Source organism: Felis catus, chromosome F1, assembly GCF_018350175.1.
Source record: "Felis catus isolate Fca126 chromosome F1, F.catus_Fca126_mat1.0, whole genome shotgun sequence".
Taxonomy (NCBI): Eukaryota; Metazoa; Chordata; class Mammalia; order Carnivora; family Felidae; genus Felis; species Felis catus.
Genome location: NC_058384.1, coordinates 66,803,705 through 66,936,382, shown reverse-complemented (window position 1 = coordinate 66,936,382; position 132,678 = coordinate 66,803,705). Strand labels below are relative to the sequence as shown.

Here is a 132,678-nt window from a genome sequence, read left to right as displayed (position 1 = left end):
CGAGCCAAGACCCGTGCTTTAACCGGGGCTCAGGGAGCAGTAACACCCGGGGCGCAGGCTCTGAGACGAGACGAGGAGGAGGGGCCCAGGGGAGAGCGTGAGTGTGTGTGTCTTTCCCAGGCTCGAGCTCTGCACCTGGCGAAGGCCCCAGGACATCAGGGGAGGCTACTGGGACGCTGGAAGGACCTTTTGGCCCCTCCTTCCGGTCCCTCTCCAGGCCCCTAGGGAGCAAGGCCTTACCCGGCACTGCCCTCTCCCCATCACCGGTTGACCACTCGGGAGGGTGCAGCTGCCCTCCAGGCGGCAGTGCCTCAAGGGGTTTGTGGGAAGCACCTGGGCGGCTCCAGCCTAGACTAGACCCTCTCCCCCCTGCCTTGGCTCAGGTTCTCCCCTCAGGGCCTCGGGGAAGGCCCCTAAGTGCCTCAGCTGCCCTCTCCTTGCCATCCCCTGGGGGGGGGGGGCACGTTGCCCACCGTCGGGCTTCCCAGGGGACTGGGCTTGCAGGATGGGGTACCTGCCAAACCAGCAGGAAATAAAGCTGCATTTCAGCACAAGCAAGGTTGATGTTTCTGTGTGAGAGAGAGAAAAAGGAAAGTGGGGTGGGGCTGGGCCTCCCAGGATAAACAGCCCTTCTGTGTTTATTAACTTCCGGAGGTCAGAGCGGTCCCCAAGATGCCAGTGGATAGAACAGTGCCTGGCACAGAATAGCTGGGAGCTCACGGGGATCGGGGGAGTGGGAGCGTGTCTGGAAGGAGCTGGAGTGCTCAGAGTGCGGGTCCGGCCGCCCTAGACGAGCTCAGTCTGGGGAGGGAGAGAGACCGAGGGCCATGGAGAAAGCAGAGACCCGGCTGCCTTGGTGTCCCAGTTCTGAGGCTCCCACGGTGGGGGGGGGGTTCTTCACTCGAGGGAGTGCAGGTTTGGGGGTTAGACTGCAGGAGGGCTTGCTTCCAGCAGAGGAAGAAGAGAGGAGGGAAGGGAGAAGCAGAGGAGGGGTCCCCAGCCCTGCGGTGGCCTTGGGCTCAAGGAGTGACCTGGTAGGTCTCCCAGACCGTGCCCGGCAGAGGGCGCTGTGGACTCAGGCACGTCGGCCTGAGGGTGCCGTGTGCGCGTGCGTGCGCCGGGCCCGGCGCCGGGAGTCGCAAGAGTCCCGGGGGACCGCCAGGGGGCGCCGCGACCTCTGGTTCGGAGCCGTCGGGCCGGGAAGCCGGTAGCGGGCTGCCGGGCGGAGGGTGACTTCCGGCCGTGCCGCGCTGGCCCCGGGGGCTGTGAGTCATCGGAGGTTGAGATGGTGAGGTCACTCAGAACCGGAGAGAATGAGCGGCCGCGAGTGTGCGTGTACAGGACTGGGCCTTACTGGGCCTCGTGGTCGTGTGCCTTCCGGACGGGGTAACTCCTGCCGCGGGTCCCGGCCCTCGCCCTGGCGCAGTCGCGCACATGCACACGCTGCCAGGTGTTCACACTTCTGCTTGTGCCGGCTCTTAACCGCCTTCGCCCACATGGGCGATTCGTCCTTCCCTGCAAGTCGGGAAAACCTGATAAAAGTCAGAGACAGGGGGCAAATCACAGAGGCTGCGAGCCGCATAGAAAGACCCAGAGATAGCGAGGCCCGCAGGACAGGTGCTTGTTGGGAGGAGCTGGGGGCTTCTCCCCGCCATGCTGCCCACCGTGCACGGAGACCCCCAGACCAGCTGTGTCTGGGAATCCAGCACGACCTCCCAGACCCACCGACCACCACGACCCCTCTCCTCCCGCAGGGCTCACCTGCCCCTCCCTCTGCCCTCCCCCTGCCCTCCCCACACAACCCAGCCTCCCAAGGCTCGCGAATGGGGCTGTTTCTCCGCGAGCCACAGGGAGGAAAATGATCCTGAGGCCAGAGCAGACCCCCCTTTTATTCTGTACTTGGATTGCCCGTGATTGCCTAGTCCGTGCGCTGTTCGGATGTCAGGCGTTAGGTGGATTTGTGAGTTGAGGGAGACAAGCTGGGTCTTTGGAGGTAGGGCCTGAAGAGGAAAAAGGAGGCTGAAGGGGGGGCGCCTGTCCTTGGGCTCCTAAGGGGGGCTCTCTGGGAAACATCCTCGCGGTGACGGATGGCCAGCTGGCTTTCCCAGAGGGTTCCTGGGGGCGAGCCGGAGGGGGCTTGGGTTTCCCAGCCCTGCGGCTAACACTTCCTCACTGGATCTCCCCCACGGCGGCAGGCTGGGGGCCGCCGTCCGACCTGTGCGGGAGGGCAGTTCCAGAGGTTGACACAGAGCTGGAACTCTGATCCTTTCCCCCTCCCGGACACCTGCTGGCCGCTTCGGCAAGGCGGCCGGAAACGGAAGCCTTGTCCTGCTTTGTTGGGCTTCCTGGAGAAGGGGGAGCCGGTCCAGGGATGACTCAGCACCCTGAATAGAATCCAGTGCTGACCCGTGTGTGTGTGTGTGTGTGTGTGTGTGTGTGAGAGAGAGAGAGAGAGAGAGAGAGAGAGAGAGAGAGAGATGGCTGGGGAGGGGGTTTTGGCACCTCATCTGGGAAGAGCCCGGAGCAGGGGACACCTTCCAGGGCATAGCACAGACCATGTGCCCACCCTGTCAAACCTCTGGATGTGTGGCTCAACTCGGCCTCTTTCCCGCATGTCTAATGTGAGTTCCGCCTCAGGGTCTCCTGTTCTCTTGGGATGAGGTCAGAGCGTATGGATACGAGTAGAGAAGGGAGGTCCAGCCTTAGGTGCTTGGCCATTGGTCGCAGAGGGGCCTGAAGGCCGCTGAGATGGCCCTTCCAGAGGCCCTCCAATGACCATGGTCCCCAGCAACCCCCCAGACTGCTCTGACCCTCACCCCACCTCCCCATTCCTCCCCCGGTCCCCACCTCCCCACCCCCCAACTCCTACACAGTGCCCTGACCTCACTGGGGCCTTTGTCCCAGCCCTGAGGCCCTGTCTGTAGGCCTGTCTCCTGCACAGGGAGAGAAAGGGCCCCATTGTCCCGGCCCCTGCAAAGACTTCCAAAAATGCTCAGCCTGTCAGACCCCTGGGGGTGGGAGGCGCCCCCTGGGGGCTGCGGTCAGATCCCTGCCTGAAGTGAGGACCCAGGTTCCTTCATTACTCCTTCCTGAGATCTAGTAGCTTCCTGCCCCACCTGCTGCAAAGCAGCCCGCTTCCTCCCAGAAAGGAAGAACCAAAAGATTCAGGGCAGAGCAGGAGGAAGGGGCTGGAAAGGGAGGAAAACCGAGAAAGAGGGAGAAGGAGGAAGAATGTGAGGCAACTCGCCCACCGAAGGACTCTGGACTCTATTTAATGGTCTGAGTGGGTGGATCTTGCGACCTCTGTGTTTATTTCCTGATGTTTTCTCTCCTTAGTCTTTGGATAGCTTGTTAGCTGAGGGAGGGCTGCTGACCCCTTGGGACTGGGACATTTAAGGGGAGCATCCCACAGCCCCTTGACCCGTGTTTATGGCCCCCAAGAGGCATCTAGGGACTCTTAGTAGCTTTGGCAGGGGACATTTCTCCGTGCCTCAGTTTCCCCATCAAGGTGAGCTGACGTTCTCTGTGACATGTGGGGTGACTAGAAAAGGAAGGATCCCAGGAGAAACCAAGGGATTCAGGAGTTGTGGAGGGGCCGGGGAGAAGGGGGAAGGGCAGGTAGAGGATAAGACAGAAGAAGGGAGAGCAGGGGGAAGGGTGGGCTTGTGAGTGGTGTGGGAGGCTGACCGAGGGCCAGAGCGGGTGGGGCACCTCCCCCCCCACCCCCGAAGCCCTCCGGCCACCTTTCCCCGGACCCTGGGGCACTGGCTTGTCAGCAGCTGAGCCCACAGCTGCTGGGAGGTGGTTCCTCGACGGTGGCCCCCTGGCATCTGCCTCCGTTTATTTCTGGAGCCACAGCTGAGTCATGGGGGTGGGCAGGGTGAATGGGGCTGGAGGAGGGGAGCTTGTGACACTGGGAGAGAAGACTGCAGGGGACAAGAGGGTTCCAGGACCTGGGTCCCTGATAGGCTGCTCCCGGAATGTGGGAGAAGACGCGAGTCTGATCTGATCGGGGTGTGGGGTGCTAGGTTGGGGAGGGGAGGGAAAGGGCCCCCGTGCAGACAGAGGAAACAGTTCCGTGTTTCCCCCTGCTTCCCACCGCAGACTCCGTGGGCCCTGGCCTCAGGCCCTCACTTCGGTCCCTCTTCCGTCCCTGAGCCAGGGGCATCAGCCCCCTGAGGCTCCCTCTTTGTCTTTCCTCGAACACCTGCGGACTCAGGGGTGGCACCTGGGTCCTGTGTGTCAGCACTCGCCGCGTTCACAAAGAGCATCTCCTGCCCCAGCTTCGAAAAACACTCAGCCTGCTGTAGGATGCGTCCTGGACCGGAGCCTCCCTTGCAGGGTGGGGGTGGGCCCGGTGGGGACCCAGGAGCCTGTCCCCCCAGTCCAGAATCCTCTTGGGTTTCTTGGGCTTGGGTGGGCCCGGTCCCCGTCCCCTCCCCCGCCGGCGGGCGGCCCAGAGGGCACATTCCAGCTGAAATTAAACCACATTCCTCCTTCCCTGGCTGCCAAGGACAGCAGAGCAGACGGCAGCTGAGACACCACAGGGTCAAGTGGCAGCAGCTGGTCCCCAAAGAGGGGCTGAGAGGGGGACTGAGGGGGGCTTCAGGGCCAGGGCCTTTGGAAGCAGTGAGTGAATCTGTGTGATTGTAAGAGGCCTGAGGAAGAGGGGCAGCCTGCAGCGGGAGGAATACGGGTGAGACTCTGGGAGCCACAGCAAGTGCTGCACTGAGGGGAAACCCAGGACCACCTTCTCAGGGGACCCTGGACGGCCACCCTCCTCACCCCTGCACTGGGCTCGCACAGCAGGCAGGAAGGCCGCGGGGCCCTTTGAGAGGCCCCGTCTGAGCTCCCTGGGCCGGAGCCCAGAGCCCAGGCCTTTGATTTCCTCTGAGACCCCGGCGGGTGGCGGGCAGTGGGGCCCGTGGCAGCGACAGGGACAGCATCAGCCTGGCTGAATGGAGAGCTCAGCCCCTGACCTCACCCTCTGGCGCCTCAGCCGGCACAGCCTTATAAGGAAGTGCCCCAAACAAACCGAGGAAGCCACCTCCGGCCCCCCACCCCACCCCCACCCAGTTCAGAGGCTATATTTACTCAGTGGAGGCCCCAGAATAACCTCCCACTTGTCCTCGTGTTGGGAAGGGGGGTGGCGGGGGGGGGGTGCTGCCTGATCATTCCCTTCTCTGGGGACTCCACCCTCCGAAGTGCTTCCGAGGCCTGACTCCATCACAGCCCTTAGCCTGTTCCTTCCCTCATCCATCCATCTGTCCGTCCATCCGTCCATCCATCCATCCCTCCATCTCAAGGGCCCCCAGAGGCACTGTGTTGGCCAAAGTGGTGCTTTCTTGGAGCTGAGATGACGGGGTCCTCCTACTGCCTGGCCTCTCCAGCAGGCCCTGCACAAGTATGTGCTCTCTGCGGGGAGGTACCTGGGGACTCCGTCCCGGGCTCTCTCCAGGTGACCTCTAGGCCAACCACCCTCTAGCTCTTGTCTCCACCCTGGCCCTCTCTGCTGGAGGTCGCAACTTCCTGCCGGATGCTCCAGCTCAGAAGATGGGACGGCCCTCTCCTGCTGCCCAAGCCAAAACCCTGGGAGCCTCTGCGGCCACATCAGCCCCCATCCCCCACATCAGGTCACCTGCTTCCCTTTGTACACCCTCGTCGTGCCCACCGCCACCAGTGCCCCTCCCAGACCACTGCAGCAGTCTCCCTGGAGCACTCCTGCACCCTCCTATCCACCCATCAGCAGCATTTGAAAATGCAAACCTGGTCATGCCCAACCTGATGACCCCAAGCCCTTCAGAGTCTCCTCGTTCCCCCAGGAAGAAGCGTGTACTTTCTGGCCGCCTGGTGAGGCCTGGGCCCAGTGACTCAGACTCTTTAGTCTCACTGTGAGCCTTCTTCCCCCTCATTCTCCACCTCCAGCCACACACACCTTCCTTCTGCTCCTCATGCCCAGACTCTGTCATCTTGCCCCAGGATTTTGCACATGCTGTTCCCTCTAAGATCCTTTCCATCCTCCTCCTCCTCCTCCTCCACGTCCTCCCCCCACTGGCCAGCTCCAGGTTCTTGGGGCAGGCTTCCCCCTCCACCTGTCCCCATACTCCCTCAGCCCAGATCAGGTGAGGTCCCCTGCTCTGTGCTCCCACAGCCTCCTAATCGTGTTTTCAAACATGACTTCCACTCAGAAGCCCTCGTCCAATTAGAAGGGAGCGAGGAACCCTGGGTTCCCAGGATCTGCGTGGGGCACAGCACGTAGATGCTCCGCAAATATTTATTGAAAAGTGACACTCACAGCTGTTATCCCCACCAGGAGTGTCCCTCCTACTGTCTAACCCTCGTTTGTCTGCTGCATAGACACAAGTGCCATTTCCAAAGAGAACACGCCTCCCGCTACGTACCCCCGTACCCCCTTTAGGAAGGTCCTCACTTCTAACTCGCATCCTTCCCCACTCCCACCCCCATTTAGGACCGTGTGGGTAGCTCTGTTGGGGACCAGGGATCTCAGTGTCAGCGGGCAGGATGGGCACCGGGGACAGGGAAGGACTGTTTGGCGTGGCCTCTGTCCTTGGCCCCTCGCCCAGGCGGTGGTGCCCGAGGGCCTGGGGAAATCAAGCACAGGGCTCCTCTGTCCCCTTCGGAGGGGCAGGGAGTCGGCCTTACTGGCCTGGATGCCCGGCAGGGTCAGACAAGGCCTTGTCAGCAGTGGGTACAGGAAGGAGAGAGGGGGCTTGGCCAGAAGGGTGGGGACACCCAAGATCCTGAACCCACGGGCAGGGGTGTGTGTGACACGGGGGCCTGGGGCCCCGAGACAGAGACTCCCAAGCGGAGAAGGAGGCGTGTGCAGAGAAGCAGACAGTACGATTCTATCAGGGCGCCTCCTGTCTACCCCTCCTTGGCCAGAGGTCCTGGGTGGGGGCCAGCGGGGCTGGGACTTCCCCTCTCATTGTGCCCCTGCCCTTGGCCTTGGACCTGGGGAGGGGAAGACCCCGCTCCGGGACCTGGGCTTGCCTCCAAATGTGGAACACTAGTTGGGCAGCCCCACCCCCGCCCCCACCGGGGACGCTTAGAGGGACGGCCTGGGCCGGGCCTGCTCTCTATCTGGGCATCCAGGCTCCAGGGCCCCATCTCATCCAGGAACCCCTCGTCTCCCTCCGCCTCACACAGGGACCCAGAGGACTCCTGGGAAGAGAGATGGGGGCAGGGAGAAGCCATGGGTGGGGGTGGGGAGGACCCCAGGCCAAACCCCAGCTGACAGCATTGCCCCCTGGGTCCTTCGCACCTGCTGGCCCACCCCTCCCTCACATCAGCATCGCTCTTCAAGAGGCAAGTCCCGGGGAAGATCTAAACTGCGGCTCCCGCTCCCCCCAGCCTCCTCCTGCCCCCCAGCCCGGCGCCCCTCACCGTGTGGCTGAATCTGAGGCTCAGAGAGGTCAAACACTGGCCAGAGGCCATGCAGCCAGACTGAGGCAGAGCGGGACTCCTGTTCCCCCATCCTGCTCTGACCCGGCCACTCGGAGGAGACATCACAGGCCAGACAACTGTTTGGGTTTGGACGCAAGGGGCTCATTATACTGGCGGCACCGAGGGGCCGGGGTGGGGGTGGGGGGTGCACAAGGTGGGGCGGCCCTGGGCCTAATCCCCTGTCATCAGTGCTGTGGGTAGAGATGATGATGGGCCTGGCTTCTGCCAGCCCTGGGGTCACCCGGACTGCCGCCCGGCAGTCCCCTGGTCCCACGAGGTCATCCAGCTCCTCCTGTCCTCAGAGGGTGGCCGGGCCCGGCACTAGCACTCCCTGCTTCCTCCCCCAGTCACTCGGGCCTCCTCTGCCCGCCCTGCGGACCCCCCAAATTAGGGAAGGAGGCGTCCAGACTTGGTAGGTGGAAGCATGACTTTATTCAGGCGGGGATGAGCCAGACACGAGGGGGCAGGAACACAGGGGGTCAGGACATGGGAACACACCCTCACGGGTGGCCAGACACCCCAAGAAGGTGCGATGAGGGGGCACATCACGGTGAAGGGTGCCACAGCCCCCTCTCCTGGGAGGAGCCCTCCCCCACCGGCAGGAGGGGGAGAAAGGGGGCGTCAGGAAAGGGCCTAGTCCTACAGTGGTTCAGCTGGCTTAAGCCTCGAGGGACAGTGCCGGCGGGGTGGCCCCTTCGCAGGGTCTGGGGGCCTCTGTTCTTGGAGCGTCTCACTGTGCCACCCCTTGTTTCGTCCTGGCCAGTCAGGCCTCCGGGACAGAAACCACAGGTCAAGAGATCATAACTTAAGGGTGCTGCCTCTGAGCAGGGAGGGGGCTCGGGGCCCCCACCCCCACCCCACCAAGTCCTCAGTGAGGGGAGAGGGGTCTCACTCTAGTCCTCGCCCGAGGACCAAGACTCCACGTCTCCTTCCCTCTGACCGAACTTCAGGAACTGGCCTGGGCCCAGGTGAAGAGAAGGTCCTGCCCAAGGAGTCTTCAGGGCACCCCCCTCCTCCTCGTCCTCCAAGGGGCTCCTCTGGTCCCCCTCGGGGCCCCCTGGTTCTCCCTGCCCTCCTCCCTCTGACTGCTCCAGCCCATTTACCACCCCCCCATTCACATGCTCTAACTCCTCCTTCAAGCTGGGGACCTGGCCATTGACCCCAAGAGTGTCCCCTACCCCCAGGCCCGTGTCTCCCATCCCACAGTGGCTCTCCAGAGGGCCAGGGACTGGGTCCTCCCTCTCCAAGGGAGCAGGGTCAGACTCTTCCTCTGAGCCCGAGGGCTCGGGCTCGGTGCTGTCCTGGGACTCCTCACCGGCATCGGCTGTTATGCCTCGCGAGCGGTCGTCCCAGGGAACGCTGACATCCACGGTCTCAGAGCCCGGGAGGGTCCCTCTCTGAGGGCCACTCAGAGCGCGGAGGGTGCTGACAGAGGGCCCTGGGCCCCACAGGCCAGCCCCTGGCTCCCTCCCCTCTCCTTCCTCTGTGTCTTCCTCGCCCTCCTCCCCACTCTCTTCCTCATCTGCAAACCCATCAGACTCCCCATCCCCTTCCCAGGCTGCAGGCTCCAGCAGCATCTGAGGCCTCTGGCCTGGAGGCTCCACAGCCTCCCCGGGGACCCCAGGGAGGAGAGAACCCTCAGCCTCCAGATCCTCAAATTCCTCCGACAAGTCAGAGTCCTGACCGCATTCCTCCTCCCTCCTCCCCTCCTCCCCCTCCTCCTCCCCCTCCTCCTCTTCCCCTGGCTGGGCCCCACACTCTTCAGAGGCCAGCACAGAAGGATCCCAGCCTTCCTTTCTGGTCTCCCCTTGAGGGGGGGGCCTCTGCTCCCCAAGCAGGTCCCACTTGGGGGAGGCGGGGGACCTGAGATAGAGGCCCAGGGGAGTGGAGTCAGGAAGAGTCTCCCCAAGCTCATCAGCCTCGCTGTCCTCTCGGTTCTCCTCCCCCTCCTCCTGGAGATCCTCGGGGCTCCCCTCAGAACCCAGCTCCTCTGGCTCCCCCTCCACCCCTCCCAGAGCCTCCGCTCGGCCCTCCAGCCCCCAGCCAGCCTCCTGGCTCCCCACGGCCAGGGGCTGGGGCCCAGGGGCATCTCCAGGGATTGGGGTGGGCGACCGGGGCTCCGACGGCTTGGGCAGCGACGCGGGCTCTAACACTGCCTCTTCCCCTGCGTCCTCGGGCCCCTGGGGCCCGGGCTGAGGGGTACCACTTCCGCCGAGAGCGCGGCACAGGGTCTCGGCAGGGAACGCCCCCTCTGCCCCCCAGGGGGCCTCGGGCTCCGACTCCTCCCAGCCCCTGGGAGGCTCCAGGAGGTCTATGCTCCTCCCTGCTGGGCTGGAAAGCTCTGGTTTCAGAGCAGCTGCCTCGTCTGGGTCCTTTTGGGGTTCTTCCAAGCCCTGCCTCTTCTCTGCCTCCAAACCTTCCTCACCCACGGGTGGCACCACCATCTCCCGCTCTGGTCCCTGCTGGCTGCCCGCAGCAGCCTCACCCACAGCCGTCGAGGCGACCTCTGAGACCTGGCCACCCCTGGGGGCCTCCTCTCCACCTTCCAACACCAGGTCTCTCCCCTCCGACATTCCCTGGGGAGCTCGGAGGCCCGGGCCCCCCGCTTGCTCTGGCTGCCCTGCAGGGTCCTGGAAGCCCTCGGGGCCTCCCTCCCCCCTGGCTCCCTCAACCGGGACCCTCTGCTCCTCGGGCTCAGGGCCCCCTGGGCGCCCCTCCCCTGCGCTCCAGACCTCCCTTGCGGCTGCCAGCTGCAGTTCTCCGTGCCCTGCGGACTTGCCGGGGAGGCCACCCCACTCCCTCACGTCCAGCTCTGCCTCGGCCTCCTTGCCCCCTGCGGCCCGGCTGGGGGGCGTTTCCTGATCCAGTTCCTGGTCCGCCACTCTCTCTCCCCTCCCCTGGCGTCGGGCAGACAGCGGGGACTCCTGCCTTTCCTCTTTCAAAGACCCCGGGGACTCCTGATTCCTCGTCTGCTCCGGGTCTCTTCCTCCATCAGGCACCTTTGACTCTCCTGACCTCTCCCTTCTGGAGGTCTCGAATTTTCTAGGCCCCACTCTCCTGGAGATCTCCGGGACTCCTGGTTCTCCTGTTCTAGGAGCCTCAATGTCTCCTGGTTCTCTTCTACCGACTCCAGTGGTTCTTGACTTCCCCTTTCTAGAGGTTTCATTGTCTCCTGATTCACTTCTCCTGGAGACCACAGGGGCTCTCGAGTTCCTAGAGACTGCAATATTCCCAAGTCTTCTCTTGCTGACTGGAGTGATTCTAAATTCTCTGTTTCCGGAGATCTCATCACCTCTGCACTCTCTTCTCCTAGGAATCTTAATAACTGTTGATTCTCTTTTTCAAGAGGTCGAAATATCTCCTGGTCTTTTCCAAGAGACTTTAGTGGTTCTAGTTTCACCTTTTCTAGAAGTCTCGGTGTTGCCTGGTCTTCTTCTGAAGACTCCACTGGCTCCTGGTTCTCTGTTTCTAGAGGCTTCATTGTCTCCTGGTCCTCTTCTTCTAAAGACCTCAAGGACCTCTGGTTCTCTGTTTCTAGAAGTCTCAATGTTGCCTGGTCTTCTTCTAGAGACCACACTGGCTCTTGGTTCTCTGTTTCTAGAGGCTTCATTGTCTCCTGGTCCTCTTCTTCTAAAGACCTCAAGGACCTCTGGTTCTCTGTTTCTAGAAGTCTCAATGTTGCCTGGTCTTCTTCTAGAGACCACACTGGCTCTTGGTTCTCTGTTTCTAGAGGCTTCATTGTCTCCTGGTCCTCTTCTTCTAAAGACCTCAAGGACCTCTGGTTCTCTGTTTCTAGAAGTCTCAATGTTGCCTGGTCTTCTTCTAGAGACCACACTGGCTCTTGGTTCTCTGTTTCTAGAGGCTTCATTGTCTCCTGGTCCTCTTCTTCTAAAGACCTCAAGGACCTCTGGTTCTCTGTTTCTAGTGGTCTCATTGTCTCCTGGTTCTCATCTTCTGGAGACTTCACTGGTTCTTGGTTCTCTTTTTCTAGAGGTCTCCCTGTGTCCTGGTCTTCTTCTTCCAGAGACCTCAGTGGTTCCTGGTTCTCTTTTTCTAGAGTTCTCAAGGTCTTGTGCTTCTCATCTTCTGGAGAGTTCAGAAACTCCTGGTTCTCTCTTTCTTGTCGTCTCAAGTTCTCTCGATCCCCATCTTCTAGAGTTCTCAGTGGCTCTTGGCTCTCCTTTTCTAGATCTCTCGTTGACTCAAAGTTCTCTTCTCGAGACCTCACTAATTCTTGACTTTCCTTCTCTGGATATAAAAACGTCTCTAGAGTACCTTCAAGAGACCTCATTGGTTCTTGATCCTCCTTTTCTAGAGATTGCAATGTCTGTGAGTCCTCGCTTCCTACAGGCTTAAGTAGCTCTAGAGTCTCTTTTTCTTGAGGTCTCGCTACATCTGCATCCTTTTCTTCTAAAGACATCAATAGCTCTTGATTCTCCTCTTCTAGACCTTTTGATGTGTCTAGACTCTCTTCTTCCGAAGACCGCAGAGACTCTGGATTCTCCTTCTCTAGAGATCTCAGTGTCTCGTGGGTCTGTTCTTCCGGAGACATCAGTGGCCCTTGAATTTCCTCTTCCAGAGACTTCAGAGTTTCTTTCTCCAAAGGACCCTGGGAGTCCTGGATTTTCTTCGTGTTCAGACCCCCATCTTCTTGCCATGTTTCCTGCTGCAGACCGTTCACCATTTTGACCTCTATGGCTGTTTCTTTCTCTGCCAGCCCCCCAATTTGCCCTTCACCTTCCCCCTGGAATCTGCTGGACATCCCAGACCCATTGGGTTCTCCGCCTTTGGCCTCTAAACTAGGGCGGTCAGGGTTGAGGGGTGGGGCTGAGGAGGTATGATCCTCAGGGGACTGGCCTGTACTGGCCTCTTGTTGCTCACCCCCGGGTTCCTCTGGTCCTGGCAGGACGCTGGTAGGGATGGCCTCCTTGGCTTTAGCCCATATGGCCTCTGGAGCCCACTGCCTCCCAAGCTGCGGCCGGAGCAGGGAGAGGGGGGCATCCTGGGTTTTGATCTCTGCATCTGTAACAGCGCAGGGAGCCAGAAGTGTGGGCGGGATGGGGGTGCTGGCCAAGGTTGGGGTACGGGCCTGGAGGAATTCTTGGCTCTTCAGAAAGCCTGGCACAGGTGTCTCCAGGGTGTCAGGCAAGGGCGAGGAGAGGGGAGTAGGGCTCAGGGCAGAGAGCAAAGGTCCCAGATGCCGGCCCTCTGGCGTCCCAGAGAAATGCAGCTCCAGCTTAGGGTCTGGAAAGGCAGAGGGCAAGAAACAGGGTCAGTAGGTACGGGCAGGGGCCCCCACTTCCAGCAAGAGTGCCGTGAGCCCTGCCCCCACCTTCCACTGGCTAGTGGAGCTGAGAGTACACACCCGGCTGATGAGGCCAAGGAGTCAAGACCTAGACCTGCCTCCCAGGAGAGGAATGGCTCCGGGGTTTAAAGAGCAAAGAAGGGGAGAGTCTGGGGGAATCTGGCCCCCCCCTCTTACCCTGGAAGCTGAGGGAAGCCTTGGAACCACTGCCGGGGGTCTGCAGCCGGGAGTTCTCAGCCTCTAGGAGGGTCCTGGGGATGAGGGAGGAAAAGTCAGTCAGTCCTCCTCTGCCCAAAGGCCTGCAGGCAAGCCAGCCCCAGAGAACTCGGCTAAGCTTGCGGTCCCTGGCCCCGCAGGCTTCCTCTCCATTGTCACCGCTGTCACACAAAAGCCACACGCGGGGCTATACTTGGCTGTACACGTGAAAGCACACGGACACAGACCCGCAGATATCACACACTTGGTTCACACGGCACCACACGCTTATTTGGGACACAGGGCTAGACTCACAGACACAAGCAGATTCCCACAGTATGTACACACACACACACACACACACACACACACACACCCAGGCCAGTGATCTCATCCTCCCTGTGGGGCCGATTCTCATGCTAATTGCTGCCTTTGTCCGCAGTGCCTTCTGGAGGGTCTGAGTAGGGGGCTTCCTGGGGGAAATGGGAATTCTCAGGCCGTTCCCATGGGATATAGGCTCCCTCCTTCTCCCCCAGGGCCCCCAAAGCTGCTCACAGACAAAAGCAAATGAATTCTGCGCTCTCTCTCTAAATCCTTTTCATGCTTCAAAAACCAGTGGCTAAGCCTGCCCAGACCTTCCCCTCAGTGGTTTGATTGGGGGTCAAGGCCCTCATCCTGGGATCTCTAAGCGCTCTGGATCCCAAGCCTTTCAGGGCAACAGAGGTCTTTGTGTCCATGACCCTGCCTCAGTGCCCCACGGGGAATGAGGAGGAGGGGGCTGATAGGGGAGGGGGAAGCTATGCTGAACATCTACTCTCTCTCTACTCTTCTTCAAGGGCTCTGAGTCTGATGAGTGACTGCCATGGTCACACCTCTGTCCTGCTCTCTGGGCTCTGGGCTCCGTGGCCATACAACACTCTCTTCCCCGTCCCAAGACCCTCACTGGCCTTCCCTCTCTGGGCCCTGCCTCCCCTGCCCTCCTGAACCTGTCCCAGGCCCCCTGATTTTGTTGGCCTGTGAATTCTGGGGGCATTGTCCTCATAGCGTGTCTAGCCCTGGCCCCCCCCCCCCTCCGTGGCAAAGCCCCTTCCTCGGGCTCATCACTGGGTCCTCGGCCCAGCAGACCAGTTTCCCAGAAGAGACTGTGGCTTTGCCCAAGGCCACAGAGCCAGGACCAGCCCTTCCTCGGTGTCAGCCTTTCTGGAGCCAACAGGAAATGTGATCAGCAGAAGGGCTAGGCAGGGCCAGGGCCCTGGGGCTTGAGGGGGAGTCAGTGTGGAAGGGGCCTTGGATGTCACCCGGCCCATGTCCCATCTCCAGACAGGGAGACAGAGGCCCAGGTCAGGTGGCGAGTCAGTGCCACCCCGCCCCCCCACACCTGCAATTCCTCCTTTCTGGGGCTGCCCGGGGACATCACCCCCTCTGCATGAGCACACACACAGGGACTGGGCTTTTCAGCCCCTTGGGGGAGGGTCTGGATGGAGATGCCCCACACATGTCCAGCTGTCTCTCCTGAGGCCATCCCCCTCGGCAACATCACCTCTCCTTGAGGGGTTTCCTGGCACTGGATGCTTCTATGGTCTGGACCACGGGGGAGCAGGTAGGCTCAGGGGGGACACAGCCTGGTACGGCAGGGATCAGTCTAGAATCAGAATCTAGTGGTAGCACAGTTACCAGCACCCATGGCCCTGAGCCCCTTGGTGGGGGGGGAGTCTCTGCCTCGGGCGCGGGTGTGTTGTGTGTGTGTGTGTGTGTGTGTGTGCGCGCGCGCGCGTGCGCCTGGGCGGGCGGGTCCACCCATACCTGTATGTGGCCACCTCCAGGCTGAGGGACATCTTGAGGTGTGCCAGCTGCTGCCGACCTTCGAGGACCTGGGCAATCTGGCTCTGCAGGCTCTCCTTCTCCTGCTCCAGGGCCTCCACAGCCAGCTGCAGGACAAGCCAGAGGCAGCCGGTGAAGGGGCGGTTGCCGTCCAACCTGCAGCCCCCTGGGCGGCCGGGCCTCCGGCCCCCTGCCTGACTTCTCTGGAGAGCGGATTCCGCCCGGGCCGCCCGAATCCCTCCCAAGAGGAGGACGGTGGCCCCTCTTGCCCCTCTCCCGCGGTAAAGGGGAGGGGAAGGAGGAGAGGAGATGGGTTACAGAGGGGAGGGGGGGGAGTGGAAGCGGAAGCAGAAGGAAAAACCATTCATCAAGAGGCTTGGGGCCCCGCAGGGCTGGAGGCCAACCGCCGTTCCCAATCACGGTCTCCTGGTCCTCACACCAGCCCCCCCACCTCCGCTTCCCACAAGTTCTGGAATCTTTCTTCTCAGAGAGACGGGGCGGGGGAGGGGGGGACCTCTGTCTGGCCCAGGCAGGAGGCTGTTTTCTCAGCTGCTGGTCCCATCGCACCGTGCGAGGGGGCGCAGCTGTCCCAGGCCTCTGGAATGTGCGAGGGGAGCTGAGAAGCCTAGACACGGGAGAAGGGCTGGTGGCCGCACACCCAGGGCCCCTGACCCGCCCGCCCCCCGTGTCGGAGGGAGGAGGGCAGTGGCCAGACCCGCTGACTCCGCGCTGCGGGGGCGCGGGCGGGGGCGGGTAGCGGTGTCGTGCGCATCTTCCGAGGGAGAGGCCCGGGGACCGTCCGGACGGTGAGGAGGAGGCCACCGCGAGCTTCCTGCGCCCCGCTGCCCTCCCGGGAGGCGGGGGGGGGGGGGTGGTGGCGCTGTGACAGGGCCCCGAACCCCCGCCGTTCCCGCCCTCCTCTAGACAAAGTTGGGAAAGTCAAGGGCCTCCGGCACCAGGTCGGCCTCCCTGAGAAGCGGCCCCCGCAGCACCTCCGCCCCCGCTCCCCGCTGCCGTCCCCGGGCCACCCCCCCCACGGCCCCCCTGCCGGCCCCCCCGGGGGCCCGCCCCGCTCGCCCGCACCCCGCGGTCACCTGGAACTGCTCGGTGGCCCGCAGCCGCTCCTGCCAGCGGCCCTCCAACCTGTGCTCCAGCGCGGCCCGGCGCTCCCGGAGGCCGCCGCGCTCCGCCCGCAGCTGCCGCAGCTCCAGGCGGCCCTCGCGGGCGCCCTGCACGGCGCGGCCCAGGCGCTCGCGGGCCTGGCCCAGCGACGCCTCCATGAGCGCCACGCGCTCCTGGTAGCCGCGCACCGCCCCGCGCCACGCCTCGCCCAGCCGCCGCGCCAGCTCGTGCAGCTCGGGGGCCGGCGCGGGGGGCCCGCGGGGCGCGGCGGGGCGGCGGGGGGCGCGGGGCCGGGCGCTCAGGGCGGCGCGCTCCTGCTCGTGCGCCGCGCACACGGCCTCCAGCTCCCGCTCCAGCTCCGCCGCCCGCGAGCTCAGCCGCGCCCGGGCGCCCTTCTCGGCCTCGGCCTCGCGCCGGCTGCGGGCCGCCTCGGCCGCCGCCCGCTCCCGCGCCCGCCGCTGCTGCTGGCACCGGGCCGCCACGCCCTCCGCCTCCTCCGCCAGGTTGTCGCGCGCCACCTCGGCCGCGTGCTTCTCGCGCCAGCGCCGGTCGACGAGCGCCCGCAGGGCCGCCAGCTCGTCGTCGGCGCGGGCCCTCCACGAGGCGTCCCCGGTCTGCGCCCGGAGGCCCCCGAGCTCCGCGCCGAGCAGCTCGTTCTGCTCCTCCAGCGCCTTGACCCGCGCCACGTAGGCCTCCAGGCGCCGGTTGAGCTCCCACATCTGGAAAGATTCCTCCCCCAGGCAGCCCTCCATCTTGCTCGCAAGGCTGGCCCGCCGACGGTGGAGAGACGCGGGGCGGCGGGGGAAGCCAGCGACTCTCAGAGCTCCGAGGACGGACGGGGGACGGACGGGAAAGGGAGTCCGGCGGGGACAATGACGGGGCGGGGCGAGGAGCAGCCCGGCGACTGGACGTCCGCGGAGGGAACGGGGCTATTCATACTCCCGCCGGGCTGGCGGGAAAGGGGGCGGGACCCGGGCCTTAACCCCTGGAGTTCGGGAAGCGGGGCGGCCCGCGTCCCTGCGCCCCGCCCCGCCGTGCTGGAGTCGCGGGGAGAGACGCCACGCGGTGGCCTTCTGAGGGAGGAGGCCGCGAGGAAGGGTCATAGCCCCATAAAAGCGGACTGTGCGCAGAACGGGGCCCGTGGAAGGGGGGCCCGGGGCCCGGGGCGGCGGCGGGGCGCGTCTCAGGAGGGGCACCGCTTCTTGCGCTCCTCGGAGGCTCGGTTTCTTCAGCCATACGATGGGGGCAGTGGTGGGAGTCCACGGGGCTGCCGGACGTGTCCCTGCCCTTCAGGTAGCAAGTGCTCACCCTGCTGAGACGCAGACAGACGACAGAGGGACACTGCACGGCACGTGCTCACACCCCGGGAAACCGAGAGGTCCGGAGAAAGGTGCGCGCCCCGTGACTCACCTCCGGCCTTCCTACCGCTCTTCCGGGTGACCTGAGGTTCGCAGACCCACTTTTCGGGGGGGGCGGAGCCCCCCCATCCCCGTGCTCCGGACGGGGCGCCCCATCCTGCTCCCCCCCCCCCCCCCCCCCCGGCGCCGTGTCAGGGGGTTTTTGGGCAGACGGTGCCCCCTGGTGGCGAACAGATCAGGCCCGGAAGGGGCCGCTCTTTTTCACAAGCAGCCCCAATTCACTCAGCCTTTGTAATGTGCTAGATCCCGTTCCAACATGTTACTGACCGTCTCTGCATCCTCAAAACGTTCCCTTGAGGGTTCTGCAGTTCTGGAAGCGGAGAGCTCACTGGGGTGGGAGCACTTGGGCGGGCCTTCTGGAGGGGGGGGTCCTGGGGCTGGGTAGTGAGGGGCAAGTAAGATGTGCAGTATGTAAAGGGAGGCAGGGTCAACAGGGGAGACTTGGGGATCTTCCGCTCACGGAAATCCAACTTAGGCTACGAAGTATGCACCGAGTACCTGCTATGTGTCAGCACCCCGCCCCAGCCCTGGAGGAGCCAGAGAGCGGGGGGAGCACCGAGAATGGAGAGGGCTTCTGGGTGGGCGGAGGAACAGGGTCAGTGACCAGAAGGCCATGCCACCAATACCCCACCCCTGTCCCCAGGCCGACTGCGCTTTGGAATTGGCCCGGGAGGGATGGGGAACAGAGGAACTGAGTCAGTGCAGACCGAGGCTGAGGCTTCTCCATTCTCACATGACCTCACAAAGCCCGCTGTCTGGCTTGGGATGGCGGCTCCCAAGGGCTGTGTCCAGCAGAGCTAACTTCCGGTCTGTCCCCTTTCAGACCCTGGCTGCCGGGAGAGATGCCGCCTACTCGTGATCCCCTGGGGTCCTTGATGATCCCCCTGGAGGGATGGGGTGGGTGGCAGTGGGGTGGACAGGCCCTGGCACTCTCACCCAGGTGGGAGACATTTGACACTGTGCCATGCAGAGAGCGCAGGGTCTGACTTTTGTTACTTTCTGGCTAAAGGACCTTGGGCAAGCCACATAACTTCTCTAAGCACCCTCAGTTTACCTGCTTGGTAAAGGAGGTTACTATGTATCCATTCCCCTAAGTTTGTTCTGAAGCTCAAACAAGACCACGTGTGGGGAGGTCTGGGAGGGCCGTCACCATGAGCGCCGTTACACTGGAGCAAACTCTCCCATGAACACTCTTGGTGAGTTTGGGGGTCGTGGGGAGCAGCGATGCTCTAGAATGCTGGCGAAGAGTGTGGTACTGATTTTCCTGAGGCAGGAGGAGGTAGGGGCAAGCACAGCCTAGCAGAGCTACAGCAATGCTCAGCAGAATCTAAACAGATAACCGATCCCTGAAGCAATGACAAGTTGGGGAAAAGAAGGCCCTTCGTGGAGGCCAGCAGGTGCTTAATGGGCACAAGCAGAGCCACGTGGCCGCCTCTCCTCCCCCTGGGGTTGCGTTGGATTAACCGGATTTTTGGGAGGCCTTCGGCTGCACTCGCTCTATGCCCGGGCCCAGGACACGTGGGCCACATGATACCACAGTGGGCAGACACACAGTTCAGTGGCCATCCCCAGAGATGTCAGAAAAGTGGGGAAGGCTCCATGGGCCGCCGCTCAGAGCTCTGTCCTTGGTCTTGACTGTCACACGTTTTTGTGAAAGACCAGGATGAAAGCATGGAAGCTGCGTTTGTTGAATCTACAGATTATGCAAGAACTGAAAGATGTTGACAGGAGAGAGAAAAAAATGGACCAGGTGACATTTAATAGGGATAAATGTAAAATTCTGTTTTTTTATTTCTTTTTTTTTAATTTTTAAAATGTTTATTTATTTTATTTTTTTGAGAGAGAGAGGCAGACAGAGAGTGAGTGGGGAAGGGGCAGAGAGAGAGGGAGACGTAGAATCCAAAGCAGGCTCCAGGCTCCGAGCTGTCAGCACAGAGCCCGACGTGGGGCTCGAACTCTCGAACCATGAGATCATGGCCTGGCCGAAGTTGGATGCCCAACGGACTGAGCCACCCAGGTGCCCCTGTTTTTTGATTTCTAAGTCAACAGCATAAGAAAGGAACAGTAAGCGGGAGGGGGCGGTGAGGAGATGGGGGGTGGGGGGGTGAGAGGCACCTGGGTGGCTCGGTTGGTTAAGCCTCCGACTTCAGCTCAGGGCAGGATCTCACAGGTCTGTGAGTTCGAGCCCCTCTGGAGCCCCTGGTCGGGCTCTGTGCTAACAGCTTGAAGCCTGGAGCCTGCTTCGGGTTCTGTCTCTGACTCTCTGCCCCTCCCCCTGCTCAAGTGCATGCGCTCTCAAATATAAAATAAAACACAATTAAAAAAAAAAAAGGAACAAAAAGGAGTAGAGTGTGCAGTGAAGACAGCCCGAGGGTCTTAGCAGACCACGGCTTGTCGTGAACCAACACTGTAAAGCGGGTGTCCACACAGGCAAGTAGTTAATGGATGAGGTGTCCACATCAGAGGTGCTGACATCCTCATTGCCCTCCACACCCGGAGTATAGTTCTAGATACTGTATTTTATTTTATTTTTAAATATTTATTTATTTTGGGGAGAGAGAGAGAGAGAGAGCGCAAGCGGGGGGGGGTGCAGAGAGAGGGGGGTACAGAGGATCCAAGCGGGCTCCAGCAGAAAGCCTGACGCGGGGCTCGAACTCGCAAACTCGCCCCTCTGGATACTGTATTTTAAGAGGGGCCTTGATAGGTTGGAATTGATCCCAGAGAAAGAAGACTGAACGGCAAGAAAAGTTGGAGTCATGTTTGATGAAGACTTTCTGAATCTACCCATGTCCCAGCTGAGCTCCAGAACTAAAAGCGACAGCCTCTCAGCCTCTGAGCACCGCACACACCCTGAGGAGCTCCCCCAGAGCCACCCGGAAGGACTCTGTGCCTTGTCTACATGCATGGAGGCAGATGGAGCTGGAGGAGCCTGTGTGCAGGTGCCCTGGGGGTGCAGCCAGCCCTGGAGGGCGGCCCGCGGCCTCTCCGTCCTCTGCTCAGAGAAGAGTGCTGTCCCCCAAGGTGAGTGGGTGTGGGCCCCCAAAGGGACAGCTCCTCGGGGTGGGGGTCTCCTGGGCAGGGGGCTTGCTCATCTGCCCTCTGGGCCTCACTGAATAAGGGACACAGACTCTGGAGAGGGATGGCAGGGAACAGAGGGGGCCACAGGGAGGGGCAGGGGAGGTTTTGTGTGCCTGAGGGAGGCTGACTGCCTGCGGCACGGCTCCCACCCCTGTTTCCCCCCTCCTACAGAGGAGAGAGAAGCTCAGACGGGGTCTGCTAGAATGCTCTTAAGGGACAGGAGAGGGAGATAGGCCAGGATGTTATGGAGGTGGTCACGGAGATCTCAGATGACCTCATTTTTCTTCCCTCCCACCTTCTTCGCCTCATAATGCAGAGGCTGGGGCATCTATCCCGAAGTCAGCCCCTCCTTTTCTCTCCCTGTCCCCGCTCCTTACCCAACCAGAGGACGGTGGGGCTGGCCTGGCTGCCTCCTCCGCAGCAGGGCACACAGCCTTCCCAGCCTCCATCCTGGCGAGGCGGCTGAGGGACAGCAGATGGGGTGGAAAAGTCACTGTACGAAGAGCCCTGTCCCTGTAGACAACTTGGACGAGTCAGTGTACCTCTCTGGGTCCCGGTTTTCCCATTTATTTATTAAGATACTACTTATGAGGCAATATTGAATGCCAGGTGCACCATATGCGCTAAATAAATAGTGCAAAGGAATCACCAAGGACGAGTATGGAGGCCCCCCCGCCAGATCCTGTGGACCTATTGGAGGACACGCATGGGGGCCACAGAGCGTGATCGGTAGACAGACGGGCAAAGGACGAGGCAGTATAGTTAAATCTGGGCCTTTGTCGGGGCGCCCGGGTGGCTCAGTCGATTAAGCATCCAACTTCGGCTCAGGTCATGATCTCACGGTTCGTGGGTTCTAGCCCCACGTGGGGCTCTGTGCTGACAGCTCAGAGCCTGGAGCCTGCTTCAGAGTCTGTGTCTCCCTCTCTCTCTGACCCTCCCCCATTCATGCTCTGTCTCTCTCTCTCTCAAAACATAAATAAACATCAAAAAAAAATTTTTTTAAATCTGGGGCCTTTGCCCTCAAGGCAGCAAGAGGGTTTCAAGCCAGTCGAAGGGTAAATCTGGTCAGACCTTCGTTTTAGGAAGATCACTGTGGAGGGTGGAGGTGGGGTGCGGTGCGGTGGGAGAGAATGGTCGGTCAGGAGGCTGTGGCCACCACCAAGGTGGGGTGTGATGAGTGGGGAGGCTGGGAGTGCAGAGGACGGAAGAGACGTGGGAATTCTTGGAATGTCAGTTCCAGGGAGAGTGACAGGTGGGGATAGGGGGTGTGGTGCTGTGGCTTAGGGAGACATGCAGGGCGGGCCTGCCATTTAGAAGGATGATGCACCAGCGGGGCGGATAAGGGGGCCCGTGGGCGTGGACGAGGCCGTTGGGGAGAGGACGTGGGGGTCCAGCTGTTCCCTGCGGTCTCTGGCCGCCCTCGTTAGAAGAGCAGCTTGCAAAGAGGCAGGGCGCCCCCCGGCGGGCTCCGGGCTCCGCGCAGACCTGTGCCCTGCGGCGCGGCCACCAGGGGCCGCTGCTGCCTCAAGCGCGGCGTCCCCGGGGACCGATCTCTAAACCCTAGAGCCGGCGATCCTGTCGTCATCGTCCGTGGTTTTTGCTGGAGGAAACCACTCCGAGAGGTCAAGTGACCTATCCAAGAGCACACAGTCAGAACCTGAGCGCAGAGCCCAGCCTCAGCCTGCACAACCATCCTCTCCCCCGGAACAAAGGTGGTGGGGGCGGGGGGGGGGGGGAGGATGAGTCAGAGGGGACCTCATAGGGAGGTCTCATCCCCTCATCTTCCTCCAGGACCACCATGGGCCCCACGGAGCCAGGGGGTGACCGACTTGGGACTCAAGCCCCTGTCCCTTGGTTAAAGTCGAGTCTTCCTCTCCCACCACCACCACCGGCGCCCCCAGCTTGGGGAGAAGCAGTCCAGAGAAGAGCTGGACTGGACTGGAGCAGGGGCTGGGGGCGGGCTGGGGGTGCAGGCTGGGGGCTGGGGGCGGGCTGGGACTGGCTGTCCTGCCCACACGGAGCTCCCGGCAGGTGTTTGCTGACTCACTGACGGCACCCCAGGACTGAGTTTGGGCCAGAGCAGAGCACTGAAGGAGGGCACCGACACCATAGCATGCCTGTCCGATGAGCAGGCCCCTGGAAATAGTGGGGCAAGGCTGTGGAGAGCACTGGCCCTAGAGGCAGACCTGAGTTTGGGTCCTGGAGAGACACCTGACCTCTCTGAGTCTCAGCTCCTAAGGTGGGGACAGTAATACATACCCGACCTGATCCCAGACCGTTCACCTCTGTACCTCTGTCCGTCCTGTCCAGATTCCCAGCGCCTGGCCCTTAACGGGAGCTCAGCGTGCATCTGTGAAGTGGGTACATGAATGGAGAAGGTGGTGCATCTGGGCCCTTGCCACCTGCCACCTCTGGGCGCCCTCACCCAGGCCTCCTGGAGAACAGGTGCACGCCTCGCTCTCAGGCACCCTCTGGGAAGGGTCGCTGGTTCCAGGGAGCACACCGTCTTCAGCTCCACTGGACAAATAAGGCCACGCTGTTTTTTATTAAAAAAAAAAATTTTTTTTTAATGTTTATTTATTTTTGAGAGAGACAGAGACAGAATGTGAGTGGGTTAGGGGCAGAGAGAGAGGGAGACACAGAAGCAGAAGCAGGCTCCAGGCTCTGGGCTGTCAGCACAGAGCCCGACGCGGGGCTCGAACTCACAAGCTGTGAGATCATGACCTGAGCCGAAGTCGGACGCTCAACCGACTGAGCCACCCAGGCGCCCCAATTGTTTTATGTTTATGTATCTTGAGAGACAGAGAGGGTGAGCAGGGGAGGGGCAGAGAGAGAGAGAGAGAGAGAGAATCCCAAGCAGGCTCATTACTGTCAGCACAGAGCCTGATGTGGGGCTTGATCTCATGAACTGTGAGATCATGACCTGGGCCGAAATCAAAAGTCAGACGCTCAATCGACCGAGCCGCCCAGACGCCCTCGACACCATTCTTCCCAAATGTGCCTAGCGGTTTACTCCCCTCCAGCGGCGCACAAACAGGTCCGGTTTGCAACACGTAGTCTTGGTCCGTCAGGTCATTAATCTTTTCCCGCCGTGACGTGTATTCATTTGATACGACTGTGGGATCACATCGCACGCATGACCCTCGCGAGCTTCATGCTGAGAAGGGAAAGTGAGGGGCAGAGCGTAAGTGTTCAAACCCTGCCTAACAGTGTGTCCTTTGGACATTGTGCTCATGGAGTAAAATGTGGGGCTCGATCTCACCACCCTGAGATCAAGACCTGAGCTGATGGGGCACCTGGGGGGCTTAGTCAGCTGAGGGTCCGACTTTGGCTCAGGTCGTGATCTCAGGGTTCGTGGGTTGAGTCCCATGTCTAACTCTGTGCTGACAGCTCGGAGCCTGGGGCCTGCTTTGGATTCTGTGTCTCCCTCTCTCTCTGCCCCTTCCCTGCTCACACTCTGTCTCTCTCTCACACTCTCAAAAATAAATAAACATTTAAAAAAAAGAAAAAAAATTTAATAAGTAAAGAGTTGGACACTAAACCCGCTGAGCCACCCAGGCGCCCCTATTGTGAAAGTATGTTTGAAAGGCAAACTAACGATAAAGCTAACCATGAGGCCAGCAGTGCCCTCTGGGGAGAAGGAGGGAGATGCTGGGGGGTGGACGGGTGTGCCCTTGTGTGTGCTATCATTCTTTACGGCTGGAGTGCGTGAAGTCTTTGGAAATACAGGCAGAGGACAGGGTATCTTAAGCATCTGAAGGCTCTTGGTTACAAGGGCCCAGACTTCTCCCGTGTGGACCCAAGACCCAGTTAGGCCTGCGAGGCGGAAACTGTGGGGCCGGGTACCAGGCCGGACAGATGCGAGGTCCGAAGCCTTGCTTCTGTGCCATAGCAGGTGCCGCCGAGAGAGCGCGTGCCCGGCGCCGGTGCACAGACGGCTGCCTTCTGCAGGCTGGGCCGCCTGGGATCTGTCCCAGGGCCTGGGCGGAGACAGACACCCCAACAATCTAGGAACGAGCAACAATCCGTCCTGATCCCAGGCCTGCTCTTCGGCCCTCCCCGGAGCTGCAGTGCCTGCCCTGAACCAGTGTTCCCTGACCCAAAGCAAGAGGCCCAGACGTTAATTCCAGAAAGAACTTGCTTGCGTTGTGGGACCAAACAGGAGTGGAGTGGGGTCAGAGAGGAGGCCCACCAAGCTGCAGGAGCGACCCCCATCCAGCACCTCCTCCCCAGGGCTCGGGAGGCCTGCGCCAGCCTCCCCCTGCCTCCCGCTGCAGGGGGAGGCTCCCCTGGGAGCCCTTTGCCGATGCCATGTCTCTAGGCACCTCCCACTGGGAGTCCAGGGCCGAGGGAGACCCACCGGGAGGGCATGTGAGGAGAAGGCGTTAGCTGTGAGTCCCTGTGTGAGGAGACTGGGTGAATGGTGGGGGAAGGAGGGACTCTGGGCAGCTGGGGGGTGGGGAGGTATATTTATCTTGTGAGCTGGTGGCATTAAAAATAACCGGGGGCCCTGAGTAACCCAAGCTCCCCAGCCTTCTCTGTCGGTGGACGCAACGTGATGAGGAAGCAGAGCCTGTGATGAAGTCCTGCTCCCCCCCCCCCCCGCCCCGGAAGGGACCGGGCAGGCGGGTGCCCAGGGAGGGAAGGAGGAGGGGAGCAGGGAGCCTGGCAGGAACAATGCTGGCTCCCAGCCAGGAGCTGGAGTGGGGGGCTAAGGCGAGGGGAGGGCTGGGAGAGTGGGGTGGAGAGAGAGCGAAGAAAGGTGAGGTGACGGCGGTGTCCCCGCCCCGGGTGCGCCCACACGCTCCTCTGGCCGGTCCCTGAAGCCGCCTGAGAATGGAGCCTGTCCTCTGGGTTCCGTCCGATGAGGCGCTAAAGCCGCAGCAGGTGGCACTTAAGTTAGCCTTTGGGAAGGACTTCCCGGGAGGGCTGGGTGCGAAGGGAAGGGGTGAGCCAGAGAGGGCTGCGGGAGGGCGGACGTCTCCTTCTCCAGTAAGCGCCAGACTCCGCTGGCTCGTGGCCTGCGTTCTTGCCCCGAGACAGGCTGCTGGAAGGGTGACCTCACCTTTCTGCCTCTGCATTTCCACAGTCCCTTGGCTGGTTTCTGCGTCGGAGCCGTGATGACAGGACAATTACAGGAAAGCTTGTCTGAAAGGTCTAGCCTCTGCGCGGCTGGGAGGGGAGGCTGGAGCTGAGCCCCAGGCAGCCTGAGGGTGGGGAGGCTACGGTGGGGAGGGGGCCCTCCTCCTCGGCGCCCTGTCCCACGCGGCGGGCTCCCAGGTCCCAACCTGGCTCCGGAGCTGGGGGGGGGGGGCGTGGGATGACGTGCTTGGCACCTGGTCAGGGGTCAGGGGATATTTCCTCAGTGGCCCTGAGGTTGATGACAGGTGCCAGGGAATGCACTGGCTCTGCCCCCCACGGCGTCTGCACCGAGCTCACGCTCTGAAAATGGTTGTCAGTAAATGCTGCCCATCCGAGGCCTGGCCTGGCCTGGATCCTCCCTTTGTAGGGCCTTGGAAACAGCGACAACACCTGTGGCCGTGTGCCACGCAGGGGGGCGGTCACCGCCCCCCCCATCTCCTTATGCTCAGACACATGCCTGGGTGGGCTGAGATGGGTGGGGGGCTGGGTGTCCCTCCCGCAGCACGCTGGGCCAGGGGAAGGTGGCTCCCCCCTCCCCGGGCGGCTCTGGGCAGAATACCTCTGGGCTGGATACCCTTGCCTCCAGGCTCCTGCTGAAACCTTAGCTTATAATCCCTCACCTGAGGCTGAATGGCCCCCCGCACCTGTCCTGGCCTCATAATCTGCGGCCCAGGAGGAGAGGGAGGCCCGGTGAGGGCACAGGCTTGCTCCACTCAGGGTAAGGGATGGAAAATACGAGCACAGGGAACAGAGTTCTCTGCACCCGGAAGAACCCAGTCCACCCAGAGAGCGAGAGAGTGTGGAGGGGCCCAGCTGACACCTGCTTTGTGCTAAAGCCAAGCAGCCCCCTTTTGTGTGACCAGTGATTTCCCTGACGTCCTAGCGACCCCCCAAGCAGGCCACACCCCTTTCTGGTCCCCAGTTTCCTCTCAAACAAAGGAGAGGCATGATCCCCGAGGGCCCTTCCTTCTGGGACTCTGTTCCCTGGTTCTAGAATTCCCAGCTTCTAAGATTCCACCTCGGGGCGGCGGAAGGGAGGGCTGGCTGCGGCCGTGGACCGTGCAGCTGTCGGCTGCTCGGGCTTGAGTCACCGGCTTGAATCCCAGCCTGGCTTGTCACACCTGCTCACCTCCAGGGGTGGGGGTGGGGGCTGGGACCTGAGTCAAGTCTCCTCCAGATGCCCCAGGTCTCCCCGGTGGCTGCCGGAGCTGCCCTCCTCTCTGCCTTCTGATCTCCCACGGCCCCTGCAAGCGGTTGAATCCCCGCAGGCATTTGGGAGAGGCTGGCCAAGCCAGCGCAGTGCTGGTGAAGGAGCTGAGGTTTCTGGGGCGCCGGGCAGGGGCAGAGGTCAGGCAGACATTTGACGAGGAGGCAGAAGAATGCAGGAGATGACCTTTTACAACCCTTCCAGTTGGCAGAGTTGGGGGGTGGGGGGAAAGCTCCGAGGGCCGAGAAAGGGACCAGAATGTCGTGGGAATGATGGTTCGGGAGGAGACCATGGGCTGGGGTTAAGTGGGGTCAAGCCCGTGTCACCCTGCCCCCTTCCGTGCCGCGACTGGGGCGAGGGGCTGACCCCGCCATAGGGAGCAATTGTCAGGGCCCCGTGGGGAGCCTGGGAGCCTGGGGGGCGCCGAGGGGGCAAGGGGAGAGGGACCGGCCTCTGGGGCACCCAAGGGAGAAGGCAAGGGAGGCCCCCTGCCCCTTACAGGGCTGCTGGGAGGTCTTCCTCGAGGGGAAGGAGGCCAGGGCAGGACTGGTGAGGAAGGGGCAGGCCACCCCCCCACCCCCCGCCGACGTGGGGAGACCCCGGCGGCCCTGGCTGGTGGCAGGGGTGCTGCAGGCTGCCAGGTTCCTGCCGTTGCCTGGGAAGAGCCCAGCCCAGAGATCCTTATCCAGGACGAGAACAGAACTGGTTTCTCGACTGGCAGCGCCTGGGGGGGGGGCCGGGGACAGGAAGAAGCCGAGAGGTCAGGAGGGCAGCAGGCCTGCAGGAGACGCGCGGGAGGGCCTGCCCAGGGGACCCCTGGCCGGCCCCGGAACGGCCTCCCCCAGCTCTGCCGGGGCCCTGCTGGTGGTGGCACACAGTCTGCATCTGAGTTCGCTTTCTCTACAGACCAAAGGGCCCCCCAGACCCCCACAGTCCTTCTACCTGCCCCCCATCTTTCCTAGGTAGGGCTGGCCCAGCCAGGGGAAATACCTGGTTGGACTCAGCTCCCGCCCCCCCCCATCTCCTACCCCCCTCCACAACACTCCAAGGCTCCCGAGGTCACTGGGGGAGGGGCAGGGGAGCCAACAGTCATGGGGGACCCGGGGAGGGGGACGCTCCTCAGAGCCTGCTCCCTTTCATCCCCCGCCACAAAGGGCCTGGCCGCCCCAGTGCCATCCATCTTGTGCCTGTGGCCGTCCTTAGGCGGCCCTTTGTCGGGACCTGGGGTCAGAGGGCCTGACCGGCGGGCCTCTCTCCTGACTCCCACCCCTGGGGCCCTCAATACCCTCTCCTCCCCCCTGGAGCTCAGCTCTCCTCCTGCATTCCCTCCTTCTCCGGGACCCTGTCGCCTCCCCCTCTCCTCACCTCCCTCAGGGTCCCCAGTCTCCAGCCCCACTTCTGGCCGCCCTCTCCTGTGGGTTCCTTCTTGTCACACGCAGGCATGGAGGTGCCTTTGGGCTCTGGGGGGCCCCGCAGGCTGTAGGCTTTCCCGTCTTGGGTCTGGCTGTGCCCCGAATCTCTTCTAGGCCTGTCCCAGCAACGTGCTCCTGTCTCTCGCACAGCGTGCGAGTGTGCGTGCGTGCATGAGTGTGTGTGCGCACCTCAGTTCCCCTAAGATGTTGGTGCAGGTCTCCCCCCGTGCCCGGCCAACCCCGGGGGAGAATCATGTGCCCCCTCCCTGGGCTCTGCCCTCCTACCTTCTCTGGCCCTCTTCGCTCCGGCATTCGCCCTCCGGTGGCAGGACCAGAGGAGGTTCGGTGGCCCAGGTCCCCGTGCTGCCCCCTCTGTGCTTGAACTCTGAGAAGCCTGGACGGCAGAGAAGGTTCTGCCCACGGCGGCGTGCAGGCAGGGGATGGGGGCCCCTGTGCATTTTCTTCCAGAGGCACTGCTGAGTAATGAAGGCCCAGGTAACGGGAGACGAGGCAGAGGAGGCAGAGGAGGAAGAGGAGGAAGAGGGCCTTCAGGGTGGGAGGGAAGCTGGAGGGACTTTCTCACGGGCTGGGCCAGATGGGTGAGGCGGCCCCTCCCTGATCCCATCTCCTGGTCCAGGACTGTAACTTCCCTGTCACCTCAGGCTGGAGGGCGGGGAAGTGCTGGGGAAACAGAGCCAGGGGACGGGCCTCACCCTCCGGGAGCCCAGTCTCAGGGGGGACACACAGCCATTGTCCTCTGGGAGCCCCCAGTCTGATGGGGGAGACCCAGTCTCTGCCCTCCAGGAGTTCCCAGTCTGGTGGGAGAGGCCCAGTCCCTTCCCTCAAGGAGCCCCTAGTCTGAGGGGGAAGACCTAGTCCCTGCCCTCCGGGAGCCCCTAGTCTGAGGGAAGGGACCCAATCCCTGTCCTCTGAGAGCCCCCAGTCTGATGGGGGAGGTTCAGTCCCTTCCCTCAAGGAGTCCCTAGTCTGAGGGGAGAGACCCAAACCCTGTCCTCTGAGAGCCCCCAGTCTGAGGGTGGAGACCCAGTCCCTGCCTTCTGGCGTCTTGGGAAACAGAAACATGCCTCTAGTCTCTGCTCTTCTCAGCAGCGTGATTCCAGAAAGAGACAAACTGGGCGGCGAGGCAAGAACCTATGCTCCAGCCACAAAGGCCTGCGGAGGGGAAGCAGAAAGGAGATGAAGCCGGGCCTCGGGTTGAGGAGTTACGGTGCTTCTGGATTAAAACAAAGCAAATGGCATCCAGAAAGCCTAGGTTCATCTCCCCATTTCTGAAAACAGAACCACCAGCCCCCAGGACCGAAGCCAGAGAGCCGTTCTGGGCACTCTGCCTTTTCTAACCCCTGGTCCCCTGACTCGTGCATCACGGGGTCTCTACCCTCTGCCCCGGCGTCTCCCCAGCCTCCTGCCCTCCCCACCTCCACCCCCGCGTGTCTCTGCTCCGTCTTTGCGTGGCAGCCAGAGGGATGCCACCCCCTTCAATGGCTCATCAGTGGCTCATCACTGCTCTTGGAATCAAATAAGAAATATTTACTGTGGCCTCGGGCCCCTCAGGTTCTGCCCGGCCCGGCCCCCGAAGGCCCCAGCTGGCCTGCACTCCAGTCCCCAGGCCCAGGGCAGCCCCAGACTGTCCCCAGGGCCTTCCCCTGCGATTCTCCCTGCCTAGAGTACCCTCCCGTCTGCTTCACCCCACTGCGTCCTTCAGGCCCCCCGAAGTTCTCCGTCCTCCAGAGCACCTGCGCCCGCAGCACCTCTGCCCACCCCCAGGGTAAATGAGGCCTCCTCTGGTGCTCTCCCCCCCTCCCCCCCTTTCCTTCAAGCACCTTCGTGGTTACGTGGTCTGTGCTTATGAGTTGACCGGTGCGTTTATGTCTTTAATCTTCTGGTTCCCCGCTACAGGTCCGTTCCCTCCCGCAGGCCCCACGAGGGCAGCCATCTTGTCCATTGGATTCATTTCCAAGTTCCCAGCACCCAGCAGGGTGCCCGGCTCCCGGGAGGCCCTCAGGAAACAGTAGGCGGATGTGGACACGAAAAAGGGCCCACCATTGCCCCCGCTCCCCACTCAGGGGACTGGGCTGCCCCAGGACTCTGGACATCGTGTCCCCACTCCGGGGCCCTGACCTTCTGCTCTCAGCTGCAGCACGTGGCCTCTCGTGGGGCAGGAGCTGGAGGCCCTGGCCCCAAGGCACCCCAGTCTTTCAGGGAGTGGAGGCTCACCTGCCACACACAGGCTGTGAAGCGTGACCGCTGGCTGTCAGCACTGCTGGGGGAGGGGCCGCTGCCACCGAGAAGCCAAGCTCTGGAGAAGCGCTGGGCGCCCGTGGGCCAGAGGGCGCCTTGCGGTGCAGGTGCAGGGGGGGCGCACACGCAGGAGGGGGTAGGGGCCACGTCTTAAATGGCCTCTGATGCCAGTCTGGGCTGTACTCTGGACAAAAAGAGGGGCTGCAGCTGATGGGAGTTTTATTTTGTTTTATGGATTTTTGAACAAGGCACTGACATAATACAGCTCGTTTATTGAAGAGCCCCCTCTCTCGCCCCCGGCAGCATTTTGGAGGCTGGGTCAGAGAGGTGGGACCCTCGTTTCCTGAGGGCTTACTATTGCTAGGTGCTACGTACATGCCTTTGCGGTACATGCCTTTGCGAGGTGGACGTTGTACATAGTTGCTATGTTATAGATTAGAAATCTGCAACCCTCCTCATAGGAAAGCGCTCCTTCCCATCCCAGGGGCTCTGGGGGGCTTGTCACACCGGCCCACCTGTCCCGTGGCCATGGCAGGGCACGAGGTCCAGGCCCCTTGCCCTGCCAATAGCCAGTGGGCCGAGGGACGGTCATGCGATGCAGCAGAATCGAACCCTTTCTGGGATGAAGATACGGACCCTGGGAGACAGTCCTTCTTTTGGGGGACCCCAAGCTGTGACCATGTAAGCATGGGGCATCTGAAGACCATTTTCCATGATGGAGGGGAAACTTCTACGTGACAGGATTGAGCGTGGCCAGAGCACAAAGGAAACGGAGAGGACAGGATGGGGGCAGTGGGGAGAGGCTGGTGACCTTGCCCGGATTTGGCTGGACCCCACTGAAACTTCCCCGCACGTAAGTCATTGGATTACAGACCTAAGGCTCAAAGAAACAAAGCAACTCGCTTGAGGTCACATAAGCATAAGCAGCCGGTGACAGAGCAGACCCCACGACGCCCTGACGGTGAAGGGCGGGGCAGGCCGGGTTGAAGGTGCTGTTGCCTCAACAGCTGAGCCCTGAGCCGGTCTGGTGGGGGGCCTTGGCCTGCGGGAGGGGGGCGGGCACTTGAGAGGTCACCATGGAACTTAGGAGGACGCGGTAGACCCTGGACCCGAGAGTGGAGGTGTGGGAAGGGGCGTGGGGGCCGGCAGGGGGGGTGTGCAGGTCTCAGGGCTGAGACAGTGGAGTCCCATCAGGGGGAGCCCCGGGCAGGAGCGAGGTCGGCCTGTGGGCATCTGTGAGCTCATCTGGAACCATGTGGGAGGCCAAGGCCAGGCCTGGGGTGGCCCAGATTGGAGCTGGAGGAGAGGAGGAACAATTGGAGGAGGAAGCTGTGTCACCATCATGGAAAAGTGGGAGTCAGCTCCTGCGGGGGCGGGGGGGTGGGGGGGGGTGGTGGGAGTGCCCCTGCTGAGAGGACTGGAGAAGGAGGCTGGAAGAGGGGAGGGGTGGAGGGGGCGGTGGGCGGAGGGAGGGAGGGACGAGGGGAAGGCCCATCCCTCCTCTCATCCTGCTACTTGAACACCTGCCTCCCACACTGCATTTCAGAGGCAAAGTGGAACTCGGGCGACGCATCTGTCCCCTTCCCAAGGAGCCAGAGACGGGTTGTATTTTTCAAAACATTTTAATAAAATTAACCAATAAATATTCTACACTGTGTAGGCTACCGGGACAAAGGGTGGAAACCAGAGGGCCGTCTTTCTCACTGGGGCCCTCAGGTCCCCTCACAGAGAGAGGGGCTGTGCTCTGGGCTGGTTTGGGGCTGGGACTGCTGGCTGGGGAAGGGGAGTGATTCTGGACCGGGTGATCAGGGTTCTTACCATCCATCCCTCTTTGTTGGGGGAGGGGAGGAAGGGGAGGCCCCAAAAAGCAGAGCCCCGCTGGAGGCATCCCAGCATCCCCGGGAGTGAGCGCGGTGAGGGGAGAGCTAGCCTAGAAGGAAGGGGGAAGGGCAGTGGGGCAGGGAGCAGGGGCTGGGGGGCGGCTCTGGAAGCCCTTGGACCGCCGGCCGCTCACTCTCGGACATAGACCCTGGTGCACACGATATCATCCGCCGTCATGGTCTAAAAGGACAGAAGTCAGAAGTCATCGTTAACCTGGAAGGCCCCTGGTCCTGCTAGATTCAGAATGGACAGGCAGGGGCTGGCCCCCAAAATGCCCTGGTGTCACGGGAGGGAGGACGGCATAGACCCCCCGGGGCTGTGTCCCACATACTCCTCCCCAAGCTGTGAGGACGGATTGCCCAGATGCCACCCTGCCGCCTCAGCCCACATGGCTTGCTCCACACGGGACACCATTGCACGGCCACAGGGCAGCAGCCTGTGGGACAGGGACAGCTTAGTCCTTTCCCAGCAGCGCCATCAGGAGGTGGGGAGGCCAGCTACGGTCAGTCTTGAACCTCCAGCGCCCTGCAGCGTCCCAGAAAAGCCCGAAGGTGGCACCGGGCTTGTGCTCAGCTGGGAGCAGCTTACCAGGACCAGCTCCCCGTCGTTGGTCAGCTCCCTGGTCCACGAGGTCTTGGGACCCTCTCCCTTCAAAAGCCTCTGCTCGCAGACCATTTTGTTCTCACTCTCCCATTTCACCAGGCTCTGCAGGAGAGAGGCCAGGTGGGCTGGGCCCGCAGCAGGGTGGGTGCCGCGAGAGGGATTTGCTCCGCTGGAAGATCCCAGAACACTCCGGAAAACGGCACGTGATGAGGCAGGGCAGTGGAGGCTATGACCCCGAGGGACTCACCTTGCAGGGTCTCCCGTCCACCGTCTGCTCCTCGAACTCCTCTCCGATCTTGAAGTTGATCTCCGTGGTGCGCACCGTGGTGGAGGTTTTGATGTAGAAAGTGTCTCCCTCCTGCTTGATCTCCACCGCCGGCTTGGATGCCGCCGCCACGGCGATCTTCCTCAGCATCACGTTCACCCCTGCAGGGAGGCGCAGGCGCCCTCACTTCGGCCCAGTTCGCCTCACTTGCCGCCCTTGGTCCACCCTGCTCGACACCCTCCGCTGGGGTGGACTCCGCAGAGTCACCGTCTTCACCCCTGCCCAAGGGCAGGCCAGACCCGGGATCCCCAGCCAGGCCCCGCCACTCCCCTCCAGGAAGTAGGGGCCACTTTCCTTCCTGCCGGACCCACCTCCCCTGTCTGGCGCTGGGTTGGCCTTCATGTGCCCAATCTCTGTCCCTCCCCAAAGTGAGGAGCGGGGACTATCAGTGGGTGACGAGGAGGGGGCGGCTGGTCCCCTCTTACAAGTGGCCTGGGGAAGCCAGAGATTCTGCAGTGAGATCCACTCGGCCCTGACATCCACGTGGCTCGGCCTCTCTGGCAGCCCAGCTGACTCTGGGCAGGTGACGGAAACTTTCTGGGCCTCGGGTTCCTCAAGCATAAAGTGGAGCCCCCACAGCACGGGTGACGTGTGCAGGACTCAGCGCACGCGGCACTGGGTACACCTTCCAGCTTTCAGGAAACAGGAGCTCTTATTATTTTTACTGAGAAAAGGAAGTCGAAGGAAAAGCCAGAGCTCACCTGCCCTCCTGGCTCCTCTCCCCTCGCGGGACGGAAAGGGACACTGCCCCCCCTCCCCCCCATATGTTCCTTACTCTAGGATCGTCCTGACCTCCGTGGTCAGGTCTTCTCGTTCAGCCTCTGTGGACCCAGAGTCCCTGTGCCTGCCCCCCACATCCTTCCCCACACTGGACCCCTTCTCTTTGCTCCCCAGTCTCTGAGAAGGGTGGCGAAGCCAGGAGACAGCATCTGTCCCAGGAAGAAAAGCAAGCAGGGAGGCCTACCTGGCAGGGGCGTGTCTGAGCATCACCCCGCTTCCCCTGCTGGGCGCCCCCACCCTGACCTGGAGCAGAGACCTTCGGGGAAGCAAGGGGTGGGGATCGGGGGCGGGGGGGGGGAAGCAGGGTTGGGTCAGGGAAGCCGAGCTCCCTGCCCCTCCTGCAGACCTGGGTTCCTACCCTCTTTTCCCTTGGCACCAAAGCAGACCTGCTCTGTTCCAGAAAGGGACAGGGAGAGCGGATGGACTCCCCCAGGGGTCCCAGGAGCCCCCTTCTCGGCTGTTGGGAGAAATGACCGAGGTCCCCGGGCCCGGTCACCTTGGTAGAGGAGGCCCATCCCACCCTGTCTCCACCGTGTTGCCCCCTGAAAGTCCAGCTCACCTTCTGACAACCATTTTCCCCGTTACAGGAACAGAATCTGCTCACGCAGCCCGCCTACCACAGTGGATGGGACACGTATCCCCCAGCACCACCTGGGCATGCCTCACCGGGAAAGGGATCCCTGACTGGGGCAGAGGGGGCAGGGAGGGGCCGAGGTTCCTGCAGAGGCAAGGCTGGGCGAGGCCGGGCTCGCAGGAGACCCCGCTCCAGCCAGGGCTGTTTGTCTAACGGGTCTGTTTTCAATCTGCCCCCAGCAGGGCCTGAGGAGGGCACGTGGCTCTGAGAGACCCCGCAGGGAGGACAAACAGACCACAGACAGACAGACCACAGGGTTGGGCTTGGGCTCTTAGTCTCCAGCTGGGCCTGTGGGTGTGTGCCCGGCCACCTCGGGCCTCATCCACTGGGGACAGGGGCCAGATTCCAGACAAGGGGAGGGAACGCATCTAGGCTTTCTGAAGGGAGAGTCTTCATTTTGGTTTTTAGTTTCAGCGAGGGCAGAGTGGGGAAGAAGGGAGACACGCCTCGAAGGAGTGCTGGGGTTAGGGGGCAAGAGCTGGTGGCCAGGCGTGATGGAAACAGCGTTCCAGACTCTTCGGAGGTCCAGACTCACCCACACACAAGTGCCCCCCCACTCCCCCTGCCCAACCGGGGTCACTGTGTTCAGTCTAGAAATGGATGGCATGCTTACCCGTAGGCCGCAGGGCTCCCAGGTGGCGGCTTCCCAAATGCTCCCCTTCCCAGAGCCCCCTCCCAGCAGCTTGGGCTGGGGCAGCTCCCCACACACCTCAGGGCACCCAGGAGTTGGGAAACACACTGAGACTAGCCTCCACTCCCCCACCTTTAACCCACACACCCCGCAGGGCTTGGGGGGGGTCTCAGGGGAGGGAGGGAGAAGAGAGCCCGCAGTTTTTTGGGAATGGGGGCTGGGGTTTCACACGAAGCCATTTGTTGAAATCTAAGAAAGTGATAATTATGCAGAGACTTGGGCCTCTGGAGCTGCCCGCCTAGGGAAGCATTAGTCTCACGGATGGAGGGCGGGGGCGCAGAGTGGAACGCGCTGAACCGGGAGGCCGTGGGGGGACTGGGCTACTGGCCGCCGCGGGGGGGCCAGGGGCGAAGAGGCGGCAAGGTCTCGGAGGGGCTCCCCTGCCCCACCCCCGGGGCACCGACCTCGTGCTTTCTACTGGATCCACAGGCTGGTCGCTCAGGACCTTTAGGTCCCGGCCCTGAGCCCCCCGACCCAGGCCAGGCGCTCGGCCCCCTTGCTCGGGGACGCTGACGCCCAACCTCCCCCGCCCGGATCCCCGCCCTCCTTTCTTTCCCGTGCCCACCTCGAGGCCCCGGGCGCCCGAAAATCTCCTTACCCAGCACTTTGAGCAAATCCTCGAAGTTTTCCGATCGGATGATCTTCCAGCTGCCGGAGAAGTTGGGCATGATGCTTTGGTCGGAGCACTGGACGCCGAGTCTTTTCGTCAAGAGAGATGTCGCCGTCGCCTGGTCGTGAGACTCGGGAGCCAGGACACGTCCCAGGACAACCCCGGAGCTGGCTTGGGCTCCCGCGCGGGCAGCTTTTATACCCTGCGCCGGGCCCGCCCCTGCCCGAGAGAGAGAGAGAGAGAGAGAGAGAGAGAGAGAGAGAGGGCTCCGCCTGCCGCCCCGCCCCCCACCCCACCTGGGGGGCCCTGAGCCCCGGCTCCCCGGCCTCTGGATCTGGCCCCGGGGGCGGGTGCAGGGCTCGCCGGCCCGAGACAGCTGGCTCCCGCGCCAGGGGTGTCTGGGGAGGCGACACGGGCCGAGCGCTCGGCTTGGGCTCTCAGCCGGGAGGACGGGGCGCCAGGCCCGGGGCGCAGATACCCAGGTCTCACGTCCTGCAGCGCGAGCCCCAGGGTCACGTCTCGCTCGGTCCCCACCTGACTCGGTGCGCTCGGCCCCTTGGCGCCCAGCACCCGGCGGCACTACCAGCGGGCGAATCCCGCTCCGAGCCGGAGCTGCGGAAGACGAGGCGGCGGGGCTCGGCTCCACTGGGGCCCAATTGGGTCCGGGGCGGCCGCCCCGAGCTCAGAGACCTGCGGGGGAGGCCAGGGGCCGCGGGGCCGGACACCCGAATGAGGCAACGGCGCCCCCTGCTGGAGCGGCTGCAGGGGGGGCGGGGAGGGGCGCCCCCCGCCCCACCCCCCAGGCCGGTCTCCCCAGAGTTTAGGGCTGCGGCAGTGCCGGGGGCCTCTGGGGACCCTGGAAGCTGGCGCGGGGGAGACTCCCACCTCTTCAGGGGTTGGGCGGGCATCGAAGGGTTAAGCAGGAGCCGCTGGCGCGAGTCTGGGGAGGGCAGAGGTCACAGCCAATCACTTGACACGAGCTCTTTATTAAGGCGGTTTCTCCGTCTCCCGGCTCCCCGGACCCCCAGGGGATCGCAGCCGGCGGCGGGGAGGGGAGGCGGGGACCGAGGCGCGGAGCCCCGGCGCGCCACGCTGCCACCCAGGTTGGAGGGAGACTGGGTGCCCCGGGAAGGGGGTGGAGCGGGGTCTCAGGTGTCACCGTCGTGCGCAGTCCAAAGGGCGGAAGGAGAGGCCGCGCCCCCTCCCCTCCCCGCCAGCAGCTTCGGAGCGGAACATCAAAGGAGGGGCCGGGCCGGCTACCCGCGGAGACCCCTGCGAGGCGGGCTGGGGGGGCCTGACCCAAATGGAGGCCCGGCCGGGAGCCCCCGTGGCCGCCAACGGTAGAGCCGCGGAGGCGGACGGGCCCGGCGGGCGCCCAGGACTGCGGCCCGCTTCCCTTGGCGAAAGCGCGCACGTGGCCCCGCTGCCCGCCGCGCGCCGCACCCAGGCCCCGCTCCAGGCCCCTCGCGAGGAGAAGCCCCACATCTGGTCCCAGCGCTGGCCCCTCCCTGCCAGCGTGTCCGTGGGAGGGGCAGAGGACAGGCTCACTGGGACTCGGAACCCTTCTTCTTAGAGCCCTGGACCGGCCAAGAGGGTTGGGGGCCTTGGCTGGGGAGGAGGCCGGCGGAACAGAGCCCCAGGAGAGGGGCTGGGGAGCTTCACGGAAGCCTGGACAAGTGCTGGGGCTCCCTCCGTGCTGTGAAGAGGGGAATCCCTGAAAAATGCCTGTGTGCAGACAGTGCAGCAGCCGGGGTGCCTCTGAACTGAAGGGATGGATGGCGGCGGGACTGCCCTGCTTAAGGGAGGGAGCTGCGTGCTTCAGCCGGGCTTTAGGGGTCCCGGGCTTGTGTGGGAGGGCTTCTCTGGGGGTGGGGGGGCGGCCTGGGCTTCTGCAGTAAAAGGGCAGCAGGTCGGAGCTCTTGGAGGAAGGACAGACAAAAGCAGAGGTGGTGGAGGGGAGGGCTGGGGGGATGCCTGGGGCCTGGGGTTGGACGCCCGGCTGTGCTCCTCCCCCCACCCACTGGCGCTGCTGTAGGTAAAGGGAGGGGGATTCGGTTCTGACAGTGAAATCAGGCTCCTGGCCAAAGGGATGAGGAGAGGCCTGGGGGAGGGAACAGGGCAGGAACCCATGCACCCCTCCCCCCGCTCCCGCGCCCAAGTCTTGGTCTTGACCCGGGTCACCACGACCACCTCCTCTCCACACCAGCCCTCGAAGGGCCGGTGCAGGCCGGCTCCCCCACGGGCCTGGTGACTAAGGATGTTAAAACCTCACCCAAAAGATGGTCAGCAGGAGGCTGGACCGACAGGAGCACAGAGGAGGGATGTGGTCTGGCTGAGGATCCTGGCGAGCTTGGAAGGGGGCTCTCTGGGGTGGGGGCAGGGAGGCCTGGGCCCATACACCTCCCTTCACTTCCTCACCCCAACCCCCCCACCCCTTGGCCAGGCAGCCAGAAGTTCCAAAGAGACAGAAGTAAGACAAAGGGAAGTCGGGCTGGGAAGGGAATTTTTTCCAGATGTGAGTGCTTGTGGTTTGGCAGCTCTGAGCCTGAGCTCCGGCCCGGCCCCCGGCACCCCAACCCTGGCTGAGGGGATGGGTATGGGGTCTGAGAAGCTAGGCCGGCGGTCCCAGCCCCCAGCAGCCCTGTGAGCCCACGGGCAGCGTGCTGGCGGACGGGCAAGTGGAGGGGGCTCCGGGGAAGATGCAGGGGAAGGGGCTTAGGGGACACTGTGAATGGGACAAGAGGACTGGGGGTTGGGAAAGGGGGCTACCAGTGGGGGATGGGGAGCCCAGGGGCTAGGCTTGGAACCGGGCAGCGGGGAGGAGCTTAACCCCCACCCCATCGTCAGTCACTCAGTCACAAACAACTGGCTTTAATTTCCCTCCAGGATCAATAAGGAGAAGGAATTTCCCTAGTGTTGCTGGCCTTTTCATTATGACCAAACCTGATGCAGATCTGCCCCGGGGGGTAGGGGGGTGGGGGGGGAGTGTGCAACCCAATCTCCCTTTCTAGCTTTCTAGGAGCCTTGGTCCTACCCCTGTTGGGGGCTCCCCCAGGAATTTGGAGACTCAGGGAGGGGGCGCAAAGTTGATGAGAAAAGCTAGAACAGCGGAGGCAGAATGGGGGTGGGGTGGGGAGGAAACTGGGCTAACAGTTAGGAAAGGAACGTTCTGGGGCTTTGTTCCCATTGCTCGGTGGCTGAGAGGAAAGTGGCTGGTTTTGCAGCGGAAGGAATGGAGGTTGGCACACTCCTGGCTGGGTGGAGGGGCGTGAGCACGAGTGGATGTAGATGTGTGCCCTACGGGGCGGGGGGGGGGGAACGGGTCTGGGGGCTTGGGAAGAGGAGCTGCCCCTACCCCCTCTCCATCACTTCGGTGAGGATGGGGCTGGAGGGACCAGCAGCCCAGCTGGGGTTGGAAAGAGTGGGAGAGTCACGAATCCCACCCCCCTCCCGCCCAGTCATGAACCCCTTCCCCTCCCCGACCTACTGGGACCGGAGAAGATTCTCTGGCCAAACTCAGCACTTGTATACGAGCCTCACCCTGAGCAGTGTTATTACATCTGCTGGGTCAGAGAGTTTGTTGGCTGGGAGTCCTGTAGAAATTAAACCCAGGTGAGGCTGGACACTGGGTCTCTGCCACTCAGTGTGGGGGCAGCAGGGCGGGGGGGGGGGGTGTCTGAGAGGAGGATAAAAGAGCCAGGAGTGGCCGGGGAAGGACAGTGGTGTCCCCTGGGTCCCCAGGCCATCAGCATTCCACATGGGGCAGTGTGAACTCAAGCCTCTTGCCCCCTGGTCTGGTCTGACCCCTCAGGACCGAGGGGAATGTTCCATTCTTGTCTGTCTCCCTGGGTTCAGGGACCCAGCCCTTTGCAAGGCTTTGGTAAGGCCTGGCGTCGACTCTCCCCACATCAGATTGCTGTTGTAGCAGGACGCACGGAGGTTAGACTGGAAAAGAGCTTCCAGTGAGCCGAGGTGCCGTCTGGGGGACAGGGCCAGAGGCCTGGAAAGCAGGCGACTCACCTCCCTGCAAACCAGGGAAAGGGCGGCAGAGAATCCCGAGTGACCTGAAGAAAGGGGCAGCTGGACTCAGAGGGGATGACAGTGACCTCCAGGGCAGGTGCGGCCCGGCAGGGTCAGACGGTCGGGGTGGGGGGGGGGGGGGCTGCCCGAGTCAGAAGTCAGTCAGAGCGGCGAGGGTCTGCGCCCCGGCGCCCAGGCGGCTCCTCTGTTGTTTTTGGCTCTGGTGACTGGTTCCCAGCTGCCAACGCTCTCCCCAGGGCTGGGCCGGGCCCCTAGCGGGGCAGGCAAGAGGGAGGAGGTGGGGATGCCCTGGCTGAGGACGTGTCCAGACTGAATCTTGTCCCCCGAGAGAGGCCCCTGGCTCAGCTGGCCTCCGGTCACGCTGTTCTCGCTCCCTGACCCCGGGATCTTTGCTTCTCTGTCCCTCTGCCTTTGTTCCAGACTGGTGCTTCCTGCTGGTCTGGCATAGGGCATCACCTCTCTCCCCACCCAGGCCGCTGCCCATTCTTGCCTACTGCGGTCGGCGACAGGCACCGAAGTCGGGCTCCTCTTACTCTGGTCTTCCTGCCTCTTGGAGAACCTCCAGCGTTAAGTCAGGGATCCAGCGTGGCTGGCACTGTTGATGGCAACTGCCAGCATCTGAAGCTACACAGGCCTGGGCCTGACTCTGGCCAGCTGTGCCCCTCCCGCCCCCCCCCCCCCCCCCCGTTTCCCCTCCGGAAGGAGCCCCTCCCCCTCCCAGGGCAGCACTACTGGAGGGAGAAGTCAGGCGGCACCAGCACCGTGACCCGCAGTTAAACTCCTCTTGGCTTTTATGAGCCAGTGACTGGGGCTGGACCCCTCTGCCACTCCCACCCTGTGCTGGGCACCGGCCCCTTAACCCCTGGCAGCCCAGGGCAGGAAAGGGAAGCCGGAGCAGAGACAAGTGTGGCAGTCGGCAGGCGGTGGTCTTGCACAGGACTGGCCCTGGGGGCCCAAGCCATCTCCCAGATGCCTCCTCTCCCGCTCTCTGAGGACGGGGAAACTGAAGAAGAGCCAGAGGTCCCGGGAATCCCTCTCCCTGTTGAGATGATCAGGAGTTTCGGGAAGAAGAAGGAGATCTGCAGGGCTGCACGCGGGGTGGGTGCTCTCTTCCTGCTCTGGCCTGGGCTGCAGAGGGTGGGCACTGGGCCAGAGAGGCAGACTCTGGGACTGGACAGGAAAGGGGCAGGAGGGGGGGGAGGGGGTTACGGTGCCAGAGAAGAGGCTGTGAGGTTGTGAGGTCTGGGCTTTGAGGTTCTGGACGGGGCTAGAAAGAGGGCATTGGACTCTGTCCCCAGGAGCCGGGGCAGGACAACAGGGGCTGATGGGTCAGCGTCAGGAAGGAGGTCAGCTAGAGGAGGACTCCTCGGCTAGGCTCCTGGGTGCTCCCTTCGCGTCTTCTCCCCGCCCCACGAAGCACGCCTGCAGGCAGTGACACCCAGTAGTTGGGCTGGGTGCCCCTGCCCCTGCCTGGCTCCAGGGAGGAGGCCAGAGCCCCGGAAGCTAGATAGTAAGGACCAGCTTCCCCGACTCCAGGATGCTTCCTGCTGCAGACCAGGCCCAGGCTCGCCTCTCTGTAGGGCCAGTGGGCCAGACTCCCGCAGACAGAGGTGCAGGGGAGTGAGCAGAGTGGGGGAGGGCCCCAGAAGCCCAGCTTCCCAGTCCCTGCCCCCACATTCCCATCTTAAGTGGGCAGGGAGTTAAAGGACACAAGAGTTCAGCGTCTGGCCCCTTAGCAGGCTAGGGCCTTGTCCTTCCAGTGACCCCCCCCCATCCCTGCCCCTCCTTACAGTCTGCTAGAGATGGGCGGTGGGGGAGGCCCAGACAGCCTGAGCCCTAATGGCTTTCCCCGGGCAGCATGAACAAAATGGGAAAAAGATGTGTGAGGTGGGCAGCTCTGATTTCCTTTCTCATGCGGGCGCCAGCTCTGGTCTGGAAAATGTTAGCTGTCAAAGAGAGAGAATGAGCAGTCTCCGGCCTCCCCCTGCCCTGCACTCCCTACACCACCCCATCTCACACTGGGGCCCCCAGCCCGCCTGGATTCCCTGAGGGCACCGGGCTAGTGCCTGTGAATTTCACGTGGTGGGGCTGCCCCGACCAAGCCCCACCTCCCCTGCCTGTGTCTCCTCCGCCAACATGGGGAAGACATCCCAGGGGCAGTTTTGGCACTTGGGGATTCGCAGGGACACGTCGTCGTCCCTGGGGGATCAAAGGAGCCGGTGGCAGCGTCTCCTGGATTAGGCACTCTCGCACCTCCTAAACCCCAGAGCTCTGGGACCAGCCTCAGGTTTTCAGGTGATCTGGGTTCCCGCCGAGCTGAGCTGGCAGTAACTGGCCCAGAGACGGAGCCAGTCCTGGGTCCAGAACACTCGTGGGGTGTGCCTCTCTTGCTGCGTGTGGGTACTGTGGTCTCTGTGGGCCAAATCCCCTCTTCTGAGCTCCGGCACTAGGCCCCCAGGAACTGAAGCCAAGGCGAGGGGAGGCGCCCACTGCCTCGGAGATGAGGGTGTGTGTGGAGGGAGGGTCCCAGCCTAGGAGGAAGCTGCCAGAACACTCAGCCCTTTCTCCAGAGGGCCCCTTTGCCGCTGCCTGGGCTCCACCCTCCCATCCTTCAGGAAAGCTCCCCGCTCTCGCCCCAGCCCGGCTGGAGCTGCTGGGCTGGATTATCTGCCTCCCTGTGGGTCCTGGGTGTGGGCTCCGTCTCCCTCCCCCGGCTCCCAGGGCAGGGGCAGTCAGCCTCCTTCCTCCTTTGATTATGGTTGGATCCCTCTCATGGAATCTTTCCAAAGAAGCGACCGAACAGGATTCCATAGGGGTGGAAGGAAAAAAGAGACCGACCCTTCCTTGGTGGAAGCTGTCCTGACCCAGGGATGCCAGACAGACTGGGTTCCTGATGCTGCTTGGAGCTGTGACAGTGGGGCCAGGGCCGCAGGTCAGGCCTTGAGAGGAGTGGTGGGTCGGCCCCGCGCTGTGAGTGTCCCACGTGCTGCCTGGAATGGAGCTGATCCCAAAGCTTTGCTCCTTTTTTATTTATAAGAGAGAGAGCACAAGTTGGGGAGGGGCAGAGAGAGAGGGAGACACAGAATCCGAAGCAGGCCCCAGGCTCCGAGCCGTCAGCACAGAGCCCGACGCGGGGCTCGAACTCACGGACCGCGAGATCATGACCTGAGCCGAAGTCAGACGCTTAACCTACTGAGCCACCCAGGCGCCCCCATTCCAGATTCTTAAGGCTGGTTCAATCAGAGGAGCGTGTGACTCTTGATCTTGGGGTCGTGGGTTCAAGCCCCATGCTGGGTGTAGGGGTTACTAAAAAAAATGAATTGAAATGAAATGAAATGAACGTCCGTTCAGGATCAACCGCACCAGAGATCGCCCATGTGTGTGAAGTTCATCCGTCCTAAATCAGGGCGGCCGGGGATCCCGTCCTCTCTCCTCGACAGGGCAAGAGGCTTCATGGTCCTCTGTCCCCATTCTGTCCCCTCGCGGCCGCCCAGGGCTGGGAGGGGGTCCTCTGCACCTCAGTCAGTTCAAACCACGCCTTTGCTCAAATCCCTGCAACGGCTCTGTCTTGTGCAGCTATAAGCCGAGTCCTTACAGCAGCCGAAGGTTCAAACTTCCTCCCTCCGTCCCCCCTGCCCACCGACCCCACCTCCTACCACTTGCCCCTTGGCTGGCTCTGCTCCTGATCACACCAAGTGTCCTCCTGCCTCAGGGCCCTGGCACCTCTCACTCTCCCTGGAATGTTCTTCCCCAGATTACACGACTGCTTCCTTCACTGTTTTCGGGTCTCTGCTCATATGTGCTGCCCTCAGAGACGACTTCTGTAAACAGCCCATCTACAAAGCACATGTGCATATACGTCCGTCTCCGTCCTCACTGTTCCTCGTGTCACTTGTGGCGCCTGGCCGCAAGGGAAGGCCACGTGGGCTGTGCTGGCCTACAGCAGAGTCTGGCATACAGTTGGTGCTCAATAAACATCTCTTGAACAAATGAATGAAGAGTAAGCAAATGACTTCAGCCACAAGCAGTGACTATTAAGGCGGAAAGAAACAATCGGTTGCACCTTTCATTAGCAGTCTTGTTCTTTTTTGACTTTATTTATTTAGAGAGAGAGAGAGAATCCCAAGCAGGCTCCGCACTGTCAGCCCAGAGCCCCACGGGGGGCTTGGCCTGAGCTGAAATCAAGAGTTGGACACTCAACTGACTGAGCCACCCAGGCACCCGGTACCCTTGTTGATTTCATCATTTACTTAGTTGTCCTGGATAAGCGCACGAAGGAAGTACTTTGACAAAAATGAGGTCTGAAAACGAGAGTGGCCCCGCCCTAGCCAGGAGAGCTCCGGATTCTTCAGGCTCCTCAGTGACGCCTCAGCCCCCCTTTTAGAAATGCCATGTGCTTGCGGGCGCCTGGGTGGTTCGGTTGGCTAAGCATCAGACTCTCGATCTCGGCTCAGGTCATGATCTTGGGTTCGTGAGTGGGAGCCCCGCAGAGGGCTCTGCGCTGACAGGAGCCTGCTTGGGATTCTCTCTCTCCCGATCTCTCAATAAATAAATAAACCTAAAAAGAAATGCCATATGCTTATGGCCACATCTGCCCGGGTCACTGAAGATCCAACTCAGGCTCCACCCTGACCGGGTCTCTGAGCCTGCAGCGGGCACCCGCGGGTCTCTGACTCGCATCCAACAGCTTAGCCTCTCGGGGCCGCAGCTCCTTGGGCTCCAGCACACCCCCGCCTCCGTCTGCAGCCCACCCGGCCCCGACCATGTAAACTCTCCACTTCTCTATGTGGACTGCCCAAAGAGTGAGGCCAGAAAGAGCCAGGATAGCCAGCAAGTGCAAACTCAGGTTCTGACGTCACCCAGGACCTCTGCCCTTTCTTGCGAACTCCGTCAGCTCACTCTCTTGTCTCCATGGCTGTGCCAAAAGTCTGTTCCCTGGTTTGTGGCCCATGCTCTGCTTGGACTTAGTAAGCCATCCAGGTCACCAGGTGCTGCCTGGGAACATACCCATCGGCCCCACCCTTGCCTCTTTCTTTTGGTCCCAGAAGACAAGTCACCCCTGTTCCTGGACGAGGCTAACCTCAAGACGCCATCTCCTCAGTCTTTTGGGACCTGCTGTAGTGCCCATCTTCCTCAGCACTTGTGGTCCACGGCTTTGCTGGCAGCATCTTCAGACTGCTCTCCAGATCGCCGCCCTCCAGATGCCTCCGGATTGCCACCCTCCAGATCCCTCCAGATCACCACCCTCCAGATCCCTCCAGATGCCTCCGGATCACCACCCTCCAGATCCCTCCAGATCCCTCCAGATCACCACCCTCCAGATCCCTGTGGATCACCGCCCTCCAGATGCCTCCGGATCGCCGCCCTCCAGATGCCTCCGGATCGCCGCCCTCCAGATGCCTCCAGATCACCACCCTCCAGATCCCTGCCCTCCAGATCCCTCCAGATCACCACCCTCCAGATGCCTCCGGATCACCACCCTCCAGATGCCTCCAGATCGCCACCCTCCAGATCCCTGGAGATCCCTCCAGATGCCTCCAGATCACCACCCTCCAGATCCCTCCAGATCCCTCCAGATCCCTGCCCTCCAGATGCCTCCAGATCACTGCCCTCCAGATGCCTCCGGATCGCCGCCCTCCAGATGCCTCCGGATCGCCACCCTCCAGATCCCTCCAGATCACCACCCTCCAGATCCCTCCAGATCCCTCCAGATCACCACCCTCCAGATCCCTCTGGATCACCGCCCTCCAGATCACCACCCTCCAGATCCCTGCCCTCCAGATCCCTCCGGATCACCACCCTCCAGATGCCTCCAGATCGCCACCCTCCAGATCCCTCCAGATGCCTCCAGATCACCACCCTCCAGATCCCTCCAGATCCCTCCAGATTGCCGCCCCACCTCTCCCCGCCCCCACCGCAGACGCTGCTCAGATGAAAGGCACCAAATTGATACAAATAACAGGCCCTTTCCTTGGCTCTCATCTTACTGGTCCTCTGTGTGGTGTCTGATACCATCCCCTCCCTCCTGGAAAGCCTCCTCTGGCCCATCTGATGGCCTCCCTTAGGCCTTCCTCCGGGGCTTGTAGGAACAGCATCCCCAAGCCTCTGGTCTTGACCTCGTGCTCTCCTTTGTACACTTTTCTATGTGACGCCCTCACCCCCATCCGAGGCGCCCCCCGCTGTTGCCCTGTCGTCCCTAAGCTGCCCCCCCCCCCCCCCCCCCCCCCCCCCCCCCCCCCCCCCCCCCCCCCCGCTGAGCTGCAGTCTGGTGTCTTCTGAGTCAACCCAAGTCGGCCTCCTCAGAAGCCCGCTCTTCTGCCCGCCGCACGCACCACCCTCACGGCTGACGGCACCACTGTCTCTTCCTGCAGCTCAGAAAGAGCAAGACAGCCTCTGATCTTCTCGCCCTGCTCTCTGGGCCACACTGATTCCACCTCCTCAGGGACGCTCAGGTGCACCCTCCTGCCTCATGGACCCAGGCCTCGGTCACCGCTCACCCGGGCTCGTCCACAGAACCCCTCTCCTGAGAGGCCCTTCTCCAATCCTGCTTCCATCTGGCTGCCAGCAGCGTCTTCCTAAAACACAAATGTGACCACATCACTCCCCAGCTTTAAATCCCACAACGGCCCCGGACAGCTTGCCACTGAAATGGATTTACTGGTGTCTCTTTTTCAGACTGTAAGCAGCTGGGGGACAAAGGCCACACCGTTTCCCTGGGGTCTGCCACAGGACCTGCACACAGCAGGTGCTTCGTCGATATCCGAGCAGGATTCCAAGTCTCATCAGGTGCCGCCCGGACGGGTTAAGAGCGGAGTAGGGCAGTGGCTAAGAGCGGAGGCTTCAGGCACAGCTGGCAGGTCCGAGTGCCAGCGCCAACCCCCAGCTATTTGGCCTGGGCGCGATTTATCGTTTGTCAACCTAGGCTTCCTTGAGAGCTGTCCTAGAACAGCACCGCCTACCTTCCCGAGAATGGCACAGTGTGCCTCCAGGACTTAGCACAGTGCCCAACGCAGGGACACAAAGACCAGGGGCTGTTGTCATTATTATCGATGGCAACCATTAGTTACCCATCAGGGGTAGAAAAGAATCTCAGGATCTTGATGCTGGAGTCCTTAAGCCCCAGAAGGAAACCGACAGCCACCAATGCGGAATGCGGTGAAACCAAACTTGAAACATGTTATCAGTAACTTGTATCAGTATCAGTATCAGTATCAGTACAGGGTAACTTGCTCTTCTGCCATGGGCTGAGGGCTTGCTCTGCAGAGTAAACGCAAGTGCTCTGTGAGCAACAGTGTAGACAGAAGATACACAGTGCAGACAGGACATACTCGCAGACACACCTGGCGTATTTCACACCTGCGTATGGTCTCTCCCAACACGGACTCGGGCTGACGTACCTTGGGGCAAGTTCATAATTACAGTCCTGTTGTGCTTCCCTATTGTCAGCTGTAATCATCTGTTAAACCAGGAATCAAACGACTCCTCCTTGCAGCCTTCGCTGCGGCCATCAGTGGAGACAGGGCGGCACGATCACCTCAAATTCCCACACACGCCGCCCTGCCCCTATTGAGAACCGCTTCGCTAAGGTTCAGGCCGTTGAGACGACGTTGGCAGGGTCCACTTCTCACGCGCTGCCGTTTGCTGACCTCACCCACAGAAGGGGTCCCTGAATCAGAACACGTCCTTCCTCTATGAAGAGAAGGCATTGGAAGAGCTCGTGTTTTGCCGCAGTTCAGGCAAAACGCTTGCTGATTGGAATTCGGGCAGCAATCTGCAAGGGGCTGGCCACCCTCTTGGAGGAAGCCAGGCCCCTGGGGACAGAGGAGCAGAGAAGGAAGGGGACTTAAGGAGGCACCCTTGCAGGGCAAGCTGGGCTCTACCCAGAAAGTGTGAGGAGAGAAAATGCTGAGGAAAACGGTCACAAGGTCCTCTGGTCCCCAGGTTCTTCGTGGTGAGCAGAAGACAGCTCTTTCCAGCGTTAACCGAGACCAGGTGCCTTTCAGGACATGGGGGTGCGGTGGGGTGGAGAGGAAGTGCAAGGGTCAGCTGCTGTTTACCCAGACACCCACAAGGCCAAGTCCAGCCGACGTGTACCCCCCAAACTGAACTCAACTGAGATTTTTCGTCGTCTCCCGCCTTAACTGATTAAAACGTAACTAAGACTTGCTTTCAGCGTATTCCCGGTTTTGGGCGCGGCCCTCCTAGATCATTCCCACCTAGACCTAGAGGTGTGTGTGAGGGCGCCTGGTACGTCTCTGCGGTGTCACAGACGTTCCGTGTGTCAGGCTCAGCAGGAACCAACTTGCTCTGAGCTCCAGAGCTGCCCGTGCAAGCGGGTCCCGCGGTGCAGGACAGGACGGCAAGGCCGCGTCTGAAGTCCGGGCTGGCTGCAGGAAATCCCCTTCTACCGGCAGCCGTGACCGTAGCCCTGCCCCTGGAGCCAAAGCAGCCACTCGAGGGGCACAAGCCACACAAGAGTGTGGAGGCCGCACTCTCTCAAGACTGTGCACAAAGCAATCCCACACACGAGGTCAGACCCGTGACTCACCTTCCCGGGAGGGCGTGTGCCACCGAGGAAGCGCTGGCAGGACCGACCAGGCTGGCGTCACCCAGCACCCTCCCGCCCCTGCTCCGTCCCTCCCGCGTGCCCACCCTGGATCGCTCCACTGGTCACACACCCGTGTGTGAAGGTGTCTGCGTGGCTTGGGGCACCGCTGCAGGCGTGCTCGATTCATGGTAGGGGTGGGGTGGGGACCGGGCACCAGAGCACACGGGCCACACACGAGGGCTTAGTCGGTGCTTCCTGGTGACTTCTGGCCAAAAAGGGCCCAGTTAGGGCCATCCACAGAGATCCCGGACCCCTCACAGAATCACAGCCCTGTGAGACCTTGTCACAGAGACTTTTTTCAAATAGGCTCTACGCCCAACGTGGGGCCTGAACTCACAATCCCGAGATCTAGAGTTGCACGCTCTAACAACTCGAGCCAGCCGGGCGCCCCACCTGGTGACAGAGCTTTTTAGCGTAAACTGGAAAAGAAAACAGCACACGAGTGTTTTTCCATTATAAAAATTTATCAAGGGAATAATTTGAGTCCTTAAAGATTTGTTTTAATGAAGTAAAAGACTAAAAACCATGAAAACACTTTAAGTTCTTTTCTAACCTACCAAGTGGGATCTAAATTAAATAAATCCTCTAACGCTTTAGGAGAGACGTTGCTTTCCAAAATCAGAAAAATTGATCTCCAAGTCCCACTCTCCTACCCCTAAGAACTGAACCTCACCAGGGATGGCTCCCCTAAGGACGGGCGCTATGTCTCCGATGCAGACAAGGCCAAGGGCAGAGTCTGTGACACGCGGTGTGACCAGCCAACCAGCGCACTTCTGACCGCGAAAGAGGGCACTGCTATTTACGTGAGGACCAAAGGCATAAAACGGACATGCGGCCACCCTAGTGATAAGGCAGTTTGGGAAACGGTTCCCAGTATGCCCCGCCCCTCGAAGTCAAAAGGCCCGCCTGGAGCCAAGCACCTGGGACCTGCAGTTAGCACCATTTAGGAGGGAAACAGTCCAGGGCTGGTCCTGACACGGGGGCTTCCTCCCTCGCGGGATTCTCAACCAGACACGACACGACACCGGAGGTGAAATTTCAATGAAGACTAAGTCTGGGGTGGAGCCGGTCTCTCCCGGTTGGGGCAGCGAGCCGGGCCGCTGTCCAGTCCTGCTGCCCGGTCCTCCCGGGCACGGTGCTGCTCTCCACCTCTCGTCACCGGTGCCTCCGCGGCCGCTAGTCCTTTGGGGGATTCTGGGCCAGGTGCTGTTCCCACTCGACTTCAACCAACTTGTACAGCTCCATGGTGGCCTGAGCGTCTTCCACGGAGGAATGCCCGCTTTTCCCAACCTGGACGCCGGAGGAAGAGAAGAACGTGAAGCCACAGAGAGAGACTACGGCTTTCCTTCCCAACTGGCTCTCCGCGGCCCCCGGGGTGCAGGTGCTTCTGCAGAGTCTGTGGGCTGCCAAGGCCGAACTCCGGTGGGGTCTAGTCCCCACCCCATCTCAGAGGCTCCACTCCCACCCTAATGGCTCAGCCCTTCCTGTGGACGCAGGTGCTCGTCGGTCTACGCCCGGCCAGCACAACGCACCAGATGGCCACCAGGCCTTCCGAATCTTCCAGCTTCCCCAGTGCCTAACCACGCTCTACGCGACGCGTGGCCCCTCCTCCTCCGGCCAGGCAGGCCGCCCTCCTCTGAGTGCAGACGCGTAGACCACGCAGGGGGTCCCGGCACCCACTCTGCGGACTTCTGGACACCACCACGTGCTCTCCTCTCTTCCTCTCTTCTCAGTTAGGGCTATGCACCCACCTGAAGGCTCTTCCCTGTCCCGAGCACCCTCTGTGATGCTCTGGGACGGGAGCTGTCACCCCACGTACAGATGGAAAGTCTACCGGGCCCCTTGGTCCAAAGCTCTTCCCGTCAGAGCCGCCCGCCCACACCTCTCTACAACCAGAGCAATTCTGGGGCCAGAGCCTGGAGCAAGGCCGCACGGAGGGCGCCCCCAGCGTCCAAGCCACGGGCCTGGCTGCACTGGGGAGACACTACCTGGATGTCCCGGTTCAGAAGCTTCTTGGTGAGACACTTGAGGGACACGGTGGCGTTCTCTGGGCACTCGGCCTTCCGGTTGAGGGGAGGGATGTGGGAGGTGTCGCGGGTGAGAGACTTGGGGTGGGAGTACTGAAGGGCTTTGAAGTCGTTGTGGATGGCATGCCCCACCACTATCTTCCCTGCGAGGATCTTCAAGATCTGAAACAGGAACAGAGGCGGCGCTGGCGAGGAGGCGCGAAGCCCCTGCATCCTACAAGCCCAACGTGGCCATGGGTCCTTCTAGGCCCTTTTCTCCAAGTGCTCACCCGGCTCATCCTTGAAACGCCCTCTCCCACCAGGCTTCTTCCACCCGAGGCCCAGCTCCACGCCCCGAGGTGAAAGCAGCTACCACCCAAGACGACCCCGCCGCACGACGCCGGTAACCCCGTCCGGACTTACATCCCCAACGGCTCCTTATCTTCTAACTTCCATCCCAGCAACAGACCGATTTGCCTCCGTCCCAAATCACACTCACGCCTGAGATGCTCACGTAACTATCCAGGCTGGTTCTGGCTCGCTACGTGAAGACCTTTGACCCCTACCATATGCTGGCCTGAGACACGAGGCTTGGACAGATGGGGTCAGAGATGGGCTCCAGGGAGGTGACAGAAGCCCCAAATTGTACACCAAGTTACGTACATGGGGGTTTTTTTTTGGGGGGGGGGCGGGGAGGGCCTATGGTTTCCATCCGACTCTGGAAGGTCCTACGAGCTACAAAAGCTTCCGAACCTCTTGCAGACTAAGTCCGCGTGCGCCAGCCCCCGGCCTTCAGCTCTCCCCACTCACTCACCAGCCGCCCTGGAACCTTATTCCCGTGAGCCTCAGAAGCAAAGACCTTCTCGTCACCGCAGGATCTTAAAGCGTGAGGGCAAACCGGCAACGAGGACAACCAAAGAATACGCCACCAGCTCTGAAGGCCGTTCCCCCGACGGGTCCCGAACGGGTTGTGAACAAGAACTAAAGCGCCCTGACTGGGACACGGCCGGCAGGAAGCCCCGGAAGCGGCAGACCCTGTGAACGGGGCTCTCGGCCCGGCCTGAGCGCTGGGGGATCACTTTAGGACGAGAGCCCCGCGGGAGCGCCACGAGCCAGGCAGGTGCGGGCTCCTAAGGGCACTCTGCGCCCCGCCACACCCTCCCCACCTTCCGCCTCTCCCAAGCGCGGCTCAGGGGTGCCCTGGTGCGCAGGCTCAACTCCTCTCGGGTTCTTTCTAAGATCCAGCCCCCTCCCCTCTGCTGAACCGCCTCCAACTGACTGCAGGCGCATGAAGAACACCAGCGGAACAGAGCGTCCAGAGAAAGCAAAGAGCAGGGGGTTGAAGTGGCAGAGAAGTGGACCAAGAGCGCCCTCTGGAGGCCTCCCACGACCAGCTGGCTTCCTCTCCTTCACCTCAGGTTCACCTTCCTTTTCCCGTCCCTCTGTGGAGCTCCCTGTGGCCGGGCCGGTGAGGAGGCTTGCTCCGCGAGCGAGGTGAGAACCCGACACGACAGCCCTGTGTCGTCTGTCGCAGCTGTCGCTTCGGCACACCCGACCCAGGTACGCGAGTCACCCCTGCTCCCACCAAAACCACCAGCACCTCCCACGCTAGGCAGGAAGCCCTCCCCACTCTCCCCGAAGAGATGGAGCGTTTCTCCACCCCCCCCCCATCCGCTCCTGGGGCTCTGTCCCTCAGTGGTTACTTCTCTGTACGGATTCCCAGTTCCCCAGACAAGGATTCGACCGGAGAGCGAACAGTCTCAGCCAACCGAGTTCCCTCCACCAGCTAACTGTAGCTTTCTGGACTCCCACCCTCTGCCCCAGCAGGAAGCCCTCTTCCCGTGGCGATCCACTCCCTCCTTCCCTCCTCCCCATCCTCTGGCGCCTTCCTAGAGTGACATCCTTTGCTGAAAAAATGACGCGGACCTCAGCCCACCGGCCTCGCCACTACCATCGGACCCCAAGCCTCTCACCTGGCTCCGAGCGACCTTGAAGGGTGTGGCATTCACCATGTGCTGCTTCCGGATGCCACTCCATCTGGTCCGGTAGTCCACGATGTGGCAGGGGGGGAGGACGTACTCATCATAAAGCACATCTCCGTGGTAGTTGACGATGCTACATCGAGCCAAGGAACTGACGTGCCCCTTGGGTCCTGTGCCCACCATCTCACAGTCAATCGCCACCATTTTCCCTGGTGTCTTCTGCGACGCTCCGGAGCATTTATTCTCCAAATGAGATTGGGTGGAGTTCTGTGGGGCGTTTTTCTGAGTAGGGTTCTTCTGGGGACCCTTCTTCTGGGAGCGAGCTGGGTGGCTCCTAGTCTTTGGAAGAGCACTCTGGAATTCCCCCAGCAAATCTACTTTGGCCACGACAGACCCAGCCTTCTGTGAAGGGGCAGGGGTCAGCCAAGGCACCGCAGCTTTCCTGTCCAGGGGCTGCTCTGGTCCGCTGCTGGAGGCGGCGGTCTTCTTCTTTGGAAGGTGAGAGACCTTCCAAGTGCCATCCACCCTAGGAGCTTCCCCTTTCTTCGGAGGGTCTGGGTGCAGCTTAGGCACCTTGCTAGGGTGCTGGTTCTTCTTATTCAGAAAACCTCTCCGTTCCAAGAACCTCCTCTTCTTGACAAATTTTCGGTGCTTGGCATTCCCCTCTAATGCCTTTTTGGGGGGAGGTTCACCGAAATCCAAATTGAGGAGTAAGGTAGACATGAGGACAGTGGACGGCGGGAGAGCAGTTGCGAGGAGCGGCTTACTGACGACAGGAAGATAGAGGCCTCATCTTCTGCTGAATCCCACAGGCCAACGTCTGGAGGTCTGTAGGACACCCTGGGGAAGAGAGTAATCCTGACAACGGAGCCCATAGGCTCCGTGAAACAGTAAGACCCATCTCCGGACGACTTAAAGCTGGAAAGACATCAGAGCGACCGCCCAGAACAGGTACGAATCTGTAATGTGAAATAATGTCAGGGGCACGGTCTGCGCCAGGAAGCTTCGGTTCTAGCGCGGCCCCACAATTCACCAGCCACAGGGTCTTGAGAAGGCCACTTCCCCCTCCCAAGAGCTCAGTCTCGTTCGCACCCGGAGGGGGCTGACCACCTCGAACTCTGCGTCTGGAAAGCCAGAACAGTGGAGCTGTACCATCCGCCCGCGAGGGCCTCTGGATTACCCAGGCATCCCCGCGCGGCTCCAGGCGGGGGACCACCACACGCGTCTCACGCCGGTCCTTCTCCCGACAAAGGCCCTCTGACCACACACACCCGCTGGGTGAACCGAGGCTTAGGGCGCCCTACGTCGGCAGGCACGCCGGGGGTCCCCGCCACCGAGAGCGACCCCCCCCCCCCGCGCCCACACCTACCTCCTCGCCGGCCCAGCTAAGAGCGGAAGCGCCCGGAACCGGAGGCGGAAGTCGGCGCGCGCCGGCGAGGCCCGGGCCGGCAGGCGCGCGGGTTGGACCGCGCCGGGGGCCGACGCGCACGCGCCCGCAGCGCCCCCGCCTCCGGGAGGGAGGCCAGGGACTCCGAGCGCGTGGGCAGCGGCAGCGGCGGCGGCGGCGGCGGGGGCGGCGTGGGCGGGATGCGCTCCCCGGCCCCTCTAGCCCCGTGGAGGTACAACTCGAAGGCAGCGAGGCCGAGCCCCGGGGGAGGTACCGCCCCCACTTCCGGGGGAGGAGGGAAGGGCGGGCCTGGGCGCCGCGCCACGCCTCTGTGACGTAGTGCGCGGCGCCCCGCCCCAACCCACCCCACGTGTGCGCGACGCCGCCCGCTTGGCGCTGGGGAACGTCGGGACCTGTGACGTCAGGGGACGCATTCCGTCTTCCGCCCCAGCCGCAGGCCCCCCGCGGGGCACTGACCCTGGCTCCCCACTCGGCTCGTTCTCGCTCCTGACGCCACCAGCTGGACCCCGGGATGCCGGGCGTCTCCGCCCGCGGCCTCTCTCACGAGGAGAGGAGGCAGCTGGCGGTGAACCTCACCCGTGTGCTGGCGCGCTACCGTCCCATCCTGGACGCCTACATCATCGTGAGGCCACAGGGGTGTGGGCGGGGTGCTGCCGGTTGTGCGGTTGGCTGGGTGCCCGTGGCAGGGGCAGAACCTGGAGAGGTGGCTTCTACTCTCTTTTTTTCTATGGGTTTCGGTCTGTGGTCTGTACAAGAAAGGGTTAAAACTGGGGTTACTCCCTCCCGGTTTTTGAGTTGACATACGTATTAATATTTCTAGTATCTCGCTGGTTTCTCTAACTTTCCCAAGTCCAAAATAAAATGCGTGAACAACAGAGCCACGCTGCAGCTACGTTGAGCTCCCCCAGGAACCTGTGAGGTGTTCCAGGAACACACAAGTTCATTGATCCGAGCTTTGCATAAAGTCCTGGTTTAGTAGCCTACTGGACAGCCACAGCTTTGGAATCAGACCGGCTTGACTGCCTGCTTTACTGTGTTAGATGGAGGCGTTATTAAGAACTCCCTGCCACCTGTTTCTCAGCTGTAATAGGGATCCCTGCCTGAAGGATCCTTATGAAGAATGAGTGAGATGATGTGTAAGTGGCACCAGCATCCACTGAATCGTTCAGCCCCCCCAAGCCCAGAAGCCATTATTGATTCAATTCTTGCTTTTATTGATCAACAGTCCAGTTCTTCAAAGCGTCCTGTTGCCTCTACCTCCAGAACAGATACTAAATTCACCCTTTGTTTCCACCTCCATTGCTACCACCCTGGGCCAAGCTACCATCATCTCTCTCCTGGACTCCTTCCTAACTGATCTCTGTGTTCACTTACTCTCCATAACCACTTCTTCATAAAGCAGCTTGATCCTTGTAAACTGGGAATCCCGGGTGCCTGGGTGGCTCAGTCAGTTGAGTGGCTAACTCATGATCTCATAGTTGGTGGGATGGGGTCCCGAGTCAGGCTCTGAGTCAGTGCTCTGAGTCAGTCCCGAGTCAGTGCTGACAGCGCTGAGCCTGCTTTGGAATCTCTCTCCGTCCCTCTCTGTCCCTCCCCACCCGGACCCAGGTATGCACATGCAGTCTCTCTCAAAATAAATTTTTTAAAAATGTAAGTTTGATCAGGGCACCTCGCTGGCTCAGTCCGTAGAGTTTGCTACACTCTTGATCTTGGAGTAGTAAGTTTGAGCCTCACGTTGGTGTCAAGTTTACTTGAAAAACACGTAAATCTGATCGAGACACTGCCTTGCTTCCTAGGTGCTTTGATGAAATCTTAACTCCTTACCATTATCGAAAAAGTGCTACATGATCTGTCCCCTGCTGCCTTTTGAAGGCTAGCACATTCATCGTCTCCCACATTGACTCTACTACACCTATACTGGCCTGATTTCTGCTCTGTAAATATGGCAGGCCTCTGGGCCTTTGCACTTACTGGTCAGCCTGGAATGCTTTTCCTCCACAGGAAGGCGAAAGAAAACAGTGATTAAGGGCAAGAACTGGAGTCCAGTTGGTTTCAGATTCCAGCTCTGCTGCTTACTAGCTTTTTGACTTGGGCAAGTTCCTTAACAGCTGTGTGTCAGTTTCCTTCTCTGGAAAATGCCAAGTAAAAATAGTACTTATCTCATAGGGTTGTTTGAAGATTAAATGCATTAATACATGGAAAATGCTTGGGACAGTGCCTGGTATATTAAAATATCTTATGAGTGTTTGCTATGACCTGAGTTTTTTTTTTTTTATCGAGGTATAATTGATATGTAACTTTGTATTGGGGGTATAACACAGTGATTTGATATTTGTGTTGCAAAATGATCACCATGGTAAGTGTAGTGAAACACCCTTCACCTCTCAAGTTACCTTTATTGTGAGGAGAACTCCTAAGGTCTGCTGTCATCAACTTGCAAATATGCAGTCCATCATCGTTAGCTGTGGTCACTTTGATGTACGTTACGTCTCCATGATTTATTTATTTTTACAACTGGAAGTTTGTATTTTTTGACCCTCCTCACCCATTTCGCAAGCTCCCCAGACCAGTGTTCCGTCCGTACTCTCAAGCTCCATTGTGTTACCGTTTTCATTAGTGTTTGATCGTCTCTGTGGCACTTGACGTTACCTGAAATTATTTTTTTTACGTAAACTCTGCGAGAGCAAGAATCTTGTCTGGTTCATTGTTGTGTCCTCTGAGCCTAGACTAGAGCTTGGTGTGTAACCAAAGCTCCAGAATTTGTGTTGAACAAGTGAACAAATAAAAACGCCCTGGGATAACATCTGGCATATAAAGTGTGTGATGCATATAATGGTAGATTACTTTTTTAATGTGTTTATTTTTGAGAGAGAGAGAGAAGGGGAGAAAACAGGAGCGGGGTGGGGGCAGAGAGAGAGAGGGACAGAGGATCTGAAGCAGAGAGCCCGACATGGGGCTTGAACTCACCAACCATGAGATCATCTGAGCCGAAGTCAGATGCTTAACCGCTGAGCCACCCAGGTGCCCCGTGGTGGATTTTTTTGTTTTTTTTTTAAGTTGTTTTTCTGAGAGAGAGCACAAGCAGGGGAGGGACAGAGAGAGAGGCTCCCAAGCAGGCTGCACGCTGTCAGCCCAGAGCTCCCATGACCTGAGCCAGAATCAAGAGTCAGACGCTTAACTGGCTGAGCCACCCAGGTGCCCGGGTAACAATGGTAGATTATCAAGCGGTGATGTGCTAATACCACACAGGTCAGTCACTGTGGTGTTGCAGATGCCGGTGAAGACACCATCCTTGCCCTTAAGCACAGTTGAGTAGAGAAAGCGGACACATCCATGAGTAGGGACGCTGCTACAAGAGAGGTGTCCCGGGGGTGCCTGGGTGGCTCAGTTGGTTGAGCGGCCGACTTCAGCTCAGGTCATGATCTCGCGGTCCGTGAGTTCGAGCCCCGCGTCGGGCTCTGTGCTGACAGCTCAGAGCCTGGAGCCTGTTTCAGATTCTGTGTCTCCCTCTCTCTGACCCTCCCCCGTTCATGCTCTGTCTCTCTCTGTCTCAAAAATAAATAAACGTTAAAAAAAATTAAAAAAAAAAAAAAAAAGAGGTGTCCGGGATGCCATCTGGGCTCCGAGGAAAGGGGAGGCAGGAGCAGGCTTCAGAGGAGAGGTGACTCGGAGGAGTAGGAGGCGCCTGCTGGCCGCAGCCAGTGGCCCTTCGTTGAGGACAGGGAAGGGCGGGAAGGGCAGCGGCCTATTGACTGCTCCCCTTCTCCCTTCTCCCGCAGGAGTTCTTTACAGACAACCTGTGGGGCACACTCCCTTGCTCGTGGCAGGAAGCGCTGGATGGACTGAACCCGCCACAGCTGGCCGCACAGCTGCTGGGGATGCCTGGGGAAGGGGAAGTGGTCAGGTATGGGCAAGAGGGGCCCCGTGCCGGGGGACCCAGGGTGTCACTGTCAGGATGCAATGGAGCTATTCACTGGGGGCCCGGGCTGGCCTATCGCAGGTACAGGTCGGTGTGGCCACTCACCCTGCTGGCCCTGAAGTCCACAGCCTATGCCCTGGCCTTTACCCGGACACCTGGGTTTCAGACCCCCTCAGAGTTCCTGGAGAACCCCAGCCAGAGCTCCCGCCTGACAGCCCCGTTCCGGAAACACGTCAGGCCCAAGAAGCAGCATGAGATCCGAAGGCTGGGAGAGGTGAGATGGCGGGGTGGGGAGTGGGGGGGGGGGGCAGGAGGACCCCTTAAGGCTGTGGGTTGCCAGGATGTGGGCACTTTGCACGGCCCGCAGGACCATCCTTGGCAGGCATGGTCTGGATGCTGGGTATTTTGTGCGTCCGCCCTCTCGACGGGTAGGTTGGTGGCTGTGTCTGAACCAAGGTCTTCCTATTCTCCACCTCCGCAGTCTGCTCAGGGCTTCATAGCAGCGCTGTCCTCCTTGTTCACGCTGAGAGGAGCAAGGAGAGGAGGCTGAGCCTGGGGTCAGCACCTCCCTTTCGGTTTCTCTATCTCGTGTTCGTGGCACCCCTGCCCTCTTCCTGTGCCCTCTGCAGCGCCTCCGCCCCTGTTGGGGGTGTTTGCCCTGGGAGCCAACACCCAGTGGCCAGGAGAGCTTTGTTCCCTCCTCTTGTAGTTGGTGAAGAAACTGAGTGACCTCACGGGCTGCACCCAGGTCGTGGATATAGGCTCAGGCCAGGTGAGTCAGACCCTTAACATTCTGGGTTTCAGGTCTGGGTGTTTCGTTGTTTGAGTCGTGGGGACAGAGAGCTGGAGGCAGGTCGTCAGGCTGCAGGCCCAGGGAAGCAGGTGCTGGGCAGTGGTGGAACTAGGCAGGGCAGGACTTGAGCCTCCTGGGGGCCCGGGACCCAGGCGTCCAGGTCACTGCTAGGGAGGCTGACAGCAGAGAGGCCGCTGGACGGGACCGTGTCCACCCTCCCTCTCGTGCCTCCAGGGCCATCTCTCCCGATTCATGTCCCTGGGGCTGGGGCTGACAGTGAAGAGCATCGAAGGCGATCGGAGGCTGGTGGAAAGAGCCCAGCGCCTGGACCGGGAGCTCCTGCAGGCCCTGGAGAAAGAGGAGAAGAGGAGCCCACAGGTCGGCCAGCTTTTCGTGCAGCCGGGGCTGCGGGACGAGGCCCCCTTGGCAGGCATTGGGCACCAAGGCCGACTCCTTTCTGTTTCTGGGATTGACGGCGTGATCCCCAATTCTGCTACCCCTTTGAGGGCCCCCCGTCACCCAAACCTCCTCATACCGTAAAAGCACTTTCTGGTTACAAAGTGCTTTCCACCCTGACGTGCGCTTCTCCCAGCCACCTGTGGAGCGGCCGGTCAGGTGTTCATTAGGCTCGTGACAGAGGGGAACCGGGACTCGCAGACGAGGAGGTTTGCAGTTGATGGTGATGGGCCCGAGTTCACCCAGCTCCCCCGTCCCCCGGTTCTCTCCCTCTTTGGGAAGGAGCGCAGGGGACACTCCCTTCCTGTGGCCGGAGGGGGCACAGGGACAGCAGACTTCCCACCTGCCTCTGTTCCGTCCTGCCTCCACAGGTAACCCGGGCCGGCCCTCGCCACTCCCCACACCACGTGGTTAGGTGGGTAGAGCCCACGGCCCTGTGCGAGGAGCTCCTGCTTCCCCTGGAGCCCTTGCCTCCGTGCGGGGCCCGCCTGCTGCTGACGGGCCTCCACGCCTGCGGGGACCTGAGTGTCGCCTTGCTGAGGCACTTCTCCTGCCCCGAGGTGGTGGCCCTGGCCTCGGTGGGCTGCTGCTACATGAAGTTGAGTGAGCCTGGCGGCTACCCACTGAGTCAGTGGGTCGCGGGGCTTCGTGGCTCCGAGCTGCCCTACAGGCTGCGGGAGGGGGCCTGCCACGCCCTGGAGGACTACGCCGAGCGGCTACAGAGAGCGGGCCCCGGGCTCCGCACCCACTGCTATCGGGCGGCACTGGAGACGGTCATCCGGGGCGCCCGGCCCGAGCTTCGACGGCCAGGCGTGCAGGGGATCCCCAGGGTCCACGAGCTCAAGATCGAAGAGTGAGGCTGGGGGGGGGAGGGCGGGGGGGGGGACGGGCATCACAGACTGAAGGTCTGATTTCCCTCCCATCCTCACTTGTTGGTGTGAACGAAAGATCTATGGGGCGTTGGGGGGGGGGGGGCTCAGTTAGTTTAGGCATCCGGCTCTTGATTTCCGCTCATGCGCATCATGATCTCTGTCGTGGGCAGAAGCCTGCTTGAGGTTCTATCTCCCTCTGCCCCTCCCCTCAAAAAAAACCAAACCACAAACAAAAGAAGATCTAAATGTGCCCAGGGAGTTGATTTTGAAGTCTGACCGGACAGCTTCTCAGAATTCTTTTAGAACCGAGTTGTCACTCTTTTGTCAGGGGACCGTCCAGGTCTTTAAGTGCTAAAACTATGGTCAGATCATTGTATAGATGATAAATTTGGGGACCAATCTGCTGCTGGACAGACAGTTCCTGGCCAGGGAAACTTAGGAAAATGCATACTAGGGTGGCAAACCCAGCAAAGCTGCCATCAGATCGGGAGCGTCCAGTCTGGGTGGGAGGGGAGGCTCCTGAAGCCAAACTGAGCATGGTCTGTGGCTGACCCCACAGATACGTGCAGCGGGGGCTGCGGCGGGTGGGGCTGGATCCCCAGCTGCCACTGAACCTGGCTGCCCTTCGGGCCCACCAGGCCCAGGAGAACCGAGTGGTGGCCTTCTTCAGCCTGGCCCTGCTCCTGGCCCCGCTGGTGGAGACACTGATTCTGCTGGACCGGCTGCTCTGCCTTCAGGAGCAGGGTGAGGGTGGCCCACAGCAAGGACCGGGAGCTTGGGGGGTGGGGGGGGGGCTGGAGCTCTGAGGCTCCTCCTTCCGGCCCCAGCCCCCCAGCCCTGCGGCGGGACTCAGACTAGCTGCTTCGGGTACCAGTGGGGTGGGAGATTTGTCTACGCACATTCCTGCTAAGTCGGGCTCATATCCCATCTTGCGTTTTAAGCAAGAACAACCCCAAGGGTGGGGTCGGTGTCTGGGGTACCCATATTCCTGGTAGAGAATTGGGTCTCTTAGACACCTCAGGCCCCCCCCGCACAGGGAAAGGGGCTGTGCCCACAGGCCTGGCAGGGAACAGCTGAGTTTGTGATTCCTCCCTGAGTAGCCCTGCCTTTCTTCCAGGCTTCCATGCTGAGCTCCTGCCCATCTTTAGTCCTGAACTGTCGCCCAGGAACCTAGTTCTGGTGGCCACCAAGAGTCCCCTGGGTGAGGCCTTCTCTCTTCTGGAAACTGAAGACAGCTGACGAACTCCATCTGGAGTTCACCCAGAGGACCAGCCTCCTAGCTTCCTGCAACCCTCGCCTCTCCCTCCCCATGTTAACGTAATACTACGTAAAGGTTTATTTTTAATTTATTAAATAAATGAAATCTTTATTTCTCTGCCACTTCTATTTTTCCACCCCCGCTCCCGCCAGCCTCCCTGACGGGTAGCGTCTCGTTACTCGGGTCTCCCAGAACCCGCAGGCCCTGTCCCTGTGGAGGCTGCCTAACTTCCACCCAGGCTGTCACAACGTAAGGACAGACACCCCTTCCTTCAGTCCCAGAAACAGGTGCGCTGGGTTAAGGTGCCGATCTAGCAGACGCCTGTGGGGGACCTCCTGGCTCTCTCTTGGTGTCTGAAGGAGAGGTGGCCTGGACCTTGGAGGCTAAGACAAGGAGGGGAGAAGCTGATCTCCAGCTGATTCCCAGGATCAGTACCAATAGACTTTCTTGTGTCTCCGCGTCTCCTGGATCCCCATCGCCTCCATCACCTCCTCCTCCAGTGTCTTTAAACGGGGCACGTAGGTTCTTTCTAGGGCATCTTCCACTGATGTGTCTTTGGGGCCATCTATTGAGCCAGAGGAAAGAAGATGGGTGGGAAATCCCCTCCCTCCCTCTCCTCCCACCACCCCGTCCCCGTCTTCCTGCCCCTCACCCAGCCTCACCAGTCCAGGTTTCAGGGACGATGCCATCAGCTCTGGGAAACTCAGGTTTGGGGATAATTCTTCCTGATCTTGTGGAGACACGTACCCGCTCTCCTGCCTCCGTGAATCTCCACTCCACGTCAGTGGGTTTCCTAGTGGACAGAAGAGATGAACCCAGCCTGGGAACCACGTCTTCCGGCTACGTGCCTCCCCAAAAAGTCAACGGCTGAAAACACGAAGGTCACCATCTTGCTGCTGCTATGTCTGTACTGGGGGTGACCCACAGGGGTCATGTCCACGAGAGGGATGGCCCCCTTCAATCTCCAGAACCTCCAACCCACCATTCCTTTTGTAGAAACGGGATCGACACTGATGCACACTCGCAGGGCGGGCAGCCCTCTGACCAGAGCCCCACGTGCTTGCCTGTCCACGGGATCCACGAGTTTGACCTGGCGGTGGAGCAGGGGTGCTTCACTGGGGATCATGGTTCCCCGGGAATCCACGGTCTTGCCCACATAACGGTAGTGCTGTCCAAAAGGGGGGGATATGAGAACCGGGGGTGTGAAAGGGGGCTCGCCCACCGCGGCTCGGGGCGTTCAGCCCAAGCTGGAAAACAAGGTCAGCTGTCTCACTGTCCCTGCAGCTCGTCTCCTGCCTCCCTAGGCTGCTCCGAATGCGGTGACAGAGGGGACAGGCTTCCTGAGCACCCCTGAGCGCCCCATCTTCACTCACCGTGTTCAGTCCCTCCAGGACCACCCAGTTGCGCTGCCGGATGACTTGGACCACTTTGCCTTGCTTCCCAGCATCCTTGCCTTCTAGGACCTCCACCTGCAGGAAGACAGGAGGGTCAGGGAGGGGGGCCCTCACCTAGCCCCCCCACCACTCCACCTCATCCAAAGCTCACCCTGTCCCCACAGAACAGATGCCATTCTTCATCCGAGACGGGCTCCACGGCCACCCGGCGCCGCCTGGTCCCCGGAGGGTTCTTCCTCTTGTCTGCAAGAGAGCCTGGGCGGCTCATCCCATAGCGGTAGTCGCGGGGCAGAGTGACCTTGGATGCCAAGGCCAGCAGGGCAGAGAGACGCATGGCTGGAGGCTGTGAGAAATCCCCTGGCCAGGGAGGATCCAGAAACCTTCCTCGTCAGCTCTGAAGGAGACAGAAAGAAACAAGCGGGCAAAGAACATTTTTTTTAAACACTTAGTCCCTTGCTCAAGGGATCTCATCTCACGGAGTCCTCACAGGATGCTATCTTCACTTCACGGATGAGGAAACAGGCTCAGTGACTTGCCCGCGGTTATAAAGCTACTACGTGAGAGAACTGACATTCAAGCCCACAACGTCCGAAGAGTCCAGAAAGAGGCCAGGGACCACGCGATCTAGTCACCCCTGAATCGAGTAGACCCAAACAGGGCTTGGCGCATAGCAGATACTTAATAAACAGTTACCAGGTCGATGCAGGAACAGTGGGATAGGAAAAACACAGGTAAATGGGACAAAAAAGAGGCACAAGGCCAAGGGGCAGGCATTTACAAGGAAAAACAGCAGAGATTAAAAAACAGTACTAAAATGTCCCTATGCCACTCGCAATTTCTGAACTCAGTCAGGAAATAACCACTCCTCCTCCCTAAGACAGCTTCTTTTCCAAAGGAAAAGGCCTCAGAAGCAGACTTTAGGATTACCAAGTCCTACATTTCCCAAATAAGTATATTTTCTAAGCCTCCCAATTTTGGATGATGGACTAAATCAGTTGGGGTGGTGAGAGAATGGAGGGCAAAAATAGTTAAGTGCTCCCATTTTTATTTATTTTTTTAAGAGCGAGCAAGCAGGGGAGGGGGGCCGAGGGAGAGAGAATCCCCAGCAGGCCCCACACTCAGCACAGAGCCCGATGCGGGGGCTCAATCCAAGGACTCTGAGATCGTGACCTGAGCTGAAATCAAGAGTCAGATGCTCAACGGACTGAGTCACCCAGGCGCCCCGTGAGTGCTTCCATTTACTGAGCACTTACTACCTGCCAGGTGCCATGCTGTTTTCCTGCATCATGCGCTACAGAAAAGGATTGAGGAGGGCATCTTTAATTCTATTTCAGAACCAAGAACAGAGTCTAACTTCAAAGCACAAAGAAAGTGGGGGATTCACCTTCGAATGCTCCCTCTCTGTAAAGAGAGCTTTCCTACTATTACTTTCTAATCTTATACTCTAATAAAACCTTTTGCCTGCTGCTCAAAAAAAAAAAAAAAAAAAAAAAAGTACAAATAAAGTGCACTCTAATGGCATAAAGAGCTGTGGGTTCTAGGGGCACCTGGGTGGCGCAGTCGGTTAAGCGTCCGACTTCAGCCAGGTCACAATCTCGCGGTCCGGGAGTTCGAGCCCCGCGTCGGGCTCTGGGCTGACAGCTCAGAGCCTGGAGCCTGTTTCCGATTCTGTGTCTCCCTCTCTCTCTGCCCCTCCCCCGTTCATGCTCTGTCTCTCTCTGTCCCAAAAATAAATAAACATTGAAAAAAAAATTAAAAAAAAAAAAAAAAAAAGAGCTGTGGGTTCTAGTCCCTGTTCCACCACCTTCCTCTATGATCCAAGGCAACCTAGCTTACAAGCTTGTGTCGTCATCCTCAAAACTTTACAGGGTTGTTGGAGCCATTCAAACTACGTTTAATATTTTATCAAAGTACAGAATAATGCGAATCGTATTATGACTTTTGGGCAAATTAAAAAATACATACTGTGGCACAGGCTTAAATATTTATGCGAAGGCAACAGGAAACAGCCAAAGTACTTGGCTGGAGCAAGGGCACTATCTGGGGGAGCAGTTACTGTCCATCTTGCTCCTTCCCCACGACCTTTATTTACATTTTCCCACTATGCGCCCTGGCGGGGATGGGGGGGGGGGGGACTGGTATATGTGAACCTTCGGAGTTTTCTTCTTTATACTTCTCAATGTGAAAAAGAAAGTGCCTATGTTATCTTCAATTAGCGTTGGCCTCAATGTTCCCGTGCGGATTCAACAAATACTTAGCACAGCTAGGTGACAGCCTTAGTGAGAGGAGCCTCACGGATTACTAGCGTCTGATCTTCCCGCCGCCCTGGGAGGGAAGCTGACAGGTGCGGGTACCCCAAGGTTCGTTCCCCAGACGAGGAAACCGGGCGCTGGGGGCTACAGGGCCTGCTCTAGTTCGCAGCTGCACAGGAGCAGGGCCAGTGTTCGGCCCCAGGACGCCAGCGGGGTCGCTGCAAAAGGCCAGGCGTCGGCCACTCTAGGTCTGCAGCTCCGGGAGGAGACCCCCAGAAGCCAGCCCCTAGGCCCTGCCCTCCTCTCCCGCACACCCTGCAGGGGCTGTCCCCGGGGGGCGGGGGGGGGGGGCTTCCGCGGCGTGGCCCGGGCCCCGGTTCCAACAGTCTTCACCACCCACCCGCTCCAAGCAGCCGGAGCAGAGCAATCCCGGGCGAGTCCAGGGCGGCCACCACCACCGAGCACTCAACGCTCACCTCCGCTTCGCGCCTCGCCCCACGTTGCCGTGCCCCCCCGCCCCCCAGCGGCGTCCGCACATGCGCCCTTCGCCCTGGTCCCTCGGCTTTCTGGGAAATGTAGTCTGAATGCAGAGCGGACGCTCAAACCAACCTCGCTCTGAAAGCCGGAAGTTGTAGTCCACCGCTACGGAGCGAGCTGGAAACAGGAAATTTGGTCGGGTAGGAAAGCAAGGAACACCAAGAAGCACGTCGGGAGTTGAAGGCAGGGCAGGATAGGTGCGGCGCTCGGCGCGTCTTTGCGCACGCTCTGCGTGGAGGCCGCTGGGAACCGTAGTTCTCAGAGAGGAGGGCTCCATTTTCTAGGGGATTGTGGCTTCCTGTTCAAAGCAGAGGGCTTCCCTTTCTAGGCTGGGCTGCGGCCAGTCCTCTGCCCGCGCGCCCGTCTGCAGCAGGGAACCGGGGCACACTAAGAAACTGTCCTGGGTTTTTTGCAGAAAGGAATGCCACGTGGGCCCTCCCACTGCCGGTCGATGGGCTAGTCACAAAATGTCAGCTGTGGGAGGCACCTGCGATGACCTGGTCCAGCCGCTGCGCGCAACTCGGGGTAGCGGGCCCTTCCACGCTACCAGCCTCCGGGCCCTTCCCCACCAGCGGAGGGCGGCGGGCATCCCCAGCTCCTAAGCTCAGCAACACAGCGACCCCTCCCCCCTCCGTGGCGGCCAGGGGCTGCGGCCGGATGGTCAGCACGCACACTGCACTTCTCGTGCAGGCCTTGAAGGCTTCCCAGGTGGGAGCAGGGCAGACGGTGGTTCAGCGGCGGCTGCTGGGAGCAGCGCATTCCTGGGTGTTTGCCCTCCTGTCTCTCAACCTGAGAAAGGAGGCTGGCACCACTTCCTCCGTCTGGGAAGGGGGCCTGGAAATGGCCAACCCCCCCCCCCACCCCCGGCCGCCCACCCAAAGAATCAGTCAAAATCCAATGTAGTAATCAACGGGTTTTATTTTCCTAGAACTGAAATCGTCTACGGTTTTCAGAGCTAAAGTCCCAAAGCTACAGTCAGCAATTTTTCATCAGAGCCCAAGGGGGGGGTGGGGGGAGACAGGAGACGGGAGAGAGGCATAGAGGCCGCTACAGAGGCTGGGCAAGGGCACTTATTCCCCTGTCCTCCCAGTGGGTTTCAGATCTGGTGACAACGCTGAGGAGACCAGGTGAGGGACGTGATGGGAACGGACACCAGAAGGAACACCAAAGCCCCAGCTACAAAAAGAAAAGTCATCAAACCCCAAATAGAAGGGAAGCCTCCCAGTGCACCTCATAAGTGGGGGCAAGAGAGGGGAAGGAGCCGGGGGTGGGGGTGGCACACAAAGGGATAGGGGTCTTTAAAATTTTTTTTTTGTAATTTTCTTTTATTAAAAACATCTCCTAAAAAATGTGTCTTTTCCTTTATGTCTGGGTGACATATGTGACTGTAGGATGGCCTTGAGCACTGTAGGGAGAGGGAAAAGGGCAGCTAAGGGGTCTCCCCAGGGCATCCTGTCTCTGGCCAGAGATCAGAGGTGGACAGACGCTCCTCAATGCTCCCACCCTAGCTGGGTGAAGCCAACCCTCTGGACCTCAGGTCCTCGGCCCAACAACTTGGAAGCCCCCAAATCTTCTGACGATCATCTATGACTCCCAGAACTCCTGGGGTCAGCAAAAGGAAGGTTGGATGTTGCCCATCATCAAGGGTTTATGGAAGGGAGCCCCTCCCCTACAAGCTGTCCCACTTCCCCTGAATCTAGGGGGCTGAGAGAACAGGTATGGGAGGAGGGGACAGGAGCGCATGAAGACGCCATCTTCCTGCCGACCCCCCACCCCTACTTGAAGATCGCCCCTCTCAGGCCCAGAAGCCTACCCTGCTGTTTTATTCTCCATCCCTTCCAGTCCTACCCCCGATGCCAGCTAATCCAGAGGTCCAGAATGCTGCGGGGGGGGGGGGGGGGGGCAGGAAGGTGTCAGGAGGTGGAAACCACCAGTCCAGGCCCCAACAGATACCCTGGGAAACGGCTCCAGGCAGGGAGGGACACAATGGCCTCATTGCAGCCCACGAAGCAGAACACATGGCCCTGACTCAGATCACAGGGGTGTGGGGATCTGGAGGCAAGGGCCAGGTGGCCTGCCCCATCCAGGTCAATCTCCAGGGGCTGGGCTTGGAGTGGGGAGAGTTAAGTGGCAGAGGAGGGCGGGGCGGGGTGGGGTTCCCAGTTTGCAGGCCATGGCCAGTTTCCCCAGTAGCACCCAGACAGCAGCAGGAACGGGGCAGGGGCTCCTCTTGAAACATTGGTGGCTACAGGCTGCGGGGGGAGGGTTGGAGGGGAGAAGGGTTATGGGTGTGGCCTTGGGCTGGCCACACCCCAGCCAGTGTCCTGGGAGAGCCCACCCTGCCTCCGTGGCAGGACCCCCCTCCTCCTCCACAGGTGGCTGGTCAACCCCCAAGCCCAGCTGCCTCAGAGCAGGGGGCTCCCTCACCTCTCACGATCTCTGATGCCTGGGGCCTCAGAATCTTCCTTGGCAGCCTCTTCCTCCTCTAACTCCTCATCTTCCTCCTGAGGAAGCCCCCGGCCAGAGCCGGGCTCAGAGGGGGTACGGTTCTTCTCCACCTCCACAGGGAGGGGCCTCTCAGCCTCCAAGGGGGCTACTTCCTTCTCCTCCCCTTCGGGGTCTTCTGTCTCCTTGGGACGTTTTGGGGAGTCCTAGGTAGGGTTGGCAGAGACGAGGCGGGCTGAGGCCAAGGAGTGGGGGAGCCAGCCACCCACCTGTGCCCCTCTTCCACAGAGGCTCTTTCCTTGACATACCCACAACCCCCTTCCCCAGGCCTCTGCCGCTGAAGGGTCTCCTGTGCCCCAGCTTCTTGGCAAGGGACCCCCAGACTACGGGCTGGTCCACCCCAGACTGCAGGGTCTCTGGAGTAGCAGCTGGCTTCCCTGGGACCCAGGCGGGGATCAGTTACCTCCAGCAGGTCCCCCGCTCTCCTCTTCAGCGCCCCCTTCTCGTTCTTCTCCTTGGCCGGCTCATCGATGACCAGCTTCCCTTCCTCGTCGCTGCTACCCTCTGCACTCCCCTTCTTGTCGCCATCACCCTCCGTGGCTTCGGGCTCGGGCTCGGGCTCATCCACAGAGCTCTTCTTGGGGGCAGACTGCGCGCAGAGACAGCAGAGGCTGAGTGGCACCTGTGTGGCCTGTGGGGGCCCCTCCCCAGACCCGCCCTCGGCCACTCACTCCTTCCTTCTCCCGCCTCGCCCCCGCCCCCCCCCAGGTGCCCAGTCTCACGAGTGATTTGAGACCCACCTCTGTCGGATTAGCCCCGGGCTAAACCCACTGGCCGGGCAGGCAGGGCTCTGTGCAGGAGGGGGGAGGGCTGGAGCAGGAGGCAAAACCTCGGGTCAACTTCTCCCAAAGGGAGCTGGGACCCTTTCCCCGCCGACCCCCGCCCCCCACCCTCCCGCCTCATCCTGCCCGGCTCACGAGCACCTCCTCCTGGAAGCCTTCGTGGAAAGAGTTAAGGCCAAGTCCTACACTCACACCGGGTCCCTTAAAGGGCTGTCCCCACTTACCGCCTCTGTCCTGTCCTTGCCCCCCAGGCCACTGTCTAAATAGCACAATGATACCACACGCCTCCCCCAACCCCAGCCCCTCCTGCAGGGCCCCCCACCCCCACCCCAGGAGCTCCTGCCCCCCCCCCCCGAAAGGCCTGGTTTCTCAGTCCTGAAAGCTAAGCATCCCGCGTGGGCCCGGGTTCCAAATGAGCCGGCGGCCACACCTGCTTTCCAGGGGGTCTTTGGGGCCGCTGGCTGCTCACCTGGTAGCCCGAGGCCTTGACAGTAGGGTTGTTCTCGATCTCCCACAGCCCCTCGCTGAACCCTTTCCTCTTGTTGGGCTTGCCAAACTTCTCCTTGGACTCTTCGTAAGGGAAGAGGTCTTTGGGACCCAGGAATGCCCTGGGGAGAGAGGGGAGACTGTGCTCTGGAGCCCTCCCTGCCTGAGCCGCGGGGAAGGGGCGCCGACACCACCTGTGGCCCACGGCGCTCTGCCCAGGGCCCTCCCCACCTCTGGCCCCTCACTCACGTCTCATGGGTCCCGAAAAAAAAGACTTGGTACTTGTTGGCTGTTGACTTCACGGCGGCCTCGGGCATCTCGTCAATCTGGGAGCAAGATGAGGAAAGGTGAGTGTGAGCGAGTCCTAAGGTCACAACTTGGGGCCGAGGTTGGCCTCCAGGACATATCTGTGTAAAAGCCGGCGGAGAGGGGCCCAAGACGTCACCGAGGTGGCTTCTGAACCCTTTTTAGAGGTGGCACTTTGTTCAAAGTCAGACAGCAGGCCCAGCAGAAACCTGGAGTTGGCCCCCTCTCCTCAAGCCCGACGGCACGGTTCCACCTGCCCACAAGCCCACGTCCCGGCCAGCGCCGGTGGTCACCTCTTCCCCCAGGCTCTCGGCCTCCACCCTCACGGGACTGCAGCCTGCTTACAACGCACCGGCCCCCCAGGGCAGCCAGAGCGGCCTTCCAAGCGCAGCACTTCGCCCCTGCTGAGACCTTCCCAAGTCTGCTCGTGATCAGAGCCCCCCCCCCCCCATACACCTCTTCCTGAGGAGGCCATACTCCCAGGGCTGCCACCGATATCTGTCTGGCCTTGGGCAACTTACTGAACTGCCTTCTACCTCAGTTTCCTCATCTGTAAACGGAGAGAGTCACAGAACTCAAGCCACAGGGATTAAATGCGGTTTGCCCCACGTGCACTAGCGCTCCTCCTTGGCCACTGCCTGCCCTCCCCCTCTCTGCTGTGGCCACCCTGGTCTCTGCTCTCCCACACTCACTAACTCTTGGCGAGCCCTCCAACCGCAGCCCCGCATGGCTTCCTCCGGAGGGCGCCCCCACCCCTCCTGGCCCAGCTGGCTCCCCACAGAAGCCTCAGCACCTCTCCTTCAGAGGGCCGGTGCCATGGTTACCCACATCAACATCTGAGCAACGCCCGTGTAGACTCTCTGGCCTGCACCTGCCCCGAGACCGGACAGCAGGTGCCCAGCAAACAGCAGGCTCATGGGAAGATCTGCTGAATGAATCCACGAGACAGATAAAGGCCACTGCTCTGGTTACCGTGGAGGCGCAAGACCAAGGGGCTGCCTATTCAACAACCCCCCCCCAGGGAGCAACCCCAAAAGCTTCTGGGGAACACTTTGGAAAGCCTCTTGATATAGTCAGACACTCTCATTTTACAGATGAGGAAATTGAGGTCCCCCCCCCAAACGACGTAAGTTAGTGAGGGTCCCAGAGTTGGTCTCCTGCCACGTCCTGGGGGCACGAGGAGGGAAAGGTGCAGAGATCTGGGGTCAGAGGAAACGCACAGGCAGTGGCCCCAACAGCCTCCCCAGATCAGGCCAGGAGAGCCCAGGCCAAGCGACCTGGGGGTGGGGGGACTACAACTCCCAGCAACACTTGCAGCAGCCGCCTCGGCTGCCTGGCTTCCCGCCGGACACGGGCCAGGTGGCCATGTTGACTGGGGCCCCACGCGCATTTAGGACAGAGACAGACAGCCTGAGGCATCGATTAACACCACCAGGGCTGGGACACAGTGTCTGACCTGGGGGCCTGGGGACACAGGGAGGCGGGGTGCCGAGAAGGCGCGGAGACACACCCAGGAGGGGGCGGAGCCCCGGGCAGGGGACGGAGGGGCACCGGGCTCCAGGCACGGAGTCTTCAGGTTCCTGGGCACCTCCCCCCTCGCCCTGTGGCCTCTGGGGACAGAAGTCCAGGCCCTCCCCTCAGGAAAGCCCAGCACCAACTGGGCCCTCCCCATGACCAGGAGGTTGGGGTGTGATAGCAGGGGGTGGAAAGGCACGCAGTTCCCCCCCCACAAACAGGATCCCCATCGCCATGACAACCCACCCCGCCCCCGGGGCCACTCAGCAACCAGGAATGTGACCACCCCTCCCCCCACTCTGGATTGGGGAGGAGGGGACACGAACACACCCCACCCCCCACCCCCACCCCTGAGCCTGGAGTCTGGCACCTGGGTCCCCGGCCTGCTGGAAACCGCAGCTAGCGCTGGAGGGCCCAGGCCCTTCTCGGGAAGCCAGGCCTGGGGTGCGGGAGGAGGAGGAGCCAGTCTTCGGCCAGGACACCTGGGTCTTGTGACCAGCTGGCTCCCCACCCTCCTCTCAGAGGGGGGCGAGGCAAAAAAAAAAAAAAAAAAAAAAGAGAGAGAGAGAGAGAGAGAGAGACTCCAGGGCTTAGAGGTCCCAGGAGACGTGCACAATAGCACGAACCCTCCCCTAGGCCTCTTCTCCACCCATCTCGACCCCAGGACCCAGGGCAGGGGTGGGGGGCAAGAGGGCCTTCCTGGGGGTGCAACAGGGAACCTCGTGCTCGGGGCTCACACCTGAGCCAGGGCCTCAAGGCGCAAGAAGGGTGAAAGGGAAGAAACTGAGGCTCAGGAGAGGGGGTGGGGTGAAGGAAGGGTCAGACTGGAGGGGACAGGAAGCTCTCTCCAGGAGCACAGCCCTCAAAGCGCTGCCCCACAGGGCTTCCCCATGTAAAGTGAACTCCCAGGCAGCTGAGCGGTGTGACAGGGGACCCAGGAGGCCACCAGCTGCCCAGCCTCAGGGGCGGAGGAGAAACAAAAGAATGGATGAGAATTAAAAATAGAACCACACGCCAGATACACCCGCCCTGCTGACTTCTAGCCAAATGAAGGGTGGGTATGGAGTTCAGAGGGAAGCCAGGGGCCTTCGACCCCAAAAGGGTCACCCTGCTCCCGGCCTCACCTTGACGGTGGTACCTGTGGGGGAAGCGCCAGGACAAGTGGGCCGTTTTCACTCAGTGAGGGGAATCCTCAACCCCTCACCTCAAAAAGGGGAAAAGTCCCTTCCATCCTTCAAGCTACAAAGGAAACCTCGTTTCTTGCGTTTCAAAGTGAAGGGCAGTTCTTTCCTGCGTATGGAGGACGTGGGGTCTCAAGAGAGGCCTGTACCCCCAATACAGACATATGTCTCCCAGGCGGTGCCTTTATATCCAGACCGTGACTCACAACAAGTGAGTCAAGGGTAAGCGGGGCAGGGTGGGGCGGGACCAGTGCTCGGGACCCTGCCGCACCCCCTCTACTGGTCAACGGGGGAGGGGGGTCTGCTACTTCTCAGCCATTCCAGAAATCCAGGCAGGTTAATTCTCCCGGGGGGGGGCCCATCCACTCCAGGCCCAACCCTCTGCATGTGCCTGGCTCCATCCGACAGACCCGAGGGCAGGAAAAGCTGCCCCCCCCCCCCCGCCCCCAGGGCTCATGGCCACCCGCTGAAGCCTGATGAGGGACCCCAGGTGAGGAATGGGGGAGGAGACTGAACACCTCTCCCCAGTCTCGGACCCAAGCCAAGTCGGGGACCGCCTGTCCACACATAGGAAGACAGCAGGGAAGGCTAAGGCCACACTGACTGCCAGCCAGGGTTCTGACCACCACACCCAGAGCCGAGCCCGGCCTGACCCAGGAACCGGAAAATCTGGGGCAGGAGACAGTTGGGGCCGGGAAAGTGTGGCAAGCCCAAGAGGCAGAAAAGAGAAGGTGGTGCCTGGACGTGGGGGAGGGAGGAAAGCTGGGTGAGGCCCTGTGGCTGCTCAGGTTTTCTGGGATTGTGAAACAGGAAGCAGAGAGAGGAGGAAGGAACCTGGGGGGGTGGGGGGGAATCCCAGAGTCTTGAAGGTTAGTTGTTAAGTGCTTGGAGATTCCCCCCAAGAAGTCAAGCCGAAGGGAGAGGGGAAGGAGAAGGTTAAGACGTTGTGTGGCACTGCAAGCGGGACAGGTCTTGCCTACCACGTGGCCCCTCCGGCTGGCTGGGCTCTCCAGTCCCACCCAGTCAGCCGTCCTCCCCAGAAGCAGGGGCTGAGGAAGGAAAACCCACTCAGCGGCCTCCACCTGGCCATCCACGAGGCCCCCTTACTCCTCTTTGGTCTCAGGAAAGGCCAGGCCCCTTCACTCTGCCCCTCTAGGGGCTAAGACAGCATCCACGCGTGGAGAGGAGACCCAGATTTGTCAGCAGTTTTGGCATCCCAGAAGGATCTATGTGGGAGATAAGAGCCTTGGGTGCACCGATCCCCAGATGTCACAATCGAAAGCTGGAGCACAGGCAGAGGGTGGCACCCTCCCTATCTCTTGGAGATCCAGTCTGACCTCCCCTCCCCAAGCCTCGCTCTATCTAAAAGGTCCAGGCCTCAACAGGAAGGCACTGCCTCCTGGTCCCGCCCTTCGGTCCTGGAGGCCGAGGAAGGATGAAGACAAGACTAAATGGCATCCCCAGTCCCAAGGGCGGCCTCACCCTAAAGGCCACCAGAAACCTGGAAGGTCTACCTCATAGGGGCCAATGTGGGCCCGTCTGTGTCCCCCTCACTGTTTTCTCTTTCCTGATCCAGAAGGAGTTCCCTGCAACCCACATTCCAGCTGCACGGCTTCCCTGGGGCCTGGCCCAGCCTCCAGACTTTGTCCCCCCCTCCCCCCCCCCAGGAGGTAGGAGCCGCAGCAGAGACCTGGGTTCAGTTCTTGCCCTGCCCAACAGGGCCTTGGCATCTGGGCCAAGAAGCCGGACGGATCAAAGGTACAGAGTAAAGTACACAAGTGCTCACAGGCCACATACCCCAACACACACACAAGGCTGTCTGCGGCTGCTTCCTCACAACCCCCCTAACCCCCAGCCCAGGCACTCAGAAGGCCCTGGAAGCTGAGAGAGCCCCTCGTTTCCATTCCAGTGTCCGGACATCTAGAAGTTTCAGGGAACAGGGAGCTCAAAGCATATGGGGTTAAGCATACTCCTCGAAGAGGGTACAGGGTGAGGAAGGGACTCCTGGGTTTTCTGAGTGGCCCCAAAGTTGGCCTGGCCCTCTGAACAGGTCCCGGCAGAGCCTGGGGCAACTTCCCAGGCTCTAAGCAGGGTCGGGCCAGATAAAGACAGAGACTCACGTGGAGAACCGTAACCTAAAGCCTGGAAGCAGTTCCGCACTTGGCCCCCTGGCTTAGAAAGCTCCCTCCTCCCACTGCCCTCGGCTCTATTTCACTGCCCAGAGTCCTACCTCCAGGGCACAGGGTCACGACTGCACCCAACTGCAAAGGCCTCTCCAGACCAACTTGGAAGTTGCCAGAGGCGCTGCCCCCTGTAACACCCCCAAACTCCTCCAGCAACCTCCCCTCCCTCCTTCCCTCCTCGAGCTGTCCCAGTCCTCAGGGGAAACCTGAGGAACACGGCAGGTTGGGCTTCTGGGCCCCACCCTCCCACCTGGCCAGGTGCTGGGGTGGGGGTGGGGGTGGGGGGGCAGGCCCTCAAGTTGGCGGGCTCAGTCAACCACATGGCACACTGGGCCGTTGCGGCGGGAGGCTCCTATCTAAGGGGAGAAGCAGCTGGGGGCCCCCCACCTCCAGGAACGGGCAGCCTGGACTGGACCTGCCGGCCTCCCAGGGGCCCTGCCACCCTCAGCCCCCAATTTGAGCTGGCAGCATATGGAGGGCTATTTTTGTGGGGCTGAGCAGCGAAGGGTTCTGGCAACTAATTTCCGAGCCAAGTAGATCCCCTCTCACGCCGCCCCCAAACATTCCTCGACCCTCCCAACTTCAGACCTCTCGCGGCCGCCCCAAACCAAAGTTTTCCAGAAGCGAACTCCGCCTCCGCAGATCCCTCCCCGGGCTGGGACCCTCCCGCTACCTTCTCGCTCCTAGCAGGGTCTGAGCGGGGGCAGCGATCGGGGAGGGCAGCGGGGGTCTCTAAGCGGGTCCCGGGGCGCCCGGGAGGGGTTCCCGACGGCCCCAGCCCAGGCCGCGCGCCCCGCGCCGCCGCGCTCGGGGGGAGGGGGGGGCCGCGCGGACGCCGCGCTCGCCGGGGCCCCCGCCCCCACCATTATGTAACCGGCGGGGGGCGAGGAGGCGCTCGCAGCGAGCCGGGGACTCGGCCGCCCCCCGCCCGCGCCCCTCCGCGCGCGGCGCCCGCGTCCTCCCGAGTGTTACGCAACCCAGCCCGGGGCCGGGGCGGCGGGCCGCGCTGCTCACCCGGGCCGGCCAGTGCGGGTAGCCCTTCATCTTGGCGAACACCAGGTCCCCGCACTTGTACTCCTTCTGCCGGTTGGAGCGCGACATGGCGGGGCTCCGGGCGCCCCGGGCTCCGCGCCGCGCCGGCGAGCGTGAGCCCAAGTTTGCGCGCGCGGCGGTGGCGGCGCCGCTGCGCTCCGGCCCTCGAGCGGCCCCCGCCTCGATGGCGGCCCCCGGCCCCAGCTCCGGCGCGGCCACGGCTGTGCGCCCGCGCCGCTCGGACGGGGCGGGCGCGGATGCGGCGGCGCGGTGCTGCGCGCTCGTGCGGTTGTTTGTGTTTGAAATTCAATTGCTCCCTCCTCGGCGCGAGGCCTCTTCCTCCTCCCCCGCCGGCCCCCTCCCCCTCCTCCCCCGCTCCCCTCCCCCTCCCGCGCCGGTTCGATGCGCGCGGCGCTCGGCGCCCCGGGCCTGCCGCGGCCCGACGCCCAACCCGGGGCCGCCCGGCGGCGCGCGGCGGCACAGGCCTGAGGAGCCGAGCGCCGAGCTCGCCGAGCGGGCTTTGTGTGCAGCTGTCGGGGGGCGCCCGCCCGCACGCCGGCCGGGTGGAGTTGGCGCCCGGCTGGACGGAGCGGCCTGGCGCCCCTCCCCTGGCCCGGGGGCGCTGGCTCGCGGGGCCCGACGCGGCCGCGGGGGCCCGTGTGGGTCCCTGCCCTGCGCCCCCAGTGCGCGCCGGCCGCCGACGTGCGGATCGCCGGGGGTCCGAACGGCGGGCTGTGCGCCCCGCAGCGGCCTCGGCTGAGGGGCGAGGCTCCAGTTTGGAAGCCGGGAGGTGTCCGAGGGCTTGGGGTACAAAGCGGCCACGTTCCGGGTGCTGCTTCCTGGCAAAAGCGATCTGGGCTCCGCCGCCAGCTCAGCCCGCAGAGACGAGCCCTGTTCTCGCGGGGAAGAGACCGTACAATGCCAGTAAATCCCAGACCATCAGTAAACCAAGCCGTGAAGCTTGGGGAGCAGAGGGCACTGCTTCTTGCGGGGGGCGGCGGGGGGGGGGCGGGTACTGGGGAAGACTCTTTGGAGGCTTCCCAAAGTTGATGACTCGGATCTGGGTCTCCCAAGAGTGATTTTGCTGGATTCCAGAGACGACATCGTAGCCTAGGTTCTGTGATCACAAGTGGTAGAACCAACCCTTGAACTCGGGTCTCGCCCCGTTAAGCCAAACGGGACTACTGTCATTACTTCTTTGGTTTGCTGTCACCATCGATCTTGGATTCGCTCAAATCCAGACACCTGTGTGGTCTCAGATAAGACAACTTGGATCTCTTACCGCACTTCCAGATCCTTAACATCTTGCAACTAGATATTCTGGATTTGAATAGGTAAAATAACGTGCTATTCTTCGCACAAGTTTCCTGATCCGACCTCAAAGCATATGCAAGATCTCCCTGCAAAGAAGCGCGGAAGGCCCACGTCCACGTGCCTTCCTCCTGAGAACCCGGATCCCTTCCTTGCACTTTCCTCGGTCAGTTTCCTCAACTGCGAGGCGGGATAACATTCTGCCCTGACACCGTCTGAGGCATGGGGTGGCTACTTATCAGCGGAGGCCCGCGGCTGTTACAGCGTCCTTCCTATCAGCCTGCTGTCCCTACACACGACATCCTTACGGCAATGCGTGTTACAAGTTTTGCCTTTATAACAGTGTGGCCTCCCGGCATAATTCCCCCTTGGGATAGGAGTCCCTCCGGCCCTGTCCCAGGCGCTGCTGGCACAGAGGGCCACTCTTGTTGCGATGCGTGGCCCCAGCCTCCCCGCGGACTTGTCGATTTGCTTCAAAAGCAAATCCAAACTTGTTGCAACAGAGCAGTTAGACTCCAGTTGGTGTTTACTTTGCAAAGCATTCCAGTTTGAAATGTTGTCAGTGTGATAGTCCACATTCTGTCAGGCTAATGCTTTTGTTTGTTCTTATTGTTGTTAGCCCAGAGTCTTGTCACAAGTTTTTGAAGATGTTTCGGAAAGTGCTGTGTCACAACACGCTTCCTTGAAGGGTCCAGGCCAGTTGTTATAAATGTGCAGAGTTTGAGGGCAACAAGCATGTTTTAAACTGTTTAACGATGTCGTGTAGCCCAGTGTAGCCCAGTTCGTTAAAACCAAGAGCTCTATCCATTTCTCCACTTTGTTGCATCTTAATAGCCTGTTGGGAGATGGCTGCCAGACTTCAGAATTCTCCAGCAGATCTCTTGGGCCCGGCATTGAGACCACCGTGCAGATCAAAGTTGAAAGGAAGCAACCAGGTTCCCTTTGTTGCCATAAGCTCCCAGGCCTTGGTTGCAATTTAATATCCAAGTTCTCCTTACAATAACATCCTCAACCACCTCACAGCTGGCCCTAACAATGAGCCCAGAGCTGCAGAGGGTCAGTTACACGGGTGGCCAAGCATTAGCCGGCTTCCCCGGGGAGTCAGGTCTAACTCCTGCTCTGCAGACTTCAGTGTGCAAACGAATCTTTTGGGAATCCTCTCCAAGAGAGGATTCTAACTCGGTAGGCTTGGGGTGGCTGCATTTCTCACGACCCCCAAGGTGCTGATGCTTCTAGTTTGCATCACCATTTGAGGGGTAGGAGCTAAAATGCACAGGTCACAGGCCCCTAGATGCCCAGCCCCGCTTGGAACCGATTCACAAATGTCTCAGTGAAATCCTTCTGTGGAGGCTGGTGCCTGGTTCCACTTTTGTGTGAGAGGGAGGTCAGGACAGAAGTCAGGGGACTTGGGGCCCCACAGCAGAGAAGGCTGGGGGTGCAGAGTTAGCTCTAGGGTTCCGAGGCCAAGTCTCTGGACCTTGCTAGGTCAGGGGAGTGGTGGGATACTTAGTGTCCACATCAGGAAGGGAGGGACCCAGGGAGGGAGGTGTGCAGGATGCTCTGTGCTGGGTGCTAGGGGAGTGGGCGGTGTGGTCTAGTAGAAAGACCTGGGTTTGCCTGTTGGGGTAACTGGTTTGAATCCCGCTTTTGGCAAATGGCTTAGACAGAATTTCTAAACAAAATTCCCTTCCACTGTAACACGTGATACAAATAGGGGCCCTTGGATGGCTCCATTGGTTGAGTGTCCCATTTCGGTTCAGGTCATGATCTCACAGTTCATGGGTTCGAGCCCCGCGTCGGGCTCTGTGCTGACACCTCAGAGCCTGGAGCCTGCTTGCGATTCTGGGTCTCCCTCTCTCTCTCTCTGCCCCTCCCCTTCTCACACTCTGTCTCTGTCTCTGTCTCTCAAAAGTAAATAAACATTAAATTTTGTTTTTAATGTGATACAAATAGCTACCTTATGGGGTGTCCTGAAGTGAAAAGATTTGCCTCTGTGAAAACCTCAGATGCTTAATTGGTTCAAAGGAAAGTTTAGTTGCCTTCCTTTGACCGCCTAAGTTAGAGGTTCCGCTCCTGTGCTGGCTCTGTATGACCCCCTCCCCACCCCCTACCACCAGTTATATGCTCTGTAAAGTGGAGGAAGGGAAGGAAGATGGCTAGTTCAGACCAGGGTGGCTGTTTTTGTTTTTGTTTTTGTTTTTTGGGTGTTTTGTTTTTGTTTTTGTTTTGTTTTTGGTTTTTTTTTTTTGAGAGAGAAAGAGCACCAGCCGGGGAGAAGAGCAGAGGGAGAGAAAGAGAATTTTAAGCGGGCTCCATGCTGCTGGTCTCACAATGTTGAGATCATGACCTGAGCCGAAATCAAGAGTCGGATGCTTACCCAACTGAGCCCCCCAGGCACCCCTGGACCAGTGGTTTCCAAAACCGTGTCTGCATTGCCCCCCAACGCATGCCAGCCAACGTAAAGGCGGAGACGTGCATTTCTGCGTGTTACCAAGAGTCCGAGTGGCCAAGTGACCTGGTCCCAGCACAGCACCCTCTCCACCACTGCCACTCTAGGAGAGCTACCTAACCGCCAAGTCTCAGTTTGCAGGTCTGTAAAGAGGGGTTGTGATGAGAGATGAATGAAGGAACGTATTTAAAGTGTTTGCACAGAGCCTGGAACATAGTAAGTGCCTGATAAATGTGTTATCACGGTATTTATTGTTCTATTAGATTCTCAGTGCTATGCACTTTGAGAAGATGGGCTCCCCTGCCCCCGGCTGCTCAGGCAACAGCGTGTGCCTGTTAAAGCTGGCACCTGCCGCCGTGGGGGCCGCTTGGCTGGGCTCCAGTCCCAGCCCCGCCGCTCACTCAGTCACCGGTTACCCAGCCTTCCTGTGCCTCAACTCTCTCATCTGGGAAAGGGCTGACTAGAATCAGTTCATGTGTGTGCTCTGTGGAAATGCTTAGAACGGTGCCTGGTGCATGGTTGGCTGCTATGCGTTAGCCCTCACCTGCTAGTACAATATTAGATATTTTTCTTAAAAAATGCATATGTTCTAACTCTTCTATAGGTATAATATCCTTCATAATAACTTTTTTTTTAATATTGATTTATTTTGGAGAGAGTGCAAGCGGGGGAGGGAGGACAGAGGACCCAAACCGGGCTCTGTGCTGGCAGGCTGACAGCAGCGAGCCCGAAGTGGGGCTTGAACTCACGACATCATGACCTGAGCCGAAGTCGGATGCTCAACCGACTGAGCTACCCAGGTGCCCCTAAGAAAGTATTTTTTAAAAAGAGGGCTCTGTTGGGGCGCCTGGGTGGCTCAGTTGGTTGAGCGTCCGACTTCGGCTCAGGTCATGATCTCGCAGTTCGTGAGTTCGAGCCCTGCATCGGGCTCTGTGCTGACCGCTCGGAGCCTGGAGCCTGCTTTGGAATGTGTCTCCCTCTCTCTCTGTTCCTCCCCCACTCGCACCGTCTCTCTCTCAAAAATAAATAACAATTTTAAAAATTTTTTAAAAATAAAAGAGGGCTCTGTTCTACAAAAAGTGAAACTCACTGGATTCGTTCTCTAGGACTGTGCTGTCCAATCTGTTGGACTCTCGAAACTGAAATTGTTATATTAAACACAATTAAATAGTTCTTCTGCCATTCAAACCACATTTCAAATGCTCGGTAGCCTCACGTGGCTCGTGGCCACCTATCAGACAGCACAGACATGGAACTTTTCTGTTATCACAGACCGTTTGCTTGGACGGCACTGCTCCAAGGCAGTGACTTTCCACTTGGGCTGTACATTAGTCACTTGAAGAATTAAAAAAAAAAATACCAGTGCAGGGGTGCCTCGCTGTCTCAGCCGGTAGAGTGTGCGACTCCTGATCTCAGATCGTGCGTTCAAGCCTCACGTTGGGCATAAAACGTGCTTAAAAAACAACAACAACAAAACAGCTAATGCCTGGGCCCGAGTCCCCAGAATTTAGATTTAATTGGTTGACGGTGGGAGCCATTAAAGGGTTTGGGCAGGAGAGAAACATGAGCAGAGCTGAACTTCTAGAAGCTTCTAAAAAGGCCTGGGACTGCCAGGTCAGGGGAGAGGGTGCAGCTTGGCTGCTGCTGAGCGTGTGCCCGATAAGGGAAGGCCAAGGAGGCTCCCAGGCTTGTCTCCCGAGCACTGTGGTGACAACAGCTCCTCAGCTCTCGGGAGAGACGTGACATCTTCCAGGACAGGAGCGGGCAGAGCCCCTCGAGAGCGCCATGAGGCCCGCATCGCCGTTTTCAAAACTCAGTTTCGTTTTTTGGGTAAGTAATTAATACACGTTTACGATACAAGACTCAGGAGGTAAAGAAGGTGCCTTTGAAGAAAGCGGTCTCCACGGTATCTCTATCTCCTAGCTGCCCCAGTTTTCTTCTTAGAGACGAAAATATGACCAATTTTGTATGTGTTCTTCCAGTCGTTTCCTATGTAACTTTGAAGCCAACACAAAGTGGATTCCTGCACACAGATCTCAGCATCCCATATGCACCGTTCTGCGTTTTTAAGCAGTTTACCGTGGGACCCCTTCCACGTCGGCCACAAAGGACTGTCCCATTCACTGTGACGGCTGCGTGACAGTTCACGATTCCTCCTGTCGCGATGACTTAGCCAGTCCCCCGTTGGTGAACGTTCAGGTTCCTTCCCCTCTTGTGATAACACCAACCAACGATGCTGTAGCGAAGAAGCCTGTGTGCACGCCGTCCGCTCTGGGCGAAGGATCTCCAGGTTGCTCTGCAATCTGCAAACTGGAAGAGGGCGCACTGTCGTTCACCGCCGTGGTGTTTGCCCACAAGTGGTTCTGGAAGTAACCTCGCTGCTTACCGCCAGAAGTGCCCGGGTTGGATGGGCCGCCCGCCGTTCTGTGCAGCCACAAACCCCCGGTGTGTCTGCTTTCCCCCAAGTCCCTGCGGCGTAAAGGAACGAGGTCTGGGGCCAGGGTCAGGGCCACAGAAGTGTCAGGGCCCCAATCACGTGTGGCCGCACGCCGCAGCCCTCTCTCACCTGGAGTGTGGCCTCTGGGACCCCAGGGACAGACGCGTGGGGAGGGGAGGAGCCTGGGAGGTGCTCGCTAAGGAGGGGTCAGGGCCCCTTCCTGCCCTGGTAAGATTGAGCCCTGGCGGGCTCGCTCCTGGTCCCTCCCTCTCAGGGGAGAGAGAGCTTCCCTCCACTGGACAGCAGGATTGGCCCTACTGGAGGAGGCGGTGGTGGCTTCTACAGGGACAGATGGCAATCGGGTACTGAAAGGCCGTTTCTGCCACCACGCTGCCTATGGCCTGGGGCTTCATTCATTCCTTTGCCCCACGCAGTTCCTCGGGCATTGTTAGGTGTCGTGCCCGACAGCAGGTGAATTTTGGGGGGAAAGGGCGGGTCTGGAAATGAGTAAGACAGGCGGCTGGGGTGGCCCTGGGTGCTGTCGTCACCCTCACACACCTGACTTCGTGGTCCAGTATGGAAGCTTCCAGTTTTCTCCAAATTCACCCTCCCTCCTTTATTTTTCGGTGCGTTTCTTTGTTTTTTCAAAGTATTCATGCAAACCAACCTAAGATTATGTCAAGACTATACAAAGAACACGTACAAATCAGTAAAGAGAAACAACCCAACTGAAAAATGGGCAAAATTCACGAGTAACAATTTCACATAAGAACAAAATTACAGGGGCGCCTGGGGGGGGGGGGCTCAGTCGGTTAAGCATCCGACTCTCGATCTCAGCTCAGGTCTCATCTCACAGTGAGTGGGACCGATCCCCGCATTGGGCTCTGTGCTGACAGGGCGGAGCCTGCTTGGGATTCGCTCTCTCCTTCCCTCTCTGCCTCTTTCTGTCTGTCAAAATAAATAAGTACACTTAAGAAAAATATATGGGCAACACATGTGAGAGGACACCAGTTACTAATGTCATTAGTCATTACTAATGTTACTCTATTATCAGTGATCAGTAAATTCCCATCAAGACCCCAGTAAGAAGCCACGTATGCTCACCCAGTAGGAGGTGGACAGTCACTTACATGTTGTTTGGAAATCAGTTTGATGGCACGTTGTAAGGTCTGACATTCACATATGCTACGATCTCCACTCCCAGGGGTGCACACGAGAGAAACCATTGTGCGCGCGCACCAGGAGACGTGGAGAAAGACCATCGCCACCTTGTTCCTAACAGCAAACACCGAGGCGCAATTCAGATGCTCACTAGCAGAATGGATAGATAAATTGTGTGTTCGTACAAAGTAGTACCAAAACAAAAAATAACAGACGTGTTCAATGTGGATACATCTAAGGCATATGACATTGCGTGGGAAAGGAAAAGTCATTACAGCTTGATACCCTTTTGGTAAAGTGAGACACAGCTAAAAATGACCAGTGTATTTTCAGTTGTACATATGGATGCGAGAAAAAACTGGATATACATGGAAAAGTTTTCGGGAGAGTGGATACCTAGTGTTGGGGGAGGAGGGGACCCTGAGCGGGAAGGGGAGCGCGGGGAAGCACAGATCAGTGGGAGTCATCGGCTGGGAGGGACGTGGGTGTTGGTTACATCCATACACAGTTTTCAAGAGAGACCAGAGAGGGTCATGTGTGGACCAACCGTGAAAGCAAATCAGGAGCCGGAGGTTACGGGGTCTCCACTTCTGTGCGGAGATTTGTTGCTGCTGTTTTAAAGTCACAGATGCCTGTGGTTTAAAAGAAACAGAGGTCTCTAAGTTGTAATCAAAAACAGTGGTCCCAGCCCCCACTTTCCTCTCTTCCCTCTCCAGCGACAACAACATTCAGGATGTGTGCTGCCGGGTCCGGCACGAGACAACAACGTTCAACATTCAAGCCATTTTGACTAACGTTTGGCGATTCACTTCCGTATTTCTGAGCAACACGCTGTGATGGCTATATCTTGATTTTTCTCTTGTGGGCTTTATCTATTGACAGAACCCTCTGGAATATATCTTGCTCTTTCCTCTGTCCGTCTCAGCCACATGGACGTTTCCTGTCCCCCAAGTTCCCATCATCCCAGTACAGTCCCGTGATCATGTCTGTTGTATGAACACTCAGGTTCACATGTCAGTTACATCTGCGCCATATTATTTTCCTTTTCTCTAAGTTGTCAACTATTTTTGTTTCTTAATTTTTTTTTTTTAAGTTTATTTTTGAGAGACAGAGAGACAGAGAGTGAGCGGGGGAGGGCACAGAGAGAGAAGGAGACACAGAATCGGAAGCAGGCTCCAGGCTCTGAGCTGTCAGCACATAGCCTGACGTGGGTCTCGAACTCACAAACATTGGGTCATGACCTGAGCCCCCCGGGCACCTATTTTTGTTTTTGTTTGTTTGTTTGGATCTCTAGGTTCTCACCAAATCAGCCACAAAATCTCTCCTTTTCCACTCAATCTCTTCTCAAAATATTTGGACACAGCAGATACACCACCGATTTCAAATTCTTGCTGTCATGGTCCCTGAAGCCATCTGTCCCGAACCAGACTGACAGGCGGCCTTCACCTACCTGGGGCCCAGCTGCCTTCCTGGCACTTCCGTCCCCCAGCACCCTGGGGGCCCTGCCCACTTCTGTGTGTTTTCTACATCATGGGTGTTTCTCTTTCACGAATAATCCGCCCCCACCCCCCAGTTTTGGGATGGAAACATCCTCTAGTAAACTTCCTGAGAAAAGGTGTTTGTAACAGAAGTTATTTTGAGAACCCACCAGCCTGAAAGTGTCTTTATTCTGCCCGCCCACTCGATTGATGGTCTCCCAGTCGAATTCTAGGCTGGAAACATTTTTCCTTCTGACTGGTTCCGCTGTCAGGTAGTTTCCAGAGTGTCTGTTATGAAGTTCGCAGTCTTCCAGAGGGAGATCGTAGGATCTTCTCTTTGTCTCCGGTGTTCTGAAATTCCCCAACGGTGCCGGGCCCTTGTTATCCATTATGCTGAGCAGCTGGGAGACCTTTCAATCGGAAAACCCTTTTCCTTCAGGTCTGCGAAGTTTGCTGTAAATATTCCTTCAGGGGCACCTGGCTGGCTCAGTTGGTAGAGCATGTGACCCCCGATCTTGAGGTCGTGATTTGAGCCGCACATTGGGCATAGAGCTTGTTTAAATTTTAACATTTATTCATTTTTGAGAGACAGAGACAGAGTGTGAATGGGGGAGGGGCAGAGAGAGAGGGAGACACAGAATCCGAAGCAGGCTCCAGGCTCTGAGCTGTCAGCACGGAGCCCCATGCGGGGCTTGAACTCACCAACCTCAAGATCATGACCTGAACCGAAGTTGGACGCTCAACTGGACTGAGCCACCCAGGCGCTCCAAGATCTGTGTTTTTAAGAAGCTCCCCCAGGGATCTTAGGCCCAGTAAGAACTGGCGTGTAGAAAGAATGTTCTGTGCATGCAGAGTGGGGAGCAAACAGATGAAAGGAGGGTTGGTGGAAGTGGCATATTGGTCTGGCTCTGAAGGCGGGGAGAGATTGCAGACATGGAGTAAGCTGGCAGGGAGGGGTCATGTAGGCTTGAGCGATGGAAGATTCAAGCTTGGGCCTGTCACTGTCGCTCTTCCTTGTGGCCATCACCCCCGGCCCCCCATCATCCTTTCCATCTTCCTTTTTGGCCTCCTCCCCAAACTTCAACAGTTTTCAGGGGCTGAGCTCAGTAGAATCTTCTGCTCTCCCAGAGTGGGGAGGGGGCGCCCACAGAAGTGGATCGGCATGGGAAGGACACACACAGAGATGACAATAGACGACATCCAGTCACAGGCGGACAGGAAGAGGCAAAGATGGATAAAGAAGAAAGGAAACAGAGTCACAGGTGGACAAGTGTGGAATCGCAGGCGGGCGCGAGCCTTTGGAGGACACACACACGTGGGTGGACAAGGTCACACACGAAGGCACGACAACAAACGGCGGGCACGGAGAAGGACGGGTGCCCAGGACACACGCAGGTGGACAGGCGGGAGGCCCGGGCGGACGGGGATGCGCTCGGGTGATGCCTCGGGTCTCCCAAGGGCACTCGGGAGGCACGCGGTGCTGCTGCCAGGCCCTGCGCATCTGTCTCTCCGCCGGCTGTCGCCGGGAGACCCCAGGCTGGACAGCGAAGGGTCACTCCTGGGCGTGCACTTTGGTCAGGGCGAGGGAGTCACCTCCCCACGCGGGGCACGTTCATTTTAGCTCTCAGACGTTTATTATTAGGCCCTAAGTCTCACTTCTTTCTCACTCATCTCCCAATTTTGCACAGGTCTCTCGGGCCCCGCCTCTTTTTGGGGTGTTTTAGGCCAATTCCTGGCTTCAGGCCACACGGGGGCTGCATCAGTTCTTTTAGAGTTCACTTTTCCTTTAAGCTCTTTTCCCCATTCACCACTCTCGCGGACTCCCTCTCGTTCCCGACGTCGCTTGCGGTTCCTAAGAGCACTACATCTCCCAGCAGTCTTAGCGCCCACGCGTCTACCCTAGGGAACTTCAAGTACCGAAATGCTCTCCCACTGTCTGCTGACTACCGCGGTGACCGATGGGGCTTGTGGTCCCCTGAGGAATTGTCAGAGGACCGAAGAAACTACTCATCCCAGGAGTCCTCGCGTCAGAGGCGGGTTTCCCTCTTGGCTCTCTGCGCGACCCTTAATCCTTCCTCGGACTCGAACTCCCGCCGTGCCCCGCGCTGGGCTTCCAGTGGCGGAGAATGGAGTTGTGGCCAAAGTGTCCTCTGGGAGTTGTAGTTTCTATATTGGTGAGGCGAGGAGGAGGCGGAGTGACTCGGCGGCCATTAGCTGTGTGTAGTTGCCCGGGACTGGGAGCTTAAGTGAAGAGGGAAGCCTTGCTCGGTGGAAATCTACCGTAGCCATGGGCTCCTGCCGGGCCTAGCCCCAGAGTACGGAGAAGGCGGGCTTTTCGGTGCCCCGCCCCGCCCAGTGGCGGGGCCCACTAGGCCCCCGGACATCCCCGGTCTCAAGTAGGCCTCGTCTGCCGGCAAGGGCGCCCCAAAGGCGGGAGGCGCCATGTCGCTGGTTGCTTACGCCAGCAGCGATGAGAGTGAGCCGGATGAGGCTGAGCCGGAGCCGGAGGAGGAGGAGGCGGCGGCCCCTCCATCTGGGCCCGCTTTAGGGGGCCTGTTCGCTTCTCTCCCCGCACCCAAGGGCCCGGCCCTGCTGCCTCCGCCCCCCCAGATGCTGGCCCCAGCTTTCCCCCCGCCGCTGCTGCTGCCCCCTCCCGCCGGAGACCCCCGGCTCCAGCCGCCTCCGCCCTTGCCCTTCGGCCTGGGGGGCTTCCCCCCACCCCCAGGCGTGAGCCCGGCCGAGGCGGCGGGAGTTGGGGAGGGGCTGGGATTGGGGCTGCCCTCGCCCCGGGGCCCCGGCCTCGGCCTGCCGCCCTCCGTGGGCGGTGCCGGGCCCCCCCTGGGCCTTCCCAAGCCAAAGAAGCGGACAGAGCCCGTGAAGATCGCGGCGCCGGAGCTGCGTAAGGGGGATGTGAGTATCCGGGGAGAGCGCCCCCGCACTGCCCCTCGGCTCGGGTTTGGGCCCCGCCGGATCAGGGACCTGGGAGGTTCCGGGGCTGCCTCCTGTGCGTGCCTCCGTTGGCCGCGGACCGCTGCGTTCCTGCCTCGCTGCGATTCACTGAGCTGAGTTTGTCAACTTCCCTGTTGGTCCACGCGGGTTTCGCGGGGCCGGACCCGCCTGCGGAAGGGCCACGTCCCGTCCCCCGGCACTGGCGGTCCCGGGCCCCCGCGCGCCTGCTTCTGCTCCCCTGTTGCGTCTTCAGCCCAGGCCGTGTGGTACTTGTCTTATCCGGAGAACGGCTTACGACCTGCCACCTGAAGAAGTGACAGGAGGCAGGATTCCTGAGCTGAGCCCTTGCCTGCACATTCGGGGGGACCAACTTTTCCCCCCTGCACCTAAAACCATTAGGGTCTGGACGAAAAGAATAGGCGTCCCGAGTTCTGCTCTTGAGGGGAGTTAGGAAAGAAGGGGAGGGTTTGTCCTTCCCCTTCTTCCCCTTTCTGCTGCAGAGCTCTGGGAGGTAACAGGTGTCCGGCAGGTAAGATCTTACCTGGAAAAGGACAGAGTGGAGGTGAAGAGCTGGGTCTGTCACTTCCAGGCCGGTGCCTCAGTTTCCCCGTTTAGGTACCGCTAAGCCTAGGGGAGATAGGATGCTTGGGTTCTATTTCTAGAAGAAGCCGCCAAGTTGGAACAGAAAATAGAAGGCCTGTTCTGGAGCGAGTGCTTTGGGAATAAAGGGGACATGGAGCCTGCTGGCGGGCAGGGGCTTAGGGTTATGCCGAGGTCTTTCCTCTCTGGCTCCTGAAAAGCGAACTGGTCAGTCTCGCGCTCACCTTTGGTAGCCCTCTGGGAGAAGCTTATTTTTGCTCTTCCTGCCCTGCAGGCTTCCAGCTCTGGCTGGGGGCCGTCCGTCCCCCATTCCTTGCACTTGCTGGCCCCTCGCCTTCTAACCCCAGATGGCCTTTTGTTCTCCCATCGGCTCCTTTGGAAACTGGCTTCTCAGGAGGGCTTTCTGGCCCACCTGCATGAACTGCAGCCTCTTATCCCTCACCCTTTCCCTTGCTTTTTCTCCGGCAGCCGTACAAGCCCCCCGAAGGCAGGCCCTGTTGATTCGTGCCGTATCCCTCGCGGTCGAAACAGTGCTCGGGGTGTGCGGACTGCTGCCTGGATGTTCCCTGAGTGAATACACGTGAATGAATGTGGACTGTTCACGAAAAGGAGGCTCCAGGATCTCCCTCACGTCTCGTTCCAAACTTTCTTCCACGTTACTTCACCCTTTCTTTGCCCCGAGTCTGTTGTTTCCAAGTCCAGGATCCCAAACAGCCTTCTGTCTCCAGTGAAACTTTGGTCTTGGTTTTGCCTCGAGCGCAGGGAAGTCCCTGAACAAGACCGAAGAGAACGGGTTCGTTTCTTCCGCACTCTCTCTTCTCTGCTTCGCCCTATTCTCCGCCTAGTTTACCTCTGATGTCTGGGGGGAGGAGGCACTTTGAGGCAGCCTGCCTCCCTCCACTGTGACAGCGGAGAGTTCATTTGCAGGTCTGGGGAGGCAGCATCAGAACAAGTTGCCGCTAAAGGTTGTAGAGTCTTCCATTCGGTCTGGCCGAGGTGGGGGAAACCCCTGAGGACTCCCCGCCCCGTCCCTTCTTTGTCAGTGTGATTCTCGAAGTTCCCAAAGTTCCTGAATTCTCCAAGGTGAGCAAGACTCGAGACTCGGATCATTCAAATAAAACCAAAGCTTCCTCCCCCTTCAGTTTCCTACCTTCCTTCAGCTTGAGCTGGTGCTGGCGGTCTCTGAGCGCATGGTTCCTGCGGAAAGGTCCCCAAGAGCACAGGATGGTCAGCTGTGGGTGGCTGCTGGCTTTAGGGTCGTGCTCCTCCGGTTCTAAGCTGTGTGTCTTGCAGTTAGTAGGCTCACAGGGCACGTTTGGAGAAATAAATAAACGTTTTCTCAAGTGACTTCCCTTTAGGGTTTGGAGTTGAAGTAGCAGCAATGAACTCTGAACTCTCGTTCGTTCGTTGGTTCGTTCGATCGTTCGTTCGTTCGATCCTATCCTGCTTCTCTGTGCCAGCAGCTCGGAGTACGGTGAACGTGATAGGCTCTGCCCACAAGGAGCTTCTGGAGGAGGCGGACGAGGAGATAGATTTCAGGTCAAGTCGGAGAAGAGCCACGGTAGAGCTGGTGCCGTGGGAACGTACCTAGTGGGTGCTAATCCGGTCTAGAGGCTGGGGAGGCTGCCAGAGGGAGGAGATGTCTGCCCAGAGATGAGATACGTGAGTAGAGGGAGCCGGAGAAAGCGGGTGCCGCGGGGAGGAGCACGTCAGGCGGAGGGGCAGGACGCGGCAGGGAGCTTAGCGGCAAGAGAGACCATGCTTCCGGGGCACCTGGAGTGAGTTAAGCTCCGGAGCTGGATGCGGGGACGTGGGGGTGCTGAGGCCAGGGGATGTGGCCTCTGGGCACCACGGAAGGGCCTTCGTAAGTGACCCTGGGGTAGCGAGGCGCCCTTAACGGGCCGAGCAAGAATTCTCTGGTTGCACAGCGCCTAAGACCTGGGGGAGCAAGACCGGCAGGCACAGCGTGGCAGGGGGCGATGGCCTGGGCACCCGGGCGCGGGCCTGGGGAGAGCTGCAGGCGGCAGGGCTGTGGAGGAGGTAGAGCGTCTGGGCGGTCGATGGGACGGCCTAGGTGAGGGCCAGGATTCAAGGTTGACCCCTGCCTTTTAGCTCAGGCAGCCGGAGGGTAGTGGTGCCATTTATTTAGGGAATACAGAGCAGATTGGGGATTAGCTGGATTTAGTTGGTTGCAAGGATCAGAAACCACCTCAAGCCAGGTTGAATAATGAATGTCCCGAGGTGCCCGGGGAAAGGGCCTGGAGTCAGAAGTTGGAGATCTTTGCGTGGTTGATTCATGCTTCTTTGGCTGCAGATCAGTTTCCTCTGCTGCTTGACCTTTGCTGCCGATGAAAGATGGCCACCCCACCCCCACCCCTTCTCGTGTTTTATTTCTCTTTAGTGATCAGTCCAGATGGAGCCGCGTTCTTAGTCCCGGTCCTGGTGTTCCAGGAGAGAGAATACGGTCGGTCTGATGTGGGTCGGCTCATCAGTCAGCTGCAGTCGGGGCGGGGCAGCGCCCAAGTCTGTCCAGGTGCGACACGAGGTCACATTCAGTCAGCCTTCGGTTTACATGAGGGACTGGGAACGACCCACGGAACAGATGGTCATTTCCTTTTCCCTTCTTCTCTTCTTACTCCACCCGAGCTAACCCCACCCCCCCACGCATCGGGCTGGACGATTGTTGATTTCATGGACTCAGACTTCTAAAATTAGGATACAAAATGTCAAAATTAGCAAAGTGAGTCTGCTGTAAGAGTTTTCTGTCCTTGGGGCACCTGGGTGGCTCAGTCTGCGCGTCTGACTTCGTCTTGGGTCGTGATCTCAAGGCTCAAGGGTTCGAGCCCCACAACGGGCTCAGTGCTGACAGCTCGGAGCCTGCTTGGGATTCCGTGTCTTCCTCTCTCTGCCCCTCCCCTGCTTGCACTCTGTCTCTTTCTCTCTCACTCTCAAAAATAAATAAACATTTAAAAATTTAAAAAAAAAAATAAAAAGTTTTGTGTCCTATAACATGCATTTTAGAGCAAGCAAATTTGAGGCTTATCTGGGTTAGGATTACTTATACTTCCAGATCGTTTACCCAGATAGTGGAAAATTGGAGGGTGTGAGAGGCAGACTTCACTAATTTTGGTCATTTCCGTTAACCAAGTAAAGAGTTGACGGCAGCAGGTTTAGCTGAGTTTCAGCCCTCGGTAGAGGTGGGGCGGGAAGGGGCACAGACCCTTCTGGGACACCCGCTGAGTGGCTGACACTGCCTGGGCGGTTGCAGCCCTGGTCTACAGGTGAGGAAACAGGAGTTTAGAGAACAGAGGTGATCTGTCTCAAGTCACAGTTTGGGAGTAGCAGGGTTGGGTCCAGGGGTGTTTTGTTCTGAAGCAGTGCCCGTTGGGGAGAGAGAAGAGCCATGGACAAGCACAGCTGTACAGGCAGCAGGTGAGGGTGCGGTGGGGAGAGGCAACACGGTGAGGGTGCTTGCTGTAGGGGAGAGGCTGCGCAGTGAGGGTGCTGTAGGGGAGAGGCAACACGATGAGGGTGCTTGCTGTAGGGGAGAGGCAGTGCGGTGAGGGTACGGCAGGGGAGAGACCGCACAGTGAGGATGTGGCAGGGGAGAGGCAGCGTGGTGAGGGTGAGGCAGGGGAGAGGCAGCGTGGTGAGGGTGAGGCAGGGGAGAGGCAGCGCGGTGAGGATGTGGCAGGGGAGAGGCAACACGGTGAGGGTGCTGTAGGGGAGAGGCAGTGCGGTGAGGGTATGGCAGAGGGAGGCAGCGCAGTGAGGATGTGGCAGGGGAGAGGCAACATGGTGAGGGTGCTGTAGGGGAGAGGCAGTGCGGTGAGGGTGTGGCAGAGGGAGGCAGCGCGGTGAGGATGTGGCAGGGGGGAGGCAACACGGTGAAGGTGCTATAGGGGAGAGGCAGCGCAGTGAGGGTATGGCAGGGGAGAGGTAGCGTGGTGAGGATGTGGCAGGGGAGAGGCAACACGGTGAGGGTGCTGTAGGGGAGAGGCTGCGCAGTGAGGGTGCTGTAGGGGAGAGGCAACATGATGAGGGTGCTTGCTGTAGGGGAGAGGCAGCGCGGTGAGGGTATGGCAGGGGAGAGACCGCACAGTGAGGATGTGGCAGGGGAGAGGCAGCGCGGTGAGGATGTGGCAGGGGAGAGGCAACGCAGTGAGGGTGCTGTAGGGGGGAGGCAGCACAGTGAGGGTACGGCAGGGGAGAGGCAGCGCGGTGAGGATGTGGCAGGGGAGAGGCAGCGCAGTGAGGGTGCTGTAGGGGAGAGGCAGCGTGGTGAGGGTGGTGTAGGGAAGAAGCAGTGCGGTGAGATGTGGCAGGGGAGAGGCAACGCGGTGAGGGTGCTGTAGGGGAGAGGCAGCGTGGTGAGGGTGCTGTAGCAGGGAGGCAACGCAGTGAGGGTGCTGCAGGGGAGAGGCAGCACGGTGAGGGTACGGCAGGGGAGAGGCAGCATGGTGAGGATGCGGCAGGGGAGAGGCAGTGCGGTGAGGGTGCTGTAGGGGAGAGGCAGCGTGGTGAGGGTGCTGTAGGGGAGAGGCAGCGTGGTGAGGGTGCTGTAGGGGAGAGGCAGCGCGGTGAGGGTATGGCAGGGGAGAGACCGCACAGTGAGGATGTGGCAGGGGAGAGGCAATACGGTGAGGGTGAGGCAGGGGAGAGGCAGTGTGGTGAGGATGTGGCAGGGGAGAGAGTGAGGCAGGGGAGAGGCAACGCGGTGAGGATGTGGCAGGGGAGAGGCAACACGGTGAGGGTGCTGTAGGGGAGAGGCAGCGCGGTGAGGGTACGGCAGGGGAGAGACTGCACAGTGAGGATGTGGCAGGGGAGAGGCAGCACGGTGAGGGAGAGGCAGCGCGGTGAGGATGTGGCAGGGGAGAGGCAACACGGTGAGGGTGTGGCAGAGGGAGGCAGCGCAGTGAGGATGTGGCAGGGGAGAGGCAACACGGTGAAGGTGCTGTAGGAGAGAGCGCAGTGAGGGTATGGCAGGGGAGAGGTAGCGCGGTGAGGATGTGGCAGGGGAGAGGCAACACGGTGAGGGTGCTTGCTGTAGGGGGAGGCAGCGCGGTGAGGGTACGGCAGGGGAGAGACTGCACAGTGAGGATGTGGCAGGGGAGAGGCAGCACGGTGAGGGTGAGGCAGGGGAGAGGCAGCGTGGTGTGGATGTGGCAGGGGAGAGGCAGCGTGGTGAGGGTGAGGCAGGGGAGAGGCAGCGTGGTGAGGATGTGGCAGGGGAGAAGCAACGCAGTGAGGGTGCTGTAGGGGAGAGGCCGCGCAGTGAGGGTGCTGTAGGGGAGAGGCAACACTATGAGGGTGCTTGCTGTAGGGGAGAGGCAGTGCGGTGAGGGTACGGCAGGGGAGAGACCGCACAGTGAGGATGTGGCAGGGGAGAGGCAGCGTGGTGAGGGTGAGGCAGGGGAGAGGCAGCCTGGTGCGGATGTAGCAGGGGAGAGGCAGCGTGGTGAGGGTGAGGCAGGGGAGAGGCAGCGTGGTGCGGATGTGGCAGGGGAGAGGCAGCGTGGTGAGGGTGAGGCGGGAGAGGCAGCGTGGTGAGGATGTGGCAGGGGAGAGGCAACACGGTGAGGGTGCTGTAGGGGAGAGGCAGTGTGGTGAGGGTGTGGCAGAGGGAGGCAGCGCGGTGAGGATGTGGCAGGGGAGAGGCAACACGGTGAAGGTGCTATAGGGGAGAGGCAGCGTGGTGAAGGTGAGGCAGGGGAGAGGCAGCGTGGTGAGGATGTGGCAGGGGAGAGGCAACACGGTGAGGGTGCTGTAGGGGAGAGGCTGCGCAGTGAGGGTGCTGTAGGGGAGAGGCAACATGATGAGGGTGCTTGCTGTAGGGGAGAGGCAGCGCGGTGAGGGTATGGCAGGGGAGAGACCGCACAGTGAGGATGTGGCAGGGGAGAGGCAGCGCGGTGAGGATGTGGCAGGGGAGAGGCAACGCAGTGAGGGTGCTGTAGGGGGGAGGCAGCACAGTGAGGGTACGGCAGGGGAGAGGCAGCGTGGTGAGGGTGGTGTAGGGAAGAAGCAGTGCGGCGAGATGTGGCAGGGGAGAGGCAACGCGGTGAGGGTGCTGTAGGGGAGAGGCAGTGTGGTGAGGGTGCTGTAGCGGGGAGGCAACGCAGTGAGGGTGCTGCAGGGGAGAGGCAGCACGGTGAGGGTACGGCAGGGGAGAGGCAGCATGGTGAGGATGCGGCAGGGGAGAGGCAGTGCGGTGAGGGTGCTGTAGGGGAGAGGCAGCGTGGTGAGGGTGCTGTAGGGGAGAGGCAGTGTGGTGAGGGTGCTGCAGCGGGGAGGCAACGCGGTGAGGGTGCTGCAGGGGAGAGGCAGCACGGTGAGGGTACGGCAGGGGAGAGGCAGCATGGTGAGGATGCGGCAGGGGAGAGGCAGTGCGGTGAGGGTGCTGTAGGGGAGAGGCAGGCGAAAGGGAACATTGCTCTAACTGGAGGGCACCTGTCCGCAGAAGATCAGGAGACCAAAGACGGAAACCGGCTGATGAGTCAGGCTAATTGGGATAAAGCCGCGAGGAGTGTGGTGGTGATTCGGGTTTGGAGCCTGGGGGGGTCGGGGCCTGGGCCCTTCTTTCCTCCCTGGCTCCTGGCCCTGGCAGCTCGAGATGGCCTTTTGGGGCGGGCGTGTGCCAGAGCCCGAGCCTGGGAAGATAAGAGAACCGCTCTGATAGATGAGCAGATCCCACTGGGCCGGCTTAATGGAAAATGTCTGTTTCCGTTTTGCTCTGCAGTCTCCGTGCGTGCGTCTTGTCACTCTTGGCAGCTGGAGCGGAGAGGACAGTGGTGGCCGTGGAGGCTCAGGCTCTTGTGAGGCCAAGACGTCCGTTCCTTTCTCCTTCAGAGGCGCAAGCAGTTTGCGCCTCTGAGACCCAGGAGGGCCTGCGCTGGCCCAGCCCGAGGCTCCGTGGCGCCTGGAACGTCGCCCTCTCGGGGTCTGATGGCACAGCCCTGCCCAGGTCACCACTGGCTGATTGCTGCTCTCTAGGAGCTGACTCTATGGCCTTCGTTTGATCTACTCCTGTGGAAAAGTGTGGCAGTTCCTCAGAAGGTCACTTGGAATTACTCCGCAGTCTAGCAGTTTCTTTCTTTTTTTTTAAACATTTATTTGTTATTAAGAGAGCCGGAGCACGAGACGGGGAGGGTCAGAGAGAGGGAGACACAGAATCTGAAACAGGCTCCAGGCTCTGAGCTGTCAGCACAGAGCCCGACGCGGGGCTCAAACTCATGGACTGCGAGATCATGACCTCAGCCGAAGTCGGTTGGTCGGACGCTCAACCGACTGAGCCACCCAGGTGCCCCTCTTTTTTTTTTTTAATTTTATTTTTTAAGTTTCTTCTTAAGTAAGCTCTACACCCAACATGGGGCTTGAACCCATGACCCCGAGATCGAGTCGCATGGCTCCCCCGACTGAGCCGGCCCGGTGCCCCTGTGATCCGGCAGTTTCATTCCTCGGTGAAAAGAGCCGAGAGCAGGCCTCCCACACGCACGCCCATGTCCGCGGCAACGCTCTTCTCCACGGCCGGAAGGCGCCCGCAGCCCAGGTGTCCACAAGTGGACAGCAGCACGACATGTCCATGCCACACGTGTCATTGAGCCTTAAAAAGGAAGGAAACTCTGACACGTGTGCAGCGTGGATGGCCTTGGAAGGCGTTACGCTAAGAGGAACAAGCCAGCCACAGCGGGGGACGTGCCGTGTGATCCCAGCCACATGAAATGCCCACAGTGTGCAGAGCCCAGGAGACAAGAGAGTGGAGGGTCCCTGGGGCTGGAGTGCAGCGAGCAGGCAAGGGGAGGTATTGTTTACCAGGTACAGACTCTCTGTTTGGGATGATGGAAAGTTCCAGAAATAGTGGTGATGGTTGTACAGCACTGAACGCACTTAATGCTACCGAGTGCACACAGCGGTTAAAGTGGCAAATGTTATGGGGCCGCCTGGGTGGCTCAGTCGGTTAAGCATATCCGACTCTTGACCTCGACTCAGGTGATGATCTCACAGTTTTTGAGTTTGAGCCCCGCGTCAGCACAAAGCGTGCTTGGGATTCTGGGTCTCCCTCTCTGGCCCTCTCCCATTCACACTGTCTTTCTGTCTTTCTTTTTCAAAACTAAATGTTAAAAAAAAATAATAATTGGGGCGCCTGGGTGGCTCAGTCGGTTAGGTGGCCGGCTTCGGCTCAGGTCATGATCTCGCAGTCCGTGAGTTCGAGCCCCGCGTCGGGCTCTGTGCTGACAGCTCAGAGCCTGGAGCCTGTTTCAGATTGTGTCTCCCTCTCTCTGACCCTCCCCCATTCATGCTCTGTCTCTCTCTGTCTCAAAAATAAACGTTAAAATAAAAATTAAAAAAAATATATGTTTGTACAGTTTTATAAACGTAATCATCTGAGACTTGGACAAAACCTGTTTATTTGCACATTGTTGCACTTGAACCTAATTGCCTAAGATGTTAAAGTTTAATTGGGCCTCCAGACGTCACGAAAACTGTCTGTGCCCGGTAGTGAGGTGGTTCCACACGCGCCCTGCCAGGGAGGGGACGTGTCTCTGTGGTTACGAGGCCAGGGGATGGTCAGGGGTCTCTGAGGTAATGGGAGTTTGGAACAGAGAGAACGAGTCAAGATGTTTAGGTGTTTGGGGCTTAATGTTTTGTTTATTTGCTTTTTTTTTTTTTTTTTTGGTTGAGTTTGATGTCTTGGCAGGCCGGAGAGAATGAGAGTCCTCGAACTCTGCCAAGAACTTTCATTTATGTACGTTTCTATGGCTAGACGCTCGTGCGGTCTTTAGCGCATCGTTGTGATGTGTGCGCGTGCTATTTTCCACAGGCTTGGGGGCCGCAAATAAATGGCACAGCCGAGACTCACACTTGTAGTTCTGATTTGGTGCCGTGTGCGCCCGTCTGCGTCGTGTGGGGTCTTGAGGGGCCTGGTCAGGGCGGATCTCGGGCCCGGCCACCAGGGGACAACTCGGCACAGTGTCTCTGCGGAGACGCGCGAGCTGAATGGTTCCGGCCCTTGGTTCCGCCGTGCTCCAGCTGGTACTTGACCTCTCCGGGCCTGCCTTCCCTCCCCCTCGAAACTGAGATGACAAGGCCTGCCGGGAAGTGTTACTGGAAGGACGAGTGAAGCGTCGTGAGTTGATTGCCACCTAAGATGACTGTCCTGCCCTCTGCCACCTCTTCCCCTGTCCCCCTGCCCCCCAGACAGACTCCCCTTACGGGTTTTGTAACATACTGATACAGGTGCCGGGACTGGGCGGTAAGGTGAGGCCCCACATGGAGGAGAGACAAACGTGGGACCAGCAGATTCGTGGAGGGGGTGTTTGAACCACACTTGACGCCCTTTGTGTTGTCCTGCCTTGTTACGTGCCGCTTGTCACTCTTACTGGATTGTGAGTTCCTTGAGGACGGGGACTTCTTCCGTGGCACAGCACACACACAAAATCTTTGAGGCACACCGGGGGGGACTGATCTGGGGAACAGGGGACAGGACTCTACCTGCTCCAGGCCCTGTCCTGTGCCCATGGGCAGAGCGGATGAGCATCGTCTTCCCATCACCCAGCCTGGGGTGGCCATCGGGACATCCGTCGATACGTGCACTGTGGATTGCACAGAGTAGATTCTCAGTCGCTGTGAGGTCCTTGTAGCCGATGAGCCGGGGGAGGGACTTGTGGGCCGTGAGGGTCGGCCGAGAGATTGCAGCAGAGCGTTTGAGTTCTTGCAGCATCTTGCACACGGACGCGTCTTGAGACCTGCCTGATCCCCTTTATGCGCAGACACCCAAAGCAGGCCCTGGGAACAAATGAAAGCTTTTAAGGTTCTTGGCTTGAGAATTCACTTGTTATTTATTCTTAATTTTTAAAAATGCTTTAGCGTTATTACTTTTTATTTTACAGAGACAGAGAGAGTGTGCAAGTGGGGGGTGGGGTGGGGAGAGAATCTCAAGGAGGCTCCACATTCGTCGCGCATCCCATGACCCTGGGATCGTGACCTGACCCTAAATCAAGAGTCAGACACTCAACTGACTGAGCCACCCAGGCGTCCCGGGATTTACTTACTTACTTACTTGCTTCCCTATGTATTTATTTGTAATTATTCTTAATGCTTTTATTTATTTTGGAGAGAAAGAGAGAGACAGAGTGCGAGTGGGGAGGGGCAGAGAGAGAGGGAGACACAGAATCCGAAGCAGGCTCCGGGCTCCCAGCTGTCAGCCCAGAGCCCCCCTGGGCGCTTCACCTCCTGAACCGCCAGAGCCGAGGTCGGTCTCTCCATCGCCTGAGCCCGCAGGCGCCCCCTAGGGGAATAACCTTGAAAAATCATAGGCTTGCACCTTTTTGATCGATGGCGATGTTCAGGATCTGGTACTGAGCTCCAAGGTCAGGTAGCTTCCAGTGTGAGAGCTTGTGTTAGGGACAGCCCCGGTGAGTCAGCGGGTGACACAAATGGCCTCCTGTGTTGCCCCCAGCGCTCACCGTCCCCATTTGCTCACCTTCTTCCTGGACGCGAGCAACTCTGTCTGGCAGACGGTAGATCATACTTGCAGAGGGAATGGATTTCTCCAATGGCTTTGACCTTTAATGCTGCACAGAGCGTAGTTAACACCCCACTTAACTCCCGCCGGAGTTGCCCGGCCGTGTGGTCATGTTGTCTGCGTGAGCGGTTTCAGAAGGGCAGCTGAGACTGGGGGAGATGGTGGGCCACATCCATCCGTCTTCCAGCAGACAGATTTATTAGGAGAAAAATGGGTGTAGCCTTTTCTTTCCACCGGGTCTAAACGGGAGGAAATGCTTTTACTTTAAAGGAATAGAAATCGATGCCAAGGAGCCTGGGCCGCAGGACCCGGGGCAGAAGGAGCGCCCTGGGGAAGTCACCACACACCCCTTCTCCCTGAGGCGGTTCGAGAGCAGGGAGGGAGCTCTCGGGGCTTCCCCTGCAACCGCACAGACCCGTGGGCCGCCCTTGTCCGGACCTCGCTGGATGCGGGTGTTTCCTCCACCGCCCTCACGCAGGAAGGCCTTATCCCGTTTCTTTTTTTCTTAGTCAGATTCCGAGGAAGATGAGCCCTCCAAGAAGAAGACTGTCCTTCAGGTAAGCTCTGTGACCCGGCAGAAGCCACGTCTCTTCCCGTATTGCCTCCCGAAAGAGAGTCACGACGCCCGGGAAGTGTTTCCACATCACACGGAGGGCAGATGCAAGCATCTGAGGACCAGCTCCCTCCGTGTGGTTCGGTTGTTCTCGGAGCCGCCGGCCCTCGTGCCGTGTGCCCTCCCCTCGCCGTTGCTCGGTGCTGGCCTGGTGGGGTCACCCCTGCTGGGGGCAGCCAGTGGCAGGGAGGCGGAAACCAGTGGGTGCGATGCATTTCCGCCGAAAGGATTGTTTAGGAAGGGTGAACGGAGCGGGCAGAACGATGTTAGGAACGTTCTCATCTTCAACCTGGAGAGTAAGTTCTTCAGCCGTGCCAGGCACAGCTCTCAGTGCATTACCAGCCTTTAGTTGATTTCATTCTCAAGGTAGCGCCGCAGTCGTGGCGTTATCATCACCCCCGTATTCTGCTGGTGGAAACCACGGGTGAGGAGCTTGCCCGCGGGCAGCGATGGGTGGGGCAGGGCGGGGGTCAGACTCTGGGTCTGACCGTCGAGTCCCAGCCCTTCCCTGCTGCGCTTGGCTCCTGCTCCAGACCTGAGACTGGAATTCCTCAGCCAGACGATGCCGGGAGCTGATCTCTCGGCCGTTTGCCCTGTTTTCCCCTGTCCCGGTGCCTTTATTCCGGCCCCCGGGAGTTTCTTCCTGCTCCACTCCGCGCTCAGGGACTTACGTGCTCTCTGATCTTGTGGATCGTATGTCTCAGGGAAAACAAAAGCAAAAGTGGTCCTGCCTTTGTCAGACTATGTCGTGACTCAGGCGTGTGACGCCAGAGCTGCCCCTTCCCCTGACTCTGCTAAGATGTCACCTCCACTGCTGGGAGCTCTCCGGGCGCAGTCATGTGGAGGGGAGAGTGACGTCCTGGCCCTGTGTGTGGGGGGTGACGGAAGAGGAGTTGTGGCCAAAACTGGCAGCTGAGGCTGCTGGAGGCCGGTTCTCCGTTACCAGGGTGGCTTCCTGGAGGGGGTGGGTAAGGGCAGCCTGAGTCATGGGGGCACTGGCTCAGAGGGCTTCCAGAGCACAGAGCAGCCTCCTAGCTGGCGGAGGGGCTGGGGGGACACTGGCTCAGCTGTCGGGCGGAGTGGGGACCCAGTGCTGCACAGGGGTGTGGCTGTGACCCCAGATGCCATCTGAGAAGTCAGACGCTTCAAGGTAGCCTGAGCATGTGAACCACGTGGCACCTGGGCCTGCTCCCTACGTGCTTGAGTCTCTGCGGTCCGCCTGGCTGGAATGTTCCAGAGCTGTGGACACACAGCAGGGGGAGGAGCCCACTGGCCAGATGAACTGTTCTGCCTGCCTGACTCACCAGCCTTTCTTCACTGGCTCTGGGCGTTGCTTGGCCGAGGGGCTGAAGTATACTGGTCCTCCAGGATAGGGGCATGGTGGCCTTGTTCCATTCTCCTTTTTTAGACTGACACCTCCCTCGGCCCTCCAGTTAGGCCAGGCTAGCCCCGTGGCATACAGAAAGCAGAATCGGAGAGATTTTTCCGTGCAGTAGGAACTCGGGATGGGCTGACTCATTTAGCTTACAGATTGAGAAGTTAAATGCTCGACTCTGGCATAAGCTGAATATGTCACACGTATAGGGCTTTCCTTGGGCAGAGGAGAGGACTTTGGGCAACAGGAGTGAAGGTCTTTTGGACAGAGCCTTGTTCTTGACTTTGAGTAGCAATCCCAGGGAAGCAGGGAGTTCCTATGTTAAGAAGAACCTTCAAGCCCTGGAGAGAGGTAGAGTGATCGGCTGGAGAGAGCCCTGGGCTTTCTGGGAAGAAGGGATGATGTGGGATTAAAAGCATCATAGTCACCAAAAGCCACAGACTCAGGGAAGGCTCTGGGGCACAGGGCAGCGGAGCTGGGTTGGTGTGGAGCCGAGGAGAACAGGGGTGATGTCTTTCCTGGGAGAAGCAGCCAGCAGGGGGGCCTGAGGTAGGAGGCAGATGGGATCCCCCAGCGAGGCAGCGGGCAGAGTTGAGAAGGAAGCAGGGGCCGATGAGATTTTAGGCCGGAGCGCCTATCTGTGCCTCTTGTTCTTGGTGTTGATAACGCGTATCACCAGATCTCACTTAGCACGTTTTTTCCCTCCTTCCCCGAACCTGTGCTCACCAGGGATCCGGCGAGGGCGCTGGCCTGTCTGCCTTGCTTCCCCAGCCTAAAAACCTGCCTGTGAAAGAGACTGGCAGGCTGCCCCTGCCCCATGCCTCCTCCCGGAAGCCCGCGGATGGCTCCTCTGACGCTAAGCCCTCCAGACAGGCTTCTAAGACCAAGCCCTCTTCCCTCGCCTCTGTCGTGGGCACCACAACCACCACTCCGTCACCCTCTGCCATCAAGGCTGCCGCCAAGAGTGCTGCCCTACAGGTGACGAAGCAGATCACGCAGGAGGAGGACGACAGTGATGAGGAAGTAGCCCCCGAGAACTTTTTCTCCCTCCCTGACAAGGCTGAGCCGCCTGGAGTTGAGCCATACCCTTACCCCCTCCCTGCCGTCCCTGAAGAGCTGCCTCCAGGCACGGAACCGGAGCCGGCCTTCCAGGACGACGCAGCCAATGCCCCCCTCGAATTCAAGATGGCAGCGGGCTCAAGTGGGGCCCCTTGGATGCCTAAGCCTGGGGATGACTACGGCTACAACCAGTTTTCCACATATGGCGATGCCAATGCCGCTGGTGCTTATTATCAGGTGGGTAGGTGGTCCGGAGGGCGGGCCAAGGCGCGTTGGAGCGTGGAGGTCACGGAGAGCTCTGCGCCGGTCCTACGGCCTCTGTGGTTTCGCTTTGGCTGAATTAATGTCTTCCGGCGCCTTGATTTTCCTGTATATCTCCGGCCTCAAAGCATACCACCTTTGTTCCAAAAAAGGGCCCGTCTTGAAGTCTGACAGGGAGAAGTACATAACTGATACGTTTGTTCTGGAAACCAGCCCCGTAGGAGCTGGTGAGAGGTGTAGGGAGAAGGCGGGAGATCCAAGACCCCCTGGTGTGGATGGTGAGGCTGAGTGAACTGGAGGGGTGCACTGAGAGCAGGAAGGAAGGAGAGGCGGGGTTGAGGGGGAAGGGGATCTGGAGAGTTGAACACAGAAGGGAAGAGGGGGGAGGGCAGGAGGCACGGGAAGGTGCAAGGATGGGAGCCCCTGTCCCAGGGAGCCAGGGGACCGTAATTTGTGCCGTGACAGACCGTGGGGTCTGAGGGGGTTGGGCTTGGAATCCCAAGCCGTGTGAGTCTGGGCGGATTCTTCAGCTGTACGAGGCGGGGGGTAACAGCAGTGGCCTCGTAGCGATGCTGGGACAGGCCCATCAGCGTGGCATGGTGCCCGGGCCAGAGCAAATGCCCAGGAAAGAGTTGGGATAACTTTTTATCCCAGTGCCATTTGGAAGAGCTGCTTAGCTCTGTTGCGAGTGGCGTCAGAGGATACGGGAGGCCAGGTGAGTGGGTTTAGGAAAGACTTTCCCGGCATCACAGTCCTGGGTGGAGAGGGCTCCAGGGGCTCAGGGACTCGCCGGTGTTCTGACCTGTTTAGCCAAACAAAACAAAACACAACAACAACCAAAGCCATTTAAAGGAACAACAACCAGGCGTTCTGTATTCATTTATAAACTGCACCGAGGGAGTCCGTGCACGTGAAAACATGTAACGTGCACTCGGGACCCTGCAGTTCCACGTATGTTACTGTGAATGCTTTCATAGAAAATCGTGCTCTGATCACTCTGGATTCTTACGTGTTTTATTCGGTCAGTGTTAAACCTTACTTTCCATTTAGTTCACTATAAAATGAACGTTCTCAAAGGGGCATTTTTGGAGTTTTGGGCAAAAGTGGAAGAATTGGGAGAAAGCGTGGGCCGGGAGGAAGCCGCTTCTCAGCCCGAGGGCCACCTGGCTGGCCTCCTGGGGGCTCGTCCTGCCTGCACCCCTCTTCCTCCGGGACCGCAGCAGCCTCCGACAGCTCAGCTCCAGGGCGGTCATCAGATTCCTGAGCCGAGTGCCCGGGAACACACACCTTGGCTTGTTCCCGGCTTTGTAAATTCCGTACTAGTCTGAAAGCCATTTATTTTATGTTAGGTTTTTATTGAAGTATAGTTGAGGGGCGCCTGGGTGGCTCAGAGGCCGGTTGAGCGTCTCTTGATTTCTGCTCAGGGCATCATCTCACGGATGTGAGATGGAGCCCTTCGTCGGGCTCTGTGCTGCGTGTGCAGCCTGCTTAAGACCCTCTCTCCCTCTCCCTTTGCCTCTCCCGCACTCCCTGAAAAAAAAAAAGAAAAGAAGAAAAGAACTATAGTTGACGCGATGGATGTTATGTTAGTTTCAGGTGTGTGGCGATTTATTTCATATCAGAGATCTGCACCCTCCCTCCCCGTTGCAGGCAGCGTCCTTGGGTCCACAGGCCCAAAATTAAGACAAGGAGCGGGAACGGTGTGCCCTCAAACCTCTCCCCTGCTCACAGCTGAGCGTGTCTCCATCTCACGGGCAGGAGGTGTGGCGCCGAGGGCACTGTGGCGTGAGGGTTGGGATTCACCCTGGGGAGCAGCCGAGGGAGAGGGGAGCAACCGAAGCAGGAGAGAATGCCTGTTTCTTGTCCCCCTTCCCTGAGCTATAGCCACCTGGACGGTGCCGATCAGAGAAGCTGCAGAGGGTCTTCTGAGTTACGGATGGGTCCTCGGGACGCACGCCTCTACCTGGGCCGCTTGAGGGGCCGGTGGTGCGGGTGCCTCCGCTGCCACTTGGTGAGGGTTTGCTTTGCTCCAGACCTTGTCCCCTGTCCGTTGTGCCCCTCAGTTGGTGTGTTTTTTCCCTCTCTTGACTGCAGGATTATTACAGTGGTGGCTACTATCCTGCACAGGACCCGGCCCTGGTCCCCCCCCAGGAAATTGCCCCAGACGCCTCCTTCATCGATGACGAAGCAGTAAGTTAATAAAGCATGGGTGACCATCTTTGACCCATGGGCGCCAGGTTTCAAATCCAAAAGTAAAGAAACCTTTTGGGGAGGGGGGCCTGGATAGCTCAGTTGTTTGATCATCTGACTCTTGGTCTCAGCTCAGGTCTTTAACGTTTATTAATTTTTGAGAGACAGGAAGAGACAGAGTGTGAGCGGGGGAGGGGCAGAGAGAGAGGGAGACACAGAATCCGAAGCAGGTTCCAGGCTCCGAGGTGTCCGCACAGAGCCTGCCGTGGGCTCGAACTCAACAGACTGTGAGATCATGACGTGAACCAAAGCCGGACGCCCAACTGACTGAGCCACCCAGGCACCCCTGTGGTGGAATTTTGCTCAGGTCTTGATCTCAGGGCCGAGAGTTCAGGCCCTGCATTGGGCTCTGCACTGGGTGTGGGTTTTTTTGTTTGTTTTTGTTTTTTTTTTTAACTATATTCAGTTAGGATTCGCTGTGGCAGAAACTCCAAAGTGCAGTGGCTTACATCGGAGGAGTTAACTTTTTTCTTCCTCAAAGAAGGCCGGAGGCAGCCCTGCATAGTTGTTGGGGACCCGGGCACCTTGTGATGATTCCTCTGCTGTCCCTTCGTTGTGGCCTTTGTGCCTCTGGTCGGTGGTGGCAGCCGAGGCTGCCGCTCTCTCGCCTGCATTGCGGCCGCTGTTCTGCGGCAGGTGGAGAGACCGAGGAAGAGTATCTTCTTCTCCTTTGGGGAGACCTCCCCCAAATCTCCCCAGAGTTCCTACCAGCGCTTCCATTTCTGTCTCGTTGACTAGAGTCTGGTCACGTGACCACATGTGGCTTCGGGGGGAGCCCAGGGGTGGGATAGTCTTTTATCCAGTTGGGCGGTGATACGCCAGAATGTTGGGCTCCTTCACGTTAAAGGTGAAGGGGACGATGGATTTGGGGAGAGGACAGCAGCCACCGTAAATGACTCCTGTGTTCACACGCCTGGATCCCCTGCCGCTGGGCTCCCTCACCTCAGCACAAGGAGAGAGAAAACCCCGGGTCCCGTCAGGCTGTGTTCCAGACGGGAAATCGTGTTCTCTCCGTAGGGAGGCCTCAGCCTGTCAGGAGGGGGCTGGGGAAGTAGGGGTGTGCTCTTTTTGCATTCAGGCTCTTAGGAAAAATAACCCCCTCTCGCCTCTTCACAGAGAGGTGTCCATCCCTCCGCATGCTTCTTCCTGCTGTCACTGTGTCCCCTGCAGGTGTATCCTTGACACGGTCCATAGTTGGGCCCTTTTTGTCCTCAGCCTGGGAGGCAGCAGAGAGCTCAGCCAGGGGCGAGAGTTCTTTCCTGCAGGTAGAGTCCCTCGGAGGAGACCTCACCAGTGACGCTGAGAGCTGGGCCTGGCCTGCACTCAGGTCTCTGAGTGTTTCAATTAGAGTCCCCTCACCCACACGAGTCCGGGCGACGTTGGTGTGACCTGCCCTTTTGGTGAGGAGGGCAAGAGACAGCGGCAGCCTCCTAGAAACCTTGCCAGGCTCCCTCTCTCCCAGCTCCGCCTCTGAGGTCCACTCTGGTGTGGAGTCTGCTGATTTTGTGATGCCAAACCAATGAGAAGGAACGCACGTGTAAAAACCAATTTTTAGAGGAAGAATCCTAGATTTCTTTTTTTTTTACCCTGAATTCTTTTTTTTTTTAATGTTTGTTTATTTTTGAGAGAGAGAGAGAGAGAAAGAGAGAGAGAAAGGTGAGTGCAAGCAGGGGAGGGACAGAGGGAGAGGGAGACACAGAATCCAAAGCAGGCTCTAGGCTCCGAGCCGTCAGCACAGAGCCCGGCGTGGGGCTCAAACCCACGAACTTGTGAGATCATGACCTGAGCTGAAGTCGGACGTTTGACCGACCGAGCCACCCAGGCGCCCCTACTCTGAATTCTTAATCTGAAAATTGTATGCAGTCCTTTTCGGTACATTGAACTTACGCATAGTTTGAGCACATGTTCCCAGCAGTGATCCCCCGCCCCCGTACTCGCTCATGTTTGGGGGTACCGCCTTGGCCTCCCTTTCCCTGAGGGCAGGGGAACGTCTGGGCGGCAGCCTTTCATTGGGCATCGGACGAGTTTGATAGGTGGGGGGTGAAAGGGGGTATCGCACAGGGGGGAGTTAAGGACACTTAATTGTGTTCTCCTAACTGGGTCGGGAAGCATCATTGCACCGTGTGACAGCCGCCGTGGGCAGCGCAGGGGGCGGGGGGATGGTCGTAAGATGATTCCATAAATTCTGGGTTTCTAGTGAGTCCCCGATCTCTCACCCAGATCCCCCACTGCTGCTCTCTGTCTCCTTTTCCAGTTTAAGCGGCTACAGGGCAAGAGGAACCGAGGGAGGGAGGAAGTCAACTTTGTGGAGATCAAAGGTGACGACCAGCTCAGTGGGGCTCAGCAGTGGATGACCAAGTCGTTGACAGAAGAGAAAACCATGAAGTCATTCAGCAAAGTAAGTGGGAAGGGTCTGTTGCATGGCTAACTTGGGGGTGGGGGGTGCCCAGAGCAGAATCTGGGCCTGCTCCTGTCCCGACCCCACACCCGATGGTTACCCCCCAGCACCTTTCACAGATGCCTGCCACCCGTGGGACCGGAGCCTGCGCCGAGCCTCACGGATGCAGCCTCCGCCTTCCAGAACTTTCCAGAACTTTCCAGAACTTTGCGGCACTTTGCTTTCTGTCTGGGGGGTGGAGTCATGTCACTGAGACTGGGCGACTCGGGAAGAGCTTTGATGCGTTGTGGCTGTCTCCCCGGCGGGACAGAACCCGCAGCTGCCCTGCCCTCTCCCTCTGTCACTTCCCGCCTCCACCCTGCCAGGCTGGGGCCTGGCTCAGCACATCTTTGAGGTGTGGATGGAACAGCAGAGTCCTGGGGGCTCCGGTTTTGAGTATGCACCCCCTCCCCTCTCCTTTTTTGCTGTTACTTACTGTCGCCAGCTGGGGGCTTTTCGGGTGTTTATTCCCCATGCTTCCCACACCACACGCCTGCCTTCCTGTGCTAGTTTTCTTCAGTCAGCATGAGGGACCCCTGTCCACCTAGTAGCTGAGCACAGCAAACATGGACATTTATGAGCCTGCCATGGGGGGCGGAATGTGGGGAAGCCCTGGATTCAGGCCCAGCACCAGCAAGGCCGAGGTCGGGCATCTTCTCCCCTTCTCCCTCCCACTCTCTCCGCTCTGTTCTGTGGCCACAGATGGCCATCTGAGCCCTGGCCGTTTGTTTTCACCGAATGCTGGCGGTCGTACAGGACAGAGCAGAGGGCTGTGGTTAGATCAGCACAGAGCCATCCGTGTTTCCTGGAAAAACCACTGGGGGGAGCGTGCTCTCCTAACCGGGTCGGAAGCATCACTGTTCCGTGTGACAGCCGCCGTGGGTGGCGTCCACCGTGGGTGGCGTCCACCGTGGCCGGCGAGTGCGTCGTGCTTGTCGGCTTTGATGGTGACGTTAAACGGTGTCCCACAGCAGCCAGGAATTGGGGGTTTGCTGCTGCTTGGGTCCTTTCTTTGCACCGCCTCATGGTGTTACAGCTCGACTGTTTAAAAAGAAGAGAAACCTACGGTTCGTGTCCTCGAGGGCTTTACGGCACAGCCGGGAGAAAGTTGATGAGTGATGGGGGGTTGCCGAGGACCCTCCAGAGAGGAGTGTTGGGGGCTGGGTGGGGCTGATAGGATGCTTCTGGTCTGAGGCAGCACTGGTGGGGCAGGAAAACCGTAGGATGAAAAAGCCCAGACCAGTATAGACTTTGACAGTAAAGCTTTTGCTTCAGAGCTTGGTTAGGGCTTGGGTGTAGTTACGGGTGGAGGCTGGAAGCCTGGGGAGAGGTGGGTGGTGGTGAAAATTCTGATTCCAGGGTCTCTGGGGAGGCACACGCCGGGGAGGGGGGGCGGGGGCGGGCTTTCAGCTAGAGGCTGGGGATGGGAGAGCTGGGGAAGCTGTAGGTAGGAGCAGGCTGGGTGGCTGGCCTGCCGGGGAGAAAGGGACAGAGACAGGGAGGGCTGAGGCGGAGACGGGCAGCATTACGAGAGGGAGGGAGGTCACCCAGGCCCCGGAACAGAAGCTGTTGTAGAGTCACTACACGTAATACAGCCAGCTTCAAGTGCCCACTGTGGGCAGAGCCCTGTGCTTGTTGCTGGGGGTGGGGTGGGGTGGGGTGGGGTGGGGTTACCAAAGAAACAGAAGACACAATCCTGACCTCAAAGCATCTCCAGTCCAGCAGAGATATTAGCAGGCTATTTCAGGCAGAGCTTCTTAGCCTGGGTTTTTGGCATAATGGTTTTAATAAAAACCGTTTTGTGAGCGTACAGACATAAAAACAGCCCCAAGCTGACTTTTCTCCCCCAGGTTTTAGGCCAAGTACTTGGTTTCTAAGCCCCAGCCTTGCACCATCTGGGCGCGTGTGATACTTCTCCTTTTCTTCCTGTGGCTTAACGAGTGTGTTTTCTTCCCTCGCAGAAGAAAGGGGAGCAGCCAACGGGCCAGCAGCGGCGGAAGCACCAGATCACGTACCTGATCCATCAGGTGAGAGGGTCCCCGGAGACCCCAGGGACAGCCGGCTGAGACCCCTTGACTGCGGGCCTGAGGCCCCTTCACCGCCCCGTGGTCTGGAAGCCCAGGTGCCAGGCACCAGCTTCCCAGGGTCCGTTCTCCATGTGGCCACTAGGGGGGGATGTGTCCTTCAGAATCACCTACCACCCCACCCCGCCTGGCGCCTGGCTCCTGTCACTTCCCACTTCCCTTCAGCCTCAAGTGCCAGGGGCTTGCGAGTAAACTAGGTGGAGATTCAGATACCCAAACATGCACGCGGAGGGCAGCAAAGTGGTTTCTCCTACGGTTCTATTACATGGCAAGTTTATCAGAAATAAATGGCGAGTTTATCTATCTAGGGAGTTAAGAATCTCAAGAAAAAAATGGGTTCGCCAGCTTTTAACAGAACATCCACCTGATAAGGATGTTGGTTTTGTAGTCTCCACTTCTGTGGCAGGAAACAACACAAATAATTAAAAGTCGCAGATAATCCAAACATGTCTTCTGGAATTAGAATGCCACTTACCTGATAGGACCCAGCAACTCTCACTTATTTAATCATGAAGCAGACATCTTTTGGAGACCTCCTGCGCCGAACGCTGTCTGAGACCCAGATGGGAACGTGCTGTTCTGGCCCTTTCCCTGGGGACACATTGCTGCCTGGTGACCTCGGGGGGAAATCTGCTTTTGCTGTTCTTGTCAATGGTTCGCCTTCCTTTTCGGGGACTCCCCTGTGTCCTTATCCTGACTTGTTATTTGTAGGGAAAGGATTCGAGGGCAGGGTTTGCTTTTAAGCTCAAACCCTTTTTTTTTTTTAAATGTTTATTTCGAGAGAGAGCGTGAGTGGGGGAGGGGCAGAGAGAATCCCAAGCAGGCTCTGCAGTGTCAGCGCAGAGTCGGAAGGGGCGGGGCTTGAACTCATGAAGGGTGAGATCGTGACCTGAGCCAAGATCAAGAGTCCAGTGCTCACCTGCTGAGGCACCCAGGTGTCCCGAAACCCTAACTCTTCACCTCCGCCCCTTAACCAAGGGGACGTGGGCAGATACCAGCTAACTCTGGCGGGGTGGGGTTGGCGAGCCCCCCTTCTCAGGTGGTGCCCGTAGGGTCCCCAAGTGTGGCGTTGAGGTCAGCAGAGGAAAGTCACAATTCTGGTGCCTTCCAGTCTGTATTTCACAGCTTCGGTTTGTGCTTGAAAGGGGTGTGAATTTCTAGGGTTCCACATCCACTGTGTGCAGCACAGCAGCGACACTCCATCTCAAGACACAGCTGTCGCTTGTTGGTGTCCCGTGTGGCCCTGTCCACATCTTTGATGCTGTCCTCTCCTGCTTGGCTGGTCGGGCATCCAAGGCATCTGATGTCCTCCTTTCAGATGCAAATTCCAGCTCACCTCTGTCCGGTTTTCACTTGAGAGAGAGATTCGGTTTTAATTCCAGCAGGTGTAGGACCAGGATGCTTCTGTTCTGTTTTTGTAAAGATTTTATGTATTTATTATTACTTTTTGAATGTTTATTTATTTGAGAGACAGAGAGAGAGCATGCACGAGCAGGGGAGGGGCGGCGAGAGAGGGAGGGAGAGAGGCAGGGAAAGGGAGAATCCCAGGTAGGCTCCACACTGTCAGCCCAGAGCCTGACGAGCCTGACGAGGGGCTCTAACTCATGAAGCGTGAGATCATGACCTGAGCCGAAATCAAGAGTCGGACGCTTAAGCAACTGAGCCACCCAGGGGCCCGTGTAAAGATTTTTTAAGTCACGTCCACACCGCACGTGGAGCTCACACTTAGGACCCCGAGGTCGAGTTGCACTGTCCGCCGACTGAGCCAGCCAGGCGCCCGGGGTCAGGGATCCTTGAGTCTTTGCTCTGCTTAAACCCCGTTAGCTCTTTGCTTTCTCGGGGTCTCCCCTTCGACCTGAGTCAGGGAAAACGGAGTCTGGCAGGGGATTTGCTACTTCCCGTACGTGTTCCAGGGGGGAAAGGGGCGGGTGCCGGAAGCTCACAGAGGCCAGGGGAGAAGTCTGTCACCCCAGGCTGACGCCCCCGTCCCTGTCTCTCGCCGCAGGCCAAGGAGCGGGAGCTGGAGCTGAAGAACGCCTGGTCCGAGAACAAGCTGAGCCGCCGGCAGACCCAAGCCAAGTACGGGTTCTAGGGCTCCGGACCCGACTGCCCCCGGGACCTCCTGCAGCCCGGCGCCATGGCCTCACCTCCGGGACCCCGCTGCCTCCAAGTCCAGGGCCTCCTTCCCTGGGGACCCAGCCCTCGCCTCCGCGAGGATGAACACGTTTGATAGATTTTTCTTAACAGAAGTTAGAGAACTCAGCTCCTCTCTGTCTTGGAGCAAAGACTCGAGCGCTGATGCTTCAGACGGGGCTCCGAGTCCTTGGATGGGAGTTTTGCTCCCTCGTGGGTGTGATGAAATGGTGAACCCCTCCCTCCATCTTTTGTTTTTTTTTCTTTTTTTAATTTTAAACCAGGGATGTCTGTTGAAATAAAACATTCAGTCTGACGGACACTGCTCGCCCTAACCCCTCTCCTACTTTTTCGTGTGCTCTCCTTTTTCCATTCTGGATCTTTCTCCTGCATTTTCCTGTTCCTCGGTCTGACTGTACCTAGTGTAATGCACCCCCCGCCCCGACCCTCACAACCTGCCTCATGATTGCCTTGCTTTTCTCCCCCGGGCCCACTGTCTAAACTGGGCTCGTGGCCATCGAAGACTCTGGAGGCGTGCCTACGACTTCGTATGGGGCGGGGGCCTGTGGTCCCAGATCTGGAAAGTATCGCTGATCTCCGGTGTCTCTGGAGACTAGAGGAGGTCGAGGAGGTCCTTTCTATGACGTGAAAGAATCGCTTCACATCCGTTTCGGCCCAGCAGGAGGTGAAGTGGTGAATGTCCCTGGAAAGGACTCGCGTTGACAACCAGTTGCCATTGGCATGAACGGCTTGGAAGCTTTGTGTGGAGCTTGGGGGCCAGGCAGGTCTCCTTGGGGACTTCTGGACCCCTAGCTTTTTGCTAGAGAGGGAGGAGTGGTTGGGGGAGGGAGGCGGCAGGGTCGCGGACTTGGGTTGGCGGTTCTGCACTGGGATGCCACGTGCGGCAAGACCGGTGGTCTGATTCCTCCTCCGCGGGGCAGGGCTCAGGCAGGGGCGGGAGGCCCACGCCTGTCCCGGGACCGTGCGTCCTGCGGCCACTACCGGAGCGGGGTGCTGGGGGTGCCGGGGCTCCGGCCGCGCTTGGCCACAGCGGCTTCCCGATACCAGGGCGTCGAGAAGAGCCCTGAAGGGAGCGGCCCTGGTGCCGGGCCGTTGGAGAAGCTCGCCGTTTGACAGTCCTGGTGACAGATGGGAAGGTGAAGGTTACGGCCAAGAAGTCATTTGGAGCGTGTGGCGGCATGGGGACCGGGGCGTGAGAAGGAAGAGGCGGGAGGGAGGGTCTCCCCGAGCTCCCGGTCTTGCGTGTTGGGTAAGTTGAGGAGTCTGTTTCTCATTAAGTACGGCGGAGGGTTTCGTCACTTACAGGAAAACCACCCACTTATCTGAAATCTGACCTACTTGGGGCTGGAGCCAGACAGGGCTCCTGCATCCCACGGGGACACTGGGGCTACAGCTGCCCGTGGCGGTGCCTCCAGCCGTCTTCAGGAAGGAGCATCAACCCACCGGCACTCCACTGCGGAGGCCGCGGGACCTGGGCCGAGGCCACTCGCCGAGGTATCTGAGGTGGTCACCTGGGTCGACAGGCCCCAAAGTCTGAGATCCCGAGTCCAAAGCTTTGTCTTCTGTACCCAATGTGCTGCCTGCACATGCAGCCTGGCCTCCTGGCCTGCCGCATCCCCGGGGACCCTGACACGGGGGGCTGCGTCGTGACTGAGATGCGGGGGCTCTGGGCTGGGAGGCAGGATGTGCCCCTTAGGGAGGGTCCTGGTGTATTCTGGAAGTGGATGGATTTAGGCCTCTTGTCTGTAAGGCTCTTACCTCCCACCTCAGTTCTCTGCAGATAGTCTTGGGCCAGTTTTTAAATGTTTTATTATTTAAAACAAAATTTTTTAATGTTTATTTTAGAGAGGGAGAGAGAGAGAGACAGTGTGAGTGGGCAAGGGGTAGAGAGAAAGGGAGACACAGAATCCGAAGCAGGCTCCAGGCTCCCAGCTGTCAGCACAGAGCCTGATGCGGGGATCGAACTCATGAACCGCGAGATCATGACCTGAGCTGAAGTCAGATGCTTAACTGACTGAGCCACCCAGACGCCCCTATTATTTTTTTAATGTTTATTTATTTTGAGAGTGCAAGTGAGCGAGTGGGGGAGGAGCAGAGAGAGGGAGAGAGAATCCCAAGCAGGCTCCATACTGTCCATACAGAGCCCCACACGGGGCTCGAACTCATGAACCGTGAGATCATGAACGGAAATGAAGAGTTGGACGCTTAACCAACCGAGCCACCGAGGCGCCCCTTGGGCCACGTCTTTTAAAGCCACTTTTTAGTCCTACCACTGATGACCTTTTATTTGGTGGTTGGGATTTCCTGGTCACCATGAGAAATACTGACAGGTTAGAAACAGTCCTCACCTGGGAAGCTTCCTGCAGGCAGAAGCCTCGAGTTCTGATGAATAAACGGGAGGAGGGCAAAGGCTTTGGTCTGAGTGGGTCCAGACAGGCCCCGGGGGCCACCAGAGCCGCCAGGGCTAAGCCTGTGGTGCAGTGTCGCACGGACCAGGGGAGCAGAGCCCAGGAAGCTCAAGTCCTTGACTACCAGCAGCTGCGGGGCGCTGGGCGGCAGGGGTGCTGAGGCGCCGCGGCAGGTGGAGGGGCTGCAGGAAGCCCTGTGGGGCCTGGGGCGGCCGCAGGGTTGCCGGAGCGCTCTGTGCTCCTGGCCTTGCTGACCTCCCCTTCCTCTGCCACCAGGGGGCAGACGTTCTAGGGCTGTCGGGGTAGTGGGGGGTGGGGCTCAGCGGTGACGCCACTGGCCCTCCCTGGGGGGGTGGGGGGCGGTGCTGTGCTGTGGCCCAGGACCCAGGAGGTCGTGGTGGTGACCTCCACTCACCCCTTGCCCCGCTGCCAGTTCCCGGCACCTTAGCGGGTTCTGGGTTAGCTGAGGGAGCAGACAGGACAGGGAGGGTCCGGAGAGCCGCCGGGTCTGCCCTGGGGCCGAAAGGGCCGGAGGGGAAGGCTGTGCCCTCTGCTGGGATCCCAGCGAGGCCTGATGGAGGCTGCGGGGCCGGGGTAAATGTCCTCTCAACTCTGGGTGGACTGAGCCAGAGGCGGCCCTGTATGGAGGGGGGCGGGAGGATGGGGTGACTGGGGAGGTGCCCTTCCCCTGTGGTGCCAGTGTCTCCGGCAAGGGGGGGGCAACTGCTTCAGGAATCGCCCCCCCTCCTTCCTTGCACAAGGCCTCTCCATCCCCAGGCCTCAGCGCAGGAGTGGAGTGAGCAGGATGAGCAGGGGTGCTGGTCCTGGTGAGCAGGGGAGGCTTCCCCACCTTCTTCAGGGCCGAGCCTGCAGCGGGAGCCCCCGGGAGGACAGGGACCTTATCTGTTGACCCGGGAGGGGCCCCTGATACAAGGGGAGCACTGGATCAGGATAGCAGGATCTGGGTGTGACGGCCTCCAGCTCCCTGTCACCTCCCCTCTCTAGACCTCACTTTCCTATTGGGTTGAACCAAACCAAAACCAAACCACCCCAAACCCAACAAACAGCAAACAAACAGAAACCAGCCACAAAGGGCCTGGCTTCCCTGGGGCCCAGGCAGTCCTGCTTCACTGCGCCCTTCCCTGGCACGGCCTCATCCTGACGCAGCCTTGCCTGCAAACAGGGAAGCATTCTCTCCATTTCGAAAGGCTGCCTCGCCAGCACAGGACCCAGGCCACCAGCCAGCTCGCACAGAGACCCAGGGTTCTCCCCACGTCCGCCTTAGGGATCCTCCCACCCCACCTGCTGAGGGAGGGCGAGCTCCGCAGGGGCCCGCCCTGTCCCCTCTTGCTTTGTTCCTTCAGGGACACCCGGGGGGTCACTAGGCATTTCTGCTCCCCTCCCCCCCCCCCCCCGCACCCCTCCCCCTGGACCTTCAGACTCGACTTCCAGTTCCTGCTGTGCAGTGAGCCTCCCCTCCTTCTGCGGCCTCCCCCAGCGCGGGGCTCCCCCAGCCCCGGACTCAGCCAGAAGCCCTCTCCCCACCCCCACCCCCACCCACGGAGTTTAATCCAAGACCTTTCTTGCCCTTTCAGCCTCCCTCCCTGATTTCGGCAAAGCCATCTGCTCCCTGCCCTCCCCTCCCCTCCCTCGGCATCTCTCCCCCTGCTCTGGAGAGGCACAGACAGAAGGGAGTGGAACCCCAACCCTGTTGACTCAGCAACAGAAGCTCTCCTTAAGCTGATTAGCACTGGCTGCAAAGGGGGAGAATTCACCAGTCACCGGAGGTGGTGCCCGTGCCAGGCTGGGGGGCGGGGGTGGGGTGTGGCTGCAGCAGGCGGGCACCCAGGCCTAGGGAGCACCGCTTGGGGACGGGTCTGGGGGGTTTCTGGGCCCCTGGCAGGTGGTGGTGGGGGGGGCGGTGGGGCCTTTGGCGGGAGGAGGGACCCTGATGGGCACTGTCTTGACTAAACTCCCATAGGAATGAGTGTAAGAACAGCTGCACCGGTGGGACCCCGGAGTCCCCAGAGCCCTGCCTCAGAGGGCCCTCAGTCTGAGAGAAGAACGTGGCCCGCGGCAGATTCCTCCAGGAGGCTGAAGCCCAGGGTGTGGAGCCGTGCAGGGGCAGAGGGCAGAGGGAGAGGGACGGAGTGGGTCTGGGTGGGGAGGTGGAGTGGAGAGGAAGCCTCACAAGAGGGCAGGGGACAGGATGGGGTCCTGACTGAGGCAAGGCCTGAGCCCAAGAGGCTGGGAAGACACAAGAGATCCTTAGAGCCACTGCAGGGCCCCCCATCCTCCTAAGGGGCTCACATACACAGGTCACCAATGCACGCTCCCCTCCCCAGGCCTGTGCTTGGCAGGGGGGCTGGGGAAGGGGGTACAGGGCCTACCCCTCAACCGCTCTCCCCCATGCCCCCCTTTATTTCCTGGCACCCCCAAGTGACGCAGCCACCCCTCTGCCCCTGGCTACCTGCCCGGCCCTGCTAAGAACAAAACACTCCGTGGGCCCTTACCCGGGAGTCTCCCGGCCCCCCGATTTGTGACCCTTGCCCGGGTGTCTCTCAACCCCCAGACCCACTCCCCCCCACTGCAGTGGTGCTCGAACCACCTGCCCTCCACAATAGGACAGAGAGGGAGCCCGAGACAGACAGAAGGAGCGTGCGCTACTTGGATCCCTGTGGGGAGAGGTGGTTGGCGATGATTTATTAGCCAGACAAGAATCAACAAACAAGTTCTAACATCTGTTCTCGCCAAACCATTCCTCAGACAACAGCAGCATTGGACCAGGGCCCAGACCTCAAAGGCTCAGAGGGCCAAGGAAATCAGACTCCAGGAGAAGCCAGGCAGCGGGAGGCAGCAGGCGGCAGCGGCTGCCCTTGCCCAGCGGCCTCGCCCACTTCCGCAGAGGACCACCGATCACTGAGATCGCTGAGCCACCGGATTCTCAGGGACTCTGGGGAGGGAACCAGTGGGTGTGCCCCTACGAGGAAGGGACTTCGCCACCTGCTCCTCTGAACTCCAGGCTTCTTTGCAGGGCGGAGGGGGGCAGACCTGTCCAGGGAACACGGCTAAGCTGTGATTTGGGGGAGGGAGCCGGCACCCAGGCCCCCATGCAGTGGAATTCTCAGAAGTAGCCAGGTTTCCCATCTGAGAAAATCTCTGACATTTCCTGTGGAAAAGAGTTAGTGCATGTGGGGTAAGAAACAGAGTGCAAAACGGGGTAACTAGGAAGCCTGGGTTCTGGGCCTTGGCCTCAGCCAAGTCGCTATCCCTCTCTGGCTTTGTCTCCTCATCTGCGCAGTGAGGAACTTGGCCCAGATTTGTAAGGGCAGAGGAGACACTGCTCCTGCCTCCCTGCCCGTAGCAGACATCACTAATCAATCACGGTGCCCTTTTCTGCTGAGTGCAGACCTGACCTTAGCATCCTTCCCAACGTGGTGCCCTAGGCAGCCACGACCAATGGATTGCAGTTGGCACGCAAGATGACACCATTCTGCCATCTTGGCGATAGATGATGGCTGAGGCCCTTTCTGGCTCTGATCGCCCACGGTGTGTTCCGTGCACATTTCCTGAGAAGGGTGCCCTGCGTGCAAAGGTCTCTGGACCTGGGGTCCCGGGTTGTCCTCCCCCGACGCAGACTCACCGGGCTACTGAGGAGGCCCCAGGGGAAGCAACGCCTGGCTTCTGTCCTCCGTCCTCTGTCTAGAAAGCTTGTGGGGGAGGGTGTGCCCCCAGCGGGGCAGGGTCTGGTGGGGCACGAAAGGGCCTTGTCCGGTCACAGAGTTCTCAGAATGCAGTTGCTGGCCGGCTGGATTCTGCGGAGAAAAGGGCGATCCCAAGGTCACACCCTCTACCCTCCGCCTCTCAGGCTCACCTGAAGCCTCAAGGGCTATCGTCTGGTCGTCTGGTCGGAACAGATGTCGGCCTGCGGAGAAGAGGCTCTCACCCCCTCTCATTCCTTCAGCAACCATTTCCTGAGCACCTGCTCTGTGCCAGGCACTGTGCTGGGAGCTGAGGACACAGCTGAGTGAGTCCCAGCCCCTGCCCTCAGGGAGTGTGCACTCTGGGGGGGGGGGGAAGAGGGGAGACAGCTTCTCAGGTGATGAGTGGCAGGGGCTGGAAGGCACAGTGGATGCCTCTGTAGTGGGGTCAGGGAAGTGCGTAGGAGGCAGCAGGCCAGCTGGCCAGAAGGATGACTAGGTCTGAGGCGGGAATAGCTCTGGAGGTCCGCAGCAGCTGGTGGGAAGGCTGAGGAGGAGGTCCCCTGTTCTGCCAGTGTGGAGGGCCACACGGACTGATTAAGCAAGACCCTTCTGGCTTCCTTGGGGCAGAGTGGATCGGAAGTGGCAGGGTTGGTGGTTAGACCAGTTAAGAAGCTCTTGGAAGATCGTGATGAGGGGTGATGGGGCTGAAACTGGGGAAAGGGACCCGGCAGGAATCGGTGGCTTATGAGGAGTAGTGGTGTGGAGGGGGTGTCTAGGGAAGCCCTGGGATCCTGGCCTGGACAGTCGGGTGGCTGGAGAGTCATCGGTCCGATGGGAAGTATAGGAGGGCCAATCTGGGGAGAAGGGTGAGAGCCGGTTGCTATGCTGAGTTCAGGAGGCCGTGGGGCTTTTGGGGGCTGAGCAGGAGCACCCCCCGTGGGGGATGCGGGGGTACAGGCTCAAGGGCTGAGGCAGGCCTGGGGCACCAGCTGGGAGGGTGGGGAGGGGCCTGTGGAGGGGGCAGAGGCCCAGGGAGAGGGTCGGAGTGGCGGGAGTGGCTGGAAGGTCTAGTCTAACACCGCCCTGGACTGAGACCCCCAGAGAAGGCAGGGAGGTGGGGGAGGGAGGAGGGAGAGAGGGGTGTGTGGAGGGGCAGGGGTGCAGGTGGCCCTCCCCAGAGCTCCCTCTGAATTGACACCAGGGACTCAGAATGGCAGGGCTGAGGGGGTTGGGGGTAGGGAGGCTGGGCCGGAGAGGCCCGAGTTCCAACCAGCATGACGGGATGATGGTTGGAGTCAAGATTTGGGGCACAGTGGGGAACACGTGGGAGGCACTGGGTGGGTGAGACAGGCAGGCTGGGGGTGGGGTGGAGGGCGGGAAGGCTGAGGCGGGGCCTGAGCCCCTATTTCCTCCGAGAAGTGGAGGGGTTGACAAAGGGGACGCCATCCGTTAGGAGCCACTTCTGGGCCTGGGAAAGGGCCGCTGGCAGCCCCAGCCTCTGCCTTTCCCCCGTCGCCTGAGGCCTCTGACTTCACCCTGACCCCGGCGTCCACCTGAGCGCCTTTGCCACCGTCCTCAGTCTGGTTTTCGGGCGCCCCCGCCCCCTGCGGCCCGCCTTCTCCGGGCACCCCTTTACCTGGTTTCGGGGAACAGGCCTGGAGCGGCACTTCCGCAGGGCAGGGTGCGCGAGGGCGCAGGGCGGGCCCCCAGCCCCCGGCGCCAGCTGCACCTCCACCTCGGCATAGACGTTGCCGGGGGCCTCCCCGGGGCTCCCGCGGCCCATGGCGTAGAAGGCGATGGGTTCGTCAGGCTCGTGGTAGATGCGGTTGGAGGGCTTGGGGGGCGGGGCCGGGCGGGGCCTCGGGGCCGGGCTTGTGTAGACTTCGGGGGGCAACTGAGGCTTGGCGGGCACGGGAGGCTTGGGCCTGGGCGGCTGGGGAGGCTGGGAGAGAAGGCCAGGCCGCGGTGGGGTGGGAGGCGGGGAGGGGGCGTTAGAGCAAGCCAGGCGGGCGGAGGCTGGGGCCCGAGTCCCAGCCTGGGCCCTGCAGGCCCCGCCCACAGCCGCGGGCCCCGCCCATAGGCCCCGCCCCCGCGCCGCTCCCTTCCCTTGCCCCGACCCCCCCTTCCCCTGGGGCACCCCTCCAGCGCAGTACCTCTTTCCGCTCCCCGGCGCCCTCCTTCTGCGTGGGGCCTGCGTTCAGCGACTTTTTGAGGATGGTGCTGTACTGAGGGTGGAGTTTTGTTCCCGAGTCTGACATTTCAAGGCTTAGGGAGAGTCCTGCAGGCTCAGGAGTCTGCTGGGAAAGAAGGAGACCTCAGGGACTCGGTGCCGTTGGGATGGCGGGCTGGTGGGTGGGCAGGTGCTAGTGGAGGATGTGGGGGGGAGGGGCACAGAAATTTGGGGTGGCTGGGTTCCCTGGGTGAGGAACAGGGAATGGAGATGGCAAGGGGTCTAACAGGGGGAAAGGAGCTTTGGTCACGGGTTGTATCTGGCATTGACGTTAACTCTGCCTGGAACGCAGGGCCAGGCCCGTCTCCATTTGTGCCTGTGGTTGCAAAAATGCAACAAGGCTTTACAGGTCTTTAGCCTGAAAATTTCCAGCCTCCGAGACTGCCGTGCCTGTGTTTATTCTGCAGGTGTCGGAGGAGTGCTTTATGGAGGTTTAAGCTATGCATTTTAGGGGCAGGGAGACCGCCTCCAGGGAGATGCGTCTTACTGTGGGAAGGTTCCCTCCCATGGCAGCTGTGCTTTAGCTCAGCAATTCAGCCCTGGGTGCATAAGAGCCCGGGCTCTCCTCATGCCCACGGCTTTGAGAGGCTTAGGCCACAGCTCGTCTCATGCTTCTGCAGTCCACCAAGTGCGTGTTCAAGCGCTGCAGGCTTCAAGGATCCACATCAGAATCCCCCTTCCCTGCCTCAGCCCCCTCCTCTCTCTGCATTCCCTTTATGACTAAAAAGCGGCACCCCCACCCTGCTGCTGGGACAGCATTTTGGGAGCCAGCACCCCCCACACCTAATGGAGCACGGGCCTTGCTCCTTCCGCTGCCTCAGCATCTCCGCATGTGCACCCCTCTCTGCATGCCGCAGCCACTCCCCAGCTCCGGCCTCCTAGGTCCTGCCCTGTCTCATCTTGCCCTGCCAACCCATTCTTCTCTCCGAGGGCAGCCTGAGCTAAAGAAGTCCCCCCCCCCCCCGGGGCAATCCTTTGGTGGCCACCCCGTCACTCCCAGATAAAGTCCAAAGTCCAGAGAACGGGAGTGCGGGTCGGTGGTTCGGTTCCTAGAGCTCTGCCTTTGGCTCCTCAGCTTCCGCCGGCTCCCTCACCTCCAGACTTCCCTGCACCCTGTTCCCATTGCTGGGGGTCACGGCCTCTGCCATTCCCCGTGAAGTTCCACACAGGACTTGACCGCCCGGCACAGGCCCATGGGGCACACTTCCTTGAACTGACTCCAGTCGGGGCCCCGAGAAACTGTGTCCAGGCCACCAGGGAGCTCCTTCTAAGTCCAGTGGTCAACATGGGACCCACCTGCATGGCTCTTCCTTGAGACGTTCTCTTTGCTTGGCCTCCAGTGCATCACACGCCCCTGGTCCCCCCCCCCCCCCCCCCCCCCCCCCCCCCCGTCTCTCCATCTCAATTTTCTTTGTTGCTTTGCCCTCATTTGTGCGAGCTCTAAGTGCTGGAGACTTGATATTCCTTTCTTTTCCACCTCGCTCATTCTCTAGTGAGATTTCACCCTTCCTGACGGCTTTATTTATTTATTTTAATATTTAAAACATTTATTTCTGGGGCGCCTGGGGGGGCTCGGTCAGTTGAGCGTCCGACTTCGGCTCAGGTCATGATCTCGAGATCTGTGGGTTCGAGCCCTGCGTCGGTCTCTGTGCTGAGCCTGGAGCCTGCTTCGGATTCTGTGTTTGTGTCTCTCTCTCTCTGCCCCTCCCCTCCTCTCTCTTTCTCAAGTAAATAAACATTAAAAAAATAATAATAAAACGTTTAATTCTTTTGAGAGAGTGAGTAAGCATGCGAGTGCCAGTGGGGAGAGGCAGAGAGAGGGAGAGAGAATGTCAAGCAGGCTCCACCCTGTCACTACAAGCCTGACTCAGGCTTGATCTCAGTGACTCCGTGAGATCCTGACTTGAGCTGAAATCAAAGAGTTGGACGCCTAACCTCCTGAGCCACCCAGGCGCCCCCTGAAGGCTTTTTGAATCAGTCCTTCTAGATGCTGATGAATCCCAGGTGTTTATCTCCAGCCCAGACCTCTGTCCCAAACTCTGGACCCACGTATTTCAACCACCTACTCGGTATCCCCATTTTTTTAAGTTTTTTAAAAAAATGTTTGGGGCGCCTGGGTGGCGCAGTCGGTTAAGCGTCCGACTTCAGCCAGGTCACGATCTCGCGGTCCGTGAGTTTGAGCCCCGCGTCGGGCTCTGGGCTGATGGCTCAGAGCCTGGAGCCTGTTTCCGATTCTGTGTCTCCCTCTCTCTCTGCCCCTCGCCCGTTCATGCTCTGTCTATCTCTGTCCCAAAAATAAATAAACATTGAAAAAAAAATTAAAAAAAATGTTTAATGTTTATTTTTGAGAGAGAGAGAGAGAGAGAGAGAGAGAGAGAGAGAGAGAGAGAGAATGTGAACAGGGGAGGGGCAGACAGAGAGGAAGACATAGAATTTGAAGCAGGTTCCAGGCTCTGAGCTGTCAGCACAGAGCCCGACGTGGGGCTCGAACTCAGACTGCAAGATCGTGACCTGAGACAAAGTTGGACGCTTAACTGACTGAGCCACCCAGGCGCCCCCCCTCCCCATTTTTTTAAAGTAAACTCTATGCCCAACGTGAGGCTCGGACTCGACCCCAAGACCAAGAGTCACAAGCTCCACTGACTGAGCCGGCCAGGCGCCCCTCCACATCCCCATTTGGATGTAGATCAAGGTCTCAAACTGTGCAGGTGGAACTGAACTCCTGCTCTGCCCCGCCTCTCGGGGTTTGCTCAGAGACAACGCCGGCTTCTCACGCTCCCCAACCAATCCTGCAAAAACTGTCAACTCCACCTTCAAAATGCACCCTGCATTCCGCCTCCTCACCCCTCAGCCTCTTACCCCCCTCATCCAGGCTGCCCTCAGCTCATCTGAAGGATTGTAGTGGCCTCCGTCTGGTCCCCGAATGCCCCCCCCCCAAATTTGCCAGCTCGTGTCACTCCTCAGGTTGTAACTGTTCGGTGCCACCTCACCTCTCTCAGCATAAAATCCGAAATCCGTATGAGAGTCTGCAGGGCCCCCTTCTTTCACTTCTCTGGTCTCACCTCCTACCTCACTGACTGTTCTCACTCTTCCTCACACACATCAGGCATCCTCCTACCTCAGGGCCTTTGCACCTGCTGTTCCTTCTGCCTAGCATGTTTTCCCTCTAGTTGTCTGCATGGCTCCTTCCCTTACTTCATCCAGGCCCCATTCAAATGTCCCCTTACCAGAGCCGCCTGACCTGATGTCCCTCTGTAAAATAGCCCCCACCCTGTTACGCCCTGTCTTTTTTTTAAATTTTTTTTTTAATGTTTATTTATTTTGGGGACAGAGAGAGACAGAGCATGAACGGGGGAGGGGCAGAGAGAGAGGGAGACACAGAATCGGAAACAGGCTCCAGGCTCCGAGCCATCAGCCCAGAGCCTGACGCGGGGCTCGAACTCATGGACCGCGAGATCGTGACCCGAGCTGAAGTCGGACGCTTAACCGACTGAGCCACCCGGGCGCCCCTGTCTTTTTTTTAAAATAAAAATATTATTAATGTGTATTTTTTTTCGAAAGAGAGAGAGACAGAAAGAGGGGGAGAGAGAGAGGGAGACACAGAATCCGAAGCAGGCTGCGGGCCCCGAGCTGTCAGCCCAGAGCCTGACACGGGGCTCAAACCCACAAACCGCGAGCGAGATCATGACCTGAGCCCAAGTTGGACACTTCACCGACTGAGCCCCCAGGTCCCCCTGCTGCTTGTCTTGGCATGCACTTCTCCTACTGGACACATTATGGATGATCTGTTTCTCTGTCCTGTGTGACGACTCTCTCCTCGCTAGACCGGAAGGAAGCTCCAGAAGGCAGGGCCGCTTTGGTCACTTTGTTTCTGCTGGATTTTTCTGCTGGGTTCCCGGTGCCCAGGCCGCGGCCTGGCACACGGTGGTCCCCGGAACTGCCTGAGCCCCCTCAGGGAGGCACTCCCTGACACGGTCCCCCCCAAGTGAGCCCAGGATCACCCCACTCTGCATGTCCCCTCTCATCGCACCCGATTGCTGTGGTGTAGCCGTCCTTGCTGCTGCTAAGTGAGCTCTGTGGGTTTGAGGCCCTTCTGCCTTGTCCAAGGTTCTATTTTCAGGGCCTGTGAGCCGCTGGTGCAAGCCAGGAGCTCAGTAAACAGGCCCTTGACAACACCAAGGACCCCTGTGCCTGCTGTCCCTCAGGGACCCTCCTCCAGCACTCATCCTTCTCCAAGGGATTCCCCGGGACGCATGTGGGCAAAGGACCTATGGCTGGGTCGTGGGTCCCGAGGAGGCGGCTCCTGCAGCCTGGGTCCCCCGGGGCCAGGGTCCGGGCGTACCTGGCGGGCCAGGGGTTCGCTGAGCGTCTCCCCGTAGGGGCTGAGCGGGCACACGGTGTAGTGTCGCAGCAGGTCCGGCAGCCGTGCGTGGGCGCTGTCCTCGCCCAGCACCACGTGGCGCCCGTCCCCGAGCTGGGACAGCAGGAAGTGGCGGCAGCAAGTCCGGCTCCTGGCGGGTGCCCGTGGGGTCAGAGCCACCCAGGCCCGGCCTCCCGCCCCTGCCCTCTCCGTCTGACCGGCTCACCCGGCCCGCCCCGCCCCCGCCGAAGCCCCGCCTCTGGGCCACCTGGCGCGAACCCTGCCCTTCACCTGTAAGTCAGCACAAAGGTCACGGCGCTCTCGCTGAACCGCACCAAGTAGCATCCCTCAGGCTTGGGCTCCAGCAGCCTCTCGGCCTCCCTGTGGGCGATGGGGGAGACGCTCGTCAGCCTCACACCTGTCTCCGGCTCTCGAGGGCGACCCCAGCCCCCAGCCAAGCAGGCGGAAGTGGCGGGAGAAGGGTGCAGGTGGCAGAGAGGACGGGGCTCTGCTCCCACGCGCCAGGGACTGGCGAAAACGGGCCGGCGTCCCGCCCGGGGCAGGGGGGGGCGGGCGGTGGGGGAGGGAACTCCCGGCCCTGCATCCTCCTCAGGCCTCACCCTGGAGGGCAGCCTGGAGGCGCTGGGGTGGGGTGGTAACAGACGTGTAGGTTTCAATGTTTTTTTAAATGTTTATTTTTGAGAGAGAGAGAGAGAGCGCGCGAGAGCGCCTGCACGAGTGGGGGAGGGGCAGAGAGAGAGGGAGACACAGGCTGAAGCTCTGAGCTGTCAGCACAGAGCCTGATGCGGGGCTTGAACTCATGAGCCATGGTGACCTGAGCCCAAGTCAGACGGTTCACCGACTGAGTCACCCAGGCGCCCCCAGACTTGTAGATTTCAGGAGTCACCAGCTGAACCGGAGGAGGCCCCCAAAGATGCAGGAGAGGCAAAGTTGAGAAACTGAGGAGGGAGGGGCTGGGGGGGGAGAGAAGGCAGAACAGAGGCTGGAGAGGCTGAGACCCTGGGAGACAGTGGTGGGGGCGGGGGGGTGGGGAACCACGAGGGCAGGAGGCTGAGGCACAAAGTGGGGGGGGCTGCAGCCTCTCCAGTGAGCCCCCCCTCCCAGGACAGATGCCCTAGAGAATGGCCTGGGAGCCTCCAGGACTCATCCGTGGACTTGTAGCCTCCATGGACTCCCGACCGCCCGGGGCCCGGCGCACGTCCTGCGCGTCTCTGGGCCGGTTTCCTCCCCGTGACTCACCTCCGGGTGATGAAGCCATGGAACCAGGGGGGGGCTGCCCCGCGCTGCAGGAGCCAGTGGGCCTGGGTCTTCTGGAACCAAGCCCGGGTCTCAGCCTGCAGGGACTGGCCGCCTTCCCCAGGCACCTCTTCAGCCTTCTCAGTGTCTGGGCTGGAGGCAGGCCCTGGGGGTTGAGGACAGGCCTGGAACAGGGGAAAGTTCAAGGAGGACAAAGTAGCCGCGGTTAGTGGGCTTTCTCCCGACTCCAGGCCAGCTGCCACTTTCACATCCTCACCCCTGCTCTCTATCCCCGCTGCCTATTTTATGCTGTGATCGCCCAGAAAGTGCTTCTCAAGGCCTAGCGTAACACTGTCCTTCAGCAACACCAGCTTTGGTTTCCAGAGGGTCTCCTTCCCCTTCCCTCCGGCCCGAGGGCCTCTCATCCAGTAGCTGGGAGCTGACGGATGGTGCATAAACGGATGTGAGACCTTCGAGAAGACCAGGAAGTCATTCCCTGGCCCGTGGGATGAAAGGAGGTGACGCTACTGGCCAACCCAGAGGATGGAAGGAGGGAGGGCTCGGCCTCCTGCAGGAGGGGCTGGGCTGGTCCGCAGGGAGGATTTCCTAATGTCCTGGTGGGTGAGAGGGACTGAGAGAGAGATGCGCCGGGCGGACGGAGGCCACGGCCAGAGACGCGGATGCCTGTTTCCGGGACCCGGTTCCCTGCACCCTGGCCACCTGCGGACTCAGGCCGAGCTTCCCAGGGACAGAGGAACAGTGAGGGGGGAATATAGCGCATGAGCGTGACGGAGGTGCTCCCCATCCCCTCTCCCTCCCCCGTCCATGGGTGGCCCCAGGTCACTGGGGGGATGGGAGCCGGTGAGGAAGATGTGTCAGCCTGGCTCCCACTCACCACGGCACGGACAGCGGGGACCCTGGGGCTGGGCTGGGTCTCCTCAGCCTTCGGGGCCCGGAGCCCCGGCCCCTGAGACACGCTCAGGCCGCAGCGGCTCCTGCGGGGCAATTCCACCCTCTGGAAGGTGTTGAAGGCAGCAGCAGGGGCTTCGCGACTTCCTGTTAGTGCAGAGGGAAGCTGGGGTTTCTCAGTGAGGGCCCTGCGTGCCTCTGACCAGGGATCTGGAGGACGGACAGGGAGAGTCATGGGAGCAGAAATGCAGGCGGGACCACAGGGGGTCTCTGAGGTGGGGGAGGGTAGGGAGACAAGGAGGTGCCCACCGGCCAGGGAGACAGGACTGGGAAGCCAGGGGGCTTCCTGATGGTCCAGAAGTGCCACAGTGCTGGGTGGGGGGGGGGGGCGCATCTCCTCAGGGCAGAGCCGTGTCTTTATGGCCCAGGACCGCCTGCCTCCTGGCCCGGGTTCTCCTCTGCACCGTCCTCTCTAAGAAGCACCCCGTAGACGCTGCTACCTGTGTTCCCCCGGGCTGAGTGGACTGGAGCCCCGGCCAAGGAGAGGGGGTTGTGGGCGCCCTGCCAGCCGGCCCTGCAGGTTCTGGCCTGGGGACAGCAGGGGTGAGGGGGTCTTGATGTCCCTCCCCTCATGGACCCCGGCCTCGCACTTACCTTGGGGGCATATCTGGGCCAGAGGGGGCTCCATGGGGGCAGCCTGAGAAGGGAGCCCCCGGAGCACGGGATGTGTATGTGCTCCCCGGAGATGTGCACACTCAGCAACTCATCTCCGTCACCCGGCCCCCAACGGCAGGAAATGTCGCCTCACCCACAGCCCTAGCCCTGGCAGGGGACCCACGTCATGGAAAGCCGTAAGACACTCGCCCCTCCCCCGGAAGCCAGGCAGCTGAACCTGGTGGTGGTGTGGCGGTATTTGTGTCATTCTGGGCTTGGGTGTTGGGAGGTCCTTACTGTCGTCTGACCTTGAAACCGCCTGTTTCTTCCTCCACCCCCTCACTCCAGACTGGGACTCCCTTCTCTCTCTCTCTCTCTCCCTGTCTCTCTCTCAGCTTCTGTTACGAGCAGTGGCAATTGTGGATGTCAACCTCAGCAGGATAAGCTCTAATTAGGTGCCTGGGCTTTGGGCTCCTCGGAGGTTTGTACTCCGGAGTTTGCTCTTAGGACATATGAGTGGAGGGAGGCAGGGCTGCTACGGAAGGATGCGGGTCAGACTTCTGGAAGGACTTTCTGAGGTCATATGGAATCTGCGAGACCGGTGGCGGAGGGGAGGGGCCTGGCTTCACCTTCCAGCAGCTAACGAAGCTGGATTAGGGCCAGACCAGGCCGTCCTGGGGGAGGGAGGAAGACTTTCCTCCAGCTCCACACGTCGTGATTGCCGGCCACATGGTGAGCTGTTGTCTTAAACTTGCGCTGTGCCGACACCTCCTTCCACACCAGAGGACCAATCCCGTTTCTCTCTCATTTGATCCTCAAAGGGACGGGGAATGTTACACGCATTTTCTAGAAGGGCAAACTGAGGCTCAGAGAAGTGCCGTGGCCAGATGTCTCAGAAGCTGGGATCAGAAACTAGATCTTCTCACCCATTTCGCCGCAGCTTAAGCCAACAGTCCCCGACTAAGTGCCAGGCACTGCTCCTGGGGCCGGGAACCCAGAGGGAAAAAAAGGATCTTGCCTCCAGAGGCCAGGTGGGGCGGACGGGCCTGCCAACAGAGTCTTCTGGTGGCGAGAGACTGGCGCGGGCTGGTGCAACGGGTGCCCGGCCGGCCTGGTGCGCGTGTGTGCAGGGGGGCGGGTATCAGAAGAGGAGGAGGAGGAGCTGAGTCGTGGAGGGTGAGTGGGGGGAGCAAGGTGGGCAGAGATGTTTCTAGAAGAGGCACGGGTGTGTGCGAATGCGTATAAGAAGGAAACGGCGAGGTGCGCGGGGCGGAGCGGGGGCTGGCTGGGGGGGCCCCCCGCAGCAGTTCGTGCCGCCGGAGGAAATGCTGCCCTGTGCCCAGGAAGGAGTTTGGACACCTGGCCTGAAGCCGGAAGAGCTACTTGGCCAGCAGCTCTGGGCAGGGGCGCTGTCCCCGCCGTCCCCGCTGGCCCGCACGTGCACACACTCCAAGGCCTTCTCCCCTTCCCGAAATGCTATCGCCTTTCCCTCGGTCCCAGCCCCAGGGGTTGGGAGTGAGGCCGAGAGGTGCCCGAACGGCCTCTTCCCCAGACCCCTCACTTTGCTTTGATGACCGGGCGGTGGGGGCGAGCCCCGCACGACCCCGTCAAATGGCAGGGCTCTGCTCTATGTCCCGCTCTCCCCACCCTGGCCGGGCTTGCGCAGGCGGGGGTCTGGGGACCACCGGGCAGATATCAGGAAGGGCTCAAGAACATGTGTGTTAGACGGTTTGTGTGGTGGCGCCACCCCCCCAACACCCCCCAGCCCCAGATCCCTTTCTCTGAGGCCCCAGATGTATTAGTCTGGGCTGCCACAGTGAAACCCCCAGTCTGGGGGCATAACGACAGAAATATATTTTCTCACAATTCTGGAGTCTGGAATTCCAAGGTCAAGGTGCCAGCAGGGTTGATTTCTGATGAAAACCCTCTTCCTGGCTTGCAGATGTCTGCTTTCTCGCTGCGTCCTCACTTGGCTTTTCCTCTGTGCTCGTGCAGGGGTGGGGCTGGGGGAATATCTCTGCTGTCTCTTCCTCTTCTGATAAGGACCTCACTCTTATGACCCCATTTAACCTGAATTCCTTCTTTAAAGGCTCTTTTTCTCAATACAGTAACAGAGGGTTAGGGCTTCAACATATGAATATTGATGGGACCCGATTTAGTCCATACACCAAATGTTAGCACCTGTCATCTCCTCTCAAGGATCTTGTGTCCTAAGGTAGGTAGGACCTCAGAAGGGACTTGGTGATTCAGAGCATGTGCTGTGTGCTTCCCCCAGGACCTCAGGGGACAGAGCTGTACTCTGATGAGGTGACGGGAGTGGAGGCTAAGAGGGGGAAGTTCAGTTTGGGAGGCATCCGGGTCGGGCCATGATGAGAAGTCACAGGTGAATGCTCGTACTACCCGAAGCGATCTATAGATTCGCTGCAGTCCCTATCAAAGTTCCAATGGCACTTTTCACAGAAATAGAACAAACCATTATAAAATCTGTGTGCAATCACCAAAGACACAGAATAGCCCAAGCAATCCTGAGAAAGAGCAAAGCCGTGTGCATCACGATTCCTGGTTGCAAAATATAGTACAAAGCTATAGTAATCAAAACAGTATAGCATCGGTGACACAGACACATAGGTCCATGGAACAGAATATAGAGCCCAGAAATAAACCCAGGCACATATGATCAATTCATTTATGACAAAGGAGCCAAGAATATACCAATGGGGCAAGGGCAGTCTCTTCAATAAATGGTGCTGGGAAAACCGGACAGCCACATGCAAAAGAATAAAACTGAACGCTGACCTTACACCAGAAACAAAAATTAACTCACAATGGAATAAAGACCTGAGATTAAAGGCATGAAGAAAACAGAGGTCATAAGCTCCTTGACATCAGTCTTGGTGATGATTTTATGGATTTCACACCAAAAACAGAGGCAACAACAGGAAAAATAAAGAAATGGGACTGCATCAAACTAGAAAGCTTCTGTACAGCCGGAAACCACCAGCACAATGAAAAGGTAACCTACTGAATGGGAGAAAACATTTGCAAATCCTATGTCTGGTAAGGGATTAGTATCTAAAATATATAAAGAACGCATAAAACCCAAACAGTCTGACTAAAACATGGGCAGAGGATCTGGATAAACATTTTCCCAAAGAAGACACACAGAAAGGTGCTCGATGTCACTAACCATCAGGGAAATGCAAATCAAAACCAACAGAGAGACGTCACCTCACACCCGTCAGAATGGCTGCCAATCCTATAGACGAGAAATGACAAGTGTTGGCGAGGAGTGGAGAACCGGGAGCCCTCGTGCGCTGCTGGCAGGGGTGTGAGTTGGTGCAGCCACTATGGAAGGTTCTCAGAAGATTAAAACTAGGACTACCATATGATCCAGCAGTCCCGCTTCTGGCATTTATCCCAAGGAAAGAACGCACTAACCTGAAAAGACACCCGTACCGCGACGTTCACTGCAGCATCACTTACAATAGTCAAGGCCCGGAAGCAACCTAAATGTCCGTGGATGCGTGTGGCGTGCATACACAATGGAATATTATGCAGCCATAAAAAGAAGGAAATCTTACCATTTGTAACAACATGGGTGGACCTGGAGGGCATTAGGCTAAGTGAAATAAACCAGAGAAAGACAAACACTCTATGATCTCGCTTTGTGTGGGATCTAAACAGAACAGAACAAACCTCAAACCTACAGACAGAACAGGTTGGTGCCTGGCAGAGGTGGGGGTTGGGCAAAACGACCAAGGGGGTCAAAAGGTACAAACTCCCAGTTGTAAAGTAAGTCGTGAGGCTCATGTACAGCATGGTGACTGTGGTTAATAACACTGTATCGTATATTAGAAAATTGCTACAAAAGTTCTTAAGAGTTCTTAAGAGTTCTCACCACCAGGTGCCTCCTTTAAGCCTCTGACTTTGGCTCAGGTCATGATCTCACAGTCCGTGAGTTGGAGCCCTGCGTCGGGCTCTGTGCGGACGGCTCAGAGCCTGGAGGCTGCTTCGGATTCTGTGTCTCCCTCTCTCCCTGCCCCTCCCCTGCTCACCCTGTCTCTCTTTCTCTCTCAAAAATAAATAAAACATTAAAAAACAGGTCTCCTCGCTAGAAAAAGAAATTTGTAACTATGTGTGGTGATGGATGTTATTGTGGAGACCCCTTTGCAATAGATACAGATATCAAATCATTACATTGTACACCTGCCGCTAATATAACGTTACACAACACATCTCAATAAGACCAGAAGTCATGAGGGGCACCTGGGTGGCTCAGTTGGTTGAGCCTCCGACTTCGGCTCAGGTCATGACCTCGCAGTGCATGGGTTCGAGCCCCGCGTCGGGCTCTGTGCTGACGGCTCAGAGTCTGGAGCCTGCTTTGGATTCTGTGTCTCCTTCTCTCTCTGCCCCTTCTCTGCTTGCACTCTGGCTCTGTCTCAAAAATACATAAACATGAAGAAAAAAAAAAAAAGAGACGCTTAGCTGGCTGAGCCACCCAGGCACCCCTGCCCTTAGCTGCTTTGTAAGTAAATCACCGAGTGTCTACCGAAAACTTATTCTGTGCTTGTGTGTGTGAGTTTCAGGGGCTACGGAGATAAGGAAGGCGGGTCGGGGGAGACACGAGGGTGGGGGAGACACACAGGTAAACAAACCCGGGTGATTCAGGACACGGGAACTAACCAGGAAGCCAGGCATGGGGGGCGTGGGGGTGGGGTGGGGAGGCGTGGGCCATTCTGCCTGGTGCCAGGTTGCATGAGGCCAAGCGAGGCTTCAGGCTTCAGGGAGGGGATGGTAGTTGAGAGAGCGGGTGTAGGGGTGAGCAGGTGATCCTCGGGATAGATGAGCAGGGATGGGTGGAGGAGGGTGGGGGAGCGAATGGGTGTTGATGAGGGGCTTCGAGCTGTAGGGTCCTCTGGGGAGGGGCACGAGTGAGCGTGAATGAGCATGAAGGGAGTGGGAGAGCCACCAGCCGGGGAGCTCCATCTTGGCACTGGGGAGCCATGGGGGGAGTGGGAGGTCCGCTTCCAGCGCTCACATCGCCCCGTGATGGCTGTCCTGGGCCACTGCGTGTGCTCGCCCCATCCGGCGCGATCCTCGACCCTCGGGGCGAGCCTGGTTTTGCTCATCTTCGCGCTCCTTCACCCACCGCAGGCGGCCCGTCAACGGCTGTCCGGCATCTGCTAAGTGCTCGGGTGGTTTGGCACCTGCCGCCATTCCTGCCTGTGAGGAATTCCTGGCCGCCTTCCCCGGGGGCAGTGGGACACATGGGGAAACACGAGAATGGCTCGGACTTTGAATCCCCCAGCTGTTGGCTGTGGGTCTTTGGGCAAGTTCCTTCACTTCCTCAGGCCTCAGTTTCCTTATCTGCAAGATGTCAGCCACGGTATGAAGCCCCCCAGAACGTTCTGTGTGTTAGAGTGCGTGCAGAGTGGAGGTGCGTAGGACGTGCTCAGTGCACTTGAGGAATGTAGGACGTGCTCAGTGCACTTGAGGAATGGTCGTCGGAGGGAGTAACAGCCGCCAAGGGCGCTGGCCACTCGCCTGTCTCCCAGCCCCACCCCTCCCTTGTTCTCTCCGCCCTGTGCGGTCATGGCTTCGACTGCAAACTGCACTCCCGGGCTCCTTGCTGGCGGGCCTGTGCCAGGGCCACGGTGAGGTCTGCTGCCGGGGACAGGGGAGGACCCGCTCCTTCCTCTTTGCTTCTTTTTGAGGCTGCCCAGCACCGCCTCCCCCGAGAGCTGGATCCCACCTCTGAGCGCCCAGGCCCCGACAACCCCAGCCTCGCCCGCTCATTCTCACAGCCCGGAGGGGGAGCTGCTTCCTGCCTTATCAGTGTCGTTAGGCGTGTCCCCTCCCACAGCAGGAGGGTCCTCTGCCTGCCTTCAGGGATGCCTGTGGAAATCCACAGCGTGGTGTGTGTGTGTGTGTGTGTGTGTGTGTGTGTGTTCCCGAGGGACTGGCTCCTGACGCCCAGCACCGGGGTCGTGTGACAGCAGGTACAGGGCACACTGTGCTCGGTGCAGAGGCCAGAAGGGCATGAACAGGAGCCACAGAACACGGCTGGGGGCCGGGGAGGGGTCACCCGCGGAGGCAAGTCCCGGGGCAGCGCGGGCCGGGCGATGGGGGGACACGCTGGCAGGACCAGAAGAGTCGAGGCTGATGGGAAGGTGGGGTTTGTACCGGGTTTGGGCGGATCAGGAGGCTGGAGGGCAGGCTGCAGCCAGAAGTGGAGGCTTCCACGCCAGGGAAGATGCGATTCAGGGATAAAGACGGGGACTGGAGGACGGAGGGAGGGTGACTGCTCTCAGCCCTTGGCAGGCTGGGCCTCCAGGAGCTGCTGTGCCATCCCAGGCGGGCCAGCTGGCCTCTCAGATCATTGACACCATCCCCTCTGAAGCAGACTTAAAAAACAAACAAACAAAAACCTCTGTCTGTCTCTGTTTCTTTGGCAATGGAAAGTTCTTCGCCAGCGTGAGGAGTTATTGGTATTAAGACGCTATCCTGAGAAAGTGGAGAAGGTCAGCTTGGGGGAGGGGCCACCGCAGCGGGT

At 59.6% G+C, this 132,678-nt stretch overlaps 9 protein-coding genes and 1 long non-coding RNA gene across 35 annotated transcripts in view; 3 read left to right on the top strand and 7 right to left on the bottom strand.

The window, feature by feature from the left end:
- Positions 1–554, top strand: part of BCAN (brevican) — a 16,028-nt gene extending 15,474 nt beyond the window's left edge. For all 9 annotated transcript variants that reach the window (XM_023247535.2, XM_023247537.2, XM_045048571.1 and 6 more), the window contains one exon: positions 121–554. In XM_023247535.2, coding sequence (XP_023103303.2) covers positions 121–225 — 105 coding nt within the window. In that variant the 3' untranslated portion in view covers positions 226–554. The remainder of the gene's footprint in view (positions 1–120) is intronic.
- LOC123382728 lies at positions 247–2,416 on the bottom strand. The gene is made up of 2 exons (XR_006591585.1): positions 1,900–2,416; positions 247–1,532 (listed from the first exon to the last, which is right to left on the bottom strand). It is a non-coding gene; the product is annotated as an uncharacterized LOC123382728 (long non-coding RNA).
- Positions 2,417–7,877: 5,461 nt separating this feature from the next.
- On the bottom strand, positions 7,878–16,828 carry NES (nestin). The gene is given in 5 exon segments (XM_045048569.1): positions 7,878–10,432; positions 10,435–12,708; positions 12,947–13,020; positions 14,768–14,892; positions 15,880–16,828. Coding segments are annotated over 5 exon segments (5,328 nt in total). The 5' UTR covers positions 16,660–16,828; the 3' UTR covers positions 7,878–8,357.
- A 15,201-nt stretch (positions 16,829–32,029) lies between these two features.
- On the bottom strand, positions 32,030–38,365 carry CRABP2 (cellular retinoic acid binding protein 2). Of its 5 annotated transcripts, none has more exons than XM_023247546.2 (6): positions 38,220–38,365; positions 36,833–36,887; positions 36,482–36,637; positions 35,936–36,166; positions 33,155–33,333; positions 32,030–32,484 (listed from the first exon to the last, which is right to left on the bottom strand). In XM_023247546.2, the coding sequence occupies exons 1-6, from the start codon at positions 38,341–38,343 to the stop codon at positions 32,468–32,470; spliced, it is 762 nt and encodes a 253-aa protein (XP_023103314.2). In that variant the 5' UTR covers positions 38,344–38,365; the 3' UTR covers positions 32,030–32,467. The 5 variants fall into 5 exon arrangements, with proteins under 5 accessions (XP_023103314.2, XP_023103315.2, XP_023103316.1 ...); XM_023247547.2 differs by having other exon boundaries at positions 36,482–36,559; XM_023247548.2 differs by lacking the exon at positions 36,482–36,637.
- Positions 38,366–49,039: 10,674 nt separating this feature from the next.
- Positions 49,040–54,106, bottom strand: ISG20L2 (interferon stimulated exonuclease gene 20 like 2). Of its 2 annotated transcripts, none has more exons than XM_023247931.2 (4): positions 53,954–54,106; positions 52,576–53,424; positions 50,585–50,785; positions 49,040–49,886 (listed from the first exon to the last, which is right to left on the bottom strand). In XM_023247931.2, exons 2-4 carry the CDS (start codon positions 53,305–53,307, stop codon positions 49,773–49,775), a joined length of 1,047 nt encoding a protein of 348 aa, XP_023103699.1. In that variant the 5' UTR covers positions 53,308–53,424; positions 53,954–54,106; the 3' UTR covers positions 49,040–49,772. The 2 variants fall into 2 exon arrangements, with proteins under 2 accessions (XP_023103699.1, XP_023103698.1); XM_023247930.2 differs by having other exon boundaries at positions 52,576–53,543; positions 53,954–54,091.
- Positions 54,107–54,343: 237 nt separating this feature from the next.
- Positions 54,344–61,407, top strand: METTL25B (methyltransferase like 25B). Of its 3 annotated transcripts, none has more exons than XM_023247929.2 (8): positions 54,344–54,614; positions 57,772–57,896; positions 57,999–58,185; positions 58,621–58,683; positions 58,939–59,082; positions 59,532–60,013; positions 60,592–60,776; positions 61,150–61,407. In XM_023247929.2, the coding sequence occupies exons 1-8, from the start codon at positions 54,504–54,506 to the stop codon at positions 61,269–61,271; spliced, it is 1,419 nt and encodes a 472-aa protein (XP_023103697.2). In that variant the 5' UTR covers positions 54,344–54,503; the 3' UTR covers positions 61,272–61,407. The 3 variants fall into 3 exon arrangements, with proteins under 3 accessions (XP_023103697.2, XP_003999667.2, XP_006943130.2); XM_003999618.6 differs by having other exon boundaries at positions 54,347–54,614; positions 57,993–58,185; XM_006943068.5 differs by having other exon boundaries at positions 54,448–55,128; positions 57,993–58,185.
- Positions 61,361–65,569, bottom strand: MRPL24 (mitochondrial ribosomal protein L24). 3 transcript variants are annotated; one of them, XM_023247939.2, is made up of 6 exons: positions 65,546–65,569; positions 62,836–63,078; positions 62,664–62,759; positions 62,355–62,458; positions 61,953–62,083; positions 61,361–61,855 (listed from the first exon to the last, which is right to left on the bottom strand). In XM_023247939.2, the coding sequence occupies exons 2-6, from the start codon at positions 63,016–63,018 to the stop codon at positions 61,719–61,721; spliced, it is 651 nt and encodes a 216-aa protein (XP_023103707.1). In that variant the 5' UTR covers positions 63,019–63,078; positions 65,546–65,569; the 3' UTR covers positions 61,361–61,718. The 3 variants fall into 3 exon arrangements, with proteins under 3 accessions (XP_023103707.1, XP_023103705.1, XP_023103706.1); XM_023247937.2 differs by lacking the exon at positions 65,546–65,569 and adding an exon at positions 65,413–65,500; XM_023247938.2 differs by lacking the exon at positions 65,546–65,569 and adding an exon at positions 65,337–65,462.
- An 804-nt stretch (positions 65,570–66,373) lies between these two features.
- Positions 66,374–75,781, bottom strand: HDGF (heparin binding growth factor). 4 transcript variants are annotated; one of them, XM_023247932.2, is made up of 6 exons: positions 75,446–75,781; positions 69,496–69,572; positions 69,230–69,368; positions 68,382–68,567; positions 67,901–68,124; positions 66,374–67,725 (listed from the first exon to the last, which is right to left on the bottom strand). In XM_023247932.2, exons 1-6 carry the CDS (start codon positions 75,530–75,532, stop codon positions 67,719–67,721), a joined length of 720 nt encoding a protein of 239 aa, XP_023103700.1. In that variant the 5' UTR covers positions 75,533–75,781; the 3' UTR covers positions 66,374–67,718. The 4 variants fall into 4 exon arrangements, with proteins under 4 accessions (XP_023103700.1, XP_023103703.1, XP_023103701.1 ...); XM_023247935.2 differs by lacking the exon at positions 75,446–75,781 and adding an exon at positions 75,105–75,246; XM_023247933.2 differs by lacking the exon at positions 75,446–75,781 and adding an exon at positions 74,479–74,501.
- A 10,677-nt stretch (positions 75,782–86,458) lies between these two features.
- On the top strand, positions 86,459–110,904 carry PRCC (proline rich mitotic checkpoint control factor). Its single transcript, XM_019822399.3, has 7 exons — positions 86,459–87,209; positions 98,880–98,927; positions 101,088–101,654; positions 103,773–103,868; positions 106,183–106,326; positions 108,327–108,392; positions 110,455–110,904. The coding sequence occupies exons 1-7, from the start codon at positions 86,742–86,744 to the stop codon at positions 110,539–110,541; spliced, it is 1,476 nt and encodes a 491-aa protein (XP_019677958.2). The 5' UTR covers positions 86,459–86,741; the 3' UTR covers positions 110,542–110,904.
- On the bottom strand, positions 108,038–126,278 carry SH2D2A (SH2 domain containing 2A). Of its 6 annotated transcripts, none has more exons than XM_045048552.1 (9): positions 126,126–126,278; positions 125,458–125,681; positions 124,566–124,747; positions 123,597–123,686; positions 123,288–123,456; positions 118,869–119,012; positions 118,352–118,657; positions 116,655–116,826; positions 108,038–109,801 (listed from the first exon to the last, which is right to left on the bottom strand). In XM_045048552.1, the coding sequence occupies exons 1-8, from the start codon at positions 126,157–126,159 to the stop codon at positions 116,659–116,661; spliced, it is 1,317 nt and encodes a 438-aa protein (XP_044904487.1). In that variant the 5' UTR covers positions 126,160–126,278; the 3' UTR covers positions 108,038–109,801; positions 116,655–116,658. The 6 variants fall into 6 exon arrangements, with proteins under 6 accessions (XP_044904487.1, XP_044904486.1, XP_044904488.1 ...); XM_045048551.1 differs by having other exon boundaries at positions 108,038–109,858; positions 126,126–126,277; XM_045048553.1 differs by lacking the exon at positions 108,038–109,801 and adding an exon at positions 111,022–111,721.
- Between the last annotated feature and the right edge of the window lie 6,400 nt (positions 126,279–132,678).

What these genes read in the sequence shown, in the direction of transcription:
- CRABP2 (XM_023247546.2), bottom strand. Translation starts at nt 38,343, where the DNA reads ATGGGCCCAGGCCTCCCTGCCCCCACCCCAGAGAGCCCCCTTCCAAGC. An exon ending in TCCTGCTGACCATCTTTTGG is followed by an intron (nt 36,888 to 38,219) that starts GTGAGGTTTTAA and finishes TGCCCTCCCCAG; the next exon opens with ACTCGCGCCAGCGGCTCCTG. An exon ending in GGCCGAGCGCACCGAGTCAG is followed by an intron (nt 36,167 to 36,481) that starts GTGGGGACCGAG and finishes TCTCTCGGGCAG; the next exon opens with GGGCGGGCCCGGCGCAGGGT.
- ISG20L2 (XM_023247931.2), bottom strand. Translation starts at nt 53,307, where the DNA reads ATGTCTACCTTACTCCTCAATTTGGATTTCGGTGAACCTCCCCCCAAA. An exon ending in TCAAGGTCGCTCGGAGCCAG is followed by an intron (nt 50,786 to 52,575) that starts GTGAGAGGCTTG and finishes TTCCTGTTTCAG; the next exon opens with ATCTTGAAGATCCTCGCAGG. An exon ending in TTCTGAACCGGGACATCCAG is followed by an intron (nt 49,887 to 50,584) that starts GTAGTGTCTCCC and finishes TCCGGCGTCCAG; the next exon opens with GTTGGGAAAAGCGGGCATTC.
- METTL25B (XM_003999618.6), top strand. Translation starts at nt 54,504, where the DNA reads ATGCCGGGCGTCTCCGCCCGCGGCCTCTCTCACGAGGAGAGGAGGCAG. An exon ending in AGGAGAAGAGGAGCCCACAG is followed by an intron (nt 59,083 to 59,531) that starts GTCGGCCAGCTT and finishes CTGCCTCCACAG; the next exon opens with GTAACCCGGGCCGGCCCTCG. An exon ending in CACGAGCTCAAGATCGAAGA is followed by an intron (nt 60,014 to 60,591) that starts GTGAGGCTGGGG and finishes CTGACCCCACAG; the next exon opens with ATACGTGCAGCGGGGGCTGC.
- MRPL24 (XM_023247939.2), bottom strand. Translation starts at nt 63,018, where the DNA reads ATGCGTCTCTCTGCCCTGCTGGCCTTGGCATCCAAGGTCACTCTGCCC. An exon ending in ATCTGTTCTGTGGGGACAGG is followed by an intron (nt 62,760 to 62,835) that starts GTGAGCTTTGGA and finishes GTCTTCCTGCAG; the next exon opens with GTGGAGGTCCTAGAAGGCAA. An exon ending in TCCTGGAGGGACTGAACACG is followed by an intron (nt 62,459 to 62,663) that starts GTGAGTGAAGAT and finishes CCTTTTGGACAG; the next exon opens with CACTACCGTTATGTGGGCAA.
- HDGF (XM_023247932.2), bottom strand. Translation starts at nt 75,532, where the DNA reads ATGTCGCGCTCCAACCGGCAGAAGGAGTACAAGTGCGGGGACCTGGTG. An exon ending in TTTTTCGGGACCCATGAGAC is followed by an intron (nt 69,369 to 69,495) that starts GTGAGTGAGGGG and finishes CTCTCTCCCCAG; the next exon opens with GGCATTCCTGGGTCCCAAAG. An exon ending in GAGCGGGGGACCTGCTGGAG is followed by an intron (nt 68,125 to 68,381) that starts GTAACTGATCCC and finishes AACCCTACCTAG; the next exon opens with GACTCCCCAAAACGTCCCAA.
- PRCC (XM_019822399.3), top strand. Translation starts at nt 86,742, where the DNA reads ATGTCGCTGGTTGCTTACGCCAGCAGCGATGAGAGTGAGCCGGATGAG. An exon ending in CGGAGCTGCGTAAGGGGGAT is followed by an intron (nt 87,210 to 98,879) that starts GTGAGTATCCGG and finishes TTTTTTTCTTAG; the next exon opens with TCAGATTCCGAGGAAGATGA. An exon ending in AGAAGAAGACTGTCCTTCAG is followed by an intron (nt 98,928 to 101,087) that starts GTAAGCTCTGTG and finishes TGTGCTCACCAG; the next exon opens with GGATCCGGCGAGGGCGCTGG.
- SH2D2A (XM_045048552.1), bottom strand. Translation starts at nt 126,159, where the DNA reads ATGGAGCCCCCTCTGGCCCAGATATGCCCCCAAG. An exon ending in GCGCCGGGGAGCGGAAAGAG is followed by an intron (nt 118,658 to 118,868) that starts GTACTGCGCTGG and finishes CTTCTCTCCCAG; the next exon opens with CCTCCCCAGCCGCCCAGGCC. An exon ending in GGCCTGTTCCCCGAAACCAG is followed by an intron (nt 116,827 to 118,351) that starts GTAAAGGGGTGC and finishes TTTTCTCCGCAG; the next exon opens with AATCCAGCCGGCCAGCAACT.